The sequence below is a fragment of the Colletotrichum fioriniae genome, assembly GCF_027942845.1.
Source record: "Colletotrichum fioriniae strain IMI 355084 chromosome Unknown scaffold_3, whole genome shotgun sequence".
Taxonomy (NCBI): Eukaryota; Fungi; Ascomycota; class Sordariomycetes; order Glomerellales; family Glomerellaceae; genus Colletotrichum; species Colletotrichum fioriniae.
Window position 1 is genome coordinate 1 of NW_027076839.1, and position 137,770 is coordinate 137,770.

At 52.6% G+C, this 137,770-nt stretch overlaps 29 protein-coding genes across 29 annotated transcripts; 15 read left to right on the top strand and 14 right to left on the bottom strand.

The window, feature by feature from the left end:
* Window positions 1-235: 235 nt before the first annotated feature.
* Window positions 236-1,377, top strand: N0V96_002900 (uncharacterized protein; the record flags this gene model as incomplete). Its single annotated transcript, XM_065756656.1, has 3 exons — window positions 236-302; window positions 358-1,154; window positions 1,207-1,377. 3 exons carry the CDS (start codon window positions 236-238, stop codon window positions 1,375-1,377), a joined length of 1,035 nt encoding a protein of 344 aa, XP_065614423.1.
* Window positions 1,378-2,813: 1,436 nt separating this feature from the next.
* N0V96_002901 (uncharacterized protein) lies at window positions 2,814-3,191 on the top strand (the record flags this gene model as incomplete). Its single annotated transcript, XM_065756657.1, has 2 exons — window positions 2,814-3,136; window positions 3,179-3,191. The coding sequence occupies 2 exons, from the start codon at window positions 2,814-2,816 to the stop codon at window positions 3,189-3,191; spliced, it is 336 nt and encodes a 111-aa protein (XP_065614424.1).
* Window positions 3,192-6,513: 3,322 nt separating this feature from the next.
* Window positions 6,514-8,836, bottom strand: N0V96_002902 (uncharacterized protein; the record flags this gene model as incomplete). Its single annotated transcript, XM_065756658.1, has 9 exons — window positions 6,514-6,677; window positions 6,731-6,823; window positions 6,879-6,938; window positions 6,991-7,124; window positions 7,181-7,275; window positions 7,324-7,495; window positions 7,552-8,175; window positions 8,231-8,517; window positions 8,687-8,836. 9 exons carry the CDS (start codon window positions 8,834-8,836, stop codon window positions 6,514-6,516), a joined length of 1,779 nt encoding a protein of 592 aa, XP_065614425.1.
* A 4,950-nt stretch (window positions 8,837-13,786) lies between these two features.
* On the bottom strand, window positions 13,787-15,016 carry N0V96_002903 (uncharacterized protein; the record flags this gene model as incomplete). The annotated part of the gene is made up of 3 exons (XM_065756659.1): window positions 13,787-13,910; window positions 14,140-14,641; window positions 14,710-15,016. The coding sequence occupies 3 exons, from the start codon at window positions 15,014-15,016 to the stop codon at window positions 13,787-13,789; spliced, it is 933 nt and encodes a 310-aa protein (XP_065614426.1).
* A 2,964-nt stretch (window positions 15,017-17,980) lies between these two features.
* Window positions 17,981-19,077, bottom strand: N0V96_002904 (uncharacterized protein; the record flags this gene model as incomplete). Its single annotated transcript, XM_065756660.1, has 3 exons — window positions 17,981-18,376; window positions 18,443-18,794; window positions 18,989-19,077. 3 exons carry the CDS (start codon window positions 19,075-19,077, stop codon window positions 17,981-17,983), a joined length of 837 nt encoding a protein of 278 aa, XP_065614427.1.
* Window positions 19,078-21,394: 2,317 nt separating this feature from the next.
* On the bottom strand, window positions 21,395-23,015 carry N0V96_002905 (uncharacterized protein; the record flags this gene model as incomplete). The annotated part of the gene is made up of 2 exons (XM_065756661.1): window positions 21,395-22,652; window positions 22,702-23,015. 2 exons carry the CDS (start codon window positions 23,013-23,015, stop codon window positions 21,395-21,397), a joined length of 1,572 nt encoding a protein of 523 aa, XP_065614428.1.
* A 121-nt stretch (window positions 23,016-23,136) lies between these two features.
* Window positions 23,137-24,448, bottom strand: N0V96_002906 (uncharacterized protein; the record flags this gene model as incomplete). The annotated part of the gene is made up of 2 exons (XM_053189947.2): window positions 23,137-23,660; window positions 23,722-24,448. The coding sequence occupies 2 exons, from the start codon at window positions 24,446-24,448 to the stop codon at window positions 23,137-23,139; spliced, it is 1,251 nt and encodes a 416-aa protein (XP_053052870.2).
* A 5,882-nt stretch (window positions 24,449-30,330) lies between these two features.
* On the top strand, window positions 30,331-31,512 carry N0V96_002907 (uncharacterized protein; the record flags this gene model as incomplete). The annotated part of the gene is made up of 1 exon (XM_065756662.1): window positions 30,331-31,512. The coding sequence occupies one exon, from the start codon at window positions 30,331-30,333 to the stop codon at window positions 31,510-31,512; it is 1,182 nt and encodes a 393-aa protein (XP_065614429.1).
* A 1,666-nt stretch (window positions 31,513-33,178) lies between these two features.
* Window positions 33,179-37,973, top strand: SNQ2_2 (ATP-binding cassette transporter snq2; the record flags this gene model as incomplete). Its single annotated transcript, XM_053189944.1, has 2 exons — window positions 33,179-36,110; window positions 36,166-37,973. The coding sequence occupies 2 exons, from the start codon at window positions 33,179-33,181 to the stop codon at window positions 37,971-37,973; spliced, it is 4,740 nt and encodes a 1,579-aa protein (XP_053052867.1).
* Window positions 37,974-38,359: 386 nt separating this feature from the next.
* N0V96_002909 (uncharacterized protein) lies at window positions 38,360-39,280 on the bottom strand (the record flags this gene model as incomplete). Its single annotated transcript, XM_065756663.1, has 1 exon — window positions 38,360-39,280. One exon carries the CDS (start codon window positions 39,278-39,280, stop codon window positions 38,360-38,362), a length of 921 nt encoding a protein of 306 aa, XP_065614430.1.
* Window positions 39,281-40,183: 903 nt separating this feature from the next.
* Window positions 40,184-41,875, bottom strand: CDS1 (phosphatidate cytidylyltransferase; the record flags this gene model as incomplete). The annotated part of the gene is given in 5 exon segments (XM_053189942.2): window positions 40,184-40,225; window positions 40,281-40,745; window positions 40,803-41,149; window positions 41,222-41,717; window positions 41,729-41,875. The coding sequence occupies 5 exon segments, from the start codon at window positions 41,873-41,875 to the stop codon at window positions 40,184-40,186; spliced, it is 1,497 nt and encodes a 498-aa protein (XP_053052865.2).
* A 2,092-nt stretch (window positions 41,876-43,967) lies between these two features.
* Window positions 43,968-46,474, top strand: N0V96_002911 (uncharacterized protein; the record flags this gene model as incomplete). The annotated part of the gene is made up of 2 exons (XM_065756664.1): window positions 43,968-45,128; window positions 45,482-46,474. 2 exons carry the CDS (start codon window positions 43,968-43,970, stop codon window positions 46,472-46,474), a joined length of 2,154 nt encoding a protein of 717 aa, XP_065614431.1.
* A 1,158-nt stretch (window positions 46,475-47,632) lies between these two features.
* N0V96_002912 (uncharacterized protein) lies at window positions 47,633-49,966 on the top strand (the record flags this gene model as incomplete). The annotated part of the gene is made up of 1 exon (XM_053189940.2): window positions 47,633-49,966. The coding sequence occupies one exon, from the start codon at window positions 47,633-47,635 to the stop codon at window positions 49,964-49,966; it is 2,334 nt and encodes a 777-aa protein (XP_053052863.2).
* Window positions 49,967-55,278: 5,312 nt separating this feature from the next.
* On the top strand, window positions 55,279-56,044 carry N0V96_002913 (uncharacterized protein; the record flags this gene model as incomplete). The annotated part of the gene is made up of 2 exons (XM_065756665.1): window positions 55,279-55,490; window positions 55,546-56,044. 2 exons carry the CDS (start codon window positions 55,279-55,281, stop codon window positions 56,042-56,044), a joined length of 711 nt encoding a protein of 236 aa, XP_065614432.1.
* Window positions 56,045-62,759: 6,715 nt separating this feature from the next.
* Window positions 62,760-65,195, top strand: N0V96_002914 (uncharacterized protein; the record flags this gene model as incomplete). The annotated part of the gene is made up of 3 exons (XM_065756666.1): window positions 62,760-63,214; window positions 63,291-64,434; window positions 64,482-65,195. 3 exons carry the CDS (start codon window positions 62,760-62,762, stop codon window positions 65,193-65,195), a joined length of 2,313 nt encoding a protein of 770 aa, XP_065614433.1.
* Window positions 65,196-65,686: 491 nt separating this feature from the next.
* On the bottom strand, window positions 65,687-67,174 carry N0V96_002915 (uncharacterized protein; the record flags this gene model as incomplete). The annotated part of the gene is made up of 4 exons (XM_053189936.2): window positions 65,687-66,114; window positions 66,176-66,752; window positions 66,823-67,003; window positions 67,110-67,174. The coding sequence occupies 4 exons, from the start codon at window positions 67,172-67,174 to the stop codon at window positions 65,687-65,689; spliced, it is 1,251 nt and encodes a 416-aa protein (XP_053052859.1).
* A 1,035-nt stretch (window positions 67,175-68,209) lies between these two features.
* N0V96_002916 (uncharacterized protein) lies at window positions 68,210-69,255 on the bottom strand (the record flags this gene model as incomplete). Its single annotated transcript, XM_065756667.1, has 3 exons — window positions 68,210-68,582; window positions 68,644-68,745; window positions 68,768-69,255. 3 exons carry the CDS (start codon window positions 69,253-69,255, stop codon window positions 68,210-68,212), a joined length of 963 nt encoding a protein of 320 aa, XP_065614434.1.
* Window positions 69,256-71,738: 2,483 nt separating this feature from the next.
* On the top strand, window positions 71,739-74,899 carry N0V96_002917 (uncharacterized protein; the record flags this gene model as incomplete). Its single annotated transcript, XM_065756668.1, has 2 exons — window positions 71,739-72,106; window positions 72,811-74,899. The coding sequence occupies 2 exons, from the start codon at window positions 71,739-71,741 to the stop codon at window positions 74,897-74,899; spliced, it is 2,457 nt and encodes an 818-aa protein (XP_065614435.1).
* A 3,602-nt stretch (window positions 74,900-78,501) lies between these two features.
* Window positions 78,502-80,944, bottom strand: N0V96_002918 (uncharacterized protein; the record flags this gene model as incomplete). Its single annotated transcript, XM_065756669.1, has 3 exons — window positions 78,502-80,465; window positions 80,583-80,766; window positions 80,900-80,944. The coding sequence occupies 3 exons, from the start codon at window positions 80,942-80,944 to the stop codon at window positions 78,502-78,504; spliced, it is 2,193 nt and encodes a 730-aa protein (XP_065614436.1).
* Window positions 80,945-98,471: 17,527 nt separating this feature from the next.
* N0V96_002919 (uncharacterized protein) lies at window positions 98,472-100,165 on the bottom strand (the record flags this gene model as incomplete). The annotated part of the gene is made up of 4 exons (XM_065756670.1): window positions 98,472-99,404; window positions 99,462-99,673; window positions 99,738-100,014; window positions 100,067-100,165. The coding sequence occupies 4 exons, from the start codon at window positions 100,163-100,165 to the stop codon at window positions 98,472-98,474; spliced, it is 1,521 nt and encodes a 506-aa protein (XP_065614437.1).
* A 649-nt stretch (window positions 100,166-100,814) lies between these two features.
* N0V96_002920 (uncharacterized protein) lies at window positions 100,815-101,753 on the bottom strand (the record flags this gene model as incomplete). Its single annotated transcript, XM_053189931.1, has 1 exon — window positions 100,815-101,753. The coding sequence occupies one exon, from the start codon at window positions 101,751-101,753 to the stop codon at window positions 100,815-100,817; it is 939 nt and encodes a 312-aa protein (XP_053052854.1).
* Window positions 101,754-103,541: 1,788 nt separating this feature from the next.
* On the top strand, window positions 103,542-105,427 carry N0V96_002921 (uncharacterized protein; the record flags this gene model as incomplete). The annotated part of the gene is made up of 5 exons (XM_065756671.1): window positions 103,542-103,727; window positions 103,780-104,146; window positions 104,202-104,220; window positions 104,282-104,370; window positions 104,436-105,427. 5 exons carry the CDS (start codon window positions 103,542-103,544, stop codon window positions 105,425-105,427), a joined length of 1,653 nt encoding a protein of 550 aa, XP_065614438.1.
* Window positions 105,428-105,814: 387 nt separating this feature from the next.
* Window positions 105,815-106,782, bottom strand: N0V96_002922 (uncharacterized protein; the record flags this gene model as incomplete). The annotated part of the gene is made up of 3 exons (XM_053189929.1): window positions 105,815-106,052; window positions 106,106-106,474; window positions 106,532-106,782. The coding sequence occupies 3 exons, from the start codon at window positions 106,780-106,782 to the stop codon at window positions 105,815-105,817; spliced, it is 858 nt and encodes a 285-aa protein (XP_053052852.1).
* A 2,528-nt stretch (window positions 106,783-109,310) lies between these two features.
* On the top strand, window positions 109,311-112,622 carry HST3 (NAD-dependent deacetylase hst3; the record flags this gene model as incomplete). Its single annotated transcript, XM_053189928.1, has 2 exons — window positions 109,311-109,436; window positions 109,491-112,622. The coding sequence occupies 2 exons, from the start codon at window positions 109,311-109,313 to the stop codon at window positions 112,620-112,622; spliced, it is 3,258 nt and encodes a 1,085-aa protein (XP_053052851.1).
* Window positions 112,623-118,179: 5,557 nt separating this feature from the next.
* On the top strand, window positions 118,180-120,126 carry N0V96_002924 (uncharacterized protein; the record flags this gene model as incomplete). The annotated part of the gene is made up of 1 exon (XM_065756672.1): window positions 118,180-120,126. The coding sequence occupies one exon, from the start codon at window positions 118,180-118,182 to the stop codon at window positions 120,124-120,126; it is 1,947 nt and encodes a 648-aa protein (XP_065614439.1).
* A 1,028-nt stretch (window positions 120,127-121,154) lies between these two features.
* SPF1 (putative cation-transporting ATPase 1) lies at window positions 121,155-125,261 on the top strand (the record flags this gene model as incomplete). The annotated part of the gene is made up of 3 exons (XM_053189926.2): window positions 121,155-121,511; window positions 121,597-124,667; window positions 124,724-125,261. The coding sequence occupies 3 exons, from the start codon at window positions 121,155-121,157 to the stop codon at window positions 125,259-125,261; spliced, it is 3,966 nt and encodes a 1,321-aa protein (XP_053052849.1).
* A 665-nt stretch (window positions 125,262-125,926) lies between these two features.
* Window positions 125,927-127,238, bottom strand: MDH1 (Malate dehydrogenase, cytoplasmic; the record flags this gene model as incomplete). Its single annotated transcript, XM_065756673.1, has 3 exons — window positions 125,927-126,765; window positions 126,838-126,955; window positions 127,194-127,238. The coding sequence occupies 3 exons, from the start codon at window positions 127,236-127,238 to the stop codon at window positions 125,927-125,929; spliced, it is 1,002 nt and encodes a 333-aa protein (XP_065614440.1).
* A 2,284-nt stretch (window positions 127,239-129,522) lies between these two features.
* On the top strand, window positions 129,523-131,133 carry N0V96_002927 (uncharacterized protein; the record flags this gene model as incomplete). The annotated part of the gene is made up of 1 exon (XM_065756674.1): window positions 129,523-131,133. One exon carries the CDS (start codon window positions 129,523-129,525, stop codon window positions 131,131-131,133), a length of 1,611 nt encoding a protein of 536 aa, XP_065614441.1.
* Window positions 131,134-132,941: 1,808 nt separating this feature from the next.
* Window positions 132,942-134,716, top strand: N0V96_002928 (uncharacterized protein; the record flags this gene model as incomplete). The annotated part of the gene is made up of 3 exons (XM_065756675.1): window positions 132,942-133,619; window positions 133,676-134,039; window positions 134,220-134,716. 3 exons carry the CDS (start codon window positions 132,942-132,944, stop codon window positions 134,714-134,716), a joined length of 1,539 nt encoding a protein of 512 aa, XP_065614442.1.
* Between the last annotated feature and the right edge of the window lie 3,054 nt (window positions 134,717-137,770).

The following is a 137,770-nucleotide window of genomic DNA, read 5'->3' on the forward strand; positions in this document are numbered from 1 at the left end:
TATTCTGAATCTCAGCTAGAACAAAAACCTAACCTAACTAACCTACAACCCAACCTAACCCTAACCCTAACCCTAAACCATGTCAGTCAGAGCGGCCGGGTTTGTGACTGCCCGCCAGAAGGTCTGGCTCGAGGCGATTCAAGCGAGGATTAATTTTACCGCACATATCCTAGGCTCGATGAGAAGTGTCAAGATGTTGGGCCTTAGCAACAAATTTGAATCTCTCATACAGGGTATGCGTGTTACTGAGCTGGACCTTTCCAAAAGGTTCAGGCGCTTGTCCAGCTTCAATGTCTGCCTTGGTAAGCTGAAGCTTAACTCCTAAATTGATCCAGCGCAAGCACTGATGAATCGCAGTAAACTTACCCTCGCTGTTCTCCCAGTTCTTTACATTCGCGATCTTTGCAATGGCCGCCAAAGTTCAGGGTAACAGCTTTGTGACGGTGTCGCAGGCAGTTACAGCCCTGTCCATTCTCTCCGTCCTCATGGAGCCTCTAGGCATGATGTTAGTGGTGATTCCTCAAGCATATGCTGCCTTGGGTTGCTTTCAGAGAATCCAGGACTTCCTTGCTACCGAGTCCTGGGACGACAAACGACTGCCTGAGTGCCCGCTAGAAACAACGAATCTGGAGAGCCACGATGAGCCGGATATGATTCAGACGCCTCCGGGTTACAACCATGTGGAAATAATTCAACGTCCACAATCAACACCAAAAAAGCCTCTTCCTCGTACGATCTTCAACTCCGACCATGTGATCATCCATAAGGCTACCGTTGGCTGGCAAGGCTCCAGCCATGTAATCAAAGACATGTCACTGCGCATTGGTCAAAATCATCATCTCACAGTCATTTTGGGACCAGTCGGTTGTGGCAAGTCTACAATTCTAAAGGCCATTCTCGGTGAAGCCACCATATTCAACGGCTCTGTCTGGGTCAGTAGCAAGGAGCTAGCCTATTGCGATCAAAGCCCATGGGTTTCGAACGGCTCCGTCCGAGAAAACATTGTCTCAGGAACTGACTTCGACGCTGCTTGGTACGATACTGTCATTCACGCTTGCGCTTTACAAGTAGATCTGCTGCAGTTATCGGACGGTGACGCGACGAATGTCGGTAGCAAAGGGGTTTCGCTCAGCGGTGGGCAGAAGCAACGCCTGGTAAGAACTGCCTCTGCACCTGACTATTGTATTGCGTACTGAGATGAAATAGACGTTAGCTCGGGCACTTTATGCGCGCAAGCCTATCGCCGTCCTGGATGATGTACTGAGCGGCCTGGATGCCGCCACCCACGACATCGTCACCATGCGTGTCTTCGGAGCTGATGGACTGATCCGGAAGCTGGGTATGGCAGCCATTTTGGCCACGCATTCTGGTGAGTAACAGTGAATTTTGAGTAGCTCATAAGGCGTTTAGGAAAACGTGTCGTTCCTACTAACGACCACACATAGTGAGTCTATGCGCCATCGCGGACCAAACTATCATACTTGACGACCAAGGACATATCACTCAGCAGAGCTCATCTAAGAATATGGCTTCTCTTGCGCCACAAATAGCCGGAGACGATGGCTCTTCGGCGAGCTCAGGAAATAGCCCACCTCCCAAAATTTCAGCTGGTGAAACTCAGAGCTCAAGCACGAAACGAGACGACAACAGACAGGTGGGAGACTTGTCCATCTATCTATACTACTTCTCGTCTTTGGGATGGCTTAGCTTCGCCTTGTTCGGTATCTTCGTAGCTTCATACGTGGCATTCAGCACCTTGCAATGTAAGCATGCTTCCTCCATCAGATCCGCCCCCTTTTATCAGTGCTAGGGTAGTGCCACTCAGCCGCAGTAAGTCAGGCTTGAAGCTGATGTGGGTGAGTACAGATGCATGGATTACATTGTGGGCCCGAAACAGCGACGGATCGCAAGCATCACGGCTTGGCTACTGGCTTGGGTTATATGCACTTTTTGGTGTTTTTACTGCGGCCGGTCTTATTTCTGCGGTCTAGTGAGTTCTTCTACTACGGTGTTGAATCTGACTTATCAAAGCCTGGAGGCTCACCAAGCATCATGCTCGAGGCTCTTACGCTAATGATTATACCCAGCTACATGTACGTGGTGATCGTACCCAAGTCTGCAAATTCTCTCCACCTGACTGTGCTTCGGGCAGTTATACGGTAAAATCGTCAAATTCTTGTTGCCAGTGGCTTGTTCATGTTCTTACGGTAACGACAGAGCTCCAATGTCTTTTCTCGCCAAGACCGACACTGGGGTGTTGGTTAACAGGTATGTCATGACTGTCGCGTAAGACAACAAGAGTATGAACTAACCCATATGTATTTTTCCCATTACAGATTTAGTCAAGACATGCAATTGGTTGACGTGACCTTACCCGGGGCACTCGTGAATGCGAGTTTTCGTCCGTAGCAACTTCAACGCAATCCTCTAGGAAGCTGGTCGCTGACTTGAGAATCATAGAGCTTGCTGCTTGTTTTGCAGTTGCAGCGTTGGCTATTGTCGCTGTTTCCTACTTCGCAGCTGTACTGCCCTTCGTCGCCTGCGCACTTTTCTTCCTCCAGCGCTTTTATCTAAGGACATCCCGGCAGCTTCGACTACTAGAGTAATGCCTAATATTACCTTGCAAATGATGTGAAGTACTAACGCTGGCTTAGCCTGGAAGCGAAAGCACCTCTCTATTCCCACGTTCTGGAGTCTCTCCAGGGCACCGCCACTATACGAGCATATGGCTGGACGAGCAACCACGTCGCCAAGAATCTCGCCCTCCTTGACAGGGCCCAGAAGCCTTATTACTTGCTCCTCTGCATTCAGCGATGGCTGACTCTTGTATTGGGACTGACGGTCGCTGGGCTCGCGATACTGCTCACCACCTAGGCGTCACGCTCCGCGGCAGACTGGACGCCGGTTTCCTCGGCGTTGCCCTTGTCAGCATGATGAATCTTGGCCAATCCTTGGCTGCCCTTATCACCTTTTGGACCTTGCTTGAGACGTCCTTGGGTGCCATTTCGCGCGTGAAGACTTTCTCCGAGGATACTCCGACCGAGAAACCTCGCGAGATTATGGATACAAGAGTTCTCGCTGGCTGGCCCTCTCAAGGATCGGTTGTCATTGAGAATTGGTCGGCTCACTATAATGGGTATTCATATCTCACTATATACTTTCTGGAGTTTTGTACCAGTCTAAAGCAGTAGCTAACATCATACCACAGTCATCCTGTACTTCGCAACATCGATATTTCGATTCAGGCCGGGGAGAAAGTTGCCGTATGCGGCCGGACAGGAAGGTAAGAGTCACAAGCTTAAATCATTCCACAAGCCATATGACGAGAAACTTACTAACGAAAGTGCCGCAAGTGGCAAAACCTCACTTCTCTTATCCCTGCTCGGCATGGTCGAGGAGTCTAACGGGAAGATTGTTTTAGACGATGTCGATCTTGCATTACTACCTAAAGATATCACCCGCCAGAGGCTCACATGTCTCACACAAGACCCTTTCTTGTTCGGCGGGAGTATTAGACTGAATGCAGATCCGCATGGCGAGGCTACAGATACTGATATCATCTCTGCCCTGCAGAAGGTTGGACTATGGGATATCTTCCGATCAAAGGAGAGCACAGAGACCTCTCGCCCTCCAGAATTCTCGATACTTGATATGAAGATGGAAGAGGACTTCTTGTCCCAAGGGCAAAGAAAGCTTTTCTGCCTTGGCCGTGCGCTTTTGCGCAAAAGCCCTGTCCTGGTTTTAGATGAGCCGAGCAGCGGGTAAGTAACAGATCCTCCCTCTTCTTGGGTTCATATCTGAAAAAAGATATGATGATGCAGTATGAACGCCGACACTAAGTATCACTCGTAATTCACAGTGTTGACGCCAGCACCGAATCTTACATAGAAGCCATCGTCGAGTCGGAGTTTGCGACTAGCACTGTCATCATGGCAACGCACAGTCTCGCTGGTGTTCGTAGATTTGATAAGGTTGTTGTTCTAGATGGGGGCGTGTTACTTGAGTATGGTGAGCCGGAGGAGTTAATGGCGAGGGTTGATGGGGCATTCGCGAAGCTCTATGCTGTGCAACGTTGAAGACCCGAGACTTCTTCTGCGTAAGCAGGGGTGATAACGATACCTACAGCACAGGGCAGGTGTCCCTTTTAGTTTCAAACTTACTTGATATAAGATTCCCAGTTAAGTAAGCCAATAAAAAGGACTATACCTACATAGCAGCCAACCATCAATCCTGCATTGTAGTGTGCCATTTGTAAACCAGAAGACACGGTCTAGAATTATGATAATTTGTGGTAAGTTTTCTACTGGAAAAACGAAGGTACATGAGCACTTCCAACACAACGAGGCACTATATTATCTTTTTGGAGGGCCAATGCAAGGTTTTGGTTCACATCGTGATCGACTTTCTCAGGGGCTGTGTTGTCCATGACCACTGGCGCTCAGTGCGGCCTTTGTTTTCTCGAAGGCGCTCTCCCGACATGACCATTGTCTCGTTCTTGGCAACCTCGGAGCCGGGGGCTTGCTGTGCCCGCACGTTCGGTGACCTCTCCAGTGACCATTTCATCAGTGCCTCGAAGTTTCTGGATGTGTGCTGTGTATGAGTCCAAACTTCTGTACCGACTCGAGCCATTTATGATTCACAAGGGTGGTGTCGGCATTGCACATGACGGCCTGTCGCACGTAGCCAAGGCAGTGTTCTGCCAGAATTCCATTGTTAGTGTCAGTCTTAGGCGGTATACCTGAACCTGAACCACGGTTTTAACCAGTCACAGGCGTAGTTCAATGAGAGAGGAGACCTACCCCAATGAAACTTTTGTGCTCGACTGCTCTGGGAGGGAGGATAGTATTCCGGATAAAGGGCTTTTCGTACTTGATTCTAGACACGAGTCAGCTCTGTAAATAGATGACTCAATCTCATAGACAGAGCATACAATGCAATGGACCTGGTGGAAAACATTGAGGCCTTTTACCGAGTAACCGTTCCCAAGCGTAGTATGATCCCGCACAAGGTCGGCCTCGGCCCCTTGCAAGAGTACTGTTGATGCTATATGCAAATGGCTAACATCAGTATCAAAGCAACCAGCAAGAGTACCAAAAAACTGTACCAGCTTCAACATGATCCCATAGACGGTCCATCTCCGGGCCTGCGAAGATTCATATTTTCTCATAAGGCGCGTGCTCTCGGATCAGACCGCCTGCCGAGTTGTAGGATAAAGCGCCGTCGAAGAGTTTGGGTTCGAGTTAGATGACACTAGATTCAGGACCTGTGTCAGTTACTAAATGTAGTTCAAACGATTTGAAATGGCAGACTCGCTGATCCTATGTTTCAGCATAGCGAGATAGCGTTGCCCTCGTTCTCCAGCAGTCTATGAACAGTCCAGCATTGGTGAGGGCCAACACGCCGGTAGAAAGGATCCATGGCCAAAGCCGCACGTGTTGTGCCCTGTAGCGATTATTAACATAAGATTTGGCCGACAACTTGGCGGCTTGTTTATCGTTCAGCAAGTCAGCACGTAGAGACACTGTTGACTCGTTAAAGATGTAATGGTGAAGGTCCGAGCCAGCTGAGTCTTGCAACTTTGAGGCGTGCCTGGCCGAAGAGAGGGCTGCTCAACCATTTCTCCAACGGCGCAACCGTAACGGCAACCACTAGGCTTGTTAACTACGAATTTCGCTCTTGTTCGGGTCGTGTTGGATGCGTATTCATGGACTTACCTTGGTTAATGATCCGGAATCGTGTATTAAGTAATACTTTTCGCTCAGAGCTGCTTTACTTCCGCCGTTTGAACATTTCCAGGATACGCCTTCTGGTCGCAAAATTACTGTTTCTTAACAAGACTATCGATCAGGAGCTCTGGATGGGTGAGCATTAGGTAGGTACGTGAACAATACGCTAAATAAAGTGGCAATGTAATCTGTGCTTAAAATTGACTACCAGTTTCACATATCCCACTTCCAGCCCCATGGGGCGCTGCACCATTCCACACCACGGCGATTACAGGTTTAGTTATTCAAGTAACAATTGCAACACATTTAATCACAACTTCACTTGCTGAGTTACGTAGCCAGAGTATGAGTATGAGCCCAGATTAAGGGACATGTGCACGCGAGTCTCAGACGAATCCAGTAACGTTGGGTTACAAAGGCACTGTCTCGTTCTTGTTAAAACCTGGGCAAGTCGACTCTGGATGCACAAGCCATTCATGATGCATCTCTGGTTGTTTCTGCGTGCGAAGCGCGTTCTATGATGGCTCCAGATTCATGATGCTCTGCCATTAATTCACTGTTAATAAAACATCGGACGTTTGTATGGGGGAATTCACGACTTGTAGAAATCTTCTGTTTAGCTAACTCTTTCTTCCATACCTCCTTAGCCAAAGCTATCCCATCCAGTCTAACCTGTACACTCAGCGGTAACCTAAGCCCGGCAACTGAAACAAGCTAGTTACTATAAATATATATCCTACATCCCAAGTTCTCTTTCAAAAACTCTATGTATTATAATTTATTGAATTTAAGCCGAGTTAGAGCCGCTATCCTTCTTCGACTCGCTAGCGACGGCGATGATCGCGGGAGGCTTAGGAACCTTCTGTCGGAAGACATGGCGCTTGAAGAAATAGGGAATAGAGTACTTGATCTCGTGGCTAATGAATTGCTTTGTCGGGACAGAGAAGACCTCTGAAAGCGGGATTAGCACAGCGGTACAATGAGGGAGATGTAGTTAGACTTACGGTCTAACTCTTCCAAGGTGAGTTGCTTAGTCTCTCGGACGAAACAGAAGATCATACCCCAGGCAATGAGGTTGAGTCCAGCGTAGAAACCAACTGTGGCAGAGAGGTCAGTCGCAGGATTAGGACCAGAATCAGCTTGAATACTTACATGCACCAGTTGGAGTCATGGCAGTGCTCATGCGCGGGAAGGTCAAGCTGAGAATACCAGCTGTTGAGCTTGTCAGTCCGTTGCCCTCGATGCGAAATGTTCCCAGACTTACCGAATGTGTTGTTAATGCAGACAACCCAGGCCATTCCTTGCTCACGCTGAATGGTAGGGAAAACTTCGGCAGAGTACTGGAATGCGACAGGGCCTTCACCCAGGGAGTAGCAGATAGTGAATAGGTAGATGAACCTGGTTCGCCGGAGTGTTAGTCTAGCTAAGGGATTCATACGGGTGGTGCTACTCACAAAGCGACCGGTCCAATCTTTGATCCTCGGTCCTCAGTTGGGTTCAATAGAGACAGACCAGCAGCCAGGAGGAAAATGCACATGAGAGGGAAGGTCTAGGGCTGTCAGTCTGTATTCGGCAACTTCGGCCTATGTTAACTCACGATCATGCAGAGAGTCCTTCGCCCCTTGGTATCAATGAGGAATAGGGTAGGGATTGTCGCAATAACTTGAATGGCGCCGTAACCCAACGAAGCATATAGCGCTTCCACAGGCGTGTAACCTGCATCGACGAAAATCGTAGAGCTGTAGAAGGAGATGATGTTGATTCCACACCTAGTCGGGTCGGGTCAGCATAACAAGTCAGAGATGAAGATTGGGAGGGTTCACACATTTGCTGGGCAAGCATTACAGTGCTAGCACCGTAGTTGGCGCGCCTGATTCTGGGGATGGAGAAACAGTCCCAAAGGCGACGGAAGTACCCTGCGCCACGAGCCTCCTTGAGCTCCTCCTCGTAGATGACCCATGAGTAGTAGAAGTCTCTAGCACCGATGATATTATGGGCTCGAAGTTTGCACATGGAGCGGAAAGCCTCAGCGTGTCGGCCATGCTTCATGAGCCAACGCGGGGACTCGGGGCAGAAGAATATGCCGATAGCCAAGATGAAGGATGGGATGAAGGCGGAGCCCAGCTGAAGTCGCCAGGAGATATCGCCGGTGTCCTTAACAATGACATTTGCGCAGAAGCCCAGAAAGATGCCTGCGACGACCCAGAGTTGCCAGAACATGACGAGTGCGCCACGGACTCGGTGGGGAGCCATTTCAGCGGAGTAGATGGGCACGGTGGCGTTCTTCGCGCCGATGCCGATGCCCATCACGAAACGCGCCGCGAAGAGACCTTGCCATGTTTGCGCGAAGCCGGAGCCGATCGGGGTAGCGGTAAGGCACAAAGCCGTGATGAAGATCTCGCCGCGCCGGCCGAAGTAGTGGTTTAGAGGATCGACAATAAAGGCGCCACTGCGTGCGAGTAGTTAGCAATTGCGATAGGACCCGGGGAATGATTGTTACCAACATTAGACCCGCCGTGAGAAAGATGATCGAATTGATCAGACCAATGAGCCACTCGTCTCTGGAGGACCCGCTGTCGATGCCAAGTGCCTCGTGGAATGTCAGGTTGGCACCGTTGGAACCAGTCTGATCCCAACCCTGCGTTGCGGCTCCGATGGCACAGAGGCCGATCGAATACCACAGCATCTTCGGGCCGTGCCATTTGTGGTCCCGCTCATATTCCAGAGCTCGGCGCTCGTCTTCGGAGAGATCTGCAACATCGTTGAAGTTGTTCATGTCGCGCGCGACTAGCTGCGCGGCCGAAGAGGGCGGCATGTTCGCTCAGGTTGTGCGTCTCGGCGAACGCCAAGGCATCCTCGACGGTTTGCTGTGGGGTTTTGCGCTGCCAGAAGGCGTGTCAGTGGTTTTGGTGGCGTCCCTCGACTCATAGTCCTGGATCTTGGCGCAAACAGGAACTCACTTTCAGTGGGTTCTCGACGATGTTGACGGCGGAAGCCTTTCCACTACCAAGACCTTCGGCGAGCTCCGTCTGGGGCTTTAAATCGCCGCCTGTGTCCTTCTCAAAGGCACCGTCCGAGTGAGGGACGTGGTCGATTTCGTTGATTCCCATGGTAAGCTTGGCAACGTTCAGATTAGCTTGGCGGGATCCAAAAATTGCGGCAGTTCACTATGAATTGTGCGGCTTGCGCCAATTGATCAACGATGAGCCAAGTGAAAGTAAGAAGGCCAAGCAATGGGGACGACCATGGCCAAGTCTTATGTATTTACGGGCAGACGGGCTGTCTCTGCAAAGAGGCGGCAGCATTAATCATGGTTCCAAGTTCCAACACCCAAACCCCAGACGCTTCTATCTTCCCCGCTCTCCGCACTGGGGTAAGCATGAGGTGGGGATCCATCCATCAAAGGCACCCAAGCACCAACATCAGGAGATGATCATCCGTATCTAAACCCCTCGTCTGACATCCGGGCGTGTCGGGGATATCGGTCCCAGTGGGACCCCACCTTTTATCAGCAAACTCGACCTCTCGAGGCAGTTGGGAGCGCGTTCGCCAGAGTTTGCGTGTTTTCATTGGAACATTTGAGATGAAAGAGTGGAAACCAGCGAGGCTAGTGTCGCCGATCATGGCTTGGCCTTCCCGTTTTCCTCCTGATTAGATGTAGACTTAAACCTGCGTCATAGGTTCATTCAACATGGGTTTCATGCTCTACCTGGGCTAGCAAGCTGGTTCAGCAACTCGAATCTCCACGCAACAGTTCACCCCAATTCCAATCTTGCCAACTTTGAGTGGGTAATTACTACTCTAGTTTACCTACTATACGTGGAGTCCAGAACCTTCCCCGCACGAAAGCCTAGCCTTACCATCGTTCTGGGTTCCGTTTCGAATCTGAATACGATCTAGAACATCTGAATCATTCATTAAGCTATTGAAAATGATACCAGGGCGCTCTAGTGTAGTCGTTCAACCCATCTAAGTCGACACAAATGCGGGTAGCATTTAGATGGTATCATACTATCGATTCATATTGACCCGAAGCACGGAACGAATGGAAGTTGAGAAGTTGTCCCAGCCATCATCGATTCCTCATCCATCTGCCGCCACTCATTCACCTTTCTCTTACCCCACCTGCCGCCATGTCTGTCAGGACATGTATCTTTTATCTACAGTTCGAGCAGCTAAGTATCCTCGTTGGGCATCGGTACACCAGATTACGACCCGTATCTTGGCTGTTGAGAGGCGAGGCCACGAACTAGACGCAACTTGATTACGATCTTGAACTTACGAGGCGAGGTGCCACCGAAGTCTTATATCGAGTCTAATGTGCTGACTCAGTATTTGTTCCTTGGCCTACTTTTCAGCTGAGCGAAGTCGAGGCTGCCTTTGTGCGTGCCAAAGCATATGGGCACGATGTCCAGCCGGAGATTCTCTCGTTGAAGTCCGTCACCATTGAAACGGGTCTACTATCACTGGAGTCTTGGCAAGGCGCGCTCATAACAACGACGCCGGATAAGAAGGCGGATCGTAATGCCACACATCACTCGGCACTCTTTGGGAAAGATTTGCCATTCCATAGCGAAGCCTAATCGGCGGGACTCTACCTTAAGCTCTCGGTGAATAAGAAGCAGAGCTCATCGACCAGCTCATTGGGGATTATGTTCTCGCTCCCGGCTGGCAGACATACGCGCACCGCCAGATCTATGGCGCGTACGATATCACTGACTTTCTCAAGTCAGACGACAACGCGATTGGCGTGACCATTGGGGAAGGTAGGTTCTCGGGTCGACTTACTTGGGGCGGTGAAATCAACAATATCTACAGCGAGGATGTCAGACTGAGATGTTTGCTCAAGCTCGGATTCAAGAACGGGAAGATTCAGTAAATCGGCACCGATGAGACCTGGCATTCTACCGAAGCTCCTACTTGCTCCTCCTCGATCTACGTCAGCGAATCTTTTGACTTGTGTCTCGTGTAGCAAGGCTGATCGTCGACCGGTTTCGAGACCAAAGTAACCCTGAGGTGCCCGGGCTACCCTTGGCCCAAGCCACCTAGTTCATGTTGACGGTCCTGGAATACGATGCATCGAAGAAGTCACCCTGTAAAAGTCGCCACCTCCAGCTTTAAGGATGACACCTTGCTCGACTCTAGAGTGAATCTCATTGGGTCTGGTGGCTAAGGGTTAAAGTCAATGGGCCGAGAAGGAAATTAAGCAAGATCGCGCACGCAGAGGCAGCAAGAACTAGCTCAATGGGCTCCATAAAAGCGCCTTGTGGTCTAAGAAGAGCAACTTCATAAGGATTCGCGCAGACTGCCTGCAAAAAAATGAAAAGTTAGGATAGACTGGAGATGTCACTACTTTCGGGCCGAAAATTGTTCTTCATGATACCGCCAGTTTCTAGAAAGGATGAATGAAAGATGTGAATCCTGAGCAGGCTGATGCTGGAGGTAAGAGGGCACAATGGTTGGCTTACTTGGTCAATGACTAATTAACACGGTCAGGAATCCCTCTTGTCCTGGTACCTCATGTCCTTCAAGGATGGTCAGCTAACAGATTTCCATCGACCGCGGTAGTGCTGCCGACTGGATGCATAAGACAATTGGCGGTAGCTCAAAAGTGACACCGATGTGCAAAAGAATCAACATCGCGCCCATTCTTGGGAGGCATGCTTACTAACCATGCCTGCTCCTTGTTCAGTCAGTAACTGAAGGCTATGTTGCTATCACTGACGCACCTGGTTGCAACCTCGTGAAGAAGCTCATGACACTATACAGATGCCAGAGTCGCCCCTGCACAGTCCGTGATGGCAAGGACTGGGCGAGGAGCATGGGAGGGTTGAATGACGTGTCGCCGTCAGCTCTGCGCTATATACTCTCTCTCTGCTACCCACGATGCGACTCTTCCCAGCCTATGTCCAAATTTTAAATTGGGTCAACCTCTATAGGGAATCAAATCCACCAACGGTCAAAACATATCACCGCCACATCGAGTACCTGAAGAGTGTTGTGCCGCCGGAGCGGCTTATCTTCTTCGATGTACGGGATCGATGGAAGCCATTGTGCAAGGCACTGGAGCTCCCGGTACCCGAAGATGTGCCATTCCCCAATATCAATGATGGCAAGGCTATTCAGACGTGTGCAATGAAGCAAATCATGCGGGGTCTTGGGACATGGCTTGTGTGTTTCAGTATAGTAGGAGTGGGCGGCATTAATATTGTTTAAGGCTTAGGGCACTATATTCTGAATTTGCTTATCTATCAACTGTCACTTTGTAAGTGAAGTAGTCTTAGAGGGTGTTCATGTGCTCTTCCAGAAAGAATACTAGAAAAACATGATGATCAACTATATTTCTGTGCCTCAGCCAACTGTATGACGAAAATACCGAAACTCATATCGCGCGACGTTTTCTGGTATTTGTATGTACCGCTTTCTTGCTCCTGAACGCCCACTTCTATTGCTGGACTCTCCAGCCCTTGGGAGTTTGGCTATACCTCCTATATGTCGGACGACTGCGATTGACTATCCTATCAAGTATGAAATGGCATCAGTACATACGTCTATGGATTTCTTGAACGCCGATCCCTTGTTGAATTTGTTGATTAATTGCATCGGAGGGAATTGAGCGGTAATAGTACGGAATAATGATAAATAACACTTCCTCGTTGCTACTTTAGAATACAATATACTAACGCCATTCCGCACCCAACGGGATATTTCCGTGATTATGATGACTTGAGATATTATGCGTCAGCCATCGCTCGGAACATTATCAAGTCATTGTCTTGTGAACACCACCTTTCATTGACACACCTGTATCCTGCTCTCCACAGTTTCACTCGGATGTATCGCGGCCTGTTCTACATACCACGGCCCAACATCTCACTTGACGCAAAGGGATACTGGTGATATGATACGTAGACTAGAATGGACCTGGCAGAATCCTCTTTCCAGGAACACCCAGTGCTCAAAGCCTTCGTTTCGTGTTTTGCTTGCATGTCGTTATCGTTGTCACCTCAGTTATTGGTCATGTGCAATAACGAAAATAGGCAGTGAAGAAATGTACCCTTAACCTGGCATCGGAATTTGAATGCAGCTTATTTCCTTTAATCTTCTCCGGATATATATAGTAGAGACGGGATTCAATGTAGTGCTTCTCAAACATCCTCTTCAAAATATGCACGTGCAGTGATATCAGTCATCTATCAGTAATCACTTTGATGCTTACTCTAAGGTAAGTACCAAGACAGCAGCTATCCTACTCTTCACACGCACCTCTACAGTACTCTGCGCCAGGTGGCGGAGGGCACCTTGCGCCTGTGGGCACGATTCCACTGGCTCCACCGGAGACACCCTCTCCGTTAAAATAGCACTTGCCAAGATCCTTCTCACACGGGTTCCCAGGTCCGGGACAACAATAGCCGTAAGCATTGATATCAAAATTATAACAGGCCACAGGCTCGACGATTGCGGGTTCGGAGCTGGTTGTAGGCGGAGCGGGCACAGCCGTCGTGGTGGAAGGCATGAGTGTCGTAGGAAATGATGTAGGCTCCGGGATGATCACTGCGATGGACGATTCATTGTATACAGGCCCATTACCGAACTCGAGGCCACTCAGCAAGTCGGTAAGGAGAGTAGAGTTGGCGTCGTGAAGGTCTCTGCAGTTGAACTTGTCGTCATTGTAAGCTCTCGAAGTCTCGGCAGGGCAGTTGGAAGTCGTAGTAGACCAAGCCGAACGGGACGTGGATGTAGGTCTTGCCGAAGGTGTTGTCTGAATAGACATCTGTGTCCTCTCAGGTTGATCCGACTTTGGTTTCTCGGCTTCCGGTTCCTCAAACGTCTGTTGCGAGACGACAATTGTTTGGCCTGCAGCGATGGCAACCGTTTGTCCACCCATTGTTATGAAACCTCCTCCAGCACCGCCCACGACCACCATCCCAACGGCGACGGCAAGCACAGCACCGTTCGAAACGTCGACTGGAGCTGCTGTGGGCGAGGTCGTTGACTTGGGAATTGTGGAACTAAAAGGCGCTTCCAACGAAGAGCTGCTGGGTTTGTAGCTGCCGGGCTTATAGTTGGTAGATGAGGAATGAAGCGAGGAGAATGACGCTATCTTCGTAGAAGACGGTCTTCTTGTAGAGGTGGATCTCAAAGAGGTAAATGTTGAGTTCAACACAGGTCGCCAGGTTGGGACTTGCGAACGAATCGGGGCTTGTCGTTTGTGATTAGGATTACTGCAGCTGTCGGAAGATGCTGGTTCGCCAGCATTTGGGAACGCTAGAACGTCGATGGTGAATAAAGCAAAATTCTGAGCGTTTCTTATCTTGTCGGCGTCAGATAGACGAGCACAGCTGCCGGAAAGTTAGCTATACATCGACAGATCTTCAATGGAACATGGGTGATTGGAGACCCATAAACATACCAACTGGGGGAATAGCAGGTGTCATGGCCGAATACGTCGGGAAATGGCTCTGACAAGTCCTCAGCAGGCTCGCTGGGGCTCGTTCCTTTGGCCATGTGCTGGACTTCGTGAACTAAGATGCGACCTTTGGAGTTGCCGGATCCAAAGCCGAGCGTCCTCTGCCATTCCTTGATCATCTCTGCGTTGTTGTTTTTTAATTCGAAAAAAGCTGGGCAGAGGGCAAGCACCAAGGGGCCGAATTCTTTGGTTGTACCGTCTTGTTTCATCCCTGTTGCTCGCAAGTTGGACGCTAGCACTCCATCTTGGCACATTCTATCGCCGACTGGCGGGCAACCGTACACGATTGAGTCGTCCGTCGGCGGTGCCTCGTTGAGGGGCGCTTTAAACTCGGCGTGGGTAGTCCATCGAAATGCCGCAGGGATGTTTGGATACGGAAGGTGCGACAACACTGTTTTGTAGTGCTGATTGATGATTGTATCCTTGGTTGTCGGGTTGGCATTACCTGCGCGAGATTGTGATTAGTTTATGGTGCTTCTAAGATGATTCGCGCCCAGAAGCAGATCTACATACTCGATCCGAACCAGGTATCAAATGAAATGGATGTCTCAGCGCCCTCGACTTGGAGCACTTCTATGGTTTTCTGGGCGAGCTCTTCCGCCTCGTTAATGGCTGCATCGAGAAGTCGAAGCTGGGTAAAATCGCACTTCCAGGATCCCTGCACAACATAATAGGCGTTGTCATAGGTGTTGGTGCTGTCGCGTTGTGCCAGTTCCCCGTCATTGGTGTTGATGACTGCTGCTGCGCCGGAATACAGTCTGCAGGTGAGAAGCAAGCCCCAGAGAAGATTCAAACGCGAGTTCGAAGATGCAGAGCTCATGTTTAACGTATACAGAGCGTGAACATGCGTGTAATGAGCATTTAATGAGTCTGATAGTGAAGAATGGAACAACGCGCGATGCAAAATCTGGGAACGGACAGTGTCTAATGATATTCTGCAGTTGTCATGTCGATGCCTGGCCCCGACAGTCCCCCCGAAGGATCCGACGGATACCATTCGCCTCAAAAGACGACTCGTGTATACAGGTAGATGAAGTCAAGTAGATTGTGAGGCCGCATTTAGGAGCAGGGATGATTGACTCGATAGCGTATCCATAGTGTGCGATGGAGTTGTGAATACTCCATATCAATTAGCACCGCGCACGGTGGTCTTGAAATCCCCTCTCTTTTAGGCTCCTAGCCAGTTTCGGTAATTACTGCGCACTATTAAGGATCATACTTTCTAGCATCTTGTGACAGGCAATAGGAAAAGGTTTGAAATCCTAGATTAAGGTGGGCAGCAAGTGAGCAGGAAGTGAGGTGAGCTGATGATGTGGTTTCTTCTCGCAATGGCCGGCTCCATACTGCTCCACCTTCGAGATTCTAAGGCCCGGCGACTAATTTCGTGTTTAACGCCGCGTTTGCGAGTTTCTTGAGCTCTAAGAGTAAAAACGGCCCACAAATCAGCCATCCATCTGAAAATGAGTCGTCGCACCGCCTATCGGTCTGTCTCGTCCGTTTTGACAGTCCCATCGGTTCAGAGAAATTTGGGAGGATATTTGACCCAACCTGGCGAGTATTAGATGAATATACGGGTTTACTGTGATGCAGTTACCTAAATAAAAAGGACTCCCTCAACGGATTGTAGCTGGGTAGAAATCATTCAGCACACTAAGGCATACTGAATATATAGGGTATTGTCCGAAACGTTTTCGTGTAGGGAAGACAGCGATCTGTTGGTGATTCGTTTCCAAATATTTACAAAGCTAGTTCGTCTATCCGAAGGTGTCAACATCGGTACGAGCATCTTTAGGCAACCTCTAGAACTACTCACCTCGTGTCTTTCAGATGCCAGAAACAGAATGGTGGAGGACCTTTCTCGGGGGTTATCACCACGATACACCCGACTTCCTCACACAGAATGGCACGACAAAGTTACTTTTCAAGACATGGCACAACCTACGGCATCATTAAAGGATGGGTATTCGAAGTTTCGTGTTTCCCTGCTAGCACGTCTTGAAAAATGGCCTCGATTTTCATACCTCTTGAATGACACTTGTTGCATCGACAAGTCAAGCAACACGGAGCTTTCAGAAACCATCAACGCAATTGTTCGCTTTCACAAAAGAGCGTTTATTTGATGAGACTTTCTAGCAGATGTGCGGAACGACAAAAGGTTGTCTGAAGAGCTGGTTCTCGCTCGAATATGGACGCTTCAGTAATTGCTGAGTCCTATGAATCTCAGATTTCCCTCGGACACCTGGCAGCGTCTCGGCACGAAGCTGAGCTGAGCAAGATTATCAGCCATATCTCCGGCATCAACGACACCTTTTGTGGAGTGCACTCATTATCTTTGGCTTTCATCACTATTCGGATGTCGTTGGCTGCACCAAGGGAGAAGACAAGAACAAGAGTCTGATGTACTGCTTGTTGGGAACATCCGGCGTTCACATACCTCTTCTATACGGAGCAGGCGGCGGATAAAATGGCATTGTACATCTGCAAGAGAAACTAGTTCGAACCAACGACGACCAAACTATTAATTCAGATATGTACAGCCTTCCCTGCCTCGCCTACCCTCCAATCGATACCATGGGATGGCATAGTGTCATTATTCCCGACTAAATTCAGCTAGTTTCTCATTTTGTTCGTGACCATTGCGAAGACTCGTATGGGAACCTCTTGTTGTGTTCGGTGATGAGAACCGCATCAGGCGGACTTCCGCTCTTCTTGATTGTCGCAGACCGACCGATTGTGGGGACATTTTTTTCGTTCCTGTGGTCACAGGTGACAACAAATGCATGAGGGCAGATCCCTTAATAGTCGTCTTCCATCGAATTAAAGCTACCTCCCGATCTGTTGTCTTTACGCTGCACCTGGAGACATGACAGACCCAAAGGTCCCTACTCAAAGCCTGCTTTAGCTCAGCCTACGTCAATGATTATCTTGAGATCAACACTTCCCCGTTACAGAATACGCAACGTCATGCCAAACACGAAATGGGCGGCTTGGTCTTGACCCAACACAGGTGGACGTCTACTTAAGGTTCTTTGAACTGTTTTGCGAGCAAGGCCTAGTAAAGGCCTTGTTCCTATGAGACATACTTCTGCGTTGATCATTAATCCCGCGCTTTTTCAACTATGCAGCAAAACTTTTGTCTTTTGCAATGCTTTTCTGAGCGAATGCCGCGCTATGGGTAGTCACCTTCTTAGTCGAAGGTTCTGTTGGTCATGTTCTCTATAAATAAGTAGCCATTTCCGTTAATGAGAATGACAACAATCCTATAGCGGTGAGATTCTCAGAGAAACAAATGAACGGTAGGCCCAATGAGAGAAAACTATTGTATTCAAATTTGGAAGTAACTGATATACGTCAGCTTCCACTGCGGATACGCTGGTGCCCCGCCCCCTTCTAATGAATGAACAGGCCTCTGAACCTTTTGCTCTCATCATAATATTAGCCTGGCATACCAAAAGTCTCTGCCGGGTATTTTCCCTTTGAGGGCCCGTATCAAAGAGTCGGCCTTCGCCATCCGAGTCTGCTAAGAAGGACGAAGAGTTTTAGATCTTCTCACTATTCAGCCAGCCGTAAATACTCGTCATTTCACAATCACGAAGAAGCTATCAACGCTGGCAGACAGACCAACTTTCAGTTGCGAAGTAATTCTAACCTATGGTTACCATAAATGGTACTGAACTATCGCTAATAAAGTCATGGAAAGAGGCGTGTAGAATATTAATAGCGAAATCTTTTACGCTTACTCGGCCAAGCGGTTAATCTGTGAGCTCTTGGACAATGTATCGAATCAGTCAGCCCTAAGAACCGCGACAGACCATGCAGGTAGGAGGAAACCGAAGCTGTCATCTGACGACTCAATATGGGAGACCACTGGGGGCAAGATAGGAGCTGAATCGTAAGTGTTGGCACTATCGGGGTTGTCGTGACCCAGGATTGACAGTGTCGCGGACTTCTTTCCTGCGATCTTTATATCTAGTTGTTGTGGCTCACCAGCGTAATTGGCAAGCTTAACAACGAAGCTCTCCCCAGCGCTTACAGCACTCCAAAAAACTGGATCGAATCCAGTATCAGAGGTGATCTCATGTGTCATAGTTCCAGAGTTTTGCGCGAAGAGCTGCTGTACCCAGTAGCTGGAGGTGTAAACAACGGCGTCAGGAGCTTGTTTGAACGGAATCAAATTGGGCTGAATGAGATTAAGAATGTCAATCAAACGTCGCGCTTTTCAAGTATTGGATCGTGGAAAACTTACAGCCCATTGCTGATGATCGACAAGACTGATCAAGGGTGCGAACGCCACACCCCGGATGAGGTCACTGTTGCGTTCTAGTCCAAGCATGAAGATGGCCTCGGAAACTGAACCCTTCATATCTGACCACTGGACCCCCCAGCGGCCCATTTCTCCGATAATGTATTTATTCCTGCGGGAGACATTGTCCCACTGGGCGAAGTTGACGATGTAGTTCTCAGGGACATTGTATTCGTGGTAGTCGATCCAAGCATCTTCAGGAAACGGATTGGGTAAGCAATTGAACCCAGTTGCCGAAGCAATAAGTTGGAGCTCCGGGTACGCCGGACGAATGGCGTTATAGAAGGCAGCAAATCTTTCAGGGTAGCTACTGCAGCCAAAGTCATCTTCGTTTCCGATTTCAACCCATTTGACGGGCCAAGGCTGCTCACGCCCGTTCTTGGCTCGCAGCGCTCCTATTGGAGTCGATGGTTCGCCAAGAACATACTTCGCAAAAGAAGCAACATTAGATCAAGGCAACTGATACATGCTGTGGTCTTCAGGACTTACTTCGAGCTCGCGCAGAACTTCGTCAACAAATGGTCGTAGATCCTCGCCAGTGATATGAGTGCCGTCAAGTGAGTACCCTGAGTAGACATCTAGAAATGGCTCGAGATGCATGTCATCACACCATTCAAAGTACTCATGAAGACCTGGGAGAGGTTAGTGACAACGTTTCGATTGCGAAATGGAGAGACGTAGTCCTTACCTAGAGCATCTGTGTTGGGATATCCCCAGGCCCCTGTGATGTGTTAGTTGATCTCACCCACTTCTGTGCATCCTTTATGAAATACCTTGGTGGCCGGGGCGGGAAATTAGAGCACCAATCGTCTCATTCCACTTCCATCGATTCTCGACATTGGGTCCTTCTCTTGGAGTAGTCAGATATTTTTGTTTTACTGGAAATTCGGTGACTTGAAACCTACAGGTTATTGCCGCCCGGGAACCTGAGAAACTTTCCACCGATGTTGTCCACTGCCTCAGCCAGAGATGGCTTCAATCCATTATAACTAAATGTCAAAAGTTAGATGCCTATCCAAGAGGGAATAATGACCACATACCGATTGTGGAAGGTGGTTGGGTAGAGCTGCGGAAGCGCGAACCACATTGAGGATCCGGCTACAAGGTCTGCATCGAATGTCATTCTGTATTCGATATCCGTCAACGATGAGAAGGTCGTGAGTGGCCGTTGATGAAACTCGGTGAATCTATCAGCCATGGTATCGACATAGAAGGTGGCGTTTCCAAAAATCTCCTTTGTAGAAACGCTTTGTAGAACCCAGGTCATTTGGCCCTGGTAGTTACCACGGATAAAGATGTTATGCGAGTGAGGGCTACCATCAACCGGTATACCCCAATAACCCTCGTTGGAGAATCCAACTTGGCCAGAGGCGCCATTTTCGACACTGACTTTCAGTGAATTGGGGAGGGCGTCAGAAAGCGGAACTGAGGAGTCGACCTCTAAGATTGCTCCCGACTTGGCCGAGTAGGCCGCTAGACCGGGGTTATCACCCTGAAAGCCATTGTTTCGAATGAGCTGTCCATGAATCCCACCATCCCCGGAGTAGTTGATATCCTAGCACATGGTATTCTTTAGCAATGGAAAGCCAAAGTAAACTTAGACCTTGATACCTACCTCGAACATGACTCCCCACATAGTGGTAGAGGTTTCATTTCCGGGCTCTTGTGATACAATCAAGCTAATAGCACCACAGTTGGCTGCAAAGAAAACCCAAAGTCCAACGACGGCAGTTCGAAGCGTAGAAGAAATCATGATGTGATAGGGTAAGGAGATTGTATCAAGTGGGATTTGAAGCTCAATTGATTGTTGAAATCCTGAAGACATTGGGGATGTGAAGATATTTTGTACTACTGAGGGATAGTTAGGATGGTATACTAGGTAGGTTACTTAAGCTCCAATCAGATGTGGGCGCTTGTCGCCTGAATGGTGATCGCCCATATATCCCACCGGGCGCCTTGAAGTTACCAATTGAACATAGTTTCGTTCTTGGCCATAGACCGGAGAATTTGGGGATTGGGCAGGCTGTCGCACGTTGCGCCTCTCGGTGTCGCAATAATCTTGTGACGCGCCGAGGTCGTTCCCACGAAGTCGCTACAACACACAAGATATGAAAACATCTGTTTAGACTAGGTAGCCTTCGGCCCAATACTCTTCAAGTCCTCCTCCAAGCTTGGATCTTCATTGTCTCCCGCTGCGCCAACACCACGCGCCTGTTCTTCTCTTCTTACTCACAGGTTCTCTCGAGTTTCGGCCACGATATAACTTACTATTCAAGCTGAGAGGGCTGCTTGGGCGAATTAACACATCAGTTTCGGTAAGAGGCGTGAAGACGATACTAAAATCCTACTAAGCAAGGATGAAAGACAACGCCCGTATCATTTCAAGGTCAATGAGTGCATCAGTTGTGCGGGCTTTGACACCTATCAGTCTTTTTACTTGGCCATGCTGAAGCCGTCGCCTTGGCAGGCCAACAGGATCAGAACAGGCGGGTCTGTTTTGGGACCTGTCGGAGACAAAATCCGAATCATTGTGGTCGGGAGAGTCTAGATACAACATTACCAAAAGGCTTGTCCTAATTTCCCCTCGGTCATCCTGACCCTCCCTGATTCCAACGCCCCTCGGCATATACCATGTTTCAAACAGTGGTCACGTTCGAGAAACAATCGTTGGATAACTGCTTAACATTGTTGAGACTTATGTATCATGAGAGCAGTTTTTAACAGCAGATTATTCTCTGAATAAAATGTCTTCATACTACATCTGGGATAAGATCGAAACATAAGGGGAAGATAAAAATATGTTTGACACCTGCCGCGCCATGTTTTCATTGCACATTATGCGCGTGCTGAGGATATCTCAAATTCCGAGCCAAAGCTGCAGCGTTTTCGACTTTTTCACTGAGTGAGCCAAGGGTTGGGATATCCCGGGTCTGTGATGTTGACCCCAATGATCGGGCTCAGCCAGCTGTCATAGTCAGTCGAGCTGTTCATGTTACCCCCCCATTTCAATGCCCGGACCAGAATGCGATAGTCAGCATTCGGCAACTGGTAAATAGTTCCGTTGGCTAATTCAACAACTCCCCATGACCAATCAGTGCTATAAACACTGTAGCCTCGGAAGTTGGTAGCGACTGTTCCATGAGGCACATCGCCACCCCACAACAGGCCAACGAGGCCATAACTCTTCAACCCTGCCACATGGTCGAGGGTTTCCAAGTCCAGGGGAGGAGTAGTGACAGTCATGTTAGTGAATACGGTAGCGTTCATCTGGGGTCCCGGGAGGTAGCCAAATGTTGACGGCGTGAAGTTGTAAGCGGAGTTGGACGCGATGTCGGCAGGTACTGCGTCAAAGCGGACATACGCCGATGGTTGGTCAATGAAAATTGTGAGAACTGGGTCGTTGTCAGGAATCTGTGTTTGGTTCTCGGCAACCTTCTTGGCGGGGAACGTGAAAACCGTCTTGTCGTTGTTGCGAATTCCCGCGTCAGAAGAACTGATAAACGGCAGTAAAGGAACGCCGGAAGGAGGCGCTGGGGAGACATCAAGATTCTTCAAGTCTCCTGTGTAGATATTGGAGAGTTCGCCACGGGCATACGGGATTCCAAGATAAGGGATAGAAAAGTCCTCCTCTCCCTCGGTGATGGTGATGAGACCACTGTAGGTCGGCAGGAGGGAAGCGTCAACAATGGGAGGGGTGATCGTGAATTCTACAGTCGCCTTGCCGCCAGCTGGGATCGTAAGAGAGCTTGTTGGGAATGACACTTCCGAGTAAACAGGATTGAAGTTGAGCGCCCAGTAGAACATATCGTTGATGTCAAGACTGTTGCCATTTGGTAGTCCGTTGACCTCCGCTGCAGGCTTGTGACCCAACGTGTAGGTCTTGGGGGAAGATGACAAGTTCTCGATTGTGAAATTCCGATCAAGGGGGCCGGCTGAGTCGCGTAGGTTGAACTCAGTTGCAGAGAAAACGGTTTCCGATGTGACTGCTCTCAGGACGTTGACTAATCCCGAGCCTTGTTGAGCGGTAGTCGTAAGAATGTCGGTCGCGTTGTATTGCTTCAGAGGAGTTGCCGACGATTGCAAACGTCTTGCGATCTCCTTCGGGCTCAGATTAGGAAATTTCTGCTTGACAAGAGCGTAGCAACCCGCAAGGCTATAAAATGTCAGCTCGAGGCCACCTTCGCTTTGGAAACACGACTTACTGAGGAGTGGCCATCGATGTGCCAGAGATAACCGCATATCCCCATCCGTTGGATGTAACCCACGTGCTGAGAATAGTGCCTCCAGGCGCAGATACCTGAGGCTTGAGCGACATTTCCATGGTTGGCCCAAAGGTTGAGAACCATGAGGTAGTTCCTCCAGTTGGCTGATCAATTTGATGAACAGTTTGGTCTTCGAAAGTCAAGGTAAAGTTCTTGCCCTGTTTAGCAATACCGGCAAGAATTTTGCTTGCCGCAGACTTCTTGACCTTCACCGTATCGATGTCGCCATTCGCACCTGGCTCGTCGATGGACATGTCACTGGTATCGGGAAACCATGCCCAGACATTCGTGAAGCCAGAAGAGTTGCTCCGTTCATCAATGATACTGTAGTAACAGTCGCTTCTCGCGGTGACCAATGCAACCACACTATCCTTATCAGGGGAAGCTGGCAATCGCGTCGTCCCATGCTTGGTCCACGCACTCTCCATTATCGTCGTCCGCGACGAAGACGTTGAAGTGTGCTGAGGCGTTGAGGGGAACAACACGACCGTACTCAATGGTGGAACCATCCGACCCGGCAGCGTTGTATACCGTAGCAAAGTGGAAGTCGCTTACGGAGCCGACTGAGATTGCATTGGGGTCTTGTGCTGGCGCCGAGGAAACGTAGAGGCCAGTGTCGCCCTCATTGCCGGCCGCAATGACGATTCCGATGCCCTGAGACTGGATCTTGGACAGAATCGGGATGTACGGTGAGCCTCCCTCCCAAATGGTCGTCTCACCAATTGACATGCTGATGAGGTCAACTCCGTCGCTAGCAGCTCTCTCAAAGCCTTGCATGAGAATATCGTCAGTGACACCTCCACTGCAGCCAAGAACGCGGTAGGCATAGAGAGATGCATCAGGTGCAACACCAGAGATGCCAAACCCGACGCCTTGAGGGTCCTTGGCAGCGAGGATTCCTGCGATAATGAGTTAGCGCAAGCTAGGGCGAGGTTTTGACTTCTCCTCAATATAACATACCAGCAACATGGGTACCGTGCCCGCCCTCCAAGCACGTAGTCAATGGGTCATTGTCCGGGACTGGATCATTCCAGCCCACAAAGTCATCACCCACAAAGTCATAGCCTCCCGCTACCTTGAAGCCTTCGCCGTAGCCACCGCCCAAGGCTGGGTGACGCCAATCAACACCAGTATCGAGGAAACCAATCTTGATGCCTTTTCCAGTCAGACCTTGGGCATGTACTTGGTCAGCGCCAGTCATTTTCAGACTGGAAAGGACGTCACTGGTGCCGTTGATGGTGACAACCTGTGCAGCGGCTCTGAGCTGGACGGACTGAACTCCGACGGGAACAGAGGGATTAGCAGTCTTTGATCCCCGGCTCGAACCCACTGGTTCAGGGCGGTCGTAATATCTGTTGGGCCAGACCTTCTTGACTTGGGGTAGAGCAAGCAAAGTGTCGACGTCGGTATCATCCTTTGCATTGATTGACAAGCCATAGAAGTAGTCCGGATTTTTGAACTCGTGACGAACAGAGTAATCCAGGACGTCTTCGGCTCGGCGGTGGAAGGCAGAGTGCGCATCTTCGCCAACCTCGCGGCCATTGATTGACGCATCTGGCTCGAGTTCGATGATGAAGCCAGCGTTGACTGGCGGCTTTGCCTTGACAGCGGCCCCGGGGCGAAACGCCGCCAGTACGGGCGTGATCAGGGCCGTGGCAGCTACAAGAGTAAAAGAATGGACCTTCATGACGAAGTGTTTAAATGAGTGAAGATGAAAGGAGTGTGATGGACGCCACGATGGCTAGATCTGTATGAGACTCGAGTTTGAAGAGTGCATTACGACACATTATAAGTACTGAGGGCGTTTATTGCTAGATAGGACCATATCTCGTGAGAATAAAGCATGATGAGTGTCGAAGACGTGCTTCACGATAAGGATTGCGATACGAACTGATCACCACTAACAGCACTTTCAGAAGTTCCTGTGTCCCAATTTCGAGATGCAGATAGCCACCACCCTAGGTAGTATTGAGAAGGTGTTGACTGTTCCCGATCTGTCGGCAATCTCTTCTATTTGAGGCTGGAAAGCTTGATTAGGCGTGCTGGTGTTACTGCAGCGTAGAGATCTTAGGGGTCGATTAACCCCTCCAATCGGCAATAAGCAACAATGTTCTCGTATGGTCGGGATATGAGAGGGGCCGGAGGGCGGAGGGTCCATCCTCGCATCCAAGCGCAGAATAGGAAGGTCGTGCTGTGGAGATTCGTGATCTAATTACAGGGAGTTGTTGCCAAACCTTATTGCGGATATCGCTGGATTCCTCGGCCTCCGGTATCGTCAAAAGGGCACTGTTTATTAGCAAATAAACGCATGCTGGGATACAAACTTGGCTTCAATTGCTCAAGGTGAGTGATTTGGTACAAAAAATTCTGTATCAAAGTTCAAGAACCCCTCTCACTCGAGATAGAATAGAGCTAGTCAAACAGCTTTGTCTTGGTCACGCATACGACTTGAGCTTAATATTTTAAATCCTGCCAAGTACAAATCCGCTCGGCTCACGTTGGAAAGCATTCGTCTATTGAATTGTAATCGTTTCTGGTCGGTTGGTATGAAGCTGGGTACAGACTGGAAATCAACCGGATGTTCACGAATGGGGGCGGAATCTTAACCCGTTCGATATCACAGCGCAAGGTTTAGCGGACTCTGGCACTAAACTTTGCGATGAGCGCTGGGACCATCAAATCAACCAATACTCCCAACGACTTGCACGGGCAGCCAGAGTTGAACATCGCGACGGTGGACTATCATGTATAGCATTGCAAGAAATGTCACCAAATTATCTTGCTATTGCTATGGGTGTTGTTCAACAAAGCATGTACAATAGGTATGCCTAAAGGCTCTAGACTGTCTACAGTGCGTACGGTCCAGCTGGTGCCACGTGGGGGCCGTCCAGCACGTGCCATCGCTGTTGCCTGTCGCGTGCTTACTATTCAATCCTCCGACTGTCGTAAGGTAGCCTCAGCCCATTTCGAATCAACGACAACAACTGCATATCCAATCCGCTCTCTCAAAATACGGTGTCCTACCTCGGGCAACTACGTGTAGGAGAGGCCAAATCTCTTCTGTTCAAGAGGTCACTCTATCATTGCACTTGATTACCGCCTGAACGCTACCTTCAGCCACCCTGGCTTGCGCAGATCCTCCTGACTCATGGCCAATTCTGCCCCTGTCGCACAACCTTTAGAGAAACGGTCACGGAGTGGGATCCGGCCAAAAAGGAGGCAGGTCGGCAGAGCGTGCGATGCCTGCCGTTTGCGTCGCATCAAATGCGACGATGCGTCTCCTTGTGCCAACTGCAGGGGTCGAGGCCAGCAGTGCAGCAATACGGAAGCAACCCGTACTTCGACTCTTTCTCAAGCCCATGAAGAGATAGATCGACTGAGGGTGAAAGTTTTGGACCTCGAACGAGAGCTTCAACGACACCGAGAGGCGCATACCAATTCTGAAACACCATTTTCAATGCATTCGCAACAATTAGTCGCCAACGTGGAAGCAACGGCAGCCAGTATCATCGAGGGCCACTTTGACACGCCAAAAAATAAGCCTTGGGACGGTGCTCTGCTTCGACCCGCACGATCACCTCATGTCGCATGGTTTGGACCTTCGTCTCTTTACTTCTTTATCCATCGCCTTGGCGTGTTCCTCAGTACCGATGTAGAGCATGCTCAGCCAGACCACATGCTTCTACGATCAACGGGCGGTAGCGCCGTGCCTGCCCAGGCAAGGACTACGTCAGAAGACGCATCTCATTTGCTCAGGCCACTTTTAAACGGCAATAAACCCGGGGTCTTTCTGAATCCAATTCAGGAAGAGTACTTCGTCAATCTTTTTTGGCAATCATACCACACTTCTTTGTACGCCATTATTGACGAGGCCGAGTTCAAAAAAGAGTATCAGGCACTCTATCTGGGCGTACCTTCTGGATATACTCGCAAGCCTTCAGCGTTAGTCGACATCGTTGTTGCCATGTGCATGCAGTACATGGCCTCAAGTCTACCGTCCAGCCATCAAGGAAACATTGTCGAAGGAAACGATGCTACGACTGCCGGCCGATGGCACTACCGAAGAGCACAGACTTTGCTAGCAGGGGAAATGGAAAGCCCTACTATCTCCACGCTACAGTGCCATCTTCTTTCAGCTGTCTATGTCTGTGGTGCGTCGTTCCATAATATGGCAGATAGCATTTGCGGTCAAGCTGTACGCATAGCCTATATGCTGGGTCTGCACATTGATCCTCCTCTTGATACGCCAGAGAAAGAACGTCAAGTAAGACGTCGACTTTGGTGGGCTGTCTATGTTTTGGACAGCAAAGTCGGGATGAAGCTGGGTCGCCCCTTCTTACTGCATGGTTCCTTTTCCATGCCGGCTTTCCCAGATGATCAGCTTGGTGCTTCCATGTTATCAGGGTCTACATTCGCTCCAATCTCAGGGGACGCTACCTGGCTGAGCTTTAGCCTCCATCACCTCAAGTTATTCAAAACAATGAGAGATGCTCATACTAAATTATACAGTCATGACTTTGGGCTTAGGCAACACAAAACCATGTGGGATGACCCAACATCCTTAGCCAAGGTAGCCGAAAGCCTGGAACCTCATACCGTCATGATAGAGAAATGGGTGCAAAATCTGCCTGGTGCGCTCAAAAACAGTCGAGTAAACAGTGGCTGCATTCTTTCAACTGACGGCTCGGCTCTCATTATTGAACAGTATGCCCCGCTCTGGCTACAAAGACAACGTCTTCTCCTGGAAATGGAATATCACCACATGTTTGTCAACCTTTACCGACCCTTTATTTCATTCAAAAGAGTTCCGGCGGCCGGAAGTTTAGTTGAGAAGCTCGCAGTGGAAAGCATCAATCATGCGATAGAGCTATCCAAGATTACCCAACAAGCGCTTTCGTCCACAGCTATTCTCGATGGGTGGCATGAAGCGTTCCAGTGGCAATGGAATTCTGCCATCACATTAGCAGGGTTCATTTTGGCCAATTCGCGTCACTCTGCAGTCGTAGCCGCAAGAAGTGCCCTGGATTTAGCGCTGTCGGTTTTTGGTACATTTGGCCAAAGTTTTGAGCTGGCTAAAAATGCTGAAACTGTTGTCCGGATGCTCTGTACGAAGATAGATGGCTTGCTATCGGCTTCTTCCCAGGACCATGGTCAGAAGGAGCTAGCTGAATTATCTATGCTACGTATCGACCAGGAAGTGGGGGTAGCCAATGGCTTTGCTTCTGAACCGGTCCATACATCAACATCTCCTGAGCTTATGACTGAATTTCCGGAATTCGATTTCACGGAAATGGCGGTTGGCGTGGATTTCTGGGCCAATATCGACATGCTGGGGGTCGGCGATATCAGCACATTTGGCGAGTCCTCTGTTTATTAGCAGGAATATTGATATCGCGTGGATTCCCACGCTTAGGGACACGTCCAATCAATTTGCAATGTGATCGTGAATGCAATTGCTCCAAGCAATAGTTACTCGTGGCATTTGTTTCCAAGCTCAAGGCGCGGCTAGTTGATCAAAGAATTGCCCAACAGTAGTGGCAAGCAACCGTGATGCACTCCACCAATCGGAGCATGTCCTGGCTCTGCTTACTTTTATCCTCTCCTGGCCACTAGGAGTTGCTCCTGCAACGCGAACCAACGGTCCAATCGAAACAACTCCTTTTGGCGAACGACTAAAAGATCCAGGTTCCTTCCAAAGACAATAGCATGAACTGGGCATAAATACTTTCGTTTGATCCAGCAACTCTACTTCTTGTAATATACCAAATCAGACTTCCATCGCAACTTGATACTCAGTGTCAAATCTCGATAAACATCAAGCTTCTTTATTGTCGCTCTTCGCCTAGCAAGAAACTTTGTTCCCAAAGCTACCATGTCTCTGCCGCGCCGAGCTCTTATCAGCATAACTTCTGCTCATGGCACCCTATTCGAGGGGAAGGAGACCACCGGCCTCTTTATCAGCGAAGCGCTGCATCCTTACAACGTTTTAAGGGCAGCTGGTTTTGAGGTGGATCTCGCTTCTGAAACGGGTACATATACCCCTGACTGGCTCTCAACACAGCCAGATTTCCTCAACGGCGAAGACCTGAACATTTGGAATGATACCAAGAGCGAATTCCGCACGAAGCTCGACAACATGCCGAAAGCCGCTGACCTCGATGGTAACGCATACGGGCTTTTCTACGCGTCTGCCGGCCATGCTGCCCTCATCGATTATCCCACGGCCTCTTCTCTTCAACGAATCGCAGCGCAAGTCTGGGCGAACGGAGGAGTGGTCTCTTCTGTCTGCCACGGGCCAGCACTTTTCGCCAATCTGATCGACCATAGCACCAATGAGCCCTTGATTAAAAATAAGAGAATTACCGGATTTACTACGGAAGCCGAATCTTCCATGGGGATCATGGATGAACTCAGGAGCTGGGGTGCCGAGATGGTGGAAGAGACTGCAACTAGACTAGGGGCGACATGTGAGCTTTTCTCTCTTTTCTCCCTTAATGACCCAGCCGTTGATTGGTGGGTGACTTCTTCGGATCTGACATTGGAAACAGATGTGCGTGCCCCCGGTATTTGGGACGACTTTCATGTAGTTGATGGTCGCCTGGTGACAGGCCAGAACCCAGCCAGTGCTACTTCCACTGCTCAAGCTGCCGTTCAGGCTTTCGACAGCGCTTGAAAGATGGTTGTGGGACTTCATGGTGTAGAGAGTACATATGCTCACGGAATAATTCAATAGATTGGATATATTGCCAGGATTACAAACTCTCTAGTGATAAACTTTGGTTTCCAAGCGCCTTCTATATGTGGTCTCGGCGTGGCATATTGATGGTGTAACCCCAATCTGACGCGCGTGAAAGGATGTGAAATTCAATCATCATGCAAAAGGAGATGTTACCGACTATTACCTCATATTATTGAGAGCCTCTGCAGCGCAGCCTCAAGAGCCGGAGTAAAATCTTTACCCGAGGTGGTTTCAGGTTTGTTGCTAGATTCGTTCAACTCAATGTTCGTTAGCTATGACTGTAAGTTGCTAATCTCAGAAGCCGGTGGACTGCTGGGAACATGAAGGGTTCCGAACCTGATTCTGGTGTACGAAAGCCACGTTGCTACGCTCAAATCCAGCAAATCCAGACCTGACGCCATTCTTGGTCTCCGGTGAAAAGGTCTATCTCCGATGACTAAGAACGGGATGACAAATTCCGAAGGACCACTTAAGCTTGTCATTATCAGCGGCGCGGGAGATCGGGTTGCCCCGGAATCGCGGAGCTGCTGCACGCTTTGTAAGACGCCAAGCCGGAGTTGCGGAGTTGCCCACAACATCACGAATCAGTCCTCCAGCTGACTCGCCGATTCATGTGTGGGCCACCTCAAAAACAAGGAAATAACTCGAATGATAGATAGTATTTAATGACGGAAAAAAAACCTTGGATTGACTTGACAAGATATAGACATTTAGCATCAATTCTTTCCAGCGACTCTTATAGATTTCCTTCACTATCCGTCAACATATACCATTTTAAATCAACATACCAGCTCTGTCAGTCACCCCGCAGCCTAAGTCATCAATTAAACATGGCGTCGCCTAAGATTACGGAAAGCAAGCTCTTCAAACCGTTAAAGCTTGGCAATACACAACTTGAGCATCGAGTTGCTCTTGCACCATTGACCCGATACCGAAATGATGCAAACCACGTGGCAAAGCCATTTGTTCCTCGGTACTACAGCGACAGAGCCTCAACTCCGGGTACTCTGATTATCTCAGAGGCCACTGGCACTTCAATGCCGGAGACTGGAGTACCGCACGGCCCAGCCTTTGTCACAGACGAGCAAGTTGCTGCTTGGGAAAAGGTTATTGCTGCAGTTCACGAGAAGAAAGGCGTTTGGTTTCAGCAAATCTGGGCTCAAGGACGAGCTGCAGACCCCGACTACCAGAAGCAACGTGGCTACAAGTTTCGATCCTCGAGTGCTGTGCCCATGGAGCCTGGCGCAGCTGTCCCCGAGGAAATGACTGAAGAGGAGATTTTACAAGTTATCCAAGACTTTGCGGACACCGCCAAGAGAGTTGTTGCTGCAGGCGGTGATGGTGTCGAAATTCATGGAGCCCATGGTTACCTACTGGACCAGTTCCTCTCAGACTCCGTTAACAAGCGTACCGACAAATGGGGAGGCTCTATTGAAAACCGGGCTCGGCTTCTCCTTGAAGTCATTAAGGCAGTCGTTAAAGTCATCGGCGCTGAGAAAGTGGCGCTTCGACTCTCTCCTTATGCATCTTTCCAAGGTGCTGAGTCATCTGATATCCACGGACAGTACACCTACATTGTCAAGGAACTGAAGAAGATGAACGTCCCTTTTGCCTATCTTTCACTTGTTGAGGCTCGAGGCGACCCGGCCAAACTTTTGAACACTACACACGATCCCAAGATTGATCAACAGACTCTCGACTTCATCCTCGATATCTGGGACAACCTGTCACCCGTTGTTGTGGCTGGTGGCTATGGTCCTGAGAGTGCTGCACAAGCACTGGAAGGGCACTACGCAAAGTGGGATGTCATTGTTGCATTTGGAAGAAGCTTTATCGCAAACCCCGATCTCGTCTGGCGTTTCAAGCACGGCGTTCCACTCACAAAGTACCACCGATTCTCGTTCTACATCAGGGGGTCGGAGATTGGGTACAACGATTACACGTTTAGCCAGGAGTACATCGACGCACAGCGCGAGTGGGCTTTGACGCATTTGGCTTCAAACTCGAAGTAGTGGTAGAATCGTTATTGTGATTCGCATGTTCTGGGTAGAAAAGCATTAGAATTTAAATCAATATCCATGTTATCTTCGCCGATAGAAATAGTCTGTTTGTTTGAAATATTTCCATGTCCTCGTATCGATCTCAAGCTTTCTTCTTGGGCCCATGCGAGGTTGATTTGTACGTGACCTGATACGGTGTGTCTGGATCCTTCGATACAATATTGCTCCAAGCCTAAGGGTTCCGGCACGGTCGTCGTACATCGCTAGCGTCATCGACATGATTTCATGCAAATCTTCGGTGGCATCAGCCATGAGCAGCAAGGTGAAAGGTGTACATTGGAGGAGAAAACATGGGAAGCTGGAGACCAAACTTCTAGCACGTCCATCATTGATTTCAAGGTATCCGGTGAAGCACTTAGCTTACAACATGCTTGATGTATGAGACTCATGAGCTTGGAGATATAGATGCCAAGCAGCCAATGGGTCCAACCGCATTCTGATTGTCTTCATCTATCGCGTTTACGGGGCAACGTTGGAAGTGAACGACTATCTGGAGATTGATTCGAAAGTACTACACTACACTCAGTCAAGAACAGGTTTTGTACCAAAGGCCCAGTGCTTCTCACAATGGTTCTCAGACTGATTCGATATTCTGGAAGTACATACATAATCACTTGCTTAGTTAACATATGTATCTGAAAGCGTATTTTGAGGCCTTTAAGTATGAGCTAGTTTAAAACTTTGTATTGGCATCCAAAGTGCGATTGCCTGAGTTCACTTGGCAAAAGACTCAGCGCGAAGACGAAACTCAAGTCCCATTTTGATGACACTGAACAGCGGACTCGACTGAGGGCCAATCCAATCAGAGCACAAAGGAACACGGCCAAACCCACCCGGGGTTTTCATTCATGGGCCCGAGCACTCTAGCCAGTTTTTGGCCCACATGCCAAGATTGACTTGTCTCAATGATTCCAGCAGCAATGAACATGAGCGCAAGACATTGTAATCTGGATGTGTTCTCTCGCACAATTCGGGGGTCGAAAATGTCCGTAATAAGGGAATTCTGGCCGGTGGGATTGACTTCTCGGTAAAGGAATGGCCTAATCGCCGATCGGGATGCACCTTTTTGCATAGCGTGTCAGCGCCATCGCGTGGCTTCGTGGATCTATGACGAAAGCATAGCTTGAGCTTGCCAGATGAGGCTCCTTGCTTGAAAAAGAAAAGATCTAGTGGTCTCCACTTGGCTGATATCCTACACCGGTGTCGCGCTGACGCGACCAACGTGGTCTGCGAGTACTTGGTTATACGTCGTCATAGATCTCAACTGGACTAACGGTCGGCGGGAACAGATGACCGACGCCGTTAGTTCACTACAGCTGGAATCGAATTGATGTTGCTCGCGTCCCCCCTGAAGACGTGGTCGATATTCTGGAACCGGCCTAGTGTTGACTGGCGTTTCGTTGGCATGTAGTTTCGACGAAAAGCAGCAATCCATCGACTCACTGAGACAATTTTATTTACTTACGAGTTCCCATCAACAACGACCTCTCTGCTACCTATGCCTTCTGCACCAGTGATGTGCACTTTAGTCCCTTGATCGCCATCACCCCGTTGCAGGAAACCATAGTGGTCATCAGCTCCTGCAGTGTCTACTCTTGGAAAAATAATCAAAGCCATCATGGATGAGAAGCCCACGCCCCGGGACACCGACGTCCCTGGCGGCTTCCCCGAGACGCCTAGTCTTGCTCCGACCAGCGGGCGTCCTACGCCGATGACAATGTCTAGTCACGGCCAGCACAACGCTCAGAATGCCGCAGGCACACAGTCAAGCCAGATTACCCGGAACACCACGAGTTACTTTGGCACGACATCGCGTGTCCGCGACGACACCTCCTCTTCTACTGTTACGCTTTCTGGAAACGGTGCTGTAGTCTCGGGTAGCCACAGAGCTTCGCGAGCAGATGATTTGTCGGAAAAGCATGCCCCTATCGATGACGAATCGACGCCGTCCTCTCCCTCCGCAAATGCTCTATCGCCGACGGATAGCACTCACTTTGCGCCCCTCAAGACCCATGCCAGCAATACCAAACGACCAGAGGCGCGCAGACAAGGAAGCAATTTGACCGAAGATGACCTTTTCCGAGTATTGTCTCGCCGCCGTACCAATGCCACGCACCAATCAGATGCTGAGCAGGAAGAGGAACAGCAAGAGGTTGAACGTCTCATGTCTAGGATATTTGGTCGAGCTCGGCAAGAACAGAGCGAGGAGGAGAAAACGCGGCATAGTGGAGTCGTTTTCCGCGATCTCACGGTCAAAGGCGTTGGCCTCGGGGCCAGTTTACAGCCCACGATTGGAGACATCTTTCTCGGATTTCCCCGCAAGATCAAAATGCTTTTCACTCGAGGGCCCAAGGCTGCATTCGCAAAGCCCCCGGTTCGGGAGCTAATCAGTCATTTTGACGGTTGCGTACGCCCTGGAGAGCTTCTTCTTGTTCTTGGTCGTCCAGGCTCAGGATGTAGTACTTTTCTCAAGGCCTTCTGCAATCAAAGGGCAGGGTTCCAGGCCGTTGAAGGAGAGGTCACTTATGGAGGCGCCCCCGCTGAGGAGATGAGCAAGAGGTTTCGCGGAGAAATCATCTACAACCCAGAAGACGATCTCCACTATCCAACCCTGACTGTCAAGAGAACCCTCAACTTTGCACTGGAGACGAGAACCCCTGGCAAGGAATCAAGACTTGATGGTGAGAGTAGGAAGGACTACATTGAGGAGTTCATGCGAGTTGCCACAAAGCTCTTCTGGATCGAGCATACCTTGGGCACAAAGGTTGGAAACGAGTATGTCAGAGGCGTGTCGGGTGGTGAAAGAAAGCGTGTCAGCATTGCAGAGGCCATGATTACTCGTGCATCCGTTCAAGGGTGGGACAACTCAAGCAAAGGCCTCGATGCCAGTACTGCCGTGGAGTACGTCCGATCGATTCGCGCCATGACAAACATGGCAGAGACATCGACAGCCGTGTCGCTTTACCAAGCCGGCGAGTCTCTCTATGACCTTGTTGATAAAGTGCTTCTCATCGACAAGGGGAAGTGTCTTTATTTTGGACCCTCTGAGTCCGCAAAGCAGTACTTCATCGACCTCGGCTTCAAGTGCCCAGACCGATGGACGACTGCAGACTTCCTAACTTCTGTGACTGACGAACACGAGCGCCATATTCGAGATGGCTACGAGTCCCGAATTCCAAGAACTCCGGAAGAGTTTGATTGGGCATACAGGAATAGCGAGGCCTATAGGAGGAACATCCAGGATGTGGAAGAGTTTGAGTCTCAGCTTCATCAGCAGGTTGAAGGCCGCCGCCAGAACGAATCAAAGAAAACCGAGACCAAGAACTATGAGATTCCCTTCCACAAGCAGGTCATCTACTGTACCAAGCGCCAGTTCATGGTCATGGCTGGGGATCGAGCGTCCCTTTTTGGCAAATGGGGCGGGCTGGTGTTCCAAGGCCTCATCGTGGGCAGTCTGTTCTACAACCTACCGAATACCGCTGCTGGAGCATTCCCCCGCGGAGGAACCTTGTTTTTCCTGCTTCTTTTCAATGCGCTGCTCGCATTAGCGGAACAGACGAGTGCGTTTGAGTCCAAGCCCATTCTACTCAAGCACAAGTCCTTCTCTTTCTACCGCCCAGCAGCTTTCGCCATCGCCCAAACCGTGGTGGATGTGCCACTCGTATTCATTCAGGTTATTCTTTTCAACATCATCATTTATTGGATGTCCAACCTTGCGAGAACTGCGTCACAGTTCTTCATCGCCACCCTGATTCTCTGGTTGGTCACCATGGTCACCTATGCTTTCTTCCGTGCCATTTCAGCTTGGTGCAAGACCCTGGACGATGCTACAAGATTTACCGGTGTATCTGTCCAGATCGTCATCGTATACACAGGCTACCTTATCCCTCCAACTTCGATGCGCCCCTGGTTTGGGTGGCTGCGGTGGATCAATTGGATCCAGTACGGCTTCGAGTGTCTCATGTCTAATGAGTTTTACGACCGAGAACTCCAATGCGTCCCGCCCTACCTCGTTCCCCAAGGACCGAACGCCTCGCCGGCGTACCAAGGCTGCGCGCTTGCCGGAAGCCCGCCAGGTCAGACGATTGTGCCCGGTTCTAGTTACATCGAGGCATCCTTCACATATTCTCGTTCTCACCTGTGGAGAAATTTCGGTTTCCTATGGGCCTTTTTCTTCGTTTTTGTAGCCCTCACAGCCTTGGGCATGGAGCACATGAAGCCGAACACTGGTGGTGGCGCTATCACCGTCTTCAAGCGTGGACAAGTCCCCAAGAAGGTGGAGGATAGCATCGCCGCTGGGGGTCGTGGCAAGAAAAATGATGAGGAATCAGGCGAAGCTAACAACAGTACGCAAACGATGACAGCCGACACCGCTAAGAAAGAGAAGAGCGACGAGGACACCATGAAACAAGTGGCTCGGAACGAAACGGTCTTCACATTCCGCAACGTCAAGTATGTAATACCCTTCGAGAAGGGAGAGCGCACGCTTCTGGATGACGTCCAAGGATACGTCCGACCTGGAAAACTCACTGCACTCATGGGTGCCTCCGGTAAGCATTGATCTTATCCCAGGGGTAATTACTTGCAATTGCTAATGCCGTATAGGTGCTGGCAAGACGACTTTGCTTAACGCCCTGGCTCAGCGCCTCACCTTTGGCAAAGTCACTGGCGAATTCCTGGTCGATGCTCGACCACTGCCCAAGTCCTTTCAGAGAGCAACTGGCTATGCCGAGCAGATGGATGTGCATGAACCTTCAGCAACGGTTCGAGAAGCTCTCCAGTTCTCTGCGCTGTTGCGCCAGCCTCGAGAGGTCTCAAAGAAAGAGAAGTTTGACTACTGCGAAACCATCATTGATCTTCTTGAGATGCGCGATATTGCAGGAGCAACAATCGGCAAAGTCGGCGAGGGCCTCAATGCGGAACAGCGAAAGAGGCTTACCATTGGAGTGGAGCTCGCATCAAAGCCTGAGTTACTCATGTTCTTGGACGAGCCTACGTCTGGATTAGATTCCGGCGCCGCTTTCAACATTGTCAGATTTCTGCGCAAGTTGGCAGACGCTGGCCAGGCCGTGTTGTGCACAATTCACCAGCCGTCAGCCGTCTTGTTTGAGGAATTCGACGAACTTTTGCTTCTCAAAGCCGGAGGTCGAGTTGCGTACCACGGGCCACTTGGACGTGACAGCCAAGAACTGATTCAATATTTTGAGTCAAATGGCGCTCACAAATGCCCTCCGAGCAGCAATCCAGCCGAGTACATGCTGGAGGCAATCGGTGCCGGTGATCCAAACTACAAAGGAAAAGACTGGGGAGATGTCTGGGCGCAGTCGAAGCACAAGGATGAGAGATCCAGAGAGGTTGATGAGATGCTGGCGAGGAGGAAGGACGTCGAGCCCTCAAAGAGCCTCAAGGATGACCGCGAGTACGCCATGCCACTGACGACTCAGACGGTGGCGGTGGTCAAGCGTTCGTTCACCGCTTACTGGCGCACACCCAACTACATTGTCGGAAAGTTCATGTTGCACATTCTCACAGGTCTCTTCAACTGCTTCACATTCTACAAGATCGGTTATGCGTCTGTCGATTACCAGAACCGACTGTTCTCAATCTTCATGACTCTGACGATCAGTCCCCCGCTCATCCAGCAACTGCAACCAGTGTTTCTGCAATCCCGCCAAATTTTCCAGTCGCGCGAGAACAACGCAAAGATCTACAGCTGGTTTGCTTGGACGACAGCGGCAGTTCTCGTCGAGATTCCCTACGCTATTGTCGCCGGAGGTATCTACTTCAACTGTTGGTGGTGGGGCGTCTTCGGATGGCGCCTTCCCGCCTTCAACTCCGGCTTTGCATTCCTCTTGGTCATTCTCTTCGAGTTGTACTACGTGAGCTTTGGCCAGGGCATCGCTGCATTCGCTCCCAACGAACTTCTTGCATCTCTCCTAGTCCCCATTTTCTTCCTCTTCGTCGTCAGTTTCTGCGGTGTGGTTGTACCCGCTGCCCAACTTCCTGCGTTCTGGAGGGCTTGGATGTACTGGCTCACACCTTTCCACTATCTGTTGGAAGCCTTCCTCGGGGTCGCCATTCATGACCAGCCTGTTCAGTGCGAGTCTGGCGAGTTCGCAAGATACCAGCCGCCTCCCAACCAATCCTGCGAAGATTATACCGCACCTTATATCCAGCAGGCTGGTGGATACGTTCGAACAGGAGATGGGGGCATCTGCGAGTTCTGCCAGTACGCGACGGGCGACGAGTTCGGTGCAGGCTTCAGCGTTTACTACAGCAATATCTGGCGTGACTTTGGCATCTTCTGCGGGTTTATCGTCTTCAACTACGCCGTAGTCTACGTCGGGACTTGGCTCAAGTTCAAGGGAAAGAACCCTTTCAAGAAGCTTATGATGAAGAAAAAGAAGAATTAGGGTGGCAGTGGGTAATGTTCATCCTCTTGTCAATGTTTATAGGGCCCATTATCATTATGGAAAGTAAACCTCCAGGATAGTGAGGTGTAATAGATTAATAGACTATGTCATTGAAGTGTTGAGACTGCTATCATTGAAACGATTCATGTATGACTGCTTAGCATCGATCTCACCGAGCTTTTGTATAGTTCGCAACAAGGAACTTGCGCCTTGACTTCGCAATGCCGGGTGACTCCCGACATTATTCCTCGCACCTTGAGCTTTCACAGGCAGCTGGGTGGTGGATATGGATTCTGACATTGATTGAATTAGAACGCTGGTGCATGATGAGGGAATCTATAGAGGGAAGGAATAACAACATTTTGATTCAAGTCAAATTAGCAGCCTCAGTTCTTGAAGGCACCGTTTGTCAACTCGTCCTCCAGGTCGTAGTAGACTTGGAATTCGCAGTAGCAAATCTCTGGGTCACTCTCAACGTCAAAGTTGAACTGTGCCTCCTCATCAGTGATGGGAACCTTGGCCAACCCGTTGGCGCCGGCAGCCTCGGCCAGGAGCTGCACGCGGCAGCTGCGCTCCATGGAGGTGTACAAAAAGGCGGCCTCATCAACGGTGCGTCCAACCGTCAACAGACCATGGTTCCGCAGAATGCAGCCCTTGCCCTTGGGACCCAGTGCCTGAGCGATCAGCTCACCCTCCTCGGGACCCAGAACGACACCGCCGTAGCTGTTGTAGACGCTGTGCGCTTCGCCAAGGAACTTGCAGGAGTCCTGGGTCAGCATCTCCAGCCTGCGTCCAAAGACCGACCAGGCCTTGCCGTGGATGCTGTGGTTGTGGCACACGGCATGAACGTCGGGGCGAGCCTTGTGTACGGCAGCGTGGATCAAGAAGCCAGCAGTGTTGGGAGGCTTGCTGCGGTTGCCGCCGATCACCTCACCGTCGAGGTTGACGAGAATCATGTCGCTGGCCTTGAGCAGACCAAAATGCTTGCCGAGAGGGTTCGTCCAGAAGGCGTCGTGGTGCTCGGGATCCCTGACGGAGATGTGGCCGCTCATGCCCTCGATGTAGTCCTCGCGGTACCAGTGGCGGAAAGCGGCTGCCATGTGTTCGAGTTGCCATTGGCGCTGGGAGGCGAAGTCGGGGAACTTGGGGATACCGGCGAGAGCGACATCGCCGTGGGACATGGCCTGCAAAGGCGTCTTGTTGGCGAGCTCATGGCCGTGCTTGGTGTGCGACACCTCTTTGGGGACGATGGCGGCGGCGCGGGCCTCGATGGACTCGGTGTCACTGACAACGGCAGACGGAGCCATGGTGGGTCTTGTGATCGGTGCGCCGGTTTACGGAGTATGAAGCAAAACGGTCTGGATGCGGAAAATGAGCACAGTGTCTCTCAGGCCGTGGTACTCTGAATGTATCTGTTTCGAGATGGAAGAAGCAAACGCTAGGTTCAACGAGGATTTGTGAGTTCAGGTGTATTCCAGATAAAGTTGATCTGGGGAAGTCCTACGATAATGATGGCCGCCGATTGATAGGTAATACGCCACTTACGAATGGAAGACGGAAATGTCCATCGGAAGATGTTACCCAGTGTTTGGCCGGAGCGGGGTTGCGGGTCTTGATAAGGCATGACCGGGATCGCTCTCACAAAGTCAGGACCGGATACCGGAAACCGGGAAACCCGACCGGCCCGGTCCAAACTTCGGACGGCCGGCCAGGGAATACGCCGCAGTATCCTGGGGCAGGGAAGGGGCTCCGCCTCCGCAACGGGCGGCTCAATCGCCCATAAGAGAGGCATCTCCACGGGCACCGCGGGTTCGAGCCAGGCTGTCACTCACTCATGGCATCGCGGCTTCGAGATTCACGCCTGGTCAAGCTTGGCTCAGAAGTTGAAGAGTGAGACGTGGTATGTTAAGAAAAACGTCGCGACAGGGTATGTTACAGCTAGTCCATGCAAATTCTCATCCGCCCGTCATAAACCAAGAAAAACTCTCTTGTACAGCGACCGTCGTTGTCATCGTCGTTACGCAAATGCTTTTATTTACCCGCGCGCAGCTCCCGACCGTCCAGCTCCGAGCCCGTCTCACTTGCTTTCCTGGAGAGGGAGGTTATTCCTTGCTCTGCTCAGCACATGTGCCGGATGTCGCATTAGTTCGTCATTAAATAGCAGTATTTTGCTCGTATTCAGCAGCTGTCGATATGCCACGTCGATACATCTACCGCTTGGCCTGCAACGCCTTATCCAGGCACTGGATAATCTGATGAGAGTTAGCACACGTGATGCGTAATCAAGCAGCATTCAATAGGACATACCTCATCTCCCCAAACACCTTGGTTACTAAGATAGCGACCCATGCCCCTCACCAACTCGAGCTGCTCTTCGACAGTCAAGCCAGTGACGGCCATCTCCATGACGCTGCCGAGATTGACCTTGTGAAGAGCAATAAAGGAATGGTAGTACATGTAGGTGAAGAAGCCCATGATGAACTGGCAATCCATGCGATCCGTCATACCGCCATGTCCCGGAATGGAGTCGCCAAAGTCCTTGATCTTGAAAGTGCGCTTGAGCCCAGAAGCGAAGAAACCGCCAAAAGGTGCAATGAGAGAGGCAAAGGTGGCCAATACCAAAGTGTGCAGCTGCATAGGGGCCACAGTGAAGGAGAAGGTCTGGTGCATGTTGGGTGGCAGGAAGAACAGAGGAGGCAGGCTGTACGTCTTGGGGATGAAGACGGGATTCCGAGTACACTCAAGACCAGTAAAGATGTTCGCGCCGAGATCCTGAATTAGTGTTAGTATATCAACAGCGTTTATCTAGGAGAGGCGTAGTTTACTCACATTGACTGGGCACAAGAAGAAGTCGGAGCGCATCAAGACGTTGGTCAGAAGCATGCCAAACAAGATGGTGAAGGCCCAAGCGCCGACAAAACCCTCAACGGTCTTCTTGGGGGAAAGGGCGATGAGTTGGGTGCGGCCAAAGGTGATGCCGCAAAGGTAGGCCCAGATATCGTTTGTGATGACCATGGCGGCTGGGAGGAAGAACCAGATCATGCCCTCGAAGACGTTGTTCATAATGAAGTGAGCCTGGACGACAATGAGGTACAGGGCCATGTGCGTCCATGCAAACTGGGTGAATTGAAACTTGTAATGACCATTCTGGAGAGAAGTGACGAAGAAGACGAAGCCTAGCAAGGTCAAAGGTCAGCGCGTGTTCGAAAGAAACGGTATATTATCGCGTGCTTCGAGAAAGGACATACCAAAGATGTACAGAATGAAGCTGATGAAGCGGTGGTGGGTTGCCAAAGGCAGCAGAACCTTGTCAACCAAGACGATGTGCTTGAAGTAGTAGATGACGCTCTCGCCGTAGAGGAAGTACATGGTGGTTGCCAGCCAGTACCAGTTGAGGCTCTTGGAGGAGCGTAGCTGGCGGGCGCGGCTTGGTACGCTGGCGATGGCGATAACCTCCTTGAAGGAGATGATCTGGATAGCAGTCATGATGCAGATGATGTAGATGTGGCCCATGAAGAGAGCAGTGAAGAAGCCAGCGAACATGACAAAGGTCCAGAAGGTACGGGTCAGGAAGTTGGCCTTCTTCTTCTCGTAGGCGGCTCGCTTTTCCTCCTCGGGTGATTGAGGTTGCTGTCGCAGGCGCAAAAGGTTAGCTTTCTCCATATTGAACAACGTCGCGGTCATGACCATGATGATGATGGCACTGGTAGTCGCACTAAAGCCGTGCCGATGCAGACTGCGAATCTAGAGCTTACCTCTACAATGTTGTCCAGGGCCGCGCCAGACCTTTGCTTGGTCGGCGAACCATCTTCACTGACATCGCTAAAGCTGGAGCGGCGCCCCTCACCGTGACCGTTGGCCTTGTGAGGGAACTTGACGCCCCTCCGTGTGCGGGCCATCATGTCTTTATTTACGGTTCCGCAATACTCAAAGGGATAAGAAGTTTCGATGAGTCGGTCTCGTAGGTAGCTGCGATACTAGGCGAGGCTGCTTAAGCCTGGCTGGTGGTGGTGGTGGGAGAATGGTCAAAGGTCGTGATAAGTCGTCGCGAAGCAAAAGCGGGTGGTTCGGATGCGGCGATGGAAAGAGTGGAAGCGGATGGTCGGCGCAAAATAGACCGTTGGTTGGGTCGCAAGGATAGGCGACGGAATGGATTATCGTCGAGTTGTCGAGACACGTCGGAAGAGCAAATTCTAGTCGAGTCCCAAGGCGTGGATGCGAGGGGTCGAGCTCGGAATCGCAGGCGGTCGTGGGTGACGTGTTGGCGAAGCAGATGGGAATTATCGGCGTGGATGGATTTTTTGTTGAACCCGTATGGTAAGGTACGGAGTAGACCTGAGAGGGAACGCAAAGGCTGAGCAGAGAGGACTGGAAGGGCGGAAAGCGGGAAGGCACAGCTGGCGCAGAATCCCCAAGTGGACCCACCTCCTTCCACGTCCCGTCTGAAGCGGGCTGCTGCGGCTGTGTCCACGTCGACGGGACTCGGGCTGTCACGCTGCGTTGCTGCTTCCTCCAATGTCTTTGGCACCAAGGTCCGTAACAGGTATTTACTTTTGTTCTATTATCTCTCACTACTTTTGCTTTTCCTTCTACCATTTCTATTCTTTTCCAGAGTTTCTGTTATTATCCTTCCTCTCAATCAATGGCCCAGATGCCCAGATGCCCAGATGCCCAGGTGTTCCTCCTGCTGTCTACATTTCATCCTTACTGAAGCTACGGTGCCAGGGCAGCTGGTCTGGGCGAATGATGACGGTGCAAATTAGCGTAAAAGAGCTACGTCAGGCCTGCATTCTCGGCGGGGGGAGGCCCTGGAGATGGGAATTGGAGTCCGCTCGCATTGCCTGCCCCCATTGCCCCCATTGTCCCCCCCGAGCGGAGATTAGGTAATCCAGCCGGTCGAATCGGCAAGACCGCACCTCAATGCTGAGAGAGTCTTGACTCCTGAGGCCTCATTGGGCAAACCACTCGTGGCATTGTCGGCTCGGTCTCCGGACTGCTGGTCATCTCCGTTGATGTCTGCATTTCTTTCATCCCCAATAAACTTATTTGCTAATTTTTCCAGAGGTGCAACATTCGTATTCTGCTTTTACCTCAAGTCAGGCACAGATAGGTGTGAGGACCCATGCATGAGAGAACCTTTCGCCTCCAAAAGCACAAGCTTCAAGGAGCCCCATGCACAAGACGCAACGCAACGCCTTGGGTTCCTTACACAGTAGGTATGCGTATGTTTTGCAGGGCTCCGCTGAAAGGAGGAGCATCATCCTAGGTACCTTACCAACCCACCAAAGTTGTTGAGTTGGTCAGCCAAGGGCTTTCCTCTCCAGACACCAAATGCTACGGACGGATAAGCACAGCATCTTCAAACGCTTTTTTCGAGGCTCGTGGCTGACGTGGAGCTTGAGATTGGGCAAGAAAGTCCGCCGGTATAGCTTAGGCCGTCTCCGGTCAAGCCGAGATAGCTATCACTGTGGACGCAGGCTGACATCATCACATGCCATCCTGTGGCACCAAACGACCTGTTCAGGTCTGGCCAGCAGCTCTTGTTCAGGTGCTTTGGGGTGAGGCGCGAGCTTTGAAATTCGTCCGTCTTCTGCTTCGCGCTGCAATCGTCCGAGCTCGCCAGCCACCGTCACATGATTAGACTTGGAATGGATGTGTGGCTGGTGACCCGGAGGTACTCCGTTCCTACCTTAACCGTACCTTCTACTCCATGGGGCCTTCCATTTCTCAAGCTTGGGCAATTGGAAGGCCCAGTGTGTGGCTAAGCGCGCGCCTCCCTCAACCTGGACGTCGCGTCTTCCGGCGCGTTGACTCTTGCGGTCCTCCAAACACTGATAAGATAAGGAAACTACATGTCTGCCCTGCCCGCGGTGCCTGCCCGTGATGGTGAGCTGACACTATTCCCAACTCCATGATCTTCCACCCCAACCTCTCTGTGAGGTTCAACCGTCAATAAGTCCATGATGATTCGCGATTTAACGCTTCCAAGCGACCATGGACGAATTCAACGATGACGACTTTGATGACTTGAACGACACTACTCTCCAGGAGCTTGAAAACAACGCCATTCAATTCACACAAGCACAAAGAAAACAGGATTCCCAGTCTCAAACTCTACCTCCGCCCCATGACCCCTCCCAAGTCGAGAACTACGACGATCTAGAATTCGAAGATGACGACCTCGACGATGCTGAAGTCACCAACGAACTTCTACCACCCGTCACTCGCCCCGCCATAGACAAGACCATCTCCCAACAACAACATCAACACCAGCACCCGCAACAGCCTCTTGCAGCCAGGCACCCGTCTCTACCACCTCAACAGAGATGGAACCCTCCACCAGCCCATGCAAATCCTCCGACGCTCTCCTCGCGGCCGCGATACCCTCCCCCCGTGCCATCCTACAACGCCCCTGTAGCCTCACAGCGATTCCAGCCTGCCCACCCTGCAGCTCCGTATCGACCTCCACCAAGCCAATTCGTCCGACCACCTCCTCCTTCGTCCGCTCGCTTCAATCCTCCACAATCCCAGTCGCAGTTGCACGCGGCACCTGGTAACGATGTCATTGCAGCACTGCAGCAACGGCTCAGGGCCCTCGAGTCTGAGCTGAACTCTGCGCGCGGCGAGGCCTCCATCATACGAACAAATTCAACCAAGGCGGAACAGGATCACGCGGCCGAAGTTTCCCGCCTCAAGAAGCAGAATGCCGAACAAGCTGCCAGGCAAGAGAGGGCTGTGGAAGCCGCCATTGCTGCTGAAAGGCAGGCCACCACAGAGTTGCAATTCCTCCAAAGGGACATGAAGGATGCTTCGACCCGTCCTCGCCGGAGAGAAAATGCGCCAGTGTCCGCCGCCCCAGGAACCACCACACCTAAGAAGGCTACCAAAACCTGGGGTGTCGCAGACGGATTCGATAACATGGACATCGCTCCAAGTCCGACCAAGAACAGAGGCAAAACCCGGGACCCTGGGCCTGTTGCTATCCCGTTGTCGGAGAGGACGCCCACCAAAGGCAAACGGAAACGGCCTGCAGTCGATAGTCCAGTCATGGCTTTGGAGACAGACGCCCAAGACGTAATCATGGTTGATGACACAGGGACTACTGCCATTCCAATTCAGTATCCAGGCCCTGCACCTACTACTCTCCCTTTCGAGGTAATGTTCCTTCACATCACGTATCTTCAAAGGGTCTGTAGCTAACATCGTTGAAGTTTCTCCAAGTCATACTAGATCATGGCTCTTTGCATGGGGAACCGCCGACTTTTGACATATTGTCACGATATTCATACCCGTCCGATCCGACCACGTCTTTTGCATCCTTCATTTTCCAGCATTTGCCTCTCATGGGCACTCCGCTGAATCCGGTCCAACTTCTGGTAGACTTCGCCCGTCTTATTATCCAAATGTGGAGCCAGTGTTTGAGAGAGAATTTCTTGCGGCCAATTTGGGACCTAGCCTCCCTCCTCTCCTTTACTCTGCAGCTCCAGACCATATCAGTGGTCCCGCAGATCGTCAATGACTTGGTTCCTACTCTGCAACAGTCTATTTATTTGGTTGCAGAAGCTCGATTCAAGAGCCAGGAGGGTGATGTCTCAGCAGGGGCTGCCACAGAAGCCCTGCAGCAGCACGTCGATACTACGTACATCCTGTCTCTGCTGAACGCCTCTGCTGCAGCCTGCGCTACCACAATGTTCGAAGCAGATGGTGGTGCGCAGACGAGACAAACCGAATTTTGGCAGCTGATCACTCTTGATCTGGTTCTCATCCTTCTCACCCCCAAACAACAGCTGGACGATATCATTGGCATGCTTGATATGCTGTGCACTTCTACCCTCCCAGATTCCCTTGGCCCCATCATCCCAGGCAAAGACGCCGACCTAGCGGCTAGAATGATCATCGACAAGGTTTCTCTCAACCTAGTCGACTTACCTAGAGCAGTGTCGTCTATAAGCCAGAAGCACGGAGTCAGATTCGCAGTCTTACGAACACTCATGGCCTTCATCCGTACCCCGTATGGAGCACGACAGGTCGCGGGCCACGTCAGTGTCATACCCCGGTTAGTCACAGCTCTGGGCGAGCTTGTTGATGTTTTGTACGACCTTTCGGACCCCGTAGTGGATACCTCCAATCGCGCTTTTTCCCCTTCACACAAGAACTTGGCCGTGGGTACTACCCCGGATGATCGCCGCGATGGTGTAAACGACTGGGACGACGGCCGGAGTGGCGTCTCTTTGTTGATATCTCAGATTATTCTGCTTCTCCATACCATGGTAACAGATCCGCAGACGGCCAACGTCGCAAACATCCTCTCGAAGCTCTCCATGTCCCATGGCGGCTCTCAGCGGTACATCCTTTCATTGTCACGGCTTAACTTTGCGGAAGAGGATCTGGTCTATGAGGGCGCGATTGACGCGGATACTGTTGATCGAGCTCATGAGTTATTAGAAATTGCCGTGACCCCTGATGAGGGCGACAGTATCGCCGTTTCGTTTGGGGTCTGAACAGCGAGCATCTCCACGTCCAAAGGCGCAATCATATTTCTAGACGGTCCGTTGTCCATAGACACTTTACCTTAATAAGGTACTTCACCTACCCCAAGTGGCATCGGGCGTTCTGGAACTCGCAGTATCCGGAAGCCAGGACCCTGGACTCGCTCCTCAACGATAACGAATGCAGGTGTGCCAAGGGCTCCCTAGCATCGTACTCGCCTTCATTTAGTATGAAGGCAAACAGCAAATGTATCATCACATCAGCCGTCACTGTCACATCAAACTAGTGCCGTTCTACTCTGTTCCTAGAGACTGAAGCGGCGAACACACGATCGAGAATGTGGAGAGTCATGCGTCACGTCGTCGCGATCTGATTTGCAGGACCCTTTCGAGACCATTGGACTGATTAGGAGTCGCCTTGAAACTTTCTTCGATTATGGAAACTCGGCCGAGAAACGTGGACCACAAGCTTCACATTACTCCCAAGAGGGCCGTGCTCGAACGTATGGAGAAGATCATATCCCCTTATTGACTGGATGCCGTGAAAGCCACACCACGAGAGATGCTCGGACCCCATGGACTAAGGATTACTCGATTCGGGTTTGCTGATCCCCAAGCTCTGCGATGGCGTCGAAACACATCGTGTACTGTACTGTGTAGTAGCTTTGTTCAGTTGAGCAGCGCTGACTAGAGATGGTGACTGGACGCGCTAGTCAGGCAAAGCCTTTGCTCTTCAGCTTAGCGCCTACCAGTCGTCTCCCAATTCAGCACGCGCCCCTGAGTCAAGAGGAAGCATCTCGTCCGATAAAGCAGCCACTTGGGATGGTTCGTCCAAACCACGCCTGGGTCCGAGCCCGGTTCGTCCGGTCTGGTGCGAAGTCGTGGGTCCAAGTCGAAGCTAGGATGACAACAACAACAATACCACGTTCACTTTCGCGGGACTCTAGGCGGATCGGAGTCAAAGACCACCATTCGGCAAGACAAGCGGGGTGCATTGAACATGGCATGTTTTTTTATGGCAAGCGCCAGGAGTCGACCGTTGAACTTTCATGTCGCACATGGTCGGTCAGGAACGGGTGGGCAGAAGCCACTTGAGCATCTCACAAGCTGAAGTCTCCGATGGAGGAACCCCTCCTGAAGACCCCTCGCACCCCATCATGAACAGCATATATGATGCGGCCTGATCGCACGTCCTTGCGAGTACATAGCGAACCCAGACTCTCTGTTACTTCTCTTCTTCAATTTGCTGTGCTCCTACTGTCTCGGTCCAACGCCGTCACGATGCATATTCTCTTCTTTTGTACCGCGCACAATTCGCTATCGCAGCGTCTACACGTGGCACTCTCTAAGTCCCATACAATCACCATCGAATATGCCCTTTCAGAAGATGTCATGATAGAGGCGGCCAAGCTCGCCAAACCTCATCTCATTCTCTGCCCATTCCTCACAGCCCGCGTACCTAAAGAGATTTACGAAAATTACCTCACCCTCATCGTTCATCCCGGTCCCCCAGGAGACGCCGGTCCAAGTGCCTTGGACTGGGTGCTCATGGGTGATGATGGGACAGAGACCAACCCCGATACTATCCTCCAAAAAGGCTCCTGGAGCGAGTCCGGCCGACCATACTGGGGTGTCACTGTCCTTCAGGCTGTAGAGGAGTTCGATGCCGGGCCAGTATGGGCTTTCGAGCAGTTTCCTCTGCAGATTGACTCGCCAGCCGTCACGAAGTCGAGCCTTTATCGTGGCCCCGTTACACGGGCTGCACTTACAGCCACCCTTGCAGCCATTGAAAGAATCCAAACGGCATCTGTCCAGGCTGCTTCGCCATACACTCCTCCCCCGTCGCCAGGATTTGAGAAGTTCGCCCCGCATCATGTCACTCCGCTACTCCGAGCAAACCCTGCCTACCGCGACGCCTCTGTCACACTGCAGAAAGCCTTCCTCGGCGGAGTGACACGTCATCGGCCACTTCTCAAGGCGGCCCAACGCGACTTTAACATTCACTCACACACGGCTCGGGAAATATCCCGAAGGATTCGATCCTCGGACTCTCAGCCAGGCTGTCTTACCAAGCTGTTTGGCCCAGGCCTCTATGTTTATGGCGGCACCATCGAAGAAGGCGATGATCTCACTAGCCACACCCAGCCTGGCAAAGTTGTAGCTTGCCGGGATGACGCCGTTTGCGTTGCGACTTGCGACAAGAAAGCCATCTGGATTACTCATATTCGTCGTGTCAAGAAGAAGACCGACACGATGCTATGGCCTAAGGTACCTGCTGTCTCAGGCCTGAGAGAGCTGGGCATCCTGGACAGCGACGCCATCACAGAAAACCGCATATCCAGAGCGACGATCGATTGGTCCCGAGCTTCGCACAGTACTCAGCAGGACATATCAGTTGACTTCCAGACATTCGCCAATGCCAAGCGGGTCGCTTTCCTTTACTTCAACTTCTACAACGGCGCCATGAGTACAGATCAGTGCTCCCGCATGATTGACGCCCTTGACTTTATCGCATCCACTCATGTCGTGGAACGACCACTCAGCGCCCTTGTGCTCATGGGGGGTGACGGGTACTTTAGCAACGGTGTTGCATTAAACGTTATCGAGGCTGCTGCGGACCCGGCGCTCGAGTCTTGGCTCAACATCAACCGCATTGATGACGTTGTGCACTACCTCCTTCACGATTTCCCATCACGGAACATTCTTACCGTTGCCGGCATCAGAGGCAACTGTGCAGCGGGCGGCGTTGCTATGGCTGCCGCATGCGACATTGTGCTCGCTGGCTCCGAGGTCGTTCTCAACCCAGCCTACCGTGCGATCGGCCTGCACGGTTCGGAATACCATTCCCTGTCCTACACCGGGCGTTGTGGCTCAGCCGGAGCGACCAAGCTCCTGCGTGACATGACACCGCTATCACCAGCTGAGGCTCGGAGGATGGGCTTGGTCGACCACACTATCCCCGGCAATGGGGCGCTCCTCGAAACCCGCATGCGGAACCTCGTCAAGTCCATGGTCTCTTCGGACAAGAAGCTAGCGCCGGGGTCTTGGAAATGTAACGTGAACGTCACGCCCGCGGGTCTGGCGTCTGCTCGTGCCGAGGAGCTGGGACAGATGTCGAAAGACTTCTGGAGCGCCAGGTCGTCCAGATATCACCTTCGCCGTCGCGATTTTGTGCGTAAGGTGAAAGCAGCCAAGACACCACTACGGTTCGCGACACACAGGCGTGGCTTGGGGGAGCTCGACGAAGAGGAGACTAATGATTTCGACGATGTCACCGTGTATGAGCGTAAGGCGAGGGCGGTACTGTTGGCTGACCAGCTGAAGGAGTATGTCGAGAGCATGGCCACGAAAGCTCCACGAAGGGATACGAGTGCGGAGAACGTCAAGGCCCTACGTCGTCAAAAGTCTTGTGTTGAAATCGTGAGCAAGCCGGAGGTGACGCAGGACCTGACGCCCATATACTCGTGCTACTATGAGGTGACGGGAACATTGGGATTCTCATGAGATCTGTTTCGACTGTCTTAGCTAAGGGTTGGCGTTACTATCATGCTAAACTATTTTCATTCGATCTATTACTCCCTCGCGATGACTGGAATGGTCTCATCTGTACGAATAATATAAGATTAATTTACACGTTCGAGCTCAAACAGTTGTTCTCCCCAGCATCTCACTGTCAGCTCACATGCAGCTACCTTAGTTGAACGACGTCGAATACCTGCAACCATCACGAAGACAACATCAAGATGTTTGGCATCCTGATTCAAGTGACTGGCTGAATTCTAAATTTCCAGTCAAGCACCTATCACTTCGCATACGCTAATAGCACAAAAGTTTCCGAACGGCCTAAAGCTCGCTCCCACTCTGTTGGTGGAGTCCCCCATTTGAGGCTGAGCTAGAAGTCGTTTTGATCTAGTGACCGTTCAAATGCAAAATTTCTCTCCCGGATCCCTCATTTGTCAAGTTTCTTTTCGTGCAAATCAAAAACGTCCAGTCACAGCGGCGAACTTGAAATCGTCCGATTCTCTCGTGGAACGGCCCAGGCCTTTGGTCCTGGGAACGCACGCTACCATTCCATTACCGAGTCCACGGCTTGGAGGTCATACGATAGGCCACATTTCACACCGGTCAGGTAATCGAGCCCGACATGGTGGGGTCAGCTTCCGAAAGATGGGCAGTACACGGATGCCGGATCCGGGTCGATGTGGGGTGCCATGCCGAATGGGAGCCGTTTTGTTATCAATGCTGCGTGCGAGTCACTAGTAGAAGTATTCCGTGGATCCAAGAGGGTCTTCCAAGAGAACCGTCTTTGACTAGAGATGTTTCGCAAGCTCTGCATCTTTGGGGTAATTTTCGCAACAAGATCCGGAGCTGCCGCTCGCGTGCTTGCTTCTAGTCTACCTATTGATGTGTTGCCCTGGAATAGGGCACCCACGTGTTCAGCCGAACAAATTGCCAAGCAAGGCAAGACACTCTGTATGGCGATGACATAAATAGTTCAACATTCTTATGTAAAGCATCATGGTCTAGATGCGAGTATCGGATGATTGGTCCCAACTACATAGCATCTGCGGTTCGACGTCTGTTCAATATGCCCCTAAACTGACATTGATGCAATGATGCAGGTGAACTGCTTACTACCTGCAGGATGCACTTAATACGCCCCACGAGGCCTAGGCTTTTCGTGAGGAAAAACATGCGAGAATGGGCATTCCATAGCCCATTGTCGTTCTTTTTTATGGAATCTCGTGCTACTTGGCAACCGACCCCTCTTGTGACCAACACACCAAACGCTGGGCGCGTCCCCCACCTCGTATTGCAATCATTCACGAGGAATTATGCCATAACCGCCTCATGGGACTTTGTATTTACGTGTGGGAGCAAGATAGAATGCCCATTGGGTGCTGGTCATGGGTTGTTTTCTCTCTTCTTGTGACACCATCTCAGGTCGACTGCACATGTCAGTCACAGCAAGCCCAAGTTTTTCTCAATGTCATATTCTTCTCAAACCTGGCGGCAACTTGTCTAAACTTTGTGGCCTGTCAAACCCATGGATGTAGTTCATTGCCTACTCACATTGACATTTCTGCCTTGCTAGGTATTATTTCAAACTCCTGTGGTGTCCCATTATCAATGTCAAGGAGCGGGATCTTTTCAGTCTCAACTCAGTCTAGTATGTTTGTGCGGGTCTTCGATCTGCCGGATCATCCAACTAATTCCTCGATCTACCCGGTCCTTCCTTGACGCTATTCCAGGGCAGGGCCAGTGTGTAATAGGATCCGATTGCACGTGTGATCCTTGAGGCAGCGGCGGATTACAAGGGCTATAGCGCTCGAAGATGTGTCTAACGACCGTTAAGTGAATGTGACGAGATACACCCGCTCCAGCATTGATACCATGGTGTTCGCTGGGTTTCCTCCCCAAGGTCCAGAAACTGACTGCCTTTGGTCCTCCAAGCCGATACCTTTGGCAAACTCAGTGAAGTCATAGTGGCAATTCTCGTTTTTCAGTCGTTAGAGGCAGATCAACAGGTCGACTTCGAGATCAGGAAGCCCTTCCTTTGAAGAGTCGCTACCTTTAGGAGCCGATTCACGCTTCTCACGCCTTCTTGGTTCTTGCTAAATATAATAGGCGGGTTGAACTTTTAGAAGCATAGCAACCATGCGATGTTATGGAAAGACGGAGGATATCTCCCGTAGCCTGGACGCACGAACCCCATATCGCGTCAAGCCCACGAATGCTCCCGTTCCACGGATTGGCCACAAAAAGCCTCGACAGGGCCACAAGTGAAACGCCCGTCGCCAAATAGGCTAAGCACGACGACACCAAGCCCAGCTCGTTCTGTTATTTACGCAATTGGCCAAACATGACATCATCAACAGAACGTGTGAGACTCCCTTTCCGTCCCTGGTTCAATGGAGCCAGTGGCCGCCAGTCACATCGCGATTTACTATCTTGAAGGTGTAGATCATGGCGCTAAGGGACCAAGCTTTGCGGAGATCCCACACCACCCGCATCACAGAACGCGGCATTCAGATCCGAATGTGGGGGTTGGAACATGGAGAAGCCAATTGGGGGTTTGTTGCTTATCTGGATGGATCGCCAGAATGGCTTCATCTTTCCAAAGGTGAGGATTATCTGGGGATTCATAGGGGATAAGTACAAGCCGGCTCCGCAGCTCTCTAGCAACGGCACGATGCCAAATCCGACTCTCACTAACCACGTCTCACATCAAAATCACCTACAATGAATGAACTAAACATCAAGAGTGGTCGGCGAGTGTCATTTGGGAGAGGTGGAGCTGGTAACATACGTGAGCTTCTCCTGGTTCGTGATGACCGTTGCCTATCGCTGACATGCACCTTCCCAGGTCATTACGCAGATGCCAGACTGGTTGAAGAAGAGCCATCTGTGGGAGTGCGTCGGCGAAGCAGTGTTTGGAGCACTTCGTCGTCAGACTCTTCGCACAGAGGGTTAAGTCTCGTCCATAGCGTACGAGATGTCTTCAGGAGGAAATCATTAGATGACACCCCCGAGGAACCTCTGGCCGATGGAACTAGAAGAAAAAGTACACATTAACCAGCTGCGGGTAGCGGATTGCGATGCGAGTTTTGAGATACCCTGGGATAATCAATGGGTATGAACTAAGTAGGCTTGAGTTTTGTTTTTTCGATGAAGACAGTGATATTATCACAAAGATTATGGGGTTTGACACGGAATATGACAACGACTCGATTAAATCAATTGGTCAAAGAAGGCTGTGGGCTTGTACAATATGGTATGATTAGGAGAGCTTCACAATATTTCCCACGTACAATCTAATGCAACACTTTCCAGAAGCAACTCATTGACGTCACTCGAGACAACCTGGTCCGTAGTCCTCCCTCAACACCCCGGCAGTCCGGGCACAGTATCGGCCAAAGTCGATCGGCCTGTACAGCTAGCGGTTGTTCCATTGCCAGTCATCAGATCAATGTTCTGAAAACTGATAATGTGACAAGGAAGCCTCTGGCTACAAGTCAGGCTGACTCGGTTGATCGCACCAGAAAGCATTCCGGTAACATTGGCGAAGACGACATTCGATATTTCCATGTTACTGGTCCCGACATTTGACACGTTACCACTATTGTTTTGGAAGATAGTAGGGGCATATATCGACTTGATAAACATCCGTGATCCGCAGGAAACCGACGAAGTACTCTTCCCACCAGTAGCGCAGCCCTTGAGACTTCACCTCCGTGATCAATGCGTTATTACGCCAACTCAATCTTTCACGCTGACGTATGCGGATAACTAGATCTGCATCTGCGGCGAATGTTCGTGTAATGACAGCTATCTCGCGGTCATTGCTTACCCGATGCTAAGGTAGTGCATGCATCCCATCAAGAACTTGTAGCTGAGGCCATTCCTTGTCTGTTGAGGCATTTACGGCGAGTTGCGGATCCGAAGGCCGATGTCGTATTTTGATTCAACCCGATCGGGCCTTTTCCAAATTAGACAACAAAGTCTAGATACGCGGCACAAGAAGAAACGTACGTCCTCCGGCTCCTACAGATTCCCGAGTGCATTCTGTTCAAGCACACCTAACAATTCATTAGGGTATGAATTATCATGATGTCATGTCACTATACGACATTATACTTGCCAGAGAAGCCGCTGCATCCAACGGTCTCAATAACCAGAACAAGTTCATCAGTATTGATACAGCATGACTGGAACGTGTGGATAAGTCAAGGTCAACCTTGAATCCAAATTCAACAAATGGGGGCTTGGAACATGGTTTATTTACGCTTTAGGAGAAGCCTTTGAGCAATTACCCACACACATACCGTTTTAGACAGATCCCCGTTGAAAGTTCCGATTTTCTCTATTTACGACTCAGTCTAGCGGCTGAATCCTAGGCCACCTCAGGTTGAGGTCTTCCGAGACGGCAATAGCTCTGTGAAGTCAAGAAGAGTAACCTTCTCATTCTCCAACCAGACCCAGATGGCATGCGGACTTTGAATAAAGATAATCAGGTGGAAGGATCAGAAGAAACTTCGTAAAACACCTTAGACCGACTGCGAAATCATCGGCAGTGAAACTTCAGCAATGTGATTTAAGAACGCAGCAAACGTTGTCTCACGGCTTTATTCACAGAACCCTGCAAGAGCGAAAGATGAAGCAGAGGGTTGATAAAGTTCCATGCAGCGGGTAATGCTGAAAAAGGAGTCACGATCCGAACCTCCACCCAAAACGAGAAACTATGTTCAGGCTTATCGATTCAATACGGTCAATGACGGTGGTAAAGGTTTGAATAAGGTAAGGAACTTCTATCGTGACATTGGAGCCCCTTATTATATCATCATTCAGGTGAAGCAGACCTACTACCAGACCCACCTCAGGAGACCCCTCTGTAGACCCGAAACAAAGCCGAATGGAATCTTTTCCGTAACAACACCTTCTTTCAAGTTTCGTGATAGTTGCTGGAAGACGTCTTAGATCTTTCGGGCCGTCTGTCTATCTGGTCCACAATATGGTTCTCTGAGAGAATGGCATCGTACGATACAGGCTAGTGGTTGAGAACGTTGGCCTATCTCGTATCTAAGCCAAGTCCGTCGGGACCGCAGAACTTCGTCGAACTTGAGAAGCTTTTCGACTACGAAGCTGTTAACATAGAGGTAGAAAAGATATTCGGCGTATCTCGACGTCTACATAAGAAGACCACCCACTCGCCTGGACATCCAGCAGCGTTCTATCTGCAGACACTCATCGGTTCATTCGTCCAACATTCCAACCTTACTTCCTGATATTGCAAACGCCTGCGCCTGTATATCGAAATGCAGCCCACCATCGTTCTATCCCTTCTTGCCCTTGTTGGCAATGGCCTTTGTGACTGGCCTGCTCCGGGAATTGTCGCCCACGACTCCCTCAATCCTGTGGCCGATACTCTTGGCCCAAACGGAAATGTCATCAAGAAATTTCAGCCGCTGCTGCACATTGCCCATGGCTGCCAGCCTTATCCCGCTGTGAACAAGAACAACCAGATTAGGTGAGTAATCTTTGTCAACATTCTGTGTTTCCAGACATATTGACATAGAGGGAAGCGGCGGTTTGCAGGATACTGGAACTACCTCAGGAGGATGTAAGGACAGCAACAAAGGGCAGACCTATGTCCGTTCCATGACTCTGAATGGAAAGTTCGGAATCATGTATGCTTGGTACTGGCCCAAGGACCAGCCAGCCGATGGAAACGTCATAGGCGGCCACCGTCACGACTGGGAGACTTCGGTCGTCTGGCTTGATTCTGCTTCAGTCAACACTGCTACTATCACGGGTGGCGCCTGTTCTGGACATGGCAAATTTAAGTTGACCAGCAACCCTCAAAGGAGCAGCAACAACGTCAAAGTCGAGTATTACACCCAGGGTGGTTTGGACCATGAGCTGCAGTTTACGAACACCGTGGGTCGAACATACTGGATCTGGGATTGGGATGCCATGGAGCCTATTGTCCAGAGCGCTTTGAACAAGGGAGACTTCAAGAAGGCAAACTGTCCATTCAACGACAACCACTTTGAAACAAACATGCGCGCCGCCTATGTCTAAGGGACTCGGCGTCGCCTGAGATTATGGCATTAGAAGGACTCGCTAACGTCAGTCTCTCGGAGCGTCGAACTATCCACACTATGAAATAGCTCAGATATCTTACAACACACTGTAATGTCACTCTCAATGTCTTGTTCGCTATTGTAGTGACGCGTGTCGAGATAACGGCCCATAGATCTGCTTAGTTCTAATCAGAGATTCTTTTCTTTTGCTTCTCTGGCCAGATGCGTCCAGGACTCGTTATGTCTGACGACATTGCGCATATGTGCTAACGTTGGCGGTGAGACTTGAGCGCTACAAAGATTAGAGCATGACGTTTTTCCATGAATTCAAGCTCCATTTCTATATTTCAATCATTCCAGATGGCATGTGTCATCCAACCCTACCGTTGACTACCCAGTGTCTCGGCTGTTCACCTATATTGGCTACTGAAAGTCACTCGATCCCCAGAGCAATGCCATTTATCCTCGGGCTAGAACCTTCGAGTTTGCATGGAATTGCCATGTTTGATTACAAGGACAGTCCCGCAAACAAGATAGCCTGTGAAACTTCCGGAGAACAGTTTAAGTGCTTAGTAAGAGTGGTGGGAGACTAAGTTCCCGCTCTAGTTAGATTTCTCGTTTCAGACTCACAGACCGTGATCCTAGCTACGCACGTGGGTAACCTATGCTGACACAGCAAAGTTCAAAGATCGGATCTGAAACTTTCTGGGACTTCACGTTGATAAATGACATCAAGAAACTGAATGAACTGCAACATACCGTTGAGTGGTTTACTTCGTGATCTTCAGACATAGACGAAGATTCACGTTTGTAATCCATTATGTCCATCCGCCACGAAATCGACAAAGAGGGAGATCTCATTCTTGTGCTCAGCCGACTGGGCATAGACGATGCCGATGTTGCCGAGGATGGCGAAGACGATGTAGACGCCGACGCGAAGCCACTGGAATACGAACAGTTACAGAACAAGGAAGTAAGGGTATCTTCCAAGGTTCTGATGCTGAACTCGCCAGTCTTCAAAGTAATGCTGGGTGGCAAATTCAAAGAAGGCACAGAACTAGCCAAGAGCAACGGACTTTTACTTCCCTACAGCCTTGATCTCCCAGATGACGATGCCGAGGCCATGTCTATACTAAGCCAGATTCTTCACAACGCCTATGTTACCGAGAGACCAAAGCCAATCGGTTTGGCGAGGCTAGCGTTCGTGAGCGACAAGTATGAATGCACTGGGGCACTCAAATACTGCGGAATGGTATGGATCAGGGATTGGCTCTCGGATTACGACGAAAATGTGCCGCCAATGGCCGACCTTTGTCACCTCTTGGTCTTTTCATATGTCGTAGACCTACCCCTCGAATTCTCGGAATTATCGTGGAGGATATTCCTCCACCACGAAGGACCAATCTTGCGAACCTCGGACCAAGTCAAAGTACTAGCAGATCATCCTCTGCTAAGGCATGACATCATTCGTAAGTAAACTCATTGACGAGAGTCATGTGGAAGCTCCTCTTGACTTTGATCATTCAGGATGTTTGGAGATGAAAAGGCACGAATGCTGCAACTCATTCTACAAGGGTCTCGTCAGTCCCATGACTTGGACGTGGGATATTTCTCAAAACCCCTGTGTGAGATCCGCCAAAGCACTTGCGTCGTATATTGAGACTCTCCGAAAGTCCAACATTCTGCCAAAGGATATTGATTTTGCGACTCACAAATTCTGCAATCTGCTCAACACGGCAGTGGATCTACCCAAGATCACCATGATGGATTTCTCGTGCATAAGGGAGGTTGGGGTTTGTGGCTGTCGCTCGAACAAGTACGCCAACCGCAACTTGTCGCATGAAGTTGAAAAGGAGGCAGACAAGATAATCCAGCAAAGACGGGTGTTCAATTGCCTGGATTGTTTGAAAAGCGACGGTGCATCTGGGAAGCAGCGATCATGTCGCATTCCTCATTGATCACAGGTACACTTATCAAAGCCCATGAAGACCGTGATGAGAAGAAGCGCCAACTTATGAGAGTGGCTCTCGATGTGAGATTTAGGATAAGGGCGTGTGCTACGCGAGGAGTATTCAAACACAATAAATTCGCCTCCAAAATGAATGGACCCAATATTTTAACTGTTTGAAGTTACTATTGTCAACCTGCGGCTAAATCGCGGTTGGTTTCCCTCCTTGGAGGGCTCGTCTACTTCGATACCTTGCTTGGTAATTCAGCTTAACTGTGGATCAACCCCCAAGTGACAAACACCATCTTCTGGCTGTTGTAACACTGCACAGTCCCTTGCAGTCCTAGCTTTCCATTCTGTACCATGACACCATATCTCGTCGTGTAGAAGCGAATATCGTTCGTGCCAACATTCATAGGGCTAGCCGCGCTGCCAGAGTCGGCGTATCTGACGGCAAAGCTGCAAGTTCCCGAGCTCACCACGGCTGCCCATCCGTTGGAAGAAAAGTCCCCAGGTTGTAAGGTCCAAAATCCATTCTGGCTGCTGAGAGAGCTGGCGAGTGCCTGGCAATCTGCTGCCAGGGGCGCGGAAGCTGAGAAGTCTGTGGCTGGGTCCTCGGCCATCTCTCCGCACCATTCGTCTCTACCGGAAGAGAAGGGGAATCTTTTTGATAGGCGGACGGGCCGTGTGCCTTCTGATCCCTGGGTGAATTTGATGTTGCGGTTCATGCGTATTGTTGAAGTAGTGCCGTCGGCGTTGGCGAACGTTCGAGGGACCATGAGTTCAGAATCCTGCACCGATGCATTTGCTACTGAGAGCAAGCCAAAGGTGACGAGGCCAAGTACGGACTTAGCTGAGATGTGCATTGTGATGTAATTTAATGTGTCAAAATTTGCTGTCGCGAAGTTTCTGTGTTGAATAGACGATCGTTGAGGAAAAGTAGTTGAGTCTTGGCTTTGATTTGAAATTTGTTTAAGCGGGTTGTTGTAGCGGGAATCAAAAAGGATTGGTGATACTCCAAAACCGAAGCAAGGGAAAACAATACAGGAAGAGGCTCTCTTATATTAACATGATGACTAGCAGATAAATGCTATGACGGACAAAGGCAAAGGGAGTGAAGGGATGGGTTGTGCCGAATCACTGCGTGTGATTCATTCCCTGCAACTTGATGTTTGCTGCCAATGGCCGTGCCTGAATCAGTCGAGCTTACGAGAAATCAGCTCTGTGATGAGCGCGGGGTCCAAAAACGCCAAGTGATTCGCTCTGAGATGTTCGAGAAAGCCCATGGCCCCCGATGTTGTATGAGAGGGCCCCGCATTGCGACCGCATTGCGGGTATAGCGGACTCGGTTTGTGAAGTTGATCGGTGGCGGTCTCGCGATGCTGTTGGGTAAAGAAGCTTACGTGATGGTCCTGAGTGTGATAGTGACGGGAAACGGCCCCCGGGAGAGCGGGGATTGGCACCGGAAGCGCCCAGGGCAGACGTGACATTAATGCGGCACATGTGTGCACCGTGGGGACCAGCCAATGACAACGCTACACCGTCATGTTGGTTTGGTTTACGGATCTGCAAGTGTCCCCAGCTAGGGTGATGAGAGCTAGATTCGTGCATGAAATCAAAGTGATGATTTGGGGCCGGTGGAATGGCAGTTCCCCTGAATTGAAGGCCCTCAATTCAGGTCGGGGCCGTCGGACATTGGGGTTCTCTAGCTGAAGGCCGCTTGCTTTGCCCGCAGTTGGGGGTTGCACATTGTTTGCTGTGGCCAATAAGACAATCTTCCACATTACTTCGCAAGAACGTTCTTTCGAGTCATTGAATCGGGGCAAGCCTCTTCTTCCGTTTCGAGGTGGAGGTGGAGGTAGGCAGACAGGAAAACATTGTTGACCCTTCGTCGGCAGCAGATCCATGATATAGCGCCATCGTCCGATCAGGCAGTCGGTGAGGAAACTCTCGATTGCTATGTACCCATCAGGCCATCTCAGTTTGGAACAATCCCCCCTCGCCCAGAGCGTGTACTTGGTTCAACCTCACCCGAATCCAGTGAGACAGTATCGATCAGGCAAGGGCACGAGCAACGTCGGCTTCCAAATTCGATATTGCATGTCTAACGGCATCCATTCCCCTCACATCGTCTTCAATGAACTTCGTCGCTTCGTAAAGGTGGGGCTGTCCGTCAGCAAGGAAGAGCTTCACCTTGCTTTCCCCGAGACAACGAACCATGTGAGTGCTCACAGAGAGGTCAACATCCTCATCAGCGTCACCCTGTATGATGGTCGTGGGTGGCCACGCCGCAGCTCTACTCTTTCCCATCTCGCCTTTGGCCCACTCGTAGCCTGGGTCAACTTCACCCACAAGATTGAGAAATTCATTGCGGTAAAGGTAGTAGTCATAGAGACATCCTCGGGGGAACTCATCGCAGTTGCCATCATCTGAAATGGGGAGTGGAGGCAATACAAATGCGGTATTCTTGGCGCCATCAGGAAGGATCTTTTCGACGTGGAAGACCTGTGGATTGTTTGCCGAAGTCACTCCTATGGATACCGGTGCGGATAAGTGGTGGCTCATTTGTGCTTCGGTGATGGGTTCCGGTGTAAGTAAGACTGAAGAACTGAAGAATGGATGACGAAAAGTAGTGATACCGGTGATTGATAACAGAGCAACGGGAGTCGGGTGGAGGTGATGAGCCGTCAGAGAGGCGATGAAGAAACCTAGGACTCAAGTCAGGGCCTCGATGGAAGGTTTGAGGCGACGTAGTGAAGAGCCTCTTACCTGCACTTGATCCACCCACAATCACTTTTCGATTTGAGGCAAGCTCATTTGTGACTCCCCAACGCAGGGCAAAGGAGTAAGCGTCGGTGGCATCTTGGAGCAGACCTGAAGCTTTGGCCTGGGGAAGCATCCGATAGCTCGCGCTGATGAGGGCCCATTGATTCTTGAAGCAGACCTAGTGTGGTAAGGTCAGCTACCTTTGTCGGATGAGGAAGCACAGGTGGTTGTTCATGAAGATGAAGGGCTCACCTGTACAAGCCAAGGCGGAACACATTCCCTGGAACCGCTCACGAGGCCCCCTGAGTGGAAGTACAGGAAGACTGGAGCTCCGAGTGGGTATCCATCGGAGGAATACACATCGCACTCGAGCGGGATCGTGTGTCGCGCAAAGATATGAGTGGTCTTGGTTAACGACATGCTGTCTCAGTGCACGAATGGCTGGAGAATTTCGGGAGTGGGAATGAGGAGCTCAGCTGGGATCGTGGGGGATGAGTGAGGGATGGCCGTGCCAGTAAGGCGATGGTAAGCAGGTCATGATGGTGGTGCTCATGACGAGCATCATGAGATTCCAGGGAGTGAGATGTGATAGGATGATCTGATGCAATGGATGCGTCCCTTTGGCGGGGGATCTACTCATGTCACCTTGTGGGCATTTTACAATACGACGGAGCTTCAGTCCAGCCACATGAGGTGAGAGCTGCACGAGCCACTTTGGACGAGATGCACTAGCCACAGTTTCTCTTTTGCCGATCGGCTGGAGACAACAGACGGGAAGCACCACATTGGCGTTAAAGATGTGCAGGAGCCATGGAGAAGTCAGAATTGGAGCAGGAGGAGGGGCCGCGGGCAATGAGTGGACAGGCGGGGTAATAAGAACTTGGCTTTTACTCACGTAATCAGTCACTATCCAAGGCGGTGAACAAGTAGATGCCAGATCAGGACTAGCATTGTTGTTTGCCGCGGGATGGTTTTGCCGGTATGCCGTCCTCACCGTATTACGGCATTCCCTCCCGGAGGATGCCACTGACCGCTGGCGTTCCTAAGCCGGGAAATGGATATGGCAATCAGTACGTAACCGCAGACAAAAAACATCCTGGTCGGTTCTGCCGGTAGACCATACTACGTACTGTATGTACAGTACCTTAGGGAAGGTGGGAAGGTCATATCGTCGAATCGAGTTCCGCTGACACACAACTTTGAAGAGCCCCAACGCATTGATGTCACTCCGATCCTTGGACCTTGGGGCAATTGCGGAACTGGAATCCTAATCCCTGCAGAAAACATTCACCGACCATTTCGTTCCTTCGTTTCCAAGCGACCCTTTGCCATTGAAATTTGGGGCTTTTGGTGCTAGTTAACTCCCAGTCCACAGTTCTAGCACCGGCTCGGCACCACCACCGACACCAGTCCGCTCGCCTCTTACAAGGTCGCGAGCCACAACACCTTCAATCTCTCTCTCTCGTCGCAATTGTTTGACCAACGAGTCAGCCTTGCTGTGACAAATTTTCCTATCATGGTTCAGCCTGGCACTGCTACAACAAACTGATACTCGGCATTTCTATCCCCATCACCGTCTTTTCCGTCCCGAATCTCGTCCTTCCGTCTCTACCCGCTGGCACTATTGGCGACCTAGGCTCGAGACGACTGCAACCTCCCGTCACATCAAAACAACAACACCAACAAAATCAGTGTTGCGCCCTGTGTGTACGCATACGCATAGTCCCAGAGAATCTACAAATCGATCTAGATCTCGAGATCCAGTCTCGCTTAAGTCACCCCCGCCAATCTCATCCGAGCATTTTCCCAGCCCTCTTCCTCTCTCGCCCTCTCTGCTGCCCCTCGCCGCATGAACCTGTAACGTCATCTTGTTTGGGGGTACGAAAAAATGTCAGGTAGCCGACCACAACCGAGTCGCAGTCCTTCTTCGCAAACAACACAAACAACGCAGACGACACATCGCCCAGCGAATCCCAGCGGTTTGCGCCAGAGCTACACTATGGGCTCTCCCATCCAATCCCCAAGCTCTCTCGGCGGCGAGTCCGAATACTTGAGCACTCGCGAGGATGCCACGCCGCTGGCAACCCCTCTTCCGAACGACAACGAAACTCGCGATCCTCCTCGCGCCGGCTCTAGCCTCAACCGACCGAACACGTTCCCGCCGAGCGAATCGACGAGCCTCTTGCAGAATGTTCTCATCGACCATCCTCCAGCTAACAGCTACCCGAACGGAACATTTTCGCCGCGACCTGCCAGCCCTGCTGGTAGCATGGACCCCGAATTTGACAGAGCATCGTCCTCGGCGTCCGAGATCCCAATCTTGGATCCTGTGCTGACCGCAATTACGGGCGACGACCACTGGAGGAAGCGATTTGTCAGGAAGATCAAGAGCAGGAAGATGCACTCCTCGAGAACTTTAGCAGAGCAAGCTGGCTTCAAGGACACCGTTTGGATGTGAGCAGGACCCAGATCCCGAGTTTCCGACCACTCAACTCTGCTTTGCTTGCTAACTCTGCTTTCTTCTTCTTAGGTACCTTTCGTACTACATCCCTCTTTTGACTTGGCTACCACAGTACCAATGGTCGTATCTCAAGGGAGACCTCGTTGCAGCTTTGACGCTCGCCTCCCTCTACCTACCTATGGCTTTGTCCCTCGCCGACAACCTCGCACATGTCCCTCCGATCAATGGCCTGTATGCCTTCGTCTTCAACCCATTCGTATACGCCGTTTTCGGCAGCGCGCCTCAGATGGTGGTTGGCCCGGAAGCTGCTGGTTCTTTGCTGGTCGGGTCTGTGGTGAGAGGCAGCATCGACCATGACAAGGGCGACGAGTACAATGCAGAGGTCCAAGCTAAGATCTGTGGTGTCGTGGCGGGTATGGCTGGTGCTACTGTCTTTCTTGCGGGTCTCGCCCGCCTGGGCTTCCTCGACAGTGTTCTCAGCAAGCCGTTCCTGCGCGGCTTCATCTCTGCGATTGGCTTCGTTATTGCGGTCGACCAGTCTATTCCCGAGCTTGGTCTTGCCAAGTATGCGGCAGAAATGGGCGTGGGCCATGGAAGCAGCATGGACAAGCTAGAGTTCATCTTCAGCTCATTCGACCACGTTCACAAGCTTACCTTCATTGTTGCCGGGGTCAGCTTCGTAATCATGATGACTATGAGAGAGCTCAAGAAACACATGGTGCCCAAGTATCCTGGTGTCGCCTACATCCCCGATCGTTTCTTCGTCGTGGTCATTGCCGCAGTTCTCTCGTGGCAATTCGACTGGGAGAGCAAAGGAGTTGAGATTCTTGGGCCGGTCAAGGCGGCTTCGGGTCATCTCTTCCAATTCCGCTGGCCCTTCCAGACTTCTCATATGGAGCATGTTCGTGAAGCAATGGGTACATCCTTCCTAATTGCGCTCCTGGGATTCTTCGAGTCATCCGTTGCCGCGAAAAGCTTGAGCAGCTCTGATAGCCCGCACGGGATCCAGCTGAGCCCCAACAGAGAGCTTGTCGCTCTGGGCGCCGCCAACATTGTTGGAGCTTGCTTCATGAGCTTGCCCGCGTTTGGTGGATATGGTAGAAGCAAACTGAACAAGCAGACTGGCGGCAAGACGCCAATGAGCTCCATCTTCCTCAGCTTGATTACGCTTCTTGCCGTCTTCTTCCTGTTGCCATACTTTTACTACCTTCCCGTAAGTTGCCACTTCCTAGGAGTAACTCCATCATCTAACATCCTTAGAAACCGGTCTTGTCATCCATGATTACCGTTGTAGCCTGGTCCCTACTCGAGGAGGCCCCGCACGACATTGCCTTCTTCTTCAAGATTCGAGGCTGGACTGAATTGGGATTGATGCTCATCATCTTCGTGTCGACAATCTTCTACTCGCTCACTCTCGGCATGGCTATTGGCGTTGGTCTGTCCTTGCTCCAAGTCATCAAGCACTCGACTCGCCCTCGCATTCAAATTCTGGGCCGCATTCCCGGCACGCAGCGCTTCGAAAACGCGGAGCTTAACCCTGATAGACTAGAGTTTGTCGAAGGCTGCCTTATTGTCAAGATCCCCGAACCCTTGACCTTTGCCAACACTGGAGAGCTGAAGGCGCGTCTTCGTAGACTGGAGCTTTACGGCACGAGCATGGCGCACCCTGCACTGCCGAGACTGCGGGGCGAACAGCATAACAAGAATGTCATTTTCGATATCCACGGTGTCACCTCACTAGACGGATCAGGCACGCAGGTGCTGTTGGAGATTGTCAGCGGGTATAGAGAGCGTGGCGTTAGAGTGTTCTTCAGTCGCGGCCCCACGAACCCGCGCCATCATATATGGAGACTCTTGAGACAGGCAGGCATCATAGATTTGGTCGGCGGGGAGTCGCACTTCGTGACGGACGTTCAGGAAGCCTTGAAGTTGACCGAGTACGAGAACAGCATCAGCGAAGTCGCGAATGCCTGAGAAAAAAGAGGTGCAAGTCAGTCCGCTCACATCGTCAAAAGTGCGGGGTTGGTTTGTACGTATGATAGAATGCGGCGTTGTTTTTGGTAACCAGCATTTTGGAGCGAGGAAAGGCGTCCCGATTTTCAGTTCTTGCAGGATATCTGTTCGTCTTACGAAGCGTACTTTTATGCTTAATGATTCGCAACGATTACGTTATGGATACGTTTATAGAAAGTTTATATAAAAAGCGGTGCGGTTGTTTTCCAAACTTCTTCCAGCATAATTCTCAAGTGATGTGTATATTGCATTGCATTGTTCAACGGATGTGTGGTCGCCGTATAGGCCTCCGCCGGTGCTTGCATTCAAAATCACCACAGCTCCTCGTCGAGACTTTTAGATCTTCGTTCATAAAACCCAAAAAAGTTTGAGTGGGCAGCGATCGTACAATCATTCACATTCTCAGATGCTTATTTCCAATAACTATTGACAAATTTCCTGCATTTTTTGCTTTACGCAGCCTCATTCACAAACAAACCAGCCATACCCTGTCCCGTACCAATACACATGCTCGTCAACAGAATCTTCTTCTTTGTCCGGCGCAGCTCGCTCAGACCGGTAACAATCTGTCTCGCGCCTGTAGCGCCGAGCGGGTGGCCCAGGGCGACGGCGCCGCCGCGGGGGTTCATCTTGGCCCAGTCGAGGGCGAGCTTGTCGCGGCAGTAGACGGCCATGCTGGAGAAGGCCTCATTGATCTCGACGACGTCAATGTCGGCGAGGGAGAGGTTGTGCTGGGCGAGCAGCTTGGGGATAGCGACGGACGGGCCAATGCCCATGATGCGCGGGGCCAGGCCGGCGACGGTGGAGCCGACGTACTTGGCGATGATGGGCTGGCCGAGCTTGATGGCCGTGGAGCGCTTCATCAGGAGGACGGCGGCAGCTAGAGATCAGGTTAGCATATTTCATTAATGAAGCTTCAATGGTATGTAAAAAAGACTAACCTCCGTCAGTGACCTGACTGGCGTTGCCTCCGGTGGTGGTAGGACCCCACTGCGGGAACGCAGAGCGGATCTTGCCCAGGCTCTCCGCCGTCGTTCCAGGCCGAATGCCCTCGTCGCGGGTAAGAGTAACCTCCTTGACGTCGCCGTCGGGGCCGACAAGCTTCGTCTTGATGGGCACAATCTCGTCGTCGAACCATCCGGCATTCTGCGCCTTCTCGGCCCTCTGGAAACTCTCGGCGGCGTACTTGTCGAGCTCCTCGCGGCTGAGGTTGAAGTCGCGCGAGACGTTCTCCGAGGTCCAGCCCATGGGCTGCATGCAGTCGGCCGACTCCTGGGACTGGGAGACGACGGCCTCGTCAAAGGGCTGGTCGAGGGCGTCGCCGCCAATGGTCATTTGTTCGGCGCCCATGCCGATGCCGACCTCGATGGAGCCGTTGCTGATGGCGTGGGCGATGTCGGCGGTGGCCTTGAGGCCTGATGAGCAGAAGCGATTGACGGAGGAGGCGCCGGCGGTGTTGGGGAAGCCTGCTGCCAGGGCGGCGGCGCGGAGCTTGTAGGCGGCCTTGGCATCGGAGACCTGTGAGAGTCAAGAGTCAGCGATTTGCCTACAGAAGATAAGAAGATGTCGGTTGTCCGTCGCTACGCACATTTCCCATGCAAATATCCTCGACCAAGGCGGGGTCGATGTTTGATCGTTCGCGGACCTCCTTGAGGAGGGCGTACACCATATACTCGAGGGTCGTGTCCTTGAAGCCGCCCTTCTTGGCCTTGGCCAAAGGCGTGCGGACGGCTAGCGTAATGACGATATCATCGGGGTTCTTGGAGGTGCTGTGAGGGGATCGCAGTGTGAGCTGTTTTGATTCATTTCCTGTAGGTGGCGACGCTCCGAATCGGAGACAGGCAATCACATGTGCGCAAAAAGGACCGTACGTACATCTGGTTGAGCGCGCTGCCTGGTGCCAGGTGCTTCACAATGGATCCGATTCTCTCGAGAGCCATGTTGTCTGATGGTGGAGATATTACGACGACGGCTTTGCTGTTTTTCTCTTCAAGGGGCAATGGAAGAACGAGGACACAGAAGAAGTGAAGTAAGGGAAAATAAGCTCGAGAGTTTGGTCGACAGTTATTGAAAGGAGGGGGGGCCAGCAGCGTCAAGTAGTCTAGTAGACATGGTTCATGACGGCTTAGCTGCCGGCAATCGTGTCGGGGCTCGGGTCTTTCCCCAGGCGTTGTGTTCCAGCCAGACCAGTGGCTGTGGGGGAGTCAATTGGACCGAGGCATCTCGGCCACAGAGCCGGCCAGTAGGAGTCGAGAACCCGAGTAATGGGGGTCGCCATGGAGTCTGGGGTGCAGTAGCGTGGAGGATATTCTGTGTTAGATCACCCACGGGTTTTATGCCATTGAACTAACGCCCACTAACACTTCTCGCCGAGGTCATTCTCTCCCCAAAATGCCGTCCGCCGGCTACGTTTTGCTGCCATCGCATCGCAACGAACCCCGGTCTTACCGACCTGACAAACTACTGCCGTTGAATTTGCTGACCAACATTGCCTTTTTATCAGATGACACTTGGTTCGACTTTGAGTTCGTGACCATGTTCTGTATCAAAGTTAAACCCCACGGCTCACCCTGCTAAATGCCGACTTTAGGCCGAGGGTACCATCAAGTATAACTGTATAAGGTATGGAAGGTATAGTAATCAACAACACCACTTTGTTCAATTCCATTAGACAGAAGACAGAGTTTGTTCACGTCGTCAATTATATTCGTTCCCTGGGCATATCCAAAATGTCTCCCAAGCTCCAACGGACAGCTTTTCGCAGCTCTTTATCCCTCTAATCCGCATTCTATAACTTGATCTGAGAAGAAACCTTACAAATATGTGAAAAAAGGATGACCAGGCAAAGTCTGCTGGCCCCGTCTATATGATGAATATGTTCCTGGGGGTAGTATATACACCCCGCCCTACATCGTATAAGATCATGATAAGATCGTAAAGAGCAGCTTTACGTCTCATGTTGGTGAGAACCGAATCTACATATTACCAGTTTTGGTCATGAGGTGAAAGTAAAGACGGCGCCGAGGATAGTGGCCGCCATCGCGGTAAAGCACCGGTGCGCCTCCACGAGCGGCGGCGCTACTGTCACCAGACGTCGGCTTCACGCCCGTGGCACTCTTGCCGAGGTACCATGAGCCGATGTCTGTCAACTTGCCGTCGTTGTTCAGGAACGAGGCATTGGGACCGACGTTGCTCGTCTTGGAGCGGAAAGCGCCAAAGTATGTGTACCGCTCGATATAGTCGATGCGGTCAAAGTACTCTGCGCTCATGTTGTAAAAGTCCTGGGTAGCGGAGAGTTCCTGGTTGGCGTAGGCATACTCGGTGATCCAGATCTTGGTGTCGGGGAACCTAGGCAAGTGTTAGTTATCTAACGGACAGCGCACAGTATGAGAGATGGGTGACAACATACGCTGCGACACGTTCGCCAATGTGGCTCGCCAGGCCTCCAAAGTTATCGTACCAATGCACGGGGAGGAAGTCGTATGTGCAGTTCTTGGTCTCTCCGTCGGTGCTGATGAGCGCGGAGCAGTTACCCAGAAACTGCTTCAACCAGGGCAGACCGCCCGGAGCGCCGGTGCAAGCGGGGGAGACCGACCTTGACGCCGAGCTCTTGAAGAGGAATGAAGTTGGCGACCCACGCCTTGGCGGCGATAGAGGGAGCGACGTCGCTGCCGCCATATGATGAGGGACCGTCAGGTTCATTGAAGCCTAGAGCGTGGGTGATGTTGATACCCTTGTCTTTGATCAAGCTCGTCACACTCTTAAGGAACGTCGTGTCTTGGGGATTCGATGAGACACCCCACATCATGGGTACGAACTCGAACTCGGCTTGAGATTTCCCCGAGAAGGCCGGGCTTGGGATTTCCTGGTAGTTGTAGTACCACGTCAGATCAGAACCTGACTGAACCCATACTTGGTTGTCCTGAGGCCAATTGGAATTCGGAGTGAAGACGAGACCGCGTTTCGAGGAGGATGTCGCTGCCACGAGGGGCACCAGGGCGAGGAGGAATGTGGAGAGCATGGTGGGCGGGTTCAAGGTTGAGTGGGTGAGACCCGGTTGAACAGCGACTGGGGGGCCGGGCGGTTCGGGTCGACTGGATTTGGGTGGCCCTTGGAGGCAAAAGCGACGACGGTTATCGCAAGGGCGGTCGTTTGTTATTCCGAGTATGTCGGGTTCTAAGATTGACGATGGTACTCAAGTATCGCGGCGTTTTGCAACGTTGGACAATGGAGGCAATCTTGACCCCTGCGTTTTCGTCTTTGTCGATTACTGTGTATTCGGTACGAAGGAGCGAGCGTGGAGAGTGGCAGAATTAAGTAGGGGTATTCTGATTATGATGGATGGATGGATGCAGGGCTGTCGGCGAGAAAGACTTGAGAAAACGAGTGACAATGGATGGTTTGAAAACAAAACACCTTCTCAAAGAAACGACGTGATAAGCACTGGACAACAAAATGCAGGAGGCGGAGCTGAAAAGAGAAAGTCTGAAAGAGACGGGAGGTTTGAGGGAGGAGGGGGGAGAAGAAGAAGAGAAAACAGGAATGAAAAATCCCATGCTGGCGGTGCCGGCGTTGGCGTTGGCGTTTACTGGTTTGGCGTTGCCGCTGGCGTTTGGCGTTGGGACTGGCGCAGGCACTGGTGCGTTCTGTACGTCAGTAGCGTGTCTTGGGTGTCTTTGCGCGATAAGGGTCATCTTCAGCTCCTCCAAGTACCTAAGCACCCAAGGTAGGGTAGGTAATCTGGAAAGTATCATCTCACCGGGCTGTTGTCCGTAGGTGGGCTGTAGGTTTACGCAGTAGGTACGGAACTGCGGATACGTCGGTGGGAGTGGAGGCCCTGGAGGGAGTGCAAGAGGCAATAATACCACCCACCTGCCGCCAAGCTGAGGTGGTTGAGCTACTGCGGCGCCCGGGCTGGGCTGGGCCGATTGCTGATATTATTGAGGGTTGATGCCTTTGTCCATTGGTCTTGGCCAAACGTCCACCCAATGGCGCGTCCTGAGCTGACCTTGCCCCTGGATTCTGGGCATGGCCGTGTAACTGTGTAGTGTACCTACGACTAGGTACTTGTAGCTGACAGTCATTCATCAAGTTCCATGGTATCCATGCATCTCAGCGATATTCATGGTGGCATCACCTGTGGACGTGTTCCTTCCGGAAACATTCTCGGGGTTCTTGCTTCTTCCACGCAGTTGCCTATCACGATCGACCATTCCTTGCGGTACCATCCAAGGTTTATTACCCTAGATGATTCTGATTGACAACGGGAAGCAACGAAACAAAGAAAGTCAGGCGAGGAAGGAGAACAAAAAGAAAGAAGGAAGGACCCTCTTAGGTGCTCTTGCCCTCGTGGAAATACGACGTGGGACGGTGGGCCCGGCTAGATGGCTCCTGCGCGCCGAGCGCCACTCATTAAACAGGACGCTAGTCCTTGTTGGTACCTGTAAGTATGGGTCTCGTCCACCCGAAGACCCGTAGCTCTAACTCAATTAAGCATGGTCTTCCCTTGCCTTCCCGGATCCGGCACCCGTCGACCTGCAAAATGCCACGGAAAATCTCCTTGACAGTCACGATTCACACCTTCACACCCTCGACATTTATTCGTACGCAGTACTGCGTAGCGACTTGCCAGAACTTGCTGCCCACCAACAGGCGCGCTATTGGGCTAAGTCAGGAACCACACATTTCCAATTGGAAAACGCACTCACAGCATGGACGTACATACCTAGACGTATGGTTCATCTGATCAATGATGCGTGCTTGCTAAATCAAGCCTTGGCTTCCACGAAAAGCTACCCCTCCACAACCACATTCTCACCACCACTCTCGTTATCCATCGCACTTCATCCCATCTCATACCAGTTGTATGGACGTTTGAAGCCATCTCCATCAACTAGACCCTTCTGCCTCTTCAATTGCCCTCCCCGCTCGTCAAGTATGCCAATTGGGACATATACGCCCTTCCAACTTCCCTTTTGTTCAATTCCTTGGCTACGACGCTCTTCCACCAATCCGTTGGAGGGGAACTAATCCCAGGCACAATTATCCCACTTCTACAAAGCTCGAAACCGTCTTTCCTTCTCGTCAATCTGTCAAGATGACAGAAATAATTACCTTGTCACTCACCAACGCATCCTCCCCTCTTCTTCCGTTGCTTTATTAGCTTATCGGATTGTTGTTTCCTCCAACAAGACAAGCCTCTTTCATCATGCTTTCTCAAATAATGCCATTGAAACCAAACGCCTTTCCTTGTCCTCGTGCTTCCCGCATCTTTCTTCAGGCCTCGCCATCATGACATCTCGTTTATTTCAACCTGACTCCTCAACAGAGTACCTGAGCCATGTCTCGCTCTTCATTGTCTGCGTCGTCCGCTGCTACTGTCATTCTCAATCTTCACCTTAGTCACTCTATTCGACGTTGGCTATCTCTGCTCTTCTCTGCCAGCCTTCCAGCACGCATCCACTCTGATTCTTTTACTCGCCTTGTTCGTAATTCAGATTCACTATGCAAGAATTATCGCAGGATGTATTTGAGGAATCAGAACACTATCTGGACAAGGTCTACTCGTCTCTCAACTGGCTGCCAGATGGCCCATGGAGCACTCACGAAAAGGAACCCCTACAAAAGCTAAAGGATCTCGGATTTCGAGGGCCGATCGAGGAGCGAGGCGCAACCCGCGAGTTCGTCACCACAGAGCTGATAACCCAAGGAGATGCTAGGGAATTTGAATCCCAGATGATTCGGGCCCTCTCCAAGTCACACGCAGACTTCAGGGCTCTCCGCGGGAAGGTCAATGTGGAGATTATCACGAACCTACTCGAGGACGAACCATTCCTGCCCCGTGACGAACTCTTATCACTCGTCAATGGGGCGTATAAAGTTGCCCTTACCCGTCATCCCGAACTCGATTTCTTTGGGAAACACGACGGGCTTCCACGTAATCACAGTGCCGACTTGGAGGAATACTACAGGCTCTTCAAACACATTGAAACTCGTACATGTGAGAATGGAGGTGCTCAAGTCTCGTTCAAGAACGTCACTTACAAAGATGATCCCACCAACGACACGCAACGGGCTTACATGACCTTCTTACTATCTTGGATGAACCAGTCCGATCTCAGTAATCCCAAGCTTCTGGCACATCTCATCATAAACCGAATGAATTGCGACCCCAGTGCCTTTACATTCGCAGACTGGGAAGCACTGCACCTTGGTCGAGCCAGCAAGCTGTTCCTGCCCAAATTTGCCGGCAACCGATTCATTGGGATTCTCACTCCATCAGATGTCCAGTTGAGCAAAGAGATGGAACTGAAGCGAAGCGCCCCATATTTCTTCATCGTGGACGAATATATTCTGATCTGTCATACTGACCAAAGAGACCCTGACCAAGACTGGATGTTTGAACATCTGCGCAAGAGTGGTCGCCTCTTTGCCTGGGTCGACGGCATCCATCTCCTCCATACCCAAGCCCTGCTTTACCGAGTCCTCTACGGTGTTACCAAAGCAATAGCGATCAAAAGCGGCCAACTGAAGCAAGAAGTAGACGCTGAAGATATCGACCCTGACCGAGTCAAAGCCTGGAGAACAGCACACCGTCCAGAAAACTCTTCTATTTCGAAAATGAGGGAATAGTCGAATACGGGCTGTACGTGCCACCAGCCTCTCTAGACCGGAATTGGCTTGACGAATTCAAGGCGAAGTTCAAACAGCAACTACAATGGTCAAAAGACCATTTAAGGAATCTTTGGCATGATCCATTCTACTTCCAGCAATGCGTCGATGAGCAATTTCAGCAGCACTACGGACATGTATCCGAGCAACCCCAGACCTCCGCCCACCATGTTCCGAAAAAGGCGGCAATGGCGGTATCATACCAAGGCGAACTTCCTCATTTTTTGGCACGCGACATTGACGCAAAGAAGAGTCTGATGAATGATATCATCAGACGCGTCGTTCAGTGGGCTCTGTACGAAGTTGCAATGTGGCAATGCCTGGTTAGCAAAATCGATGCCTTGTGGAGCCTTGCTAATGCCAGCGGAGTTCGACTTTGGTGCTCAGAAGACTCCCAGCGTCTAGTAATACCAGACGATCAACCTGAAGTGAAGGAGGCCTGGGTTGACTTGGGATTCCATGCGCGCTGGTTTACGGAGCGTCGAATCAACCACGTCGTCGGCCATGGCGGCTTGTTTGCCACCGAAACAACCCGGCATCTCTTTCGTCGAGATACTAGCTGGCCAAGTTTACAAGTGGTCAAGGAGGATTGGGACCTACCCAAGGAGTATGCCGGTATCAAAATAGACTTCACTATAAGGCACCGCGAGGCGGCAGCACATGGGGACGCAATGGACATTGATAATAACGATATGAACGAACCTGATATCGAAAAGTTGGATAGTCCGACCTGGTGGTCAATCAAGAACGTCCACGCCGGTCTTTCGAGCAACTTCAACATTGGAACCATTGGCTTACCGAAGCTCATCCGGGCCTTGCGCACGAAGCTTTATGAGCGACACACGGCACTCGGGGCTCAGACGACAGTCACAAGAGACTATGAAGCCATACACTTGACAGGCTTACTCTGCCACCACATGCAATTTGTACATCCGTTTGGACAAGATCTCTTGGATGCCGAAGGCCGGAGCACGCGGCGCCGCGAAAGCCCAGTAGGCCCCTTTCTCATTGGCTTTGACGACGTTCCATTCGAGGATCTTGTGCAAGAGGAGACGCTGAGATACTTACAGTGGTTACTTGGAATCGTCTATAAACCGCACGGAGACAAAGACTACGGCCGGCATTCGTTGCTAGCCCAGTTGTGGGTGAGGAACTTTTGGCAAGAACTCTGCAACGGGCTTGTCAAGTCGACCAAAGAGTTGGAGTCGGAGGACTCGAACGAGTCGAAAGAGCCCAAAAAGTCGAAGAAGAAAACGAGTCCTGCGGGTGGTGGTAGGGGCGGCGGCGGTATCATGAGGCACGGGAGCAAGAGGGGCAAAGTCAGCAAAAATGCCGCCACGCCAAGGTATTGTCGACCGGCCGGCGTTCAACGGTATCTCACTGCCGATCCCCCTGGCAGGGTCGACTTGGAACTGAAACTACCTCGGTACGATTGCAAGAAGATCTGCGGAGAGATTATGACCGTCGCGCCCCCGGGCCATCGCGAACCTCCAGGTTGGGACTCTCGTCTACCCAAGCTCATAGTGAAGCCGACTCCTGAGGATAGAGAAGGAGCAGACAAGAACGACGAGGACAATGGCAAGGTCATGATACGGAAGCCGGTTTGGGCGACCATAGAAAAGATTTGGAGCCGCGTTGTCGGGTCCGTCGTCAAGAGGAACGTGTTTGAGGTCTTTGGCGCGTTCGATTTCGCGTACCAGACCGCCGAGGGATCTCGCGAGAGGTTCAGGTGGACTCCCCAATCCAAGTTCCCGGCACCGATTGGAGCGAACGGGGAGCCCGAAGCGAGAAGTATCACGATTCATTTGCCGCACGATGCCAACGCAGACATGAGGAGCGATCAGCTTCGGTGGCTTCGAGAAGCTTGCGCCAATGTGGGCATCACGGAAGATACTATAAACAGGTATTACTATTGCCAAGGTAGGCATGCAGCTATGCGGTTGGGAGTTTGGGCAAGTGGAGGGCAGGGTGGCAGCGAAGGCGCTGTCTCGTGAACCTTTTACTTCACAGTTCTGCGGATATGGTTTGTGGGAGTCACTTGACGTGGAGGTGGAAATAAAGACGGTGGAGTTCAAGTTTCTCTATTTCAAGACTGATGCTTTCTTACTTTTGCTGATAATTTGAGACTGCCATACTGGAGCCCGTGGTATTTTCCCCTGAAAGTCAACTTTTCAGCCCCTCGTCCATCATCAAGTGAGCTGTCTTGCCCTTTAGAAACTCCCAACCATTCTCAGACTTTTCACCCATCTCCAACCTCGCAACTCCCGTCCCGCCAGCACCTCAAACCACCCTCGCCGGCCCCCCAGTCGTCACACTACCACTCCGACCCAACTCACTCCCTACATCTCCGTCATCCTCAACTGCTCCTGCAGCAGAATCACCAGCAACACTGTCCCGGACGGCGGTGGTACTCCGTCCCCTGCGCGGTCCCAGATCGACGGGCACGAGGACGCGTCGCTTGACGAAGCGCATGTACACGAGGAAGCAGAAGAATAGGAACGAAACGACCATGGTGAAGGCTAGGATGCCTACCAGGGCGTTTACACTCGAGTCGCTTGCCATTATTAGTGGTATGTGGTGTGTGGTTTTTTTGATATAGCTTGAGCTGGTGATGAAGATGTGAGTTGATCTTGTTAGCTCAGGTGCCAGAGGTGCTTTGATAGCAATGCTAGAATCAAGAATGTTTTGATGTTGAGAGATATGACCGCTTATACTTGGCTTCTTTTATACAAATCGAGATGGTCTCGTTAGATTTTCTTCATCACGGACAACAACGCTTCATTTTGATCGATGGAAGGAGTGAATCAGGCAACACTCAAAACCAACCTAGCGGTGTATTGTATTCAAGGCAGTCACGGAAAAAGATGACACATTTAGACGAGTAGCACATATCTCAAGCTTCATGAATTACTCTACATCACGCAAGGCGGCGAGGACCATAGTTCTTAAAGATGTCAAGCGATTATGATTATCAGGAGACTATCCCATATGTGACAATACCGAAAACCCGGATCCCGAAGCCATCAAAAGCAAAGCGAAGGGTATAATGCTATGTGCAGCCCACCAAAATGTTGTATCCCCGTTACCTGATTCCCCGAGAACCGACCTGTTCCGGTCCGTACCATACCAAAAAGACACCTGTAAAACCGTGTATTCTCCCGTCGCCCTGTCCGCACATGTCCGTTCCAGCCTTTCCACCTCTTCGACTATCTTCTAGAAAGTCTTACATGATTTGACCGGTCCCAGTCCAAGTTCTCCCCTGTTCTATCCCGACCCCTGTCCCCTTCGCGCCAGTAAAGATAAATGCAAAGATAATATGAAATGTATGGGTAGAGAGAGAAAGAGAGAGACAGACAGAGAGAGAGAGACAGATAATGAAAACGCTGTATAGGGTATGTTGGGTGTTGTGTTGTGTGAGGAAGGGTCCAGAGCAAGGAATGTCGTTGCAAGCGCAAGTGATGTGATTGTAGCGATGTGGAGATGGTTATCGTGTATGGTTGAGATTGCCGAGACGTGGTCCAGATAAGCGACGTCAAGTGCCAGGCGGGCCGTGGGAATGTTTGCTAGCAATACACCTAGGGGGTTTGGAGAGGCGGAAAAGGTCGTATTGGTAGTAATGCCGAGTCGTTTGTGGGGTGGTAGTGGGCGGTTTCTCTATGGGGGAAAGATGAGCGAAATGCAACCGAGTCTATCACCAAACGAGCCGTAGACAAACGCCGTTGTATCCTTTCTATGCAGGCAGTGGGCAGCTCGAACTGCAGTCATTCCTGAAACAAGTATGAAAGTGTCTCAGGCAAGGAGGCAGGCAGGTGGTGTAGTAAATCGACGCCAAGATGATGAGCCAGCCCAGACCACGAGAGTACGCGTCGCTAGCAGCGTCGCGGTCGGAGTTGCATCTGTCCGCGCCCCCCGTCTTTGCCGATCTTGGAGTGGATAGCGAAAGTGCGCGCGCAGTGGAGGGTCGGACGGGCTGCGTGAGAATAAACTCAGCCGCGCCACCCGCGTTTGTGAAGCGAGTCGAGAGCCAAGGCATGCCATGATTGCTGTGGTGGTGGTGATGGTGGTGGTGGTGGGGATTGCTACTCATCTTGGCCGGGGAAATGGACTTCCTAGCCAGAAGATGTTTCCTTGTCTTTTTCGTGACAGATGAGCCGGCTCGTTCTTGGTCGTTGGTTTAGGGGCGCTTGTCTAGACTTGAAGGCCATGTGAATGGCTCGGGTGAGCCCTTGAAACCCATGTATGGAACACGGGAACGCCAATGCACGACCGAAGAGGCCCGGCGGGAAGGCAAGCGAGTGGTCGAAGACAAGCCGGTTGAAAGACGGGTCCGGAGAAGACAGAGTAGTGTCTAGCATTTTGGAGCAGGCGGATAAGGCGCGGTATCGTTCGGTAGCTCCTTGACGCAGATGATGTACGTCATGCAGGCCGGACGGATGCAGGCGACCCCTCCAAGAGACGATCACCAGATACACCCCCAACCCATCATGCACCAAGGAAAGAGCTACTGATTGGCGACGTTGAGGGTCGAGGCTCGAATCCGTTATCGAAGTGCAGGCGGGCAAACGCGGAGGTGATAGGTGGTCTAGAATCGTCCCGTCATGGATGAGAAACAGAAGTGTGGCCAGAGAGGCAAAGTAGACGCCGCTTGCCCCTGCACTCTTGCCCATTGTGACAATGCGGTGAAGGTCTAGGGAGGGGTTCATCCATACTGAAAGCTGTCGGAGAAAAAAAAAGAGGGAAGCATCGAAAGGTTCCCCCCGCCTCCCAGAGCATAAGGTAGAACAAGACTGCCAGCTGAGATGGTAAAGGAGGGGGAAGGTGAGGGTTGAGGATTTGGTGTGTCGGGGGGAAAAGTGGCTCGTAATCCCTAAAGTCGATGCCGGAAAGTGGAGCAGACGGTGCCGGTCGCTGAGCGGGGCAGAGGTGATTCGCCGACTCCATCTAAATCGGGAAAAGTGGATTCGATTCCGGAAGCCTCCATTGGTCTGCGCCACAGCAGCTGACAGCACCTCCGGGGTCTCCACCCATCCACACCAAAAACGCCTAGATGCTCATGCTCCTGCTCCTGCTCCTGCTCATGCTCATACTCAAGCTCAAGCTCAAGCACCGCACTGCTTAATGACAGTCAACCAGGGACCAAGACAAGGACTGCAACGGGCAGATGCGAGTGTGTGTGACCGGGGTGGGAGGGGAATAAACCCGTAGACCCCTACACCACACCTCCATCTTCCTCTTGCAGCCCGTCCAAAGTCGCAGCCTGACCATCCCCAATCAAGTCAACGACGTACGACTTGCTCTCCGACGACATCTCTTGATGCTTCCCTTCCCTTTGTCCAGCCCTGCTCTTGTTCCCGTGTTTCGTTCACGCGGTTGCCCTGTGTCTCCAAGCCCCTCCCGTACCCCTGGGCCCTGGCCCCAAAGTAGTGACTCACTCCATCGACTCTTGACAAGAAACTTGTGTTGCTTCCGGGATATCACGCTTGCGCCTCACCAGACGCGAAGCACCTTGCCTCCTAGGCCAGGTCACCGTCGCTCACTTGGCCCGCCGCCGCCGCCCACCGTGGACCCTCACTCCCACCTAGGGGCCTCCGCGGCATCAAGCACGTTGCGCCCCGTCCCCGTATCCGCCACCACCGTATACTTGGTGACTCGGGGTATGGTGCGCAGTCATGGACTGATACTGCTCTGCATAGGTAGTGGGTGCATGCATCGCTGGTATCGTAGCATCCCACCGTCCAGGGGCTGAAGGCGGTGTATGCTGGTTTCCTAGCGGTGTCTGAAGTCCGCCGCCGTATGAATGGCTCGTCATCGACCGACTGTCATAGCTGCTGACAGCTGGTAAAGGTGCAGCGAGACGCAGTCCAGATTGCCGCGGGGACACTGATGTAAGTGCGGGAGAAAGGTTGCGTGGTGGTCCTGTCGAGTACGCCGGCCAGCTGTGCGTGCTGCCAGTGATCGACCTCGGCGAGGTCAACCCTTCGTGGTGGTGGACTTGCGATGGAACACCATAGGCACTGACATGGTCCGATGCAACAGTTGGGGCTGGCGGCGTCGGGAGCGGCGGAGGATACGCGTTGACCGGTGTGGGCGTCAAAAGGTGCGAGGCTGGAAGAGTCGATGAGGGGCTAGCGCTGTATTTGCCAATGATCTTCTTCAGCGCCGATTCCAAAATCTTCCACGGGAAAACTTTGACATCCTTCTCAATGTTCCTCGGCTTCGGGTTCGGGAATCCCATAATGATCTTGAAGAATTCCTCCGAGTCAGCCTTGGCCTTGCTAACTGTCAGAGGCCGGAAGCCCTCAAGGTTGCGACGGATGCGATTCTTCTCCTCCACGGTGAACCTGGCTGGAGCGACGACAAGCTGCTCCAAGAGATAGATAGTGTCCACAGATGTGACGTAGCACTCGTTCTTTTCTGCCCACCAGATGCAGCTGATGCAGATGCTGTTGGGTGGTCTCTCATTGACATTGACGGGTCGGAAGGTCGCCGTGAGCGTCGGTCCCGTCTGTTTCTTACTAAACATGACGATGCGTCTTCGGTTCGACCATTCCTCGGGAGACCAGTCGATAGACATGGTGTCGAGCTTGCCAACAATCTTCAGTTGAGCCTTGTTTGAATAAGATCCCCAATGATTGTATCCAGACTGCTGTCCGCCTCCGGGAGAGCTTGGGATCGAGCTTGTCCTAACAAGCAGAGGCATCGTGGCAGATGGCATGGGCAGCGGCGTCAAGCTAGGACGGGAGATCTGCGTGTGCGTGATGGGGGGGCCGGGCGTTCGTCCGTATGCTTGCCATCCGGCCATTGGCGGCCGCAACGGCGGGGGCACCGCCCGGGCGTAATGCTGCTCCGGGAAGGAGTTGGTTCGGTAAGCACTGAGCATGTTGTTATTGTTATTGTCTTGCGAGAATGAGTTTCCATAGGGAGACTGGGCAGGTTGTTGCGGAGCTGTAGCAAAGTCGTACGTATTTGTACTGGCTTCGTTGCCGAGCTGAGTGCTTGCTGACCTGGGGGACTGATGTTGCTGTTCAGGTGACTTGGACACCTTCCTCGTGATGTCGTCTGAGCTAGCACCTGGGCCTGCTTCGTGATATACAAATTGACCCGCTGCCGCCTTGAACACTTCTTCGCCATTCTCTGTTTCAATCAGCACCAAAACTGGCACGTTTTCGTTGGCACAGCTGGTGACCACAAATGGCGGTGCATCGGCCGAGACAGTGAACATGTACCCGTTGCTGTCCTGGGACTCTTTGGTGGGTTGTGCCTGCACCTTGTTCACGCCGAAAACGAGGGAGTAGAAAGGCGCGACAGTGAGTAGATCGTATGGCGAGTTGATCTTGACCTGCACTTTGGTGCCCGCCATTCCAGAACTTGGTTGACTTGATACCACCGATGGACCTACACTGACAGGCATGTACGAGCCAACCGCACTATTGGCCGCAAAAGCTTCCTGGTTCATCTGGGCTGCGGTGAGCTGACCTGCACTGCCGTGCTGCGCAGGATAGGCTTGCGCTCCATATTGCTGATACCCGGCATCCTGATACCCACGGGATGAATCATACCCTGCAAGGAAACACGTTATGTCAGTCATAGCACTACAGCTGGGTGTATTGCGCCACATCTCTCATGGTAACCGAAAACATTGCACAAAACACTAGAGAGAAAGAAAAAAACACTTACCGTGGATTGGGCCTGGCTGTTGCTTCCCGTAATGGGACATGGGGAGGAGACCGCCCGGCGGGGAGTCGCCCCGAAGGTCTCCGTTGGCCCTTGCGACTGCCTCTTCGTACTTGAGAGTCACCGTTTCTGGCGAGTCAAGGCCTTCCTCGCCGATGATTATTGGCCTTTGCGGATGGAAGTCGGGCTGTTCTCGGTGAGGCACACCTCGTCAGCCTTGCTGCACTCCTCAAGATAATGTGAGGTGTTGTCGAGTGATGCGACCAACGACGTCTCGGGGGTGGCTCAACTCCACGTTGAGATGCAAAGTTTTGACTCACCTCGAAATGCTTGTAGGAAGCACACTCAAACTTCGCAGCAGACATTCAAGCTGTAGAAGAGGGTGCACTTGGGAAAGGATGCGTGGTCTGGTGTCGGGAAAATGCAAACCACTGTTTCGGGAGCAGTGTTGCAACGACAGGAAGAGACTATGGCCTTGTGGGACCGTCGAGGGACAAAGGGAGGAAGGGAGAGATGTGTCTTGAGATTGCTGTGATTAGAGTCCGGGCGAGTTTTATTGAACAGGCCAAGGACGAGTGCGAGGGAAGGGAGAATTCCTAGTAGAGGAACGTCAGTCTCAGGAGATTCTCCCGGCAGGATTGGTTTGAGACACCGTACTCAGATATGTGGATGGCGTTTCCGAGCTGGCTAGTGGCGCTAGGAATTTGAGAAGATCGGCTGCTCTGATTATTGTGGAGGTTCGACGCGACTGGAATCGAAATACGAGCTGTAGAGGTCGGGCCGGGTGACGATACCAGGTTAAGAAGAGCGAAGCAAGTTGGAGAAATGTAGAAAGCGAGAAGGCTGAGAAGATACCCAGGAGCGGCAATCTTAAACCAAGCTCAGCTCTTTGAGAGCAGATGGTCGCGCGAAGTGAACTCAGACCGATGCACCTGTCATTGGTCGCCGGGACGCTGGCAAACCGAAATCTGAGATCAAGTTTCGGGATGACCCAAGAATTCCAACGCGTTGGTAATCGACTAGAAGATGCTGTGCTGGAACTGTTCATTGGCACGCAAGTCAGCCTGAATGTTCCCAAGGTGGAGCGTTGATGCTCCTTCGCAAGAACTGCTGGCTGGACGGCAAGGTGCAGCAAGTGGCATGTCGGCTTCTTGCTGGAGTTCGTGGTGGCCATGCACCTGCTTGCAGGCAGGCAGAGGAAGGAATCACGTACTCAACCGTCTAGGCCGGGGTGTTCGCCAGTGGTGTGTCCAATCAGGGCTGGAGGCCGTTGACAAACAGACTGAATCCGTTGACGATGCCAAAGACGTAGAGCTGAACCGTGCTTCGTTCGTTGGTCCTGCAGGGTGATGGCGAACCTGTTCGTGAGAACCAGAGAGTTAAAACAAGCGTCCTTTGAAGGAAACAAGGCCAAAGATCCCGCAGCACTCGTGCGTTTCTTCGGCGAGAAGAGCAGCAGGTTTTGCGTGGTCCACCAAGCCAGAAAGTGCCCGAATATCGAGTGTGAGGATACTCACCGGTCATGAACGGGTTAGGCGAACTCGGAAATGGGGAAACTAGAAAGAGAGTATGAGATGGGGAGTAAGAGGGAGAGACGAGACTGGGACTCAGAAAGTCAGACTTTGTCGCTGATTTTGTTGCGGGGGTGAAGGAGGTAGATGAGGAATGTTGACGAAGTACGGGGCAGTGGTGTTGCATTTCTCGCATACCCAGGTCTGATGGAGAGATGGCAGAGTCGTCCGTCTCCCTGCAGGCCAGGTACGGTACGTGTGTTATGAGTGTCGAAAGGGAAGACGACGACGACGAGTCTGTGGCGACAGAGAGGTTCGGCCGGACAGATCCACTCGGGAGGGAACAGGGCCCTTGGGAAGATGGATATTGCTTTTCGTCTGCTTGCCGCACTAACAGAAAGCTCACGTACCAATAGCTCCGTCTTGGGGATCCCGACTACCCTCCCTTACAGTAGTACCCCTCGTCGTTTCTTTTGGAAGAGGCTTCTGCGTCCTTCCCTAGCCAGTGGAGATAGGTAATCTGGTCCACGGGTAGCTTTTGGCGGAGGAAGAAGCGGGCAAGGAGAGGGACTCAAGACCGGGTGGCATATGTGGGGATGAGGGGAGGGGGGTGTGTACGGTAAGGGTATCCGTACAGGAAGCAACCTGAACGTGGTTATGGATTCTTGTAGAGGACTGGCAAGGCTGGGCAGGGATAGGGACCACCGTTGGGGATGCGAGGTTCCAGTTGTCTTATGAGCAACAAAGTCTCATTCATCTGAAGAGAGAAGGGTGGGGGAGCGGGAGTCAGTTGTTCATTGAGGAAGGGTGTTGCGCGTGTTTGAGTGGCTGTAGGTATTTCGTAGATGGTGATGATGATGTATAGGAACCGCTTCAGCTGGCAAGAGTTGGCATGCAGTTGGGGGGAGGGGAGAGACTTGCTTCGTAGAGGATTTGGGGGTGTGGCAAGGGAATAAGGCTGTCACCCATGTTTTGTGAAATGCTCTTTGCTTGCTACCTACTCAGACACCACGGATAGGTAGGTAGGTACCGTAGCTTGACCAGTTTCTAGCCCAAAGAAAGGCAAGACACGGGGCTGTGGTGTCAAAAGCGAGAAGCAAAGCAGAGAGAAAGGTCTCTCATGCAGGGAGACCGAAGGGGAGAGACCGTTCGTAATAGGGAAAGAAGGAAACGGCCGTTGCAGGAAGAAGAAGAAGAAGGGGAATGACAAATGGCAGGGTACATGAGGAAGCTCAGGACGAGGGGCCTGGATCCATAGATGGATGAGAAGATGGCAGAAAAAGAGAGAAAGACTGAGATTGAGGAGAAGAAAAAGGAATTATGGAGGGGACTCACGCGTCAAGATCGACCGTGATGAGCGGCAGCGCAGAAGAGGCAGTACCGGGGTATTGCTAGGTGAGGTACCTTACGTACAGATGATGTACGGCACAACCAAGAAGACTCGCAGGCACAGGTGTTTCTAGGTATCCGAAGTGAAGTTTTTGCCGTGTTAGTTGGCCTGGTAGGAAACATATAAGCAGCGAGGCGATCGGCCCTTGTCGTTATTGCTTGCAATATTGGAAGATGCACGCTTGGTAGGGCGGGAGAGCTTCAGATTGACTTTTTGCGTTCAGACAACTGAGGAACTGAAGAGAGACGAAGCGAGAAAGAAAGAGAGAGTGTGTGAGTATGTGTGTGAGTGTATGTGAGTGTGTGTGAGTGGGTGAAGGCGTGAGTGAAAGACAGACTGCGGGAAGGGGGGTATCGTAGAAGAGAGAGAGTGAGTGTGAGAGTGTGTGTGTGTGAGAGAGAGAGAGAGAGAGAGAGAGAGAGAGGCTCGAGGCGTGTGTCGATCAACCGCAGCTGGAGCTGGTACGGATAGGTACTGTACGCAGTACTTGGTAGATGGGATTTGATGTCTGCGAACCATGGGTTAGCGTACTGTGATTGGCCATAGCTCCTGTGAGCAGCTGCAGCAAACCCAATGAGCGGGATGGTTGGGATGAACGAGAGGAATGGCCGTAGACCGACTGTGGCATGTGGCCAGGATTAGGACGGACCGGGGCTCATCTAACGGCATGGAGGGGTGCGGTGCTAGTCTGTGCAATCGGGATACAAGCGGCACGCTCCAGTGTCACTGGATCTGGCTTGGGATACTACCGACCGGCTGAACCCTTGCATGCGTCCGTCCGCACCCCCTCAACCACCAAAGACCTTGCACAAGACCTGTCAGGCAATGTACAAGCGTGAATGTACACGAGGGATACCCCAGGCTAAACCAAACCGTCATCCAATACCAACCCTGTGTGCTCGTGCCTTTTGAAAACGGGGGTGATTTGGGGGGATGTGAGAGGGGGGCAGACGAGGGAAGACTATGAGAATGGCAGACTGGCTGTACAGTGTGAGAGAGAGAGTGAGAGAAGCGCATGAAGCAAGGTTGGTGAGCCCATGCCACAGATAGTGTAGCTGAAAGAGGGCACATTTTGCCAACATGGCACCATCATCATACCTAGACACCTACCAGGAAAAGCACGGGAGCCGGTGGAAGATCAGATGTGGGAAAATGGAGGAGATCGGGAGATCCGCATGAAGGGATGCAGCAACCTGGGTATAGAAAAGATGAGACTTACATCTGATTCAAAACTCAGAGTGAGATCCAGGGACCGGACCGGCTTCGACCTAATGTCTCTCACGATCGTCTTTGGATATCTGGTCTGCGGCCTGCCCGCCTCTAGGTAGGTAGGCAGGTTTATCCGTAGGTAGCGTACGATCAGCGTGCTTTCTGGAGGCTGAAATCCAATGTGCCAATGTCTGCGCCGGTCGAGCGTACAACAACCAACAGCAGGGCCTGGGAGCGTTGGGTTGGACCGGTGTCGTCCGCGGCCGAGATGAAAGCCGACGGAGATCTATGGAGATCTTGAGCCCAGCAAGGTATAATACTACTAGGTATCCCTATCCGTACAGTACCTACACGACTGGTACGGTACTGCTTCGCCTCGACCGAAAAAAAGGTCGTTGGGGGTCAAATCACTCGCCGGTGTCGCTTCGGCTGCTCGGGCTTCCGGGGCGCATCTGCCAAATGACGATCTCTGATGCCGCTGTGGAGTGGGCGTAAATTGTCCCGACTGGGAGTGCTGTCAAAAAACAATAAAAAACAGTCGCGATAAACGGCGAGGTACTCGGTAATGCGAAGAAACCCAGACAAAACTGCTTTGCACCCCCTTGGATATGCTTATTTCTTCCTTCGCCTTGGTCTCAGAGGGTCGATCAATAACGCGTGATATTCTCTACCGGTAGTCTGTATTAGACGATCAAGGACACATCGAGTGGTGGTGGTGGTGGTGAAGGGGGCTCAAGCGAGGCTTGCGCTGGTTTCTGTTGCCGTACGAGTAGAGTAGGTACACTCACAACACTGCCTCTCCTCTGAGCTTCTGTCTTTGCCTGTTGCCTGCACGCGAGCGTCAAAAAGACGCCATGGGATTTCTGTGCCTCACCGGGGGGTTGATCTCGGAGCTTTCCTGCCCTGCCCCTGGCATTTGCTGCCCTGCCCTGCTCGTTTCTTTCTCGATGTTTCCTGTCACCACTAATTGGTCAGCCCAATTGCTAATAGTGCAGGTGAAGCACTCGGCCCCGGGGGCGATCAGTGGATTCATCCTCCCGCTGGAGAATAGCGTGATTGTAACCTCAGCGGTGACAGAGAGGGCTGTCGGGTCAGGTCGTTACAAGATGAGGGGAGCGTGTGCTGGAGACTTGACGACACTGAACATGTCGAGAATTGGTCGGCGATGCACAGATGCACAAGGCATCGAAAGAGGCAGAGGCGGCGATGTGTTGCTGCCATCTCAACCTCTTGCTTCAACCTTGACTTCTCGATCTTCTCCCACCACAGCCCATCGCAGCCCAGCCAAGCATGTTTGCAGGGCCAAGCCGGGGTTTCGCTGCCTTCAGTGGTGTATTGACACTCGGGCTCCCCTCCATGGTCCCTACGCATACACTACTACACCACACCCCCTTGCAGCCAGCAGGAGGCAGCAATGCTGCACTAGAGGCTAGAGACGGGATGATCGACGACGGGAAGCAAGCCAGGCGGCGACGCCTGTCGGATGGTCCAATAAAGCTAGGCGGCTTTGCAGACCCGGGCAGTTGATTGAGATCGAATCCTCGTCATTTCTGCCTGAGCAGGGCCCCCCAGCGCAGCTGAACGAACGCCCCGGTCGACATGCCTCCACAAGGACCCAAGTGCGTGTATGTGTGTGTGTGTGTGTGTGTGTGTGTGTGTGTATGTGTGTATGTGCGTCCGTGTGGAGGGAAATGTTGGGGGTTTCGACCAGAGCTGTCACCGAGGAAACAATCTAGAGCTGTAATGCTGAGGCCACTCTGCTGGTTGACGCCGATGAAGTTCAAATCTGGGCGGACCGAAACCCAATCGACACCGGTCTTCTTGCGACCCGTCTCGGACTACGAGCCATCACTGTGCTTATTTCCCAGGACTCGAGAAGCCATGGCAGTCTCCCGTGTAAGCCTTGACGCCGGAGAGCGGGACGGATTGGCGCCATGGCCGGCCATTTTATTGCTTGGGCAGAGCAGAGCAAGCAAAGATGCCTGGCTCAACCGGGGGAACGTGGAAGGGGTCCAGAAAAGAGAGTTCAAGACTCACGGCACGGAATTGGCAAGGCCTGGCGTGGCCTGGCGGCGTGGGCCTGAGAATTGGCGGCCGTCTTGTACGGGAATAGACGGATCTGTGTCTAGCTAGTTATCTGCCCGCCTCCGCACGTCAACTCAACTTCTTTCCGTAGCGTCCGTGTCTCGCTGTCATGTCAGGCACAGACTTACTGTTCACAACCCAATTCCCCTCCCCGTTGGATGGGCCTTCTTCACGAGGTGCCTAGTGGGCTGGCTTGGTGGACTTGCCGCTGTCGGTTCGTTCCTAGTGGTTGTCGTAGAGTCAACAAGCGTGAGACTCGTGTCTGAGACGACTGCACCTAATTCCAATTGACGGGCGGTAGCTTGGGGTGAGATGGGAAAGGCGGGCGATGCCGCAAAGTGAATTACGATGGGTCGATGACAGCCAGCAGGGGGTGTGGGCGTTGTCGACGGCGACCGACACCAGTTGGTGATGGAATCAGAACGGATTGAGCTTCCGCAAATAGAGATTCCAGTGGCCGTGGCTAGTGACGGATGCTTGGTTCGCAGTTGGCAGGCAATGGGATGGCTCAACGTCGACGATAGCTTGGGAACGGTTGCGGTCTTATATTCAACGTGGGTGGTTTTGGAAAGGTTGGTGGCTTCCCGCCGCAGCGTCCTCGTTAGACCCAGTCCAACATGGCAAAGATACAAATGCTGTCTTTTTCGAAAACGTTGGTGTAGCAAAGAATGAGCTCAGAGCGAGTTGCCGACGAGCGAGCAGCGGGCTGCATTCGCAAGCGACGCGAGCAAATGGCACACGACCGCTGTCGATAGGCTCGAAGCAACAAGTGCCCGGCAGTAGTTGCAATTCTCTCGGTTGTCGTTGGTGCTTGCTTGGCTTGCTTAGGTTCGTGGGGTTTGTGTTCCCAGTCGGACAGTCGGCCAGACGACATCTCGCTCGAGAGCGCCGTTCCGGAAGGGGAGTGGGCTGCCATTTGCCTGTGCTATGTTGGGTGCAATCACGGCCTCCATCCATACCACGGCACTGACGGCTGGGAGCACAAAAATGAGGACATCCCAGTCCTGAGGTCCGGGGAGCGATGTGCGCATTCGTGAGGTATGGTACACAACCTAAGACTGCACACACACGCACACACACACACACATCTGGCGGGCGGCGGCGGGTGTTACAGGAATTGATCTGGCGAGTCGCTCCTGCAGAAGACACGGTCCGTGACTCTGTTCAAATTGTGTTGAAGAGATATTGAACGATAGGCGGCAAAGAAGGTGACTACAATGACACCCTCACAAGGCTTGGCTTAAGGCGCCCCTGGGTTGGTCGCCATGACTAGGGTGACGACTAAGTTGGTAATTCGTGACGGTAAGGCGATGACTGGCACCGGTAGTGGGCAGAGTAGCGCAAGTGAGGCGGATAGGGCTCCGTCTGACCGTCAGAGTCTGAGAGGGCAACTCGAGTTGCCAAGATGGAGGCGACTGGACTCTCGAGAGGAAGGTTCCTTCGGGCTTCAGGGGCCAGGAGCCATGCTATCGCCATGTCTGATAACGGGCATGACATTGACAGGCGAGCGAAGCTGGACTAGCAATGACAAGGCTAGGTAGGTGCCGGGACGTATTATTCGTACGTATGCGTATTCGTCGGTGGTAGCGTAGTGTACGTTGGTCAGATAGGTAGACCAGGTTCAAGCCTCGTGGGATCATTCCATTGCCCCCCTTTGGAAGACTTGGGTGTTTGGAGAAGACTGGATCGACGGCTAAAGGAGGATTACAAGGAGAACCCTTGTTGCAGATCTCGCAGACAGGCGGTGCCGCGGTGGTGAGGGGGTAAGCACCCAATCTCTGGCTCGCAAGCGCTGTGTTCCTATGAGGGAGGTTTTGGCCGACATTGAGGGGGGCGGAAGGCGGGCGCCGAGGCAGCTACCTAGTGGCAGACAAGGCGGCGGCAGATGGTAGTCGGTAGAAGCATGACAATTAGAGACGCATACGGCCGTGATGGCGGGGACGGTGAGGCAGACGGTAGCGGAGCGTTGAAGTCTTGGAGAGCGGTAAAGTGGTGAGACTGAGAGGCTTGGAGTGGAGGAGGAGGAGGAGGAAATGGTCCCATGTCTGTGTCTGTCGTCCATCTCGCTAGGTACCATACCTTACCATAGGGTATGTACCTAGGTAGGTACCTTAGTGCGCGCGGGAGGAGAGCGACGGCGGGCGGGAAGGAGGACGACAGACCTCTTCCAAGAATGGACCTGCCCTGGGCCTGACCTGAGGAAACCTGAGGAAGGAACAAAACTACAAGGTACATCGGACGCCGGGCCTTCCCTTCAGCCTCCAAGTACCTTACGTCTGCACCTACCTTACCTTACCTTACCTCACCTTCCACGAGTGAGGCAGGAACCTTGTACCCGATCTTTCCTTTCACGCCTTACATCTCAGAGGAACTGAGCATCGACCACACCTAAGGAACCTTACCTAGGTACGGAGTAAGGTAAGGTACCTAGGTAGGTAGGCACGTATCTTACTTGGTAGGTACGCAGATACCTGGTAGGTATCGGTACATTTCCATGTGAGCTTCCAATGGAAGGCAAGGTTCCAGACTCGCGCAGATAGGCGACTACCATACCTTATGACGGAGGCTCCTTGCTCCATGAAAGGTTCTCACTTATCTACAGTACGTACCTTCTAGGACGGCGGGGAGTTAGGTCGTTGGCTTACCTAAGGTAGGTAAAGTCCCGGCATCAACACCACCCCCAAAGCCCCGACACAGATAGCGCAAGGCAAGGGCCGCTGTCAGTCTGGTCCCGGCGGGTTTCCAGCAGACATCAGGCGAGTTTCAGCGACCATGTGCCCTGGACTGCCATGGCGGCGTTGCCTGTGCCGATAGTAACTCGCCTCCATCTAACGGACTGTTCTCTATGTAGTGTACCTTACCTTGAGCTAAAGTAAGTAAGGTAAAGTAAGGAACAAAAATTGAGAACAGTATCTTACCTAGGTATCCGTACCAGCCCAAGGCCGGTAAGGGGGGGGCACCTACGGAGTACTGATCTAGCGAATAGGCAGGAAGGTAGTGATCTATAGATGTACCAGTGTACTGGGCTCCGTACATACCTTAAGGTAAGGTAGTGAGGGCAGTCAAGCGCGGGCAGGCACACCGCACGATGCCTTCCTACTACGTAGTCTTTCCTCCCTGCCTCACTCCCTTCCTTCCTCGAATCTCTTCAAGTTCCATTCCCACACCGAACTGGAGGAAAAGGTCATGTACGTAGCTACCTTACCTTAAGGTAGGTACGCAGGTAGGTACTTCTCTCAAGGGCAGGAAGATCCCAAGTCAAAGTATCCGTACCGGTACCTGCCCAGATACCTTAGATCTCGCACTTGACCATCCATGTGCCTTACCTTAAGGTACCTTAGGTTGATATGTTGATCACCGCTGGCCTTGCCTCTCGCGCGCATCTTCCACACAATTTCAAGTTGCAGCGACATCTTCCTCCCTCACGGCCTCACCTCAACGTCCACCACCACCACCACCGCCACGAGCAGCAACGCATCATCACCGCCACAAGTCCAACATCTGATGATTTCTCCCCCTCCCTGCTTCTGCCGCTAACACCTTTCTTATTCCTTCATCGAGTCCCGTCCTGCAGGTCCCGGAGAGTAGGGTCCCCCCTGACATTCCCTCCTCACTTCTCACCATCCTTTTGCGGCTTGCCCTCCAGTGGCCTCGTCAAGCAACCAACAAGCTTCAACCATCAAGCTTTCTCTCCTCTCCGTTCCTCTCCCTTTGCTGCGGCGCCGCATCCTACATCTCCCTCGCCTGCGAGGGAGCCTGCCTACCTAGTGTGGGAGCCAACGAGTCAACGAGCCCTTCTCTGCAGCCCGCCGTTTCAATCCTCTTCTACATCCGAGTTACTACTGTTCATCCGCCTCCGCTTCGGCTACACTTGCACTCTGCTTGCTAAACAAGCATTCATCCCGGGTTTGCAAAAACCCCACCACGAGCCTCGACTCCTCTAGAGCCTCCTCCACGGGTACTCCACGAGGTCGACATGCCCCTCGTTAGTCTACCTCGCCTCAAGGCGCCCAGCTAATCCCTCAGGTACTACTTTGTACAGGGCCATCCATGGATGGATCCTCCCAGGCCCAGTTGTTATCGTCATCATCTCGACTTCAGCACGCTGTTCTCGTCGCTATCTTCACCTCCCAATCCTCCCTCGTTCGCCTTCTCTCACTCCAATCTACCACTCGATGCCGCATGCGTGCTCCCTAAGGTACCTACCTACCCATGCACACCACACGACCACGCTACCTTATACACCATCTTCTTCTTCTGCCGGTATTCCAAGGTAAGGTAGGTAGAGCCTGCTTAAGGTATGCTTACTGGCCTGTCCCAAGGGCTATTTGTACGTATCTCCACCATCACAGTCGGCCGCCTAACCCCTAGAGCAAATACACTACCATTCGCCTACGGCCGTAACCATCGACCTCGGGCGCCTCCCCTCTTCTTGTCTAGATAGTGCCCATCCGCTTCCCCTACCTAGCAAGCTCGGCACCATCATTGGCAACAGTGGATGGAAGCGGACGAAACGCAGGCCCACGGACTCTACCGCTCATGCTCCGGTCTACTGTCCGTTCATCATGGCATATCCGCCTCATGCCGATACGCTTGCGGGTGCGGTTACGGGTGCGGTTGCGGGTGTGGTAGGTGTCCAATCATGGTATCACACCTTAGCTCCGACTTGTCTCTCGCCACGACATTTACCATGGCCCTGGAAAGCGTGCTCTTCTACCTTAGTTCAGCCAATCTCGCGCGACGCACGCAAGCCCGCCTTGCCCGCCCTCTCACCGACAGTCTCTCGCTTGTTACCGTTTTACCACTTCATCTTTGGTGCAACTTTGCCCACTTGTGCCCTGGCACAATCTTGCCATCCGCAATCCACCTGCTTCGTTCTTGTCACCTTGTCCTGTCCGCCCGGCCTTGTCTTTGATATGCAAGTCATCCCGCCAGGGTGGGAAGGGGCAGACAATCGGTACCTTACCTTCATTGCTTTACCTCGAGGCCCGCATGTTGCAGATTCGCTTCCGAGAACTAAGAACCTCGACATCCTGATTTGCGTGATGCGAGACATTCCTCCTCGGGCCCACCTCGTGGCCGTAGCGGAAGGCCCAGCACCATGGATCCAGGTCATCATGATGATGAATACATCCTTCTGCTATCGACCACGCCAGTTGAAGGCAGCATATCCTCTCACATGCATCCATGACAGGCACCATGGTACGCATGGTATTGTTCGTACTCCATAGTGACGGCAACCAGGGCGACGCTACAGGAGCACTCGAGGTAATTAGCTGAGGCATTCTCTAGGCTTTGGCTGAACAGGACACAGTCGTTGCTTGAGAGCCTAAACACGAACTACCTTAGCGCTCCCAGGAGCCTGACAGCCGAGCCCCTCAAACATGTACCTTGGGGCGCATTCCTGGGCCATTCTTTTATCATGTCTTGGGTCGCGTCATCCAAGATAGTGTTCACCAGCAACGATGCCGAACAGGTTCAAAGAAGCGATTATGACCCCGTTGCTGTCGACCACCTACCCGACCGCATGCCAATGTGCGGGAGCGCGTTGCAGTACTGGACGCTGTGTTTGTCAAGGCTGGGCTAGGTATGGAGAGTTACCTAATTCGTTTTCGCAGAAATTCTGTACTCCTTCATTCGCATAGCAGAGTGCCTTGCCGCTTCATGCATATCGATTAATAGGTTACATTCCGGTGTGCTCAACTAAGCTCAACTTATCAACTGAGATCGGGAACGACGAATTTAGCCGCAAAAGCTTCCCGGCGGGATGAAGGCGATGATCGAGAGAGTGTGGGAGAGAAGGTCTCACTTAACAAGATCATGCACCTTCATATTGGCCTTGAAGCAGATCTTGCGCTCACCCTCGCAACACCATCTTCTGATACGACCGCTTTCTTCAACGCCTGCCACCACCAACTGCTGTGCAACATCCTTCTTCGGTGCGGGAGGCGGCAGTGTGACTGATCGTGCTCGAGACACCATGATTGGTCTGTGTTCCGAACTGGGATAGAGCTATGGTTGGTATGCCGAGCATGTGGCCCTGTGCTACCGTCATGTCGTTTGGACAACTTCCTGGGGCTCGAAAGAGGGCCTTGCTTGCTAAGCGATGGTTACCTTCGGTATGGTTGGTACAGTCGTCGGCTTGCATACGGATGATGGCTGCTGCTGTGTCTTCACTTTCGCTAATCTACTCCAAGTACGGCCTTGTTACCAGCACAGCAGCCACACACTTCGGCATAACCACATCTCTGGGTTCCCTCCCTCACGCTCTTGCCGACGCTCTTGGCAGCCTCACGAAAACCATCAACTCATGCAATGGCTGTTTATCCCATGACGGTATGAAGAGGTTGAGCAACCCCAGGCCAGGCTCTTGATTTCCCGCTCCTTCAACTTGTTCTCCGGGTGACGACTATCGTAATCGTTATCCGGGCTCGATATACCTGACAGTAGAACGAATTCAGGTCGAAAAAAGACAGCATACGGATACAATGTTACTCGATGGACCATTTCCTTTACGCCACAGTGTGGCAGCGTATTATTACTACTCATGCGCACTCGGCAAAAGACGTTATACGACGTATGCCCCGGACTACCTGTGCGACCTTATTATGCGATTTCAGCCAATGCACTTGGTGTCCACGAACCAGTCCTTCGGATACTGGTTCGTGGATCGAAGACACCAGGCTCAAAACACTTGTCTCAACTACCCGCCCCCAACTGCTGGATCTGAAGGGGGGGGGGGGCGAACTTGGACTCCGTGCTGCCCTGCCGTCGAATGAGGCACATATCGGAGGCACATATCGGGCGCACACCTCAAAAGATCAACATCAACTCTGCGCTCTTTGACTGCAAGATGTAGGCGCTTCGCCAGCCGTATTGCGTATAGCGTTATACGTCGGATTGCGTTGGTTGTCGTTGGGCAAATCATTCTATGTTTTTCCCCCCCCCCCCCCGAATCCTCGACTCAATTGATGCCGCGCGGCATAGCACTGCGTTTTCTGGACAGCGCCATCTTAGGAAATTTCGATACAGCATTTCCTACACAACGCGCGACAAGGCCCCGTCAGCATGTGGACTGAACACTTGACTTGTCGCCTGTCGTACCCGACAACATCATCCTTGTATTTTGGGTCTGATCGGTAACGGCATCGTCATCTCCTCAACGCGATGCTGGAGCTCGTGGTAGCACCCGTGATTCCAGCCGACTAAGAGCGGGCGCCAGGATCGTAGCACAGCAGTATGGCACGCAAATGACAGTGGTCGCACCGTTCAAGTCTCTGGAAGCTCTGCGGGTTGCCGCCAGCATACCTCATCTTGGTTTTTTTCCACGATCCTGCAGCAAGGCGTGTGCAACCAATCAGCAAAAAGAAAAGAATACAAGAGGATCATCTACTGTGTAGATGCTTGCAAAGATGTGATGCATTGCGTCTCCGTACTCTGTACGGAGTACCGTCCCAGCGTCCCTCACTCTCGTTTAGACCAGGTCTGGTGACACGACCAAATTTTCTTTTATTCGGGATTCTCATACTGACAATGCTGGAGTCGCCCCCGACTCCCCGTTTGTGTCATGTCAGTCGGCCAAGAAGAACTTTCCAAAATAATATGAGTAAGTGGAGAGATGTTGGAATAAGAAACGAAGGCGTTTCGTGGCGTTCGGCGTTACTGGACTAGAACGTGTCGTGAGGAGCTAATTCAGCATGGGGATAACCAGCATTCGGATTGTTTTGCGAGCCCATCGACCTATTCTGTCGCCATTTATGTGGCCCAGGACGATGCTGACAGGCTAACGGAATAGCTAGCTCATCTACGAACATGTCATTGCCAAACTCTAGGCCTCCCTGTTCGGTAACTCGTGCCTCTAGCGATGGGACATCAACAAGCCTGTTGTTTACGCGGCCAAGGGTGCCACGGGTGGCCGCAGCGCCAACACGGCTTGGCTCATTGCGTTAATCTGTGGACGCAGTGGGCCAAGGTACGGACACAGTTGATTGCGATATCTTGAGCGACATAGCACCGGCCTGCCGTGCTTCCAGATCGTTCAGGATCCTAGTCCGCTTCTTCCCCTCGACTCTCCAGTCTCACTCTCATGTGAATATGGGGGTTCACGAAACCCAATGGCTTGGCTTGGCTAACCCGTGAAGTTGCCGCTCGCAATCTCGACTGGGTCTTCGCACCTTCTACCACCGCCCACGGCTTGCCTGTGCTATTGGTCCCGCGTCGATAGCTCATTAGCCTCACCGATTTTTGTTTGATTTGCGACCACGTGGGAGAAGTAATGATCGCCAGGACTAGCCACTCGAGGGCTACGTTTCGCGTTTCCGTCGTGCCCGGAACGGGTCGACTCTAATAATCCAGAGTGCTTCAAATTCCAGGTCTAGTCGAGCTTGCACTCACGCGGGTGGAGAGGACAGTATGCTTTGGGATGCTCGTCGCTCGAGACTACCTAGACGAACGACCAACCTGGTCAATAGTCCCTCGGGAACGGGTGACCAGCGGCAACAACACAGTAGAGATCGACGGCAAGCATTACCTTGCCTTGGCCCTTGGGGACGACTCCATCCGATCGGCCCAGAACTGTAAAAGCTAGGGTGCAGGGGGGAGAAAATCTCCCAATTCACCGTTACTCTGGGGGTGTGGGCGAGCCAAGATGGCCAGCCTGCCAGGAGAGCATCATCAGGAATAAGCACGAAGCGCAGGAGACGGATTCCCTCTAAGCCGTCCCTGATGGCATCTGCATGTTCCCGTATACCGACACAGACAACAGGTGTATGGCAGAGAGCGGTGGGAAGCTGCATCATCTCGAGCAAGTATATTCATCAGATGATGCAAAGAGCTTGAACATGCGGTCCTTGCTTGCCGCGCTTCACGCATACATACTCCACCTTCATCGACTGCCGACCTGACCTTGCGGCCGTGTCTGGCTGATGCCTCACTTCCGATTGCGGAACAGATGAACGGCTGTTCATCGATACAGACTGAAGAGTCGAAACAAGGAATAATTAGCCAAAGATCCATGGTACCTGTCCCCTTGAGCCAATCTGCCGCCCCAGCTGCTCAGCGCGACATCCGAGGGCGGGAAAAACAAAGTCGGATACCATGAAACTCAACACACACGGATCCTCTTCTTTGGGTCCAAGGTAAGTAACATGCCTAGCTGAGGCGCAAACCGCGCTCAGTAGCACTCCCACACCTCCCTCCCCGCTGGTTGGGAGCTCCATGGCACCAAACAGACAGCGGGATCTACGGAGTACGCGATGGCGCTTCCTAATTTGACGCGTCCTTTGAACAGACGGAGTCCGGGTAACCTAATTACCCTGTACAGTATAGCATTGCATGCTTTTGCTGGCTTTCTTTTGGCTGCATGACCTGTATGGAGACTCTGCACAACGGTCCGGTCCCAGCACGACGGCTTGGGTGATGTCCTCCAGGGAAGATACGAGTCTGACGACATTGCTGCAAGGCATGCCACTCAATCCCAAACCGCACGACCTTGGGACCTCGCCATCGCGCCTTTCCCTGCCTGCTATCTCATACGAGGTATCACTGTCCTCTGTAGCGCAATCGGCTCTATGGTGGTCCAAAAGTATAGCATGGGTCACAGTGGCTCTCACAGCAGCCTTCTGAGCTCTACCACCAATCTCTCGGCCAGGCATGCCACCAACACCCTGCAGGTCTCGATCAGAGTCAGTCTCGCTCGTAAAGGTCCTCCATTGGCCCAACCTCTTCTGGCCACCTAAGCCCCGAGGGAGTGAGGCGTTCTGCTGTGCCCTCGCGGCGATCCCAGTCCTGGTTTCTTTTCTCTCGCTCCTCGTCCCTCCCTCCTGTCTCCTCCTCCTCCTCATGTACGGATGTACCCGAGCACTGTGTCCTACCACGGAGCAAGGAGCTGATTATAGAACAACTCGAGGCGTGGGATTTGCAAAGCTCATTGGGGAGTCCAGGGGGCGCGGGGTGTGAAGAGAGCAGTTACCTTCTGTTACTGCAACGCCTCGGGCCACATCTTGCAGCCTCTTTTAGTTGCTTGGCTTCTCAGCAGATTAGACGCTCCTCGCATCTGCAAGACCTGGTGACAAATTCTCCTCAGGGTTGTGGCTTTTCTTGGAAAGAGGGGCTGACTCGATACTTCAGCTGTCGACTGAACGGCTAGGCACTTTTGCGGGTGACACTTGATCAGGGACGTTGACTGCATCTCGTCCGTATCGTGGCTCAACGACATGTACCCGTCGAGCGCGTCATGGCTTTGGATAGGATACCTATGGAAGTATCGTTTCCAGGAAACCTAGGAACAGCCCATAATTTGCTCGTCTCCAGTGACGGCACTTTACTCTGAGATCTTTCCATGGAACGTTTCATGACTATGAATGTTCTCATATCACGACGCCGATCCGGATCCATCATCTCCGCGGTTTTCAATCGATCGAACCCCCCAGGGCTGACCGAGCGAGTGGTCGAGGGATAATCATCGACAGACCTTGACGGTGGGGTTACCGCTCATCTCGGTAGACCTCTCATCCTCGGATAACGGAGCTCTCTCTCCTCCTCCTTCCCTGGAGGGGAGAACGACGTGACGAATTTCGTCCGGGGGCGCTTCGGGATCGAGACACGACATGCTTGAATAGGCGAGTCCGGCTGCTCGGCGGATCAGGGGCTCGGATCACGTTCGTCCCACAATACATGTAGGCTGTTCCGTCAAATTGGGTCCAAGGAAGTAGCGAGAAGGAAAGAGAGAGAAAGAATAGATTCCTTGGGGTTTCGTAGAGTACCATGTCCATTGCACCCCGGGTGAGTTTGATGCGTACTTCGCCTGTTCTTGCCTTGCCTTTCGTGATGATGATACCTTTGAACACGGTGAATCGGGCCGCGGGGTTACAGGTAAGTTTGGAAAGCGTAGCTCAGAGTCAGGTGAAGGGGGGTTAAGAGAGGCCCCGATGTGATGGGAGTGATATCGGCTCCCTAGGCGGGGCCTCTGTGGTCTCTGCTGCTGGGTAGGTTGTCTTGGAAAGAGTGTTTGTTGGGCTTTAGCTTGGGCTCCTGGAGTATGTCGTAGATGCTGTCTCGTAGCAGCGACGCCTGAGGGCTTGGGTTAGTCTGTCTGCGCCGGTCCGAACACAATTTGACTGCGTCTATGGCGGGAGTTGAATCAAGGCAGTCTCTGCGGACGTTTCTCTTGGTTGGTATGTGTTGATTTTCATTGTCGTTGTCTGACAGAGTAAGAGTTGGGCTTGATATTGAATTAGTCGTGAATATCCAGAGGGCTTTGGAGTTGTTTTGTATCGTGGAGTAGATGATAGCATTGCTCAATCACTTTTTCTAGGTAGTTTCTTATGGCGTAGCTCCTATTTGCAGTTTTTCATGGCTGTGAGATGATTTCGAAGTGATGTAATTTTTACATTGCTCGTCCCATTACTTAAAGATGGGTTGGCTTCTTGAAGTCGAAGATGTCGACTATCCGTGAGTTTTGAGGACGAAAGGTGACTTTAGATGACCGGTTGGATTTTCTAAGATCTATTTTTTGTTTTCTTTCTCTGGTTTCTAGTATTTCCTTCCGCAGGGTACTCCATTATCCTTCATAGCATTTATATAGTATCTCACATCCTGATCCAATTCCCTTTCAGTGATCATGACAGAGTGTTCCCCGCAGACGTCGCCGAGCTTCCAAGTTTTTCTCGACTTCTACGTTAAAGACTCCAAGCCACTTCATAGTTCGTCCTTCACAGCTCTTTGCGTACGGTCATGGCTCTTGGCCTTGAAGCCATCTCCAGGTTGTGCGATCCTCCTCAAACGGAACACCTTGGCCGCATGACTGGGCACCGAAGCCTTCAACACACCTGTGGCCTTGACTTCGCCAATCTTTTGACCAAATAACCTCGGGTCCTCCTTCTCCAAACCGAGAGCGTAAGGAGTCTCTGTAGCATTATACCACTTCGCATCCCGTAGAATCTTGACCCGCGCATCGTGGCCCTCAGCCGTGAACAGCGACTCAGCCATGTCCGTGGGCATCCTATCGGCCCAAAGATCGTGGACCGCCCATTTCGATTTCACCTGCGGCGCCGAACCTCCAGGCCCATCTGCCACAAATATTTCCGCGAGCGAGGACTGCATCTCAATCTCCGCGCCGGCAGCGTTGAGCAAGATGACGATCTGGTCCCCGTTCTCCAACCGCCCACTCCAGACCTGCGCTTCGGCAACGCCAAACTCGTCCGGGACCAGATCCCCTCCAACATCCCTCCTCACCCTCAACGCGCTACGGCCGTGGGGATCCTGGCTGATGGCGATGATGGCCGGGTTGTTAACGATACTCAGCGCCTCGGCGGGCATATCCCGCAAATCGTTTCCGAGCATCAGCGGCGACTTGAGGGCGGCCCAGAGGGCAAAGTGCGCCTTGTATTCCTCGTCCGTCATGCCGCCCTGGCCGACCTCGAGCATGTCGAGGTCGTTCCAGCCGCCGGGGATTCCGCGGTCGGCAAAGGTGGCGACGCGGTTGATGATGAAGAGGACGGAGCAGTGGGTTCCGGGCGCGATGCAGAAGGGGTCCGCAGCCTGGTTGCAACTGCAGAGGTCGTCGGGGCGGGTGAAGGCATCGTAGATGTCGCCTGACATGCGCCATGCGTTTGAGATGGACATTCCCCACTACGAGAGTGTTAGTTGAAGGTATATAGGAATAGTAGAGATGAGGTGGTAGCGAACCGTGTGAACGTAGTCTTCGCCCCAGTTGCAGAGGCTGAGGGCAATGGGGCGGCCTGTCGCGTTGAGGGCGTCGGCCATGACTTTGAAGCGGTTGAAGGAGATTTGCGGTGTGCCCATGCGGCCCATATGGTAGCAGTTGTCGTATTTGAGAAAGTCGACGCCCCATGACGCGAAGCTCTGAGCATCATCGTGTTCATGATCGAGAGAGCCAGCTGCCTTGCATCAGTGTTGTTCATCAAAGCACCATCCTGATAGACTCAAAAAAGAGATACTCACCAAACCTGGCACAAGTCATCTCACCAGCACTGGAGTACATGCCATACTTGAGTCCCTGGCTGTGAAGATGATCCGAGACGTATTTCAGTCCGTTAGGAAACTTTGCGAGATTTGGCTGGAGCTTTCCCTTGGCATCGCGACCATTCTCATCTTGCCAGCAGTCATCCAAGACTACATGATTGTAGCCCAAATCGCGGAGACCCAGGCTGACGACACGCTCAGATGTGCCCAGAAGGAGGTCTTCGGAGACATCGCATGCGAAGGCATTCCAGTTGTTCTGATGATTATGAGCTCATCCCAACACTGCTAATCGGATTTTTGCGACTTACCCAGCCCATCGGAGGTGTATCAGCCAGTCCATTGCTGATGGCAGCAACTCGTCCAGCGGTTGCGATGGCGGCCGCAAGACTGAGCGATTTATATGGCATCTTGAATTCGAAGTTTAAACGGCAGAACCGAAAACGCTACTCTGCTTCACTCTCAAGACTTTGCCCGGGGCGCGACGTAAACTCGATGGCGGCACGTTATTATACAGATCAGAGCATCAAGAAAAAGTGGCATCGTAGATCCATCCGACCCCGCCATCGTGGCTATCGCACGTTCGTTCTCATGCGTAGCTCACTCTCCGACTTACATGATGCCCGCTCCCATTGCGAAATGAGGGGCTCAGGGGGGTCGACATCAGACGGTGAGGTCAAGCCAAGACAAACAAGGGGCGGAAAAGTCGTCGAGTTTCCCGCCTCTTCTCCGCAGTGTTGCAGCAACGACCCTCCCGAGTCATGCAGGCGCGCCCGTCAGTCGACCGGTCTGAACGCCGATGGAGCGAAAATCACCGGCCGGAAAGGAGACATCACCGGAGGCCAAGACATACCCCGCTACTGGGCAGAAGATGTGTTGGTTGAACGGTGAATATCTCGGAGTCAGAACATCACGAGTTACCCTTGTCACGAATATGAGCCGCTTCGCAAGTTGCCTTGCATGTCACATGTTGCAGCCAACACACTCTTCACATCAACTGCATTAACATAGTTGTCTCCATCAACGGGCCAAGAGTCCTGAAGCAGCCCCCCAGCTTCACTACACAGGCCCGGCTCCCCTCACCGGGGGCCCGTCCATCCACAATGACTCCATCTCCTCCCCGTCTCCGCGTTCCTTTTCTTCCATTGGCTCCGCGAACTCAACCAGGAACCTCAACATCCAACGGTCCAGAACGAAACTCGTGTCGATGCTCGTGCGTGCCGTCTGATGGAACGCTCTTAGACGGCTAATGGCCCGATCAGTAGTCGGCCAGTAACACCGTAGCTGCATCAGCAACTCGAAATTCCTCTCCAACCGCCTCCGAGCTACGCTGATATCCGCCTCATCCCCACTGAACAAGAGCGTGTGAATTTGTACCGTCGACGCGATGACGAGCACATGCGCAGTCATCGTGTACCGCACGTCCGACCCGGCCGTTGTCTGGGCGCGGTAGACCATATCACATAACCGAGCCGCGTGTTCCTTGCAGCGCTTCGCGTACGAGTCCCTCCTCGCGACAGAGGCCGAGGCTGTGGGATTGATGGCTGTCGTCGTCGCCGCGCCGTAGAGGAACTGATAATACAAGAGCTGGCCAAAGTGGTAGTAGCCGAGATAAACGGCCGCAAACGTCCGGCCCTGGCCCCGAGCCGCGAACCAGGCAAAGTTCTCTGGGGTATCACGCATATTCGCCGGGAGAGCGGCGAGCCAGTCTTCCATTCTCATGCTGAGAGACTCAACGCCTTGCTCGAGGGCATCCCAGGGAGGGTTATCCGCAACGCAACGCTGGTTAAAGTCGTTGACATCTAGCAGGATCCTGTTAAGCCTCACCATCTGCGATAGGAGTTGGGAGCTTTGCGCCGTCGATGATGTACCCGGTGCTCCGGCTCCGCTGCGGCTCAGTGAGAGAAACGGCAGATCGTCCATTGGCAAGGGGATATCGGATCTCGCCGGGAGCAGCTTGGGCAACTTCACCGCGGTGGAGGACCACACGTCGATCATGCAGAGCGACCACCAGACTGGGAACCGACTTGTCAGCTTTTTGAGTTCGTGCCTTGCATAACAGAGTTACAGATGAACGTGGCCAACGGCCAAACAATGGGGAAATGGAGGCTCAATGATACCCCGTATGTTGATCTCTCGTTCCAGGAGACTGGTAGCCGGTCTTCCTGGCAGGTCCAGCAGCTGCGCCATGCGGCATGCGACGCCGTAGTAGATGTTTTCTGATTCTCCATCGCCATTGGCAGTCAATGCTGCCCCTATCAACACGCAGAGTTGTATCGTTGGCAGAGAAATATCACGTAGATTTAGAAGCGCCTCGGCAGCTCGTATGTAAGCATGGCTTCTGTCTCGAGGGTCAACGTCTGCAAACTCCGGGTCGGTTGAGAATCTACGGTATCATTAGAGTTGTGATTTATTCCATCTCATCGGATCCACATGTTCTGCTTGGCAGCATACGAAAAGACGCACCTTGCAGATAGCGCGCAAATACCAAAAAGAATGCCGTGGTGCACTCGGTCGCCGAGTGCATCCTCGATGAAACTCGGCCGATGGAAGAGGGAATGGAACTGGTCATGGATGTAGTCAAAGTAGAGTCTCACGAGGTCCAGCCGGACCGGCAAGCTGGGCAGTGCGGCGGCGGCATGCGAAGTAGCCTCACAACGCGTGCACCAACCACCAGTTTGAGATGCAGACGATGCACTTCTGGCTGCGTGGTAACTACTTTGCTGATGTATTGATGGGTTCCGCTCTTCTACGAGGCGTTCTTTACGCTGGGCCTCTCGTTGCTCATAGTAGCCTCCCTCGGGAGGTCTTTGATCGCATTTGATGCCCCTCTCGTTGCAGTACACGCAGTCGATGAGGCCCTCGCGAGTTTGACACTTACGCCTGCGGGCCCTAGGAGATTTTTGTCAGATCACAAGGCGACCTGAAGTGTCACGAAAGGTCCAAAATGGGACGAGTATGTTACCGGCACGCAGCACAAGCCGAGGGTTTCCGCATGGCGGCGGGGCTGGATTCCCTTCGGACTGAACACCGCCCTGTGGTTGTGTATATGTCGTGGCCTTGTCCGCAGCCAGAAAAGAAAGCAAACAAGATGGGGCGATTGCAAGCAGCAACTGCAAGAAGCGCAATACTCCGTCGAGAATTCCGATTTCTTCCAAAGATGACTAGGGTCGTATCCCACTACGCGGTGGTTACCCGGCCGAGTTGGTTCGACCGGGACCCAAGAGACTACAGAACTCTCCCCCCCGCCGGGCGGTCTACCACGGATCGGGAAAAGGCGGCGGGAAACGAGCGGAAAAGTCGCTCAAACCTTGCCCTAGACATCTGATCGGTGACACCCACAAGCCGTTGGACGAATGATCGCGTCGCTTTGCTTCCCCAAAGGTCTCGACCGACCGTTGCTCCCAACCCCGGAGAATTCCCCATGGGACCCTCATATGATGCGGCAGACTTTGAACTTGTTGTACGACGTTGGCACGTTGGTTTCTCGAAACGTCTGATTGCCAATGTTGTCCCTTCATCTTTATGGGGTTCTCCGCATTGCCTCGGCATTAAAATGAAAGCGGTCGGATTAATCTGATGTAGGGATTGGTCTCTCAGAGTTTGGCACTCTCAGGGTCGCCAAGTCCCTCAAGTCGTCCCGTGGTAATGGTAGGTTGCAAACAGCTTCCCCGCCTTCACTTTCTATAAATGCGACGCTGTGTCCCATTGTTGTGGGTGGTTTTGGGAATAACCTCATTCGTAGTCGCCTAGACCCCCAGGTGCTCTCTTGCAAGAGTCTTCAGCATGGCTCAGACAAAGACTGTGGGCGCTGAAGCGGTGCCAACCGTCAGCCACCATAATGACAACAATCCTGGTGAGGCCATTACGGCTATGCAGAACGAGCGTCAGATGAGTGTGAGAGATTCCTTTCGCTTCTGGCCGAAAGCGATTCTCTTTTCGTTCATCATCTCTCTGGCAATCATCATGGAGGTATGAGAATCATCATGTAGGTTAAGGCGAAAACGCGACTGACTTCTTAAAGGGCTATGATACCAATCTCATGAGCAACTTCTATGCTTTTCCAGCCTTCATGAAGCGATATGGTGACCAAGTCGATGCCAATGGTGACCCTCTGGTCTCGGCTCGCTGGCAAACCATCATCAACAATGGCACTCAGGCTGGCTCAATCCTTGGTCTCATCCTCAATGGCATCATCACCGAGTGGATTGGCTACAAGAAAACTATGATTGTTGCGATGGTTGCCATGATCGGGGCTGTCTTCATTCCCTTCTTCTCAAACGGTCTTCCAATGTTCTTGGCCGGAGCCTTGATTCAGGGCATCCCGTGGGGTATCTTCCAGACTCTCGCCGTTACCTATGCGGCCGATATCTGTCCCATGTCCCTCAGAGGTCGGTTCTCTTTTGATCTTAGTGCGCAATGGCTCCTTACTAATTCGACTTGCAGGATACATGACGTCTTGGGTGTATGTTTGATTAGACTCTCGTCCGAAGAAGTCTGCCAGCATTGCTAACTGATACCCATAGAAACATGTGCTGGGTAATCGGCCAGCTCATCAGCAGTGGCATGCTTCGAGGGCTTCTTCAAATCGACAATCAATGGGGATACCGCATTCGTAAGACAACCCAGCATGCATGACTTTACTATTCAGAATAACCATTGACTAGAAACTCATCGCAGCATTTGCCATCCAATGGGTTTGGCCCGTTCCCATCATTATCGGCACGCTCTTCGCCCCCGAAAGCCCTTGGTGGCTCGTTCGCCAAAACCGCCTCGAAGACGCACGCGAAGCAGTCCGCAAGCTGACCTCGCCAAAGAGTGATATCGACTTTGACCTGGACGCCCACATCGAGATGATGCGTGTGACGAACCAGTTCGAGATCGAAGTCAGTTCGGGCGCTCACTACTGGGACTGCTTCCGTGGCGTCGACCTTCGCCGCACTGAGATCGCGTGCATGGTCTGGCTGACGCAGTCCTTCTGCGGTGTGCCGTTCATGGGCTACGGCACGCAGTTTATGATCAACGCTGGTCTCAGCTCGGAGAATGGATTCACGATGAGTTTGGTGCAGAACTGCATCGGTCTTATTGGCTGTATCATTGCTTGGTACATCATGACTCACATCGGCCGCCGCACTCTGTATCTGGCTGGTCTGTCGGCCATGTTTGTGATTCTTGTCGTTATCGGCGGCATTGGTATTCCACAGGACGCTGCTGGGTTGCCAGCACGGTCATGGGCCGTGGGAGCCCTCATCATCGTGATGCTCTTTTCCTTCCAGCTCAGCGTCGGTCCCTCGTGCTACACCTTGGTCGCGGAGATGCCGTCTACTCGTCTCCGTGTCAAGACGGTCGCCCTGTCTCGCGCCTTTTACAACTGCGGAGGCTTCATCGTCAACGCGCTACAGCCAAAGATTGTGGGCAAGAATGACTGGAACTGGGGAGCGAGAGGCGGCTTCTTCTGGGCTGGCATCACTGTGCTCTTCCTTACGTGGACCTTTTTCCGTCTTCCGGAGCCCTTTGGTCTCACGTACTCTGAGATTGACTTGCTCTTCGAGCACCGTGTTGGCGCTCGTCACTTCTCGCAGGAGGCGGCTGACTCTCTACGCCCGCAGCTGGAAGAGGTCGCCAACCGTCATGAGAAACTGGCTGCTACGGTGAGCCATAAGGAGGCATAGTTGGATGAAAGCTTTGATCACGCCTATCGGAAATACCGTGTTTTGGTCGAGAGCGAAATCATCCAAGCATGGTTCAACAGGGTGGCTCAATCAATAATGCTCTGGTTTAATTGAAAATACCCAATGAATTAGACCTCGCATCGCGACTCACTTGAATAACAATACTGAAAGCATCGTCGGAAGAAGTGTTACACTACTCCGCACTATCCACCGACATGTTTCCACGGGTCGCAGTAAGGCCGACCTCAAGACAGTTGTACCGATTGATTAAACCACCCTATATACAAAAGGTCGAAACCTTTGCACCTCAAGCTAAAGATCTGTTATAGTAGTACATAGTGTGTCCTGCAAGACCCCATAGAGTTGGGCAGGTTTGTCAGAGATAGCCTAAGGGGCCAGACTGATGCAGCCGTTGGTGCTGTCCTCCTGGAAAATACCGCTGTAGACGATGCCCTCATCAATGCCGTCCGGCTGAAACCCATTCTTGGTAATATCGCCCTGACCTCCGACGGGCTTCTTCAGGATACCAAAGTGGTACTGTCCCTGGCCCTTAATATCATTGAGCTGGGGTTCCCCCTGGGCCTCCAAGTCGTTGTTATCGGTCGAGTAGAATACCTGGACGGTGCTACACGAAGTATTAGTGTCTGAAAACACACTCCAGGCTCGGAAAATACTCACTTCGCGTTGAAATCCATGGTCACGGCAAAGTTATGAATGGTGTTCTCCGTGAAGGGGGTGCTGAAGAGGACAGGAGGTGCCGGCTTGGTGTTGACATTGCCAAAGAGTTGCAGTGTATCCGGGTCGACCGTTGCGTCGCCACCCAGGATGGTGCCGGTCTTGAGAACGACTTGGTTCGTGCTGAAGTCATTACTCTCCAGGAAAGCTAGCTGATACTCGTGCGAGAGATTCAGAGGACGCTGGACGTCTTTCGAGAGGCTGAAATGTAACGTCTTCAGGCCAGTCGTCGACTCATCAGTTCCCGTGTTGCTTGATGGGATGAGTTCAGCGCGTCGAAAGCTCGTCTGTTTGTTGAAGATTGACTGATCGCTAGTGCAATCGTTAGCTGGGTGCTCTAAACGCCGATCTTGCTGGACTTAGACTGACCTGATTGTAACTTCCAGGGGAACATTATCGTTACCGTCAAAAGGTGAGCTGGCCTCATTAGGCAATTGTAACACTTTGCTGAAGCTCAAACCAGCTCCGAAGACATTCTGCGGACTGAAGAGGTTGTTCTCGGCATCAAATGCTTCTGCCTCAGTTCCAGTTGCGACACGGCCATCGAATTGCAGAGTACATTGCTGAGCCAATGCCACCGAGGCAAACGAGAGAAGAGTGAACGACTTGTAGTACTGCATGATGGAGAAGTGATATTGGACCAGCCTAGATAAAAAGAGTGAACCGATAGATTTACAAATGAAAAAAAAGTGCTGGCATAGAGCAATGAGGAGTAATACCACGGGATCGCGACATTGGCAGCTAAGAGAAGCACGAGGACAGCCTTTAAATATGCTACTCCACCACTTACTTGCTGGTTAGAGTCTCTGACCTGAAGGGACCATGAGCGATTCATGCGCTCGTGCCAAGAGTTTGGGACGTGTTCGTCGTGTCTTTGGATTCGGCACCAAGCGAGCTGAGGCCTGTCAGGGCCCTCATCCAGGTCCTATTCTGAGTTCAAACAAGGCACGGCGACTAAAAGAAGGTGCAGACTGAAGAAGGTTTCTCTCTCAGGCCGGGGCAATCGGGGAGGTCACGGGCGGAGTTTCTAGTCTTAAGATTAGGTTGACATATATGGCAGTTGGCTGAGGCTCAACGGGCGGGCGCGAAAACGTCTGTCAGAGTTACCGCATGGGTGCGTGCCGGGGCTATGGAGATCAAACGAAGCCGTCTCAGTGACGATACATATAACGCTGGCATCTCCCTCAACGTCCCGCGATGTTCACGGAACGGAAACATCAGATGGATCAAGCCGACAGCTGTCGGCAATATGAGATGAGAGCGGGATCCTTGCGCAAGTGACTGTCTGCCTTGCTTATGGCTCATAGAACGAGTACCATGCTGCCGCCGGCTTCGTCTCATGTTTTCACATGACGCTCATTCCAACGGGTTGAGCACACTGCCGGTGAGATGCCATTTCCCCACATCAGTCAAGCATTCACTTCTAGAAGAGATTGGAGCTCAGGATCATGCCTTTCATGTCACACAGAGGCGGCAGATCGGTTGTGATGGACGGTCCGCCATGGATGGATGACCATTAGTGCAAATTCGTCGGGAGGCCTGGCTCCGTAAACTCTGTCATCTTTTTAAAATTGCCTTTGCCCTGGATCAAAGTGTCTGTCGAGCCTCATGACAGCACCACCAGAGTTGAGTGGTAGCAGAGGACTGAGAGTTAACAAGGTTTCCGGCAGTGACAGTAGACAGGTGCCAAATCTGCTGACACTCCGGCGCATGGGCAAGGGCATGGACTCATGTCGACATCGATCACGTTCAGCCGTTAAACCAAGCGTCGTTGAGCAGAGGCGTTGCCATTCCTCTGATTCGGCTTTGAGATGGAGAATTAAGAATGATGGTATTGATGACAAATTTGACATGGGATTCAGCATTGCTTTGTGTACGTCCTCTTGAGTTTTGGGTTGTCGCGGTCGGCTGTCCTGCTTTCCCCCTCTTGTCCCCAGCGTCTCCATCTTCCGTTCCTCTCAGGCTTATATGATGATTCTAACAGATATTAGAAAGGGAACTGAGACTTAAAGAGTAACACCTGAAAAGAGAGTGTCATTGGGTGTATGGGTTGAGGGAACCTGGAAGTGCACAATTCCCAAGTGCTCAGGTTCCTTATCCGATGGAGACTCTTATCGATAATGCTATCCTTATCTTTATCACCTACCTTACCTTAGTACCTGGTGGATCTCGGTGATCTCACTAAGGCGAGGTTAGCGATCTGGGCCGCTAACGCTAAGCTGTTGGCGTCTTTGCTCGCTGGGGTCTTATTCTTCGGGGCGGTCGCGGTTCATAAACAACATCTGACTTCACCAGGGAATCTTGAACACGCATTCGTGTGGTCAATCTCCTCAATTGCACCTTCCTACTGACCACCCGGCGATTTCTTCAGACTGCAACAAGTTCCGTTCGCCTTCCGCTCAAAAACGCGAGCATTCGACAGCATCTATAGCTCGACTGTTAAGCTTTCGAGCTTTGGTTTTCCGGAGCACCTTCTGAGACGCGTCTGTTCATGTCAAGCTTGGGCCTCGACAGTCGCCTCGCCACAACCTCGAACTCACGTTTTTCTCGATTTCGCGACTTGACACGATTCTGTCAATTGGACATTCGGAGGCTGCCGTGAACACAGCAGCTCCGTTCTCCGACCTAAGCCGCCGACATCGAGACTCATCCAGCAGGTCACGGTACCGCGAACCCTGGTCTGGCACCTCCGGCCCACCGCGTCTGTACCGCTACCAACCCCTTCCACCACCGCGTCGCCGGAGACTACGATCCCAAGAAGACTGCGCAGCTGTCCGCCACGGTTGCATTACGGAATCCGGAGAAGACATAGCGTTTGTGTCTCTCCCGACAAAGTTTTGAGAAGTCCAATCGACTGCCAGCTCTGCCCGGCCCAGTTGAGTCGACTTGACCAAGGGCTTGGAGGTCCAGACGCCACCATACGTCTGAGGCGCAATACATCTGGACTTCACAGCAAGCGAATTTTACAGCCGAAATCCGAAAACGAAGCCGTTCTATCTCTCGCGCCGAACATAGGTTTACAAAGTCTGGCGTTCGTGTCGCATTGTTGTCAGACGCGCCTAGGCCATCAGCATCATAATAGCAGTGTCTAATTGTCGGAACTCCACTCCGGACAGTCCAATGTGCCGACTCTAGGACGCCCTTCAGTATGCCTACCACCCAGGTCACCCCGACAGAGGATATTCTTCTGCAAGGGATTGCCGACTCTCTATTCAAGGCACGAAAGGTTGTGGTCATTACTGGCGCAGGCATCAGTACAAATTCGGGCATTCCTGTAAGAGCCAACGCCGGAAGTGCTCCCCAACCCATGCTAATAAATGACACTTAGGACTTCCGAAGCGAAAATGGGCTTTACTCCCTGATCCAAGCCCAGTTCGATGCCGCGAATCGTGTGGACGTTGTCGAACCGAGGAGTTTTGGATCAGCTGATGCCAGTCGCGAGGAACGGGAACCGCCTACGAAACGGAGGAAACTTTCATTCGAGGATTCCGGCATTTGTCTAAGTGATGACTCGCAAAACTCACAAACTCAGGGAAACCATGCATCCGCTTTGCAGGGTCCCGACTCAAATACGGCGAGGTCTACTGGGCCCATCACTAGGGCGAGGTCGAGGGAATCAACAGTCGATGCTCGGAGTACCAGTACCGACGACGCACCCATTTCGGTTGGCGGACCAAACCCGAGCAGATCTTCAAGGGAGAGCGCAAGAGCTCAGTCTTCGCCCCCAGATGAGAGCACTCGGAAAGACCTGGACACCAGCAGGAACCCAGGCTTCGTGGAAGCCCACAACCAAACACCCAGTGACGGAGCTGTCCGCAGTTATCTTCGGAGGAGGGGAAGGTCTGCAAGCCCGTGTGCCCAGCGAGCCAACGCTTATCAGGCGAGCTCTGCTGAGATGCGCAAGAGGTCTTTGCTGACTTCGACCATTGCCTCTGTGCAAGGTTCGGGGAGCATTGAAGCCGTCAGCTCGACTTCAATTCCGACTCTGCCTAGGGCTACGTTGTCCAAGAATGGCGAGCACTTGGAGGAGAGGAATACGGTTCACGTTACGCCGAAAACCTCAAGGTTCTTCTTCAGCTCCTCGCCTCTGTCATCGCCACCTAGTGCATTTCCGCAAACGCCTAGTTTTTTAAGAGACGCAAGCCGCTTCACACGATCGACTCTACGACAGCAGCCAATGGGTTTCAGTTCCTCGCCATTGTCGTCGCCTCCGCCAGTCTTATTCGATCCCTTCGAAGAGCCTTCATCGTCAATTAGTAGGCAGACATCAAGTGCGGCTAGCAGCGCGGCATCTTCGGAAACCGACGAAACGCCACCGTCCTCACAGCCTAGCAAGTCGACTTTGCCCAACATCAAAGGCAGAGATCTATTTGATGCCTCCATATGGGCGGATCCCTTGAGGACATCGGTATTTTATACGTTCGCTACGACACTCCGGGAGAAGGTGAAGGACGTCGTGCCCACGGAATCTCATCATTTTATCGGCCATTTACGCAATCGTGGGAAATTGGTCCGATGCTACACGCAGAACATTGATCAGATCGAGGAGAAAGTTGGGCTTTCCACCTCTCTCCAGGACGGACCGGGGCATCGAGGTCGCTTCTCGAGGAAATCTGTCGGGGCAGTCTTGGCTACGGCGGCAACGGGAGGTTCCGCAGGAGAGTCTGTCTCCGCAACACCAGAAACGAGTGATACCAAAGATTTGGAGGAACCAAAAGCGCCTGATGGTGGCGGTGTCGCGGAGTCGGCCGAAGCGACTCCGTCAGCCGAGCCGCAAATTCAGCAGCACGCTGACAAGAAGTCGAATGGTGTGGAATGTGTCTTCTTGCACGGGTCACTGGAGTCTCTCCGGTGTTTTCTCTGTGGGAAGATTTGCGACTGGGATGAAGCCGACAGATCACACGAGACGCTCTCTGGGCGACAGCCTGAGTGCCCGTATTGCGCTGGAGCAACGGCTGCACGACAGGAGAGGGGCAAGAGAGCGTTGGGTGTGGGCAAGCTCAGACCAGATATTGTGCTTTACGGCGAGGAGCACCCGAATGCCCACCTCATTTCACCCATCGTCACCCACGACCTAGGATTGTCCCCGGACCTGCTCCTCATTCTCGGTACATCACTGAAAGTTCATGGCCTGAAGATACTGGTCAGGGAGTTCGCCAAAACCATCCACAGCAGGGGCGGCAAAGTCGTCTTTGTCAACTTCACGAAACCCCCAGAAAGTTCATGGGGGGATATTATCGACTACTGGGTACAGTGGGATTGCGACGCGTGGGTTGCCAACCTGAAGGAGAGAGTACCCTTGCTCTGGCTGCCACCCGGCACAAAGTTACCTAAGAAGAAGAAGGAGAGCAGTGAAAAGACGAAGAAACGCCAGAGCTCGACGGAGGAGAAGCCCAAAACGGAGGTTGTGAAACCGTCAGCAAAGCTATCCACGAAACTATCTACAGATTCAGCCCCAGGTTTGCGGACAGGATTGCCGCTCGACTCTCAACCAGTGACGACAACGAAGCCAGAGAAGCCTTGCAAAGCTCCGAAGCTGGACAAGGTAGTCAAGACCGAGCCTCTCACGACGCCGCTGGAGGTCGATGCTCCTCTCAAGTCTGTTCCCCAGAGGCCAATGGCAGTCCGCGATGACAGGACGAGCGCTGCTTGGGTGACATGGAAGGTGATGGTTGAACTTCGCCGGATTGTTGGCAGCATAACTCCGACGACATCAACATCCCCTACGGCCCTCCGTGTTGAAAAGTCAAAGACGAGGAGATCGAGAAAGTCAGCACCGGCTGCTCTGTCACGGCCGGCTCCTGTTCTTCCAGACCAAACAGAGAAGAGCCTCCAGCTAAGACCAATGATGGCACAGGCCGAGCAGGAGACTGGCCAGACAGATTCGGCTCGAAACGAGGGTGCCGGTGCGCAAGTGGCCATGCCAGACGCAGCGGAAAGCTCCATCTTTGCCGCTGTCAAACTCAACCCTCGGATGCGGAAGCGAAAGACAATTGATGGCGAGGAAATTTTCGTGCCTGGCATGCCGCGGCCAGTTGTTGCCAAAACACTCCCACGACCGATTCCACGAAAGATCAAGGCACCACACGCTAAAGAGAGGCCGGTCATTGTGTCGCCCAAGATTCTCTCCGACATTCAGCGTCCATCCATGGACTCACTCAGGTTGCCACCACTTCAAACGACGAAGGCGCCCGCCGCCACGCCATCGAAGCCTCAGCCATTGGAGCCTCTTAGCTCCCCAGCGGGTCCCCTGTCAGCTATCTCATCCAATACGCAGAGTCGGGTCGACTCACGCATAGCGAACCCTTTCTTTCTGTCGGATCCCCTCTTGTTACGACTAATCCAGGCCCCAGACTGGACCCCTCCTCAAAGTCATGGTTTCAAGCCCAACAAGCTCGAAAGAAAGTCCACCAAGGATGCAGACGCCGCTATGGCGTTGCAGGAACTCAAGCAAGGATAATTGTCTGGGTCACTGCAGTAAACACTCTCCGATATGGAGAGAGAATTGCATATAGTAGTTTATGGATAGAGGAAGCGCTGAATTATACCCCCGCGGTCGACTGTATTCCGTATACCGCACTCTAGATCCAGGTGCAACCAACATTAATGGTTCGTGATTCTTGACACACATTCTTGACTCGTCCGCGACCGTATCTTTCACAACCCATGACAGATGATCTCCTAAGGCTCTAGGCCGAGGGTCTTGACGCTACGCCCCAGGGCCCTGCCGCAGAGCATCCACCGTCTGCATTGCGAATAGGCTTTGCGTGCGATCTGGCGTGCCGTTGTTCGAGAAGGCTAGTCCCAAGCTAGGCTGCTGCACATGCCCAAGCGCAAAAAAACATCCAAGCCTAGTGGGCGAGTCAGGCTTTGTGTTTCTTTTGTCTGGGCCCTTGATCATCGCTGAGAACAAGAAAGTGTTTCTTCCAGAGCTTGGTGCCAGTGTCGCAGGTCCACGTGGAGTGAGCTTCTGAGCTCCATACTAGGTACGTGTTGTTGAACATTGTATGTCACTCGGTTGTCACTCTCTTGTCAGAGATAGCACAACTGGCTGCCAACTCCAACTTGTTGAACAATGGCGCGCTAACATGAGTTTTAGGCTGTCTGGAACCACTTAGCAGTCAATAGTCTGCAAGGCAATGGGCGCCAATCTTGTTGCCACTCCCAGACGACCGTATCACACGCGTGTAAGAACCAAACAGTCGGTATCACTGCGATGGCGAGCCCTAGATCCATGGATCCCTGGTCCGTCAAAGTCCAGGGATCAGGCACGTCGTGAGCGAGCGCCAGATGGTCCGTTACATCCCGCACAAGTTGGATCGCAAAGCAGTAACAACAGGAAATGAGCCATCGCGGGCAGACGGAGTAGACCCCGACGAGCTGCCCTAAGACTTAAGTAAGAGCTCTGACGACGCCCGGATAGCAAGCGGGGGGTCACGAGGGATGCGAGCTCTGGAACTCATGTACGATGTGTATTCTCCGAGACAAGAGCAACATCCGCGAGATCGCGGTGCGGCTGAAGGTTGGCATGGAAGCCTGGGGGTTCTTCAAGTCGGTGAGACGAATCGTGGGCCGAGAGTGCAGTAGTCTCGGCCGGCGCACGTTCTGGCAGATTTCAGCTCCGCATCTGCAGCCTCATGATGAGCCATCAGAAGAATGTTTCGAGAGGCGAAAGCCCACCTTAGCGGCTTGATGCTGCGCGTGGAAGCGCGTAAAGGGTCCAGAACCTTCAATCTTCGGGTTCGCAACCTTTACGAAGGGCGAGTAAAGTCTCCTTGAACCTTTGGTCTGGATGTGCATCCAGTCGGTCTGCCCGCTCCAAGTGCCGAGCCTTGCATACTGAATCGAAGTGGCCATGAGTTATCACGCCATCCAGGGCAAGTTTCTGCCACAGCATTTAGGTTCCCAGACCATGATTTGCTGAAAAGCGAGAGCGGAAAAAAACAGCACACGACGAAGTATCTCGAGGGCGCGAATAGGATGCCCAAGTAGCCCGAAAGAGTCTCCAGCTCGTCGGGCCAGGCGTGGCAGACTACTAGACGAGTTTCTCCAAGCTTACTTCGTGCTCCACCTGTCGAGACTGGAACGGAAAGTAGCCATATGTTGTTGACTGGAAGTTAGTTGCCGGGAAAACTGCTGAATGTGCTAGCTGGAGACGTTGTTGTACCACATCAGATACACGTGGTGGTTCGTCAAGCAGTTCTGCAGGTGGCTGCCATGGTTCGAGCTATGCGTTTCCGGACAATCGTCCCTTGAGCCAGCAGTAGAAGAGTTCCAGGCTATAGCATCCTAGCCCATTAGATGATGGTACCTAGAAGGATTGAAGTTGGAGCTTGCTGGGACACATGAGACACGGGACAAAAGGAAAATGTTTGGCGAAGAAGCAGCGGGGCGAGGTAAAAGCGGTGGCGCTTTTTGGGAAGCTGGAAGATCCAGAGGGTGTGTGAGAGGGTGTCGAGTGGTTGGTGGTGAAGCAAAGTCGAGATGGTTTTGTTGATGATTGGTAAGGAGGTGTGGTGGGTGAGGAGTCGTTGACCGTGAAAGCTTGGTAAGAAGCCGAGACGTCATTCGCTCCCGGAGCAGGAGGAGAGGGCGGAGTGGTGGTGGTGGTGGATCCCGCTAGAAGCACCGGACTTGCGCCCCGTCCTCCACAGGTGGCTTCCACCTTCTCCAACACAGACGGGGGAATATACTGGGGAAATTGGCGCTTACCTAAGGCAGCGTCCCTACCTTCCCGCCTTCTGTCTAAGGTATGTACCTAGGCAAACTCTTGTGTGGGTATGTACCTGCTACATGTGCCGAAATTGCCATCCAGGTTCCTTTCCATTCCCTCGAGCAGGAACTGCGAACTGCCTAAGGTAGGTCGTTGGTGGCTGCTGGGGTACTTTGCGTGGCGTTAAAGCGTTCGGTTTCTTCACCGAGCTCTTCCTTCCTTTTCTGAGGTGAGGTGGTCTAAGGTAGATCTCACCTGCACCTGCACTTGCTCACCTTGGCTGCTCCATCTGAGCAAGGAAGGAAGGGACGATCTTGGATCTTGATGGCGATCCCTGCCTGTCGTTGCACTGCACAAACTGCACAAACCCTTGACCTCACGGGCCAACTCGCAGTCAACCTTGTTCCGTTCCAGTTTACTTTAACCAAATTTCAACTTCATTTGACCTCAATGTATCGCCTCCGCCAGCCTCCCTCTTCTCCTCGGCCCTGACTCCGGGCTCTGTCGCAGCTTACCTCAGTCATCCATACAGACTATTCCCAGTGCGACCATTTCTCCAAATCCTATCAGTTGACAATGTAGACATCACAAAGCATGGGAGGTAGTGTCTCTTTTGCTACCCTAATCTGGGCATTTTCGAGCTTAGCCGGACAAGCTCCTTTCTGAGCTCTATTCCCCATCCGGCACATCGCAATCGTCTCTTCTGGAGAGCTCCGTTCAGGGTAGATGGGCATTCCGCTATACGGATATCTGCATACAAAGCATACGAATACCTGCAAAGAACACGCCCCCAGTGGAATGCCTCGTTGGGACGCCACGAGTCTCACCTGTCGCATGTCCTTTCATAACCACGAGGATAGGCACCGTGTGGCCATGCCTTTCCACGCCCTACCGTCTAAGTGGACTTGTTGATGGTGTCTTCGACAAGTACGGGTTGATGGGAAAGTTTCAACCGAGTCGTCAGCCAACCATACATGGGGTTTGCATCTCTCGTCATCGAGATCGCGGATGACAACCTCCGGTGTAACGCGAGACAAGCAAGCTTCATGGCATAAAGAAATTGTCTCTGCTATCCCGTTCCTAACGGTCTGGGATACCTTAGCCAATGCTTGACGCCCCCGCGCCCCCGTCGACAAAGAAGGATCAATCCAAATGCATACACATTTGCGTCTTGCCGCGTGTTGGCCTTCGCACGCGGCAAAGGCCATAGATGTAGGCATATCGAAAAGTCGCAATTGCCGCTTCCCCTCCAGAATTCGATCGAGCGATCGACACAACTCACCAGGCACGCCGGGTTAGCCAGGTCAACGCTGCCTACTGTCTCACTTTAGACAACACCAATGGACAACAAAACAATACGGTCGTTGAAGTGGTCGATCATCCCCGAATCCGGCGATTCCCTGCCATCAGCTGGTGTTTGGTCCCTGGAAAATATTAGTCAATATCACCACAGTTTGGGCAACCCTCGATGTTGTTCATGAGAACACGCCTTCTGCGCGATTTCGGTTCACCTAACTTTGCGAATCACCTTCCAAATTTACCATACATCCGTGCGAGCTGCAATTCTTATGAGCATCTCCATGACGTATTGGCAAATGACTTTTCGCGCTTCTCGGCAGGCATTGTCCGCTTGAAGAATCACAAGTCTCCGCATATAGAGCCGCTGCGCTTCTTGACACTCTCCTGAAGACGCTAGCGGACTCTTTGACGCTGGGCTGGGACCGCAAGCTCTCAATCTCTGCCTGCGCTGGATGGCGCTTTGGCTCCTCGAACCACTTGTGGGAGCGTCTTACCTGCCTTAGCCTCCTTCTTCTCTGCCACACATGGCACCAAAACTCCCCCGCCTGGACGCTTCAGGAGACCCGTCTGGCTGATCGGATTTTCGTTCTACTGCCGCTTCAAACATCATGTCAAAGCTTAAGCAACACGGGGCTTGTTTTCCCTTTGTCGTTCAGTTAACAAGCGCCGTATTCTGGTTTGTTTTGCATTCTGAAGTATCGACAGAGTTGCTCTGCCTGCAGGGGGGATGCTTCGGTGCATACCAAAATCTGGGGCTACGGAACATGCGGAAGACCACGGAGACACGAATGACTTACATGGTGGACAGGATGGGTACTTGAAGAGTACTTGTCGAGTTGGAAGAGGTGCCCGCCACTTCAAAGTCATAGGCTCGCCCGCACGAACGCCTCAGGGTTCTTCCAGAGCCTCGCTATTTCTGGACTTAGAGGCCCTCGTCCTCAGTCATATCTCTACTCTGTTCCGCCTTGGGAACACAGCTGTCCACTTTTGGTTTCTACATCTCAATCGATCCATCTCGGCTTGCCAGGTTATTGCTGACACTCCTCATCGTTTTTCTGATTCGTTGTTTCGCTTTTCGAGCATTTTGTTCTGGCTTTGCCGATTGGGCCACAACTGCTGCTCCGGCCAGACGCATTCTTGGATCGGCCATACACCACACCAATTCTGGGAATATTGCTCCTTGCGTTGAGCTGATACGCTTTTGGGTGGTCCACCTCTGGATGGGATTGGATGCCTCAGTCGAGCTGGCGGTCTGACACTGATTTACAAGGTCCAGACGAACGGAGCCCACGGCGGCCAGCCGCATTACTATAAAATGGTCAATCCTAATCGATGGTCATGGTCGGCGGGGCCACGAAGAAGTTCAATCCGAGGGGACGCGGTGAGCAGCTCTCAGCCATTAGCACGCTCTCCCGACAAGCCCATTTCGTGCGAGGTCGACGTCCCAAACGACCAAAACCTGCAGGGTGGCGGTGCTACCAGTGTCTCATCGCGCCGTTTGACCAAGAATCGGTGGAGCTGGCGGCCAGATGCAGCCATATCTGTGACTCTGGAAGATCAATCAGAGACAATACAGGGCGAGAGGCAAGACAGGGAGCAAAATTCGGAGCAAGCAGACACATCAGCAAGCAAATCCCGCCGGTTGTCCAAACTCATCAAAAAGACGGATGCCGCTCCTACTTCTGCGTCTCGACCAAAACGGAGGCCAACGTCTATGATAGCACCGACAAGCTCTTCTTTCGGAGCATCACCTTCTTATTCCCACCCCGCTTGCCAGGCGGTGCAGCAGCACTCAGTGGACGAGGAGGATCATTCCTCTCACGCAAGCCCCCTTCCAAACCAGTCTGTCACAGGGGTCAAGAGCAAGCTCAATCGTTTTCTTGGTCGACATATCACCACCCGGCAAGTTGACAAGAAAGCCGTGCCGGTGCGACATCAGCATCAGCAGACACAAGTAGATCCGACACCGCCGCCATCCCGACAGCAGCAGCAAACACAAAGACCCATGCCGATGCAACCCCCGATGCGCCATCGTCTCCAACTCCACAATCCCCAGAACACGCTTCGGGCATCGCCAGCCCCCCCTGTCGCCCACATTCAGACTCAGGGTTACACTGACAACGGTCGTCTTGTTGCACCGCTGCCAGGGCTCGACGAAAACTCGCAGCTGCAGCTGCCGCCAGCGACAAGCCGACCCGCGACTGCCACGGGTTCAGTCCCGGCAGCGGCGCAAAGTCTTGGTACTAGTACCTCGTCGTCATTAACTGCTGCACCTTCGGCAGATGAGACAGGGTTGCTGAACCGCCTTATGCGACGACGATTGGCTTCCAAGGACAAGGACGCTCAAAATAAGAAGACGTCGATCTCCGCCAGCAGCGATAACACAAGTTCGTCCCCGGGATTCGACCAGCAGAGGACCACGGAGCAGCGCGAGACGCAGACACGGCCTCTGCTCATGAACCCGCTCATGTTGAACCCGTCGCACCCAACACCTGCCGAAAGTGAGACTGTCTTGGATGCGCGAAGAGGCTCTTTGAAGTCCTCAGTGCCACGATTCCTACGTCCAGTCACACTACCACAGCAAGCACTTACGAATGCGACCCAGACTGCAGGCGCGGTCAATCCACACAAGTCCAAGTCGCCTCCCCAACAGCAGTCAATCATGCAGACCTCGAGTTCTGATGCGCCGACGCAGCTCAAGTCGCGATCCAAACCCAGTTTCGGAAAGAGATTCTGGTCGAGATCCGGCGCCAATGATTTTGGAGAGGACAACGTGACCAACAGCGAGACACCGGCAACAGCATCGGCGCCGCGGACGGCCTACGTTCCTAAACACGCCGCGGCTGACTTTTCGCGTACGACTTACACAAATACGTCGCGCCACAATCGCCATAGCTTTTCATTTGGTAGCGACCCGGACAACGGCGCTCAAGCACTGGCCACAATAACGGCCGCCGCCTCCAGGGTGAATGAGCCGGAGCAGCCTCTCCAGAGGCAACGGACGCCATCCGCAGAGACTGCCGAGAAGCGCAGGTCACGGGACATGTCGCTGTCCAAGTATGAGGCGCCGCCTCCCCAAGAACTGCACCGGCGTCTCGAGATTGTTAGGAGCAGTGAAATTGAAGTGGTAACCACTAGGGAACCGGTCGCGGTCGACCCTTGGCAGCAGCAGCACAACGTGTTGCAAAATGCTTCAAATACGTCGTTGGCGAACGGCAAGGCTCCCGCGAGACCTCACTCTCGTCCATTGTCATCCAAACGACACAGCTTCAATCTTGTATCCGACCCTTACGCCAGAGACCTCACGCCACCAAAGTCAATTTCTCCAGTCGAGATGGAAGCGCCGTTTGACCCGCCAAGCCAGCCAGAGCAGCAGCAGGCGCCGCCATCAGCACCGCCACGGCCCACCTCGTCTCACACTCGTCCGCAATCACGACAAGAGACTCCATCGCAAGAGACCGGTAGCCGCGAACTTACGGACTATGAACGTTTCGTGGCAGAGGCAGAGGTTGCCGAACGCGAATATCACGCCCAAATGTGGCGAAACCTCGCCCGCCGTTCCGGACATTACGGGTACAGCGACAACCCTTGGAGTGCGACTCGACAAGCCGATGCTCCTGCTCCTGCTGCGCAACGCAACAACAAGAGGAGCAGCGCGCAGTACTCGACGGGGGCTGGCAAGCGTGCAAGCATGATGTCGTTTGCCGCGGCTGACGACGAGCGCAACTTGATCTCGTCAAGCTTTTATGGCGAGGCGCCACGCAAGCCGAGTCTCTCACACAGCGCTAGTGTTGGAGCAGACGGGAAAAGGGGACTTCGACACCAGGGGAGCGTGTCGAAGAGAATCTCGGACTACATTAAGCCACCAAAGCCATCTCAGCAAGCCACTTACGAGGATTGGCCTTCTGGACGAGCCAACAGACGAAGTGTCATTGCTGGAATTTCTGAATAGTGAAAAATGAGATATGACGGAGAATTTTGCGGTTAGAAAGGATCATTGTCTTGAAGATATTGGATGTTGATTGCATAGAAGGGAGAAGGGATGTTTTTGGCGCAACATGGACACCAAGACGACGATTTCCGCGGATGATATACCACGACATAACCATTTCCTTACCTTTTTTTACATTTTTATTTTTACCTACTTTGAGGGTCAGCCTCGTACCAAATATAAAAACTTGCCACTTACAATTGGTTCGTCGCATGAAGTATTGTAAGCTGTATTAGACGGGAAGCAACGGAGTACACGTGTATCGGGATCCTCCATCGGCGGGGCTCCTCGGCGGAGTTGAGCGGCGGGGGAAAGGAGGGACGGCACGGATCAACCTCGTTGAATACCACATAAAAACCCCCATCATGGCGGATATCTAAGGTTAAGGGGCCTGGGGACTGCACGGATAGCTTAGGTAAGAAAAGTTAAGAAGGGAACCACCTCAGGTAGCAGGGTCCACGTACCTTAGGTACTCTACGTACCCGACGGGCGACTGAAAGCGAAGAATGAGTGGCCACATCAGGCCAAAAGGGCCAAAAGAGCCCCCTGTTCCATCAGCTCTGAGGGCTGTGAGTGGTCTCCCCAGGTGCCCAGCTTCCCGATTCGCCATCGCGAGAAAAAAAGTGACAGATAACCACCATCTGGCTTGGACATCCGTCGCCTTCGGCTGGATTCTGCTTTCCGCCGCTCACTTCTCCGCCGCCAACGACGCGAGACCCCACAGTAAGGAAGCAGCAGCAGCAGCAGCAGCACCACCACCACCAGCCCTGATTCTGCCACGGGTCACCTCGTCCTTTCCTTTGCTACCTACCTTACCTGACTACACCTTCACATCGCAACATCTCTTTGTTGTGCCCCATCTGCATCAACCAGGAGAAAGACTGTTGATGCAACAAGGGGTGTAGCATCATCTGACAAACAGCCCGCCCTTTTTCATTTCGTCCGCCGTTCTGTCGCTTGATCCACGATATCGCGCGCGATCGCCCACCATGGCGCCCCTCGTGGACAACCCCCAGATCAAGGTGGCCGAGCTGTGGAAGCCTTTACCGACCTACTTCCACGCCTACGTCTGGCCCTTTGCCATCATCTGGCCCATCTTCTTACGCTACTACCTTACCGCCGAGCTCTACGAAAAGCACATCGCATCCGAGGAATGGACATTTGTGTGGATCGGCTCCATCGTCACTCTTCAGTCCCTCGCCTGGCTGAGCACTCACTGGAGTGTTAACCTCCAAGCTACCTTTACTGCCACCCGCGCCAAGTCAATTGACGAGGCCGAGCTCGTCAAGATCATTCCTGTCGCCAACGCCGGCTCTGCCGAAATCTGCAAAATCATTCGCGACAAGGTAAGCCAGCTACGAATAAGCGAACCATCCTTCTACTCTTCTGCTTTCCGCAGCCTGACTGACCTTTGAACTTTCACTCGTACAGGTTGGCGGCAAGATCAACACCACCTTCTTGTTCCAGAAGCGCCGCTTCATCTACTTCCCCGAGGACAAGTCTTTCCGAACCCTCGCCTACGATATCGATGCCGAACCCAAGCCCAAGATCGGACGCTACCAGCAGTCCAAGGGCATCACGACCGACGCCGAGCTGAAGAGAATCGAAGAGCACTATGGCGCCAACGCCTTCGACATCCCTGTTCCTACCTTTACCGAGCTCTTCAAGGAGCACGCTGTCGCACCCTTCTTCGTCTTCCAGGTCTTCTGTGTTGGCCTGTGGATGCTCGACGAGTACTGGTACTATTCGCTCTTCACCCTCTTTATGCTTGTCGCATTCGAGAGCACCGTCGTCTGGCAGCGCCAGCGTACTCTCAACGAGTTCCGTGGCATGAGCATCAAGCCTTACGATGTCTACGTATATCGCCTGGGCAAGTGGACTGAAGTCCTGAGCGACAAGCTTCTGCCAGGTGATCTTGTCTCCGTTGGACGCACCAAGGAAGATAGTGGTGTCGCCTGCGACATGTTGCTTGTTGAAGGAACCGCCATTGTCAACGAGGCTATGCTTTCTGGTGAGAGCACTCCTCTTCTGAAGGATTCCGTACAGCTTCGCCCCAGCGACGCCCCCATCGAGCCCGAAGGCCTCGACAAGAACGCTTTCTTGTGGGGTGGCACCAAGGTTTTGCAGATCACCCACGGCAACCCCGACGAAGAGAAGCCCAAGCTGGCATCTGGTGTCCCGCCTCCTCCTGACAATGGCGCCATGGCTATCGTCCAAAAGACCGGCTTTGAGACGTCCCAGGGCAGCCTTGTCCGCACCATGATCTACTCCACGGAGCGTGTTTCTGCCAACAATGTCGAGGCTCTGCTTTTCATCTTGTTCCTCCTCATTTTTGCGATCGCCGCTTCCTGGTACGTCTGGGACGAGGGTGTCAAGAAGGACCGCAAGCGCTCCAAGCTTCTGCTTGACTGCGTCTTGATCGTCACTAGCGTCGTTCCTCCCGAACTGCCCATGGAACTCAGTCTTGCCGTGAACACCAGTTTGGCAGCTCTGGCTAAGCTTGCCATCTTCTGCACCGAGCCCTTCCGTATTCCTTACGCCGGCCGCATTGATATCGCCTGCTTCGATAAGACTGGTACCCTCACTGGCGAGGACTTGGTTGTTGAGGGTATTGCTGGCCTGGGACTCGGTCAGGAGGGCACTAGCACCCCTCGCGAGGCTGACGGTGCGCACTCAACTATGACTCCCGTCAACGAGATCCGCTTGGATACCACTTTGGTTCTCGCCACAGCCCATGCGCTTGTCAAGCTTGACGAGGGCGAAGTCGTTGGCGACCCAATGGAGAAGGCCACTTTGACTTCTCTCGGCTGGACTCTTGGTAGAAACGACACCCTTGCCAGCAAGCCCACCACGGCTGCTACAACTGGTGTCAGCGGAACGGTTCAGATCAAGCGCCGTTTCCAATTCTCCTCCGCTCTCAAGAGACAGAGTACCGTTGCCACTGTCAACGGTGCTGACAAGGCTGGCAACAGGATCCGCGGCACCTTTGTCGCTGTCAAGGGCGCTCCCGAGACCATCATGAAGAGACTCACCATTATCCCTGCCGACTACGAAGAGACCTACAAGTACTTTACCCGCCGCGGTTCCCGTGTTCTGGCACTCGCCTACAAGCAGCTTACTGTTGATAACGAACTCGGAAGCAGCAAGATCAATGACCTCAAGCGCGATAACGTCGAGTCTGGACTCACGTTTGCCGGTTTCCTGGTTCTTTCCTGCCCTCTCAAGGATGACGCGAAGCAAGCTGTCCAGATGCTCAACGAGAGCAGCCACCGTGTCGTCATGATTACCGGTGACAACCCTCTCACTGCTGTCTACGTTGCCCGCGACGTTGAGATTGTCGACCGTGAGGTCCTGATTCTTGACGCGCCCGAGGACAATGAGGGCGGCGACAAGCTGGTCTGGCGCAGTGTTGACGAGAAGACCATCATCCCTGCCGATCCCTCTAAGCCTCTTGACCCCAAGATCCTTGAGAATAACGATCTTTGTGTTACCGGTTACGCTCTGGCCAAATTCAAGGACCAAGTCGGCTGGCGCCAGATTCTCCGTCACGCCTGGGTTTACGCGCGTGTGTCGCCCAAGCAGAAGGAGGACATTCTCGTCGGCCTCCGAGACATGGGTTACTACACATTGATGGCTGGTGACGGTACCAACGATGTCGGCGCCCTCAAGCAGGCCCACATTGGTATCGCTCTTCTCAATGGTACTATGGACGACCTGACTCGCATCGCCGAGCACTCCCGCAACACCAAGATGAAGGAGATTTACCAGAAGCAGGTCGACCTCATGAAGAGATTCAACCAGCCCGCACCCCCTGTTCCCGTCATGATCGCCCACCTGTACCCTCCTGGCACTAGCAACCCCCACTTCACCAAGGCTGTCGAGCGTGAGGCCCAGAAGAAGAACATCACCCCCGAGGAATGGCTCAAGGCCAACGGCGTCAGCGCCATCGAGACCGTCACTTCCCCTGGTGCTAAGCAGCTTCTCAACAACAACGACCCTAACGCTGCTCGTCAGGCCAAGGCTGCCGCCAACGCTGCTAGCTTTGCCGACAAGATGACATCCAGCCTGATGGAGACCGAGATGGGCGATGATGAGCCTCCTACGCTGAAACTTGGTGATGCCTCCGTCGCCGCTCCTTTCACCAGCAAGCTGCGCAACGTCATTGCCGTTCCCAATATTATTCGCCAGGGCCGTTGCACACTCGTCGCGACCATTCAGACGTACAAGATTCTCGCTCTCAACTGCCTCATCAGCGCTTACAGTTTGAGTGTGTTGTACCTCGAGGGTATCAAGTTCGGCGACGGACAGTACACGATCAGCGGTATCCTGATGAGCGTCTGCTTCTTGTCCATCTCTCGCGCTCGCGTTGTTGAGGGTCTTTCCAAGGAGCGACCCCAACCCAACATCTTCAACTTCTACATTATTGGTTCCATTCTTGGACAATTCGCCGTCCACGTTGTTACCCTCATCTACATTGCCCGATTCTGTGACAGACTTGAGCCGTAAGTTTTTAATGCATACTACTACGCCCGCGGAGCAAACACTAACAGTGCAACAGCCGCTCCGGTGATGTCGATCTCGAGGCCGAGTTTGCGCCCAGTCTCCTTAACAGTGCCGTTTACCTGCTTCAGCTCATCCAGCAGATTAGCACGTTCGCCATCAACTACCAGGGACGTCCTTTCCGTGAGGGTCTTCGCGAGAACAAGGGCATGTTCTACGGCATTGTCGGTGTTTCTGCGCTGGCCTTCTCCTGCTCCATGGAGTTCATCCCCGAGATCAATGAGCAGATGAAGCTGGTGCCCTTTAGCGATGAGTTCAAGATGACGATGACGGGCATTATGGTTGTCGACTATGCTGCCTGCTGGGTCATTGAGGTTGTTCTCAAGAACCTCTTTTCTGACTTCCGCCCCCGCGACATTGCTGCTCGCAGACCCGAGCAGCTGGAGCGTGAGCGCGTCCGCAAGGCGGCGGAGCAGAAGATCAAGGATGAGGAGGAAGAGAAGAAGGCGCAGGAGAAGGTGGCCGAATTTGAGCGCAAGGTGGAGGAGCGCCGCCAGCAGCTCGAGGCGTGGAGACAGGGCCGACAGAGGCAGTAGATGGATATATTCGGTTTAGACTAATTGTGTAACCAAAAACGAGTTAGAGACGCAACAACAAAATGCGTGTGGAGAGATGTATGATAGAAAATGAGCATGAACGATATGTGCATACAATACTGTTCCAGTATGCGGCCTGTGAGATTTTGTTTCAGTGCAATTTTCAAAGTACAAGTCCTGTACTACACTTTCAGGTATACAAGACCGTTGCAAGATTTCTGCTTCACAAGAGCACTCTAGAGGTCAGGCAAGCCTCTGTCAGAAGTTTTTCTACAGTGATGGATAGCAATGGCTGAGGCTGTCATATATGCACTTCTTTACATTAGAATCAATTGGTACAAACTCAAAGCACATCACATCACAGCGTTCAAATGAACATAGTTTGAAGTCAAGCGTGTTCGAAATTTTATGGTACATAGGCAGACCCAAAGTCGATGCCACGAGTAGGTAAAGCACGACTTTTAGTGTGCGCTTCTGCGTCTACCCGTCATCCTTCTTCTTTTCTTCTTTCCCAGCCCAATTTGAGACTGGGGGAAGGAAAAAATAGTGTGGATGTGATTTTATTTTTGTTTTTCAACTCTGCTCGACCTGTTTGTGTAGGTTTCCATCTACTACAACACGTCCCCTTAGTTTTACATCAAAGTGACAACGAAAACGTGTTGCACTTATTTGGGGGGGTTGGAGGCGACAAAGGCAACACCCTTGGCAATGTTCTTCTTGAGGTCGGCGAAGCAGGCCTCGAGGAGCTTCTCCTCGGCGGCGTCAACCTTGCCGAGGGGAAGGATCTTCTCGACACCGTTGGGGCCGAGCTCGACCTTTGAGGAGAAGAAGTCGATGCCCTGGTCCTTGTAGAGGGGGGAGTCGACAAAGGTGGGCTCGACGATACCCTTCTCGCCCTGGGAGGCGCGGAGGAGGGACTCGGCCATGCGGGCACCGGCGAAGGCCATGGAGAGGGTGGCGGAGCCAGCGCCGTCCTTGGCCTTGACGACCTCGTCACCGCCGAACTGGACGCGGTTGACGAGCTCGGCGTTGGAGGAGAGGTCGGGGTGGTTGGACTGGGAGAAGAGGGGGACGATGGTGACGCCCGAGTGGCCGCCGACGACGGTGATGTTCTCGTCCTTGGGGTCGGTGGACTTGATCTCGGAGACGAAGCGGGAGGCGCGGACGACGTCGAGGGTGGTGACGCCGAAGAGGCGCTTGGGGTTGTAGACGCCGCGGGCCTTGAAGACCTCGGAGACGATGGGGACGGTGGAGTTGACGGGGTTGGAGATGACGAGGATGTTTGCGTCGGGGCAGGACTCGGCGCAGGCCTTGGCGAGGTCGCGGACGATGGAGGCGTTTGTGTTGAAGAGGTCGTCGCGGGTCATGCCGGGCTTGCGGGGGACGCCGGCGGGGATGAGGACCACCTCGGCGCCCTTGAGGGCGCTGGCGAGGCCGGTGGCGGTGGGGTCGTAGCCCTTGACGACGGACTTTGTGTTGACATGGGAGATGTCGGCGGCGACACCTGGGTGACGGGTCAATTGGCTGTTCCGCAAGACGGAGGGGAGGGAGATGGAGATGGAGATGATGAGCTTACCAGGGCCTCCACGGATATCGTAGAGAGCGAGCTCAGTGACTCTGGGGTTGAGCTTCATGAGCAGGGAGAGGGGCTGGCCAATACCACCGGCGGCACCGAGGACGGTGACCTTGGAGAGCTACAGGAGAGGACATGGTGTCAGCTGAAGAGTCTTTTGGTTGTTGATATGTGTGGATGCGATTGCGGTGATGATGCCATTTGTCTTTGTTGACATTGGAGCATCACGCAGCTTCAGAGCCGTCTCTCCCTTCAGTGCCTTGCCCCGAGGTCGGCTTTTCGGAGCTATGGAGAGGAGAGGAGAGAGCTCTGCTTTGGTGGGCAGACAAGAAGGAATTGCGGATTGAAGAATAACTTACGCTTCTCGCCGAGGCGGAGAACATGCGGCGCTGGACGAAAGACATGATTGCGACGAGGAGGGGGGGGGGGGAGATGTGTAGTAGGTAGATGGTACACAGTTGAGATGGATGAGGAAAGAAAAAAAGAGCAGAGGTTTAAAAATTTATGAGGCGCGCGAAATAAGTTGGTTGGCACACACACCTCACACACCTCAGCAACAGCGCAGCAGCGGAGGCGGAGGGACAACAGGACACTCAACAGAGCACACGCACCACACGGGAGCCACAGACAGTGGATTGACGGGGGCCCGGGAATGGCAGGATGCGGCCTTGCGAGTGGGTGAAGGCCTCAGCAAGGGGCCCACTGTCCACTGTTTTCCCCCCCGTCATTCCCGGCCTTCCTTTCCACCTGGTCACTGTCAGCACACCTCAGGTTCCATTTCTCGGGCTCGCTCTTGTCTCTCTCTAAAGTACCTTCCAGGTTAGCGGTGGTTATTATTACTACACTCCAGTGCTGCTGACTGAGGTGACCGGGACTTGTTTTCCTGAGACTACAAGGTGTGAGTGATCGATCACGATGCGACCGCCAGCAAAAAAAAAAAAAAAAAAAAAAAAAACAGCAGGAAAGAAACCCCACGCCAATTCCAATCCGGGTCTAGCGCCACGGCCACCCGGAAGACTACGGGGAAACGCCGGAGAGGATACGTACTCCACACATCTCTGCGGTACTGTACATTCTGTAAGGTAGCATCTTGTTTCCCTTCCTTTTCTTCCCTCTCTTCCATCTCAGCTTCCCATCGCCGAGCTTGGTCCCCGACCCTCCACTACTGCCACTCAACCCCGGAACGAGTGATGCAGTCGACTCTGCCGCACCCGTTAGACACCCTCGGATGGACGGACGGTCTGATTATGGCACATGCTTATCTACCTAGCACTTCGACTACTGTAACCCATCTGTCGCGGTGTTGTATATGATAGATGATGTATCCCGCACCAATGCTTCCCTCGACCCGAGGTTACGGTAAAGCCTGCTGAAGTGTACTGCTTCTCAACCACCACCATTGTGTACCTGTATACAACCTATGGAAGTCAAGCAATAGACAGACGCAATGGGTGGACGGGATCTACGCAGAATGGCCTCACCCTCGGTCCTGTATCCCTGGGATCCCCTACCATCCGTCGGAGAACATGTTACACTGTCGATGAGAACCGGCTTGCTTCATGTGACATCTTCTCAGACAGCCTTACTCGACATATGCATGTCTTCCCTGGCCCTTACCCATGAAGCATACCCAGGTGGTACTCCGTACACTCCCTACGCATACTGCGTACAGTCGGGGAAGCCAGAACACGCCATCTCACTGGTGCGCATGTTGGCTTCCAATTCTGCGGCGGCGACAAGGCGCTGAGAAACTCTGAAAACACCGCAATCGGCGCCGACTCATGACCTCATGACCCGCCAGTCTTGCTGTACTCCGTACGGCCCGCGCCTTGTAGCCGGCTTCCACCCGGCTCCGACTGGCACCTCCCGGTCTGTGACATCCGATGATATTGTATTTTCAACTGCTGTAACCTACGATGAAAGGTTTTGTGACGACAATCGACAACCAAGAAATTCCCTTCCTGACAGTTAGAATAGATGGCCTGGTCGGTATGAGATCTTGTTTGGGCTGAACTGAAGGTTTTTCAACCGAGCCAAGCTGTGTCGGAATTCAATTGTAATCAGACTGGCAGAACAACGACAGCCTGATGAGATTATCTCATTGTGTCTTTGCCAGTATGTTCGAGTCTGAAATTAGACTTGGTCATCACCCAAGGCTTCATTCATCCACGCAAAACTGAATGCTTTCCATTATAAATACAACGCAGTAAGCCTCGATGAAATAAAATGAAAAGGTACCTTTTTCTTTTCCACTACGGTGATAAGTTTCGAATTTCGTGGCATTGGAATCGTTGAGTGAAATATCAATCTACAATGATCGCAGTATAAGATGAAATAAAACCAATATCCAAACTCTTCCACCTCTCCATAAAGTCAGATGAAGGAGCTCCCAGCACACCGAGTGACTCTTCGGCGACGCAGCGGGGGTTGCCGGCCGGTCACAGCGCTGCCCCCACTATAATTTTGACCGTCGCGGGGGAGCTGTGGCGCTGGCTTCCAGGAACATCAGCTAAAGAAAGACCCCGCCACTTTGCTCAATTTCATCATCATTCTCAAATCTCAACTGCTGCGAAAGCCTAACAACTACATCCCTTCCCTCGTCCGAACAACTCCCACTACGATTCAGGAAACCGATCCTCTCTCGCCAAAGACACACTCCAAAAAAAAAGGAGACATCGAACTCCCAACATGTCTCTGGCGCAGCTCTCCCGCCTGCTGCCCCTCCCTGAGGACGAGCTAAAGCAGATGCTCGACTACGCAAACACGCTGTCGAAATCCGAAGCCGCAAACCACTTCAACGACTTGCTAGGCGACTCACCGCAGGCCGTCGAGTTCATATCCTCCTTCAACTCACGACGACAAGAGAAGAAGACCCCAGCCCCAGCGCCGCAATCCAGTTCGACCAGCTCAAGTGCCCCGGAGCCTGCTCCAAAGACGTCACGAGGCCCCAAGAAGAAGAAGGCAAACATACACACCCCGGCCGCGAGACAAATCGACGCTGCGCCTCCCCCGGGGGCCAGCTACAATAAGAAGTCGCAGGAGGATGAGTGGTATGGAGGGAGGAAGCCAGCCCCGGCGGTGGAGAGCAGCAGCACCAGCAGCAGCAGCATCAGCACCGCCTTTCCGCAACTTGGGGCCCCGTCGTCGGGTTCTAAGCAACCACTAAAGAGCGCGACCCCTCCTCCGCAGCAGCAAAGAACGGCAGGAGGCTACCTGATATCCGACGTCAAGGCGAAGCCCAAGTCGAACCCCGTATCACGATCCTCTACCCCCAAGCCTACGACGAAACCTACAAAGATATCGATTGCCGGCGGTACGCCAATGGCGGGTGCATCCACGGCCCTCAACGATCTGGATGCGGCCATCAGGACCCTAGAGCTGACGACGAACCCGACAATGGGCGACGACCCGAAAGCTAGGAGGTGCAATTGTGTAGCCACACGACACCCGCTGCAGACGGCGGCACCCAACTGCCAGTCGTGTGGCAAGGTCATCTGCGTCAAGGAGGGCCTCGGGCCGTGCACATTCTGCGGTACACCTCTGCTGTCGTCGGAGGACGTACAAGGAATGATTAGGGAGCTCAAGGCGGAGCGAGGAAAGGAGCGCATGGCTGCGGATAGAGACGCTCACAAGCGGGCCGAGGTCAGCAAGAAGCCGGCGCCGTTCAGCCAGAACAAGATGTCCGAGGCGGAGGCCAAGGCAAAGGAGCACCGGGACAAGCTATTGAACTTTCAAGCGCAGAATGCGCGGCGAACGACGGTCAGAGACGAGGCGGCAGACTTTGATGTCAGCGGGGCCATGGCCGGCAGCGGAGGCAATATCTGGTCGACGCCCGAGGAGCGGGCCAGGGAGCTCAAGAGGCAGCAAAAGATTCTACGCGAGATTGAGTGGAACGCGAAGCCCGAGTATGAGAAGCGCCGGCAGGTGGTTAGCATTGACGTGGTGGGCGGCAAGGTAGTCAGGAAGATGGCGGCTGTGGAGCGGCCGACGACGCCGGACGGAGAGGACATTGTTATGGATGAAGTTGAAGACGAAAATTACAGCCTCACCAGTCAACGGCAGGGTGGTGGACAGGGTGGTGTTGGCGGCGGTGGAGCCTTCAGTCAGAACCCTCTACTCGGAGGACTGATCAAACCGGTGTGGGATGCCAAGGGAAAGGGAGCGCAGCTGGAGGGCCGCAAGGACAGAAAGACGCAGTGGAGGAGGGTTCAGGACGACTTTGGGGACAACGAAGCGGTGATTTTGGATGGCGGGGCGCATGGATACTCGGCGACGGGTGACGAGCCAGCGTGCGGTTGAATTCACTTTTCAATGAGTTGTCCCGGAGTGGAGTGAAGAGGACCCTCAACATGTGGGAAAGTAGATGGTTGGGTTAGAGGCTCTTGTAGATGAGACATGGCCACATACGTAAGCATTCCTCGGGGAGTTGATGGATTTAAAACAAAGCATTGTCTAGCGGTGACGGAGGTGCGCTCGGGTGTTTGCATGTAAGGCATGATTGAGGGCATCTTGTATATGAGACTTAGACTGTATACCGGTACTTGGAAATGGAACATCCGTACGGATACCACTTAAGATGTCTAATGCTCGGTTCACAATTAGGCTTGGGCAGCAACACGGGCTTTTAGGGGTATTCGGTTAGTGACCCAATCACAGACGAAGACGAGGCCTGGAAGAGAAGGTTGGAGTTTGATGGACAGCAAACATTATGTTGAGGGTATTGAGTAGTAAGGATGCAGATATTCAAGGAATGGTGGTGAGAGTACTACGTACCCAGATGAAGAGGTGGTGGTAGGTAAGGTACTGCTCAGTGGTGAAGGTACTTTGGTACAGCATCATGTGACTTCGTGTCTTTGACCTGCTGAGTCAGGCCGAGCGGGAAGCCGGGCGTGTCGCAGTCGCTCGATTTCTGCCGCCACCGCTGTCCACGTCGCCTCGGTCGGGGGTGTCCTTTTTGTTCTGGCAGGCGCGGCCTCGACTCGCCCCCAAGTACCTGCCATCCCTGAGGTAAGGTACTGACAGGCTGAATTCTGACATCAGCCCTCCATTGCATCACACATTCTTGTTAATCCTATCCTTTTCGTCTTCATCATTTTCTGTTTTTTTTTTCTTTTTCTAAAAGAGTATTCATTCTCGCTGCTCGCATCCTCTTGCGTGACCACTGACTGGGGTCCCCGTCTGTTTAGCGAAACGACCCCAAAGAGCGTTAGGTCAGAACGACTCGACTGGGAGGGGGGGAATTCGCCATTGTTACAGTGGAGAAGCCGCTGCAAGACACAGCCGAGAGACACTGGAAAAGTCCCCCAAAGGGCCAGAACAACGAGAACAAAAGTCAACAATCCACGGAAACACACACCCACACCCACAACTACACATCAGACGGGACACACCTGGGCAGAAAAAAAAACATACGGGGACTTCCATTGTGAAAGAGAACAACCGACGGGGAAGCCAGGTGGGCGAAAATAACGCGACGCAGACCGCGTAAACCGCCCTTTTCCTCCACCACCCAAACCACCCAAACCACCCCAGCCCAGTTATCGCTCCTCTTGCTTCCTCCACGCTCCCCGTCCCGTCTTCCATCCCCCGCCCGTCCATCAATTCCCCCAGCTAATTACCTATCGTCTAACTATCCTACGGTCTTAGGTGCCCGCGACCGTTAGCAGATTGACAGCGGACAGCACCGCCTGTGTGACCTGCCTAGCGTCGTCCGCGTACCTCACCTACCTAAGGTATGCAACTGGACCACGGCCCACCACCACCACCACCACCACCACCACCACACTGCACCGCACCGCACTGTTCCTCCACCACACCGCACACCCGATCTTCGTCGCAACCCTCACCCGTCACCTCGGTCACTCCTACACTTCCAACCGCCAAATATCCCTCTCCTCTCACCTCGCCGGCCTCGTTGCCGTATATCGCCCTTATCGGTGTTCCAATACATCCTCAAACATACTCGGTCCCTCCATCCGCCTGCCGCTCGAAGCCTCCATCATCATCACACTTCAGTCCGGCGCATCACCAGTCTGTCCGCCATGGACTCTGCCTCTATTCCGCCTCGGCTGGGCCACATACACGACTCCGACCGACAACACTTCAAAATGCACTCTCCCGCGACCCTGCAAGACACGGGATTGCTACCGGATAAAGCCGCTCGTCGTGCTCTGCAGCCCTTGACCCGGCCCCAGACCATCGCTCCTCCCGACGCGCTCCCCAACGACAAAGCCGCATCTTCCTTGGGCGACGCGACTGCGAATCACCATCACAACCTCCACGCCCACGTTCACGCCCACACCCACGCACAAGGTCAACAACCTCAGCCCAGCTACCAGCAGCCCTCGCAACACTTTACAACATCAAATCACGTTCCTCGCATAATCGATCACCATCCTCCCAAGACCACTTCAATTGCTGCATCCTCCGTACCTTCTCAGGTTCCTCCATCCACCCAACAGCGACCGCTCCCCTCCTCTGACTCGCAGACCTCGAGCCTGTCTGCCGAACCTGCCAACGTCTTCACGCCACCCGCCAGTCAGGGTGACATGCCGGGAGGAGGCAGCCTCAACGGTCACGATTCCAGCCAAGAGTCACAATTGCTTCAATTATCACATATTGCCGCAGCCCAGGACAAGTTGGCCGAGGACAATGTAATGGCAACTGCCCGGAAGCGAATGGCCGACGGTGCTCTCAAGGAAAACACCTCTCCCGTTCGGATGGGTCACTCGAGGAACACGAGCACCGTCAGCATGGCCTCTACTACAGCCAGCAGTATCGGTGATGTAAGTCGGCACGCGACACTAATACAAAGATATCATGGCTGACCCAGTATGTATAGTGGTCCAGCGACCTCAAGACACGCCTCTCGTACGCAATGCTCAAGGTAAATCACGGCTGGCAATCACATTCCATTGATGAGGTCGAATCCATGGCTTCCCAGGCCGCCTCGCCCACCTCGAGCCATTCCACCTTGCACGGCCGTCAAGAGCTGTCTGCAAGTCCTCGCGCCAATATGGCTCGTTATCAACCCGTGAGCGCTGCTACAACAGCAAGCTCTGGCCCCAGCCCTGCAACATACGAGTCCTTCTGGAAGGAGGGCCAAAGATCTACGCATACATCTGCCTCCCCTCCAGCACCCGTCCAGAATCAAAGTGTCCCTACACTTGCACCGCCTGCTCCGATTCAACCGTCGAGGCCAATGGGTAGCCATAACCCGCGCCGGAACTCAAATCCTCGCTACACCCCGACTCTTCTCTCCCACTCACACAGCGCGTCACCGCATACCCCTTCTCAACCGACTAACAATGCGACGCCAAATCAGAGGTTAGGCCGGACTCCACTCATCGACCCGATCCTCTTCTCACCTCACCAAAACGTTAGAGAGCAGGACGCCATTGAATCACTGCTCTTCATGAGCAGTCCCGGGAACTCGGCCAACATGAAGCACAACTACTCCTCATCAGCAGCTACAAACTTGCCTGGTCGCCATGCTCTGCCAAGCTCACAACCCCGTAAAAGCCTGCCTTCGCAACGGCCCCTGCCGCAAAAACGTGTGGGTTTTGAGAAGAGCCCTGGAGGTATGACGGCAGTGAGCGACATGGATATTGACATGGACTCACCTCAGTCACGAGGACCAATGAGGAGGCGAATCAACGGAAGTGCCAGTTTCTCCGGAGTGACCATCGGCAGCACTCTGCGTCCTCAACTGTCATTACCAGCGGCCCTTGGGAGCACCTCACGACCACGGCCTCGCTTAGCAGACGCGGACATTGAGCGGATGATTGATCAAGCAGCACAAGCGGGCGACAGCTCTGACGACGATGACGGTGAAATCCAGATTCCAGGAAGAAATCGGCCAGAAGGGGCTGTAGGAGTATGAGTGTCGTGTTTTGTTTATTTCGTTTTCTTTGCATGGATGATCACCCGGGGGATCTGCACTGCCTTTGTTTGGATTGCATATACACACGTGTTTTGGCCCCGGAAGAACCAAGGTTTCAAGGTTCCTGGGAGAAACGCGACGATGATGACGACCTTTTTTTTTCTTCTCTTCCTTTGGGACACATATATACACCTGCTTGTTGGACACTGTTCGCCCGAGGCTGGGTTTTTAGTATTACACGGGCATTTAGTTGACGGTCTTTTGCCCGTCTTCACACGAGGAAGGGGGCTTCATTTGGGGAGCATAAGGGGGCCTTTGTACCTCTGACGGAGTTTTGAATATTGGAGTTTCTCTTTCAGGATATTATATGCATTGCATGGCTGAGGCCACAAGTAGCATCACATACGCATAGGATGGTGACCGTCTGGCCACCTTACAAAATGAAAGCAAATTATTGGTTGATACAAGTTGATTTACACGCGTCGTGAAACGCCTAAAAGGTATCTGACTGAGTAGGCCCAATAAAGCCATCAATAATATGTGATATCCACCGAATAATCCCATGTCAAAACTTCCACCCCTTCTCTCTAATGCAATAGCCGTGCAGGTATATATAGTAGACAGTAACATCATTACGAGTAAGCCCCCGTTACCCCCGAAAACGCCAGTCGTGATTAAAATAGTCATGAACCATCTTGGTCTCTCTACCAGCCTCCATGGTGGCCATGATGACCGTGGTGACCGTGGTGACCACCCCCGTGATGAGGAGGCCCGCCGTGGTGTCCATGCTTTTCACGTCCCATCAACGAACCGACCAGACCGCCGAACCCACCGGAGGAGTGATGGCTTCCGCCGTGGTGCGGGGGGCCATGGTGCGGCGGGCCGTAATGGTGACCTCCGTAGGGTGGCGGGGAGGTCCGCCGTGGTGGTGGTGGTGGTGGTGACCTCCGTAGTGATGGGGGCGGCGGGGGAGGAGGAGGAGGCGGGTGGTGGTGTCCGTGATGTCCATGGTGTCCATGATGACTGCTGCTGCTGGAGTGGTGACTCCCGCTCAACCTATGCTCCAACTTGTTGGCGACCACCGCGCCGCCCAGAGCACCCGCTACAGCGCCGAGTTTCCCGCCGAGGAACTTCTTGCCGGCATACCCTCCTGCCGCGCCGCCACCGATGGTGGAGACGAGGCCGCGTTCGCCTTCTTGGCCTGTGCCGAGTTGGGCGTCGTAGCCTGGTGGACCGGAGGATCGGGAGCGGTGGTGGGATGAACCGGAGCCCGGGAGGCCGAGCGAGGAGAAGGAGGAGCGAGGGCGTTCTGAGTTTGCGGAGCGGGGGCGGTAGCCTGCGCCGTCTATGAGGGGGCCTGCGGAGAGGTGGCGGGAGGAGGAGCCGCCGGGCGTGTGGGTGTTTTGGCGGGAACCGCCGTAGTAGTCTTGTGCTGACATTTGTGTTTGGTTGTATTTGATGATGATGTTGTTGGTGGGTGCTATTGTATAAGTGGTTTTGTGTTCGCTTCTCGATGTTTGGGTATAAGTGGCCAGTTGTGGATAAGCAGGATATAACGAAGACAAGTGCAGAAGAGACTGGGGGACACCAGCCTTAAGTAAACCGGTCGTCTGAACAGGTTCACAGGGGAACCAGTCCAAGCTGGGGGGGTGGGAGTGATCAAGGCATGACTGTGACTTGGAGAGAGAGAGAGAGAAACCTAAGCTTCGCGACGAGGATGGATCCCGGGAGCGGCGCAAGGTCGCGCAGGGGCGGAGTTTTCGGGCTTGGGTGGTAGGGAATTGCGTAAGGCGGCGGCCCCTCTTTTTTTGGTGTCACTTCTAGTCACTTTACAAGAGAAGTACACGCTCGCTCCCGCGTCTATCCCTTCACGGTCACTCCACATGGTCCCGGGGCTCAGCGCCCAACGGTTAATATTACACGTAATTCACCATGGCAAGGTCATTCTTTTCAATGCCCTTCTCCGCGGGGACGGGTTGACACGCGTTGGATGTGTTCGTGCCTTGGCTGTATCGTCTGGCGGCGCTAGTGGGCGAGACAGATGGTCATGATGCCGAGTCTCTGGGTACCGTCACGGGACTCTCATGAGATGTACTTCTGCACCCCCGTCTGCAGAGATGTATCTCTGTAGGAAGCATGGGGTATGGGGGTTATATCTGAGTGGGACGGAACGTATGATGTGAGAGAGAGAGAGAAGAGGTATGCTCGTCATTGTTTGCTCTGACATTCATGCCTTGTGCCTTGACCTTACTCTCAAGTATTGTTCGGATATACAGGTACAGACGGCAAGAGACGCAAGGTAGCGTTCCATCTGCAAACACACCTTAATTTTTTTTGCTTATTCGCGGGTTGTGGATTACCGGACCTGCAGACGGCAGATTGCGAATGCACGACAAAAAATTCCCACAAGGCGCATGCTAAGAATATCGAATCGGCCCTGGGGCAAAGTGGGCGGGGGGGATGCGAGATTGCCGGCTGGGGTGCGACAGGGTGCGAGGCGACGCCAACAGTCGATAAGACAGACCTTTAGTGAGGACTACGAGTGAAGGTGAGCACTGAGAGTGAGGACTGAGGACTGGAAGTGAGCCTGAGAGTGAGAGTGAAAGTGAGAGTGAAAAGTAAAGGCGAGTGAGTTCGGGGGAGGCGGTGCGCTAGGCCCCACTATGTTGCTCCACTTTCTCTTTCGGGATGGACCATGTTACCCTCCGTCCCGTGCTTCGGGTCTTCGGCGTTAGGGGTCCCAGTCGGCGAGTCCGGAGAGCCACCGCGATTGCGTCCTCACCTTTACCATCGTCAACCACCGCCTCTACTCTTTACTCTAAAAGACTTCAAACTACAACACACAGCACGGGTCTTCAACAACAACGTCATTTTGAGGCTTCGTGAGGCTTCAAGTACCTCCGCAATCGGTCTCGTCATCTTCCGTCTACGGTTCACCTCCACTACATCACCCTCGGCTACACTCGCATCTTGACATGAGATTATTCCAAGGCACAAAACCTACGTGGGGATAACCTTCATCCCAGCTCAGCCTCACAGACACCTCAGACCGCG